Genomic DNA, 144,179 nt, shown 5'->3' with positions numbered 1-144,179 from the left:
CACAAATCCCAAGGGAAATACTCTAGAAAGGTGTAAGAAAATATGAAAGTCTAAATAGTTTTAAAATAGAAAATTTCTTAAGACAAAAAGAACCCAAGATACAAATGAAAAGGTAAATAAGTTGAATAAATCAAACGAAAGGCATCTCTATCAAAACAAAAACAAAGGAAAGAAGAGAAAGAAAGAAATACATTATAATCAAATTTAAAAGACCAGTCTGGGAGAATGTACTTACAACACATGTAGCAGATTCAAGATTTGTATCCAAGCTATAGAAAGAACTTTTATACATCCATCAGAAAAGGAGAAGGAGACTGGGCATGGTGGCTCATGCCTGTAATCCCAGCACTTTGGGAGGTTGATGCTGGTGGATTAACTGCAGTCAGGAGTTCGAGACCAGCCTGGCCAAGATGGTGAAACCCCGTCTCTACTGAAAATACAAAAATTAGCTGGACATGATGGTGCATGCCTGTAATCCCAGCAACTTGGAGGCTGAGGCAGGAGAATTGTTTGAACTTGGGAGGTGGAGGTTGTAGTGAGCTGAGATCTTGCCACTGCACTCCAGCCTGAGTGACAGAGTGAGACTCTGTCTAAAAAAATTAAAACTAAAATTAAAAAAAAGAAGAGAAATAAAGTGATATTATAATTTGTTTATTGGGGTAAATGTGTATATTAAAACATTTTTTAAAAACTTCATGATACTTTTAGGAAAGAAAATAGAAAAATGAGTTATGGGAGGAATAAACTTCAACTTTATACTTAATCTTCTATTTTTTTAATAGAAAGTGTTTGAAATAAAAATTGGCAAAATGTTAATATTTGTTAATTTTGGTACACAAGTAAATTTTACATTTTTTGTGCTTTTTGTATTTTATTAAGTAATTCAGAATTTTAAGATTGTCAAGGAAACTATAAATGCACTAATTAGGTGGTTAATATTTGTGTATGTGTGTGTATGTTTCTTTATTGCTAGATTGCATGCCAGTATTTTTTCCAAAGCAAGATTGACACATGATCCCTCAAATAAATGAACATTTTCATTTTAATTGACTAAATCAGTCCTAATAAGTTAACATGTTAATGTGTGCTTTATTTTTCTTCAGTTACAGGCAATAAATTACTGTTATGTTTTTACCGTGTGCAATGCACAACCATAAGAAAATCAGGAAGTGGAATTTCATAACGGGCATATGCAAAATTGAAGAAAAAGGACAAATACAAAAAACTAGGGCACAAATCATCGAGAGAGAGTAACCAATACCCCACGTTTTTTAAAAGAAAATATTACTAGTGTGACAGGATTGCAAAATAAGTTCATTCCTTAGGTAAAATTGTGAAGAAGAGGAAGTGTACATTGCCATTTGTGCAAATAAGGCACATTGGGTAGTAAGTAACAGAACACGCATCTCAAATTGGCTTCAAATAGTGATGACAATCATTATTTACATCACAGAGGAGCAGACAGTAGAGTGGCTGGTCAGAGCTTTCCTGATACCATCATGCTTTTTAGAGGCCTCTGCTCTGTCAGCCTAGGAGTCATCCTCACCCTCAGGCTGGTCGACTCCAGTCTCTTAGGTCAGAATTGGATTAGAGACCCATTCCTGAACCAGTCACACACAGGGGGAGAAACTGCTATGATTGGTTTAGACATAGAGACTGGAATGGGTGCTGGTGAATCCCATCATTTCTGCCATGCTCTTCCTGGGGTTGTTTTTCTCCCCTATTTTTCCTTGTATTTATGCTCTTTCATTTGCTCAAGGCCTTGTTTTTCTTCTTGCTATTAAAATTGAGGGGCAAATTCCCATGCCAGTTTATATTCACATTTTAATTTGTGTCTCGTCAACAAAAGCGTATTTGGAAAATACATTAATGGATGTCTAGCTCCAGTTACTGAGGTAGAACTGAGCAGTACTAGATAGTGAGGTTTGAAGTTATCTGATCTTCCTTCCTCTGTCATTCTCTTGTAAGTAATATCATTGCAGAAAATTTGAGAAATACATATGCAAAGGAAAAGTAGAATTGTCCATAATGTCACCACTCAGAGAGAGGAGCTTTATATTTCAATCTGTGTTCTTACAGTGAATTAAAACTTGGGAAATTCTGTATAAAACTTATTTAGAGAATTGTGTTTGATGTTGATGAAAAAAGCCAAACTCTGTAAAATATTTAAAGAAGTTTTTCTGAGCCAATATGACTGACCATGGCTTGGGGTACCATCTCAAGAGATCCTGAGAAAATGTGCCTGCAATGGTTAGGTTACAGCTTGGTTTTATACATTTTAGGGAAACTGAAGTTAAAGTCAAAGACATAAATTAATACATGTAAGGTATACATTAGCTCAACCTGGAAAGTGCAGGTTGGCAATTGGCAGGGGTGGGGCTTACAGGTCATAGGTAATTTCAAAGATTTTCTGATTGGTAATTGCTTGAAAGAGTTAAGCTTTGTCAAAATCGTTGAATTCAGTAGAAAGAAATGCTTGAGTTAAGATGGGGAAGGTTGTAGAAGCCAAAGTTCTTGTTAGGTAGATGAAACCTCTAAGTAGTAGGCTTCAGAGAGAAAGGATGGTAAATGCCTTTCTTTGGACATTAAAAGGTTTTGGAATCTCAGTTAAATCTCTTCCGGATCCAGTAGAGACCTAGAAAGGGGAGATTCTGTACATCGGCTAATTTCTGCCACAAGAGAGGGCTTTGCAGGGCCATTTAAAAATATATTAGAGAGGCCGGGCAAGGTGGCTCATCCATGTAATCCCAGCACTTTGGGAGGCCCAGTGGGTGAATCACGAGGTCAAGAGATCGAGACCAGCCTGGCCAACATGGTGAAACCCCGTCTCTATTAAAAATACAAAAAATTAATTGGGCATGGTGGCAGGTGCCTGTAATCCCAGCTACTTGGAGGCTGAGCCAGGAGACTTGCTTGAACCTGGGAGGCAGAGGTTGCAGTGAGCCAAGATTGTGCTGCTGTACTCCAGCCTGGGCAACAGCGCAAGACTCTTGTCTCCAAAAAAAAAAAAAAAAAAAAGAAAGAAAGAAAGAAAGAAAGAAAGAAAGAAAAATAAATATACATCAGAGAACTGTATTTTGGGGTAAAATATTTTGATTTCCTTCAGGGCATGGTATGTCTTATGTGATGCTATACCAGATTCAGGTTAGAATTTGGTATCTTGTTGCCACAAAGAGTCTGTTTTAGCAGTTATATGATGTCTATTTTAATGTTAAAGCTGGTCAGCTGTGCCTAAATTCCAAAAGCGAGGGGGTGTAATGAGGTATGTCTGAGCTCTTTTCCCATCATGGTCAGTAATTCAGTTTTTCAGATTCCCCTTGGCCTAGAGGGGTCCATTCAGTCTTTTGAGGGATGTAGGATTTTATTTTTGGTTTACAATGTATATTGGTTTTCTACACACTCTTGTAGAACTAGAGAAGGGAATTGAAGCTTCTCCTAAATGTTCAATTTGATATTTTCTTCCTGCCTCCCATGCCTTCTACATCTGCTTTAAGAAACATGTTTGTGCCTATCTGGTGAGACAGCACTAAATTCTGCATGAACAAACATCCAGACTCCAAGGGATTAGGGTTTGCTCCATAGTCTGGCTTTATTTCAACCCTGAGGTCTTAAATTGGAAGAGCAACCAGGGCTCACAGGCACTGACTCACCTTAGAGACTCACGCAGAACTTTTGCTCCTGAAACCCAGAGACAAAGAGAGATGTGACTGGGAAAGAATGCTTCCCCTGACAAGAGTCATGATGGAAACTCTTCAGTCATGAGCTTCATTCTTTGGGCTAATAGCACCCCAATTCTGCCAAAGCCGAATCTTTCTTCAAAGCAGAAGATCCAGAATCTGTGAGCTGTGAAAGTGACACTGAAAAATTACTTATTGTGAGTTGAACATTTGGCTGCCACATAGATTTTAATCCTTTCACACTGTTCTCCCCCACCACCATCTTTGCCATCATTTACCTAGGGAGGAAGCCAGTGTTGCTATGCTTGGCCTTGCCAACATCTCTCCTTGCAACCATTGTTCTGAATGTGTAGATTGAAGTTAAAGGCAGTCAGCTCCAACTGCTAGTGGTTCCCAGGAAGACTGGCCCCTTCATTACACATCCCTGCAATTGTCATCTGTAGAATGATTTAAACTCCCCTTCTCACTTCTTCACACTTTGGATTGTTTTCCCAGAAAGCTACTTCTTGATATTGAATGAATCGTAAATAATCTCTAGTCAGTGGAAAAGATTAAACAGATTTCTTCATGGTCAGAGTTGCCAATGCTTGGGTAGATATGCCCCGAATTCCCTGCCTTGTTCCAGACAGATGCCATGATGCTTATGCCAGCAACGGCATCTAATGGGTAGAAATTGTAGTTACATAAAGTCACTTAGCTGTGGACTTGATTTCTTGTTCACTGACTTTGTAGATAATGGATATCTTTCTTAGTCTCTTTTAGCTGTTGTATTAGGGTTCTCTAGAGGGACAAGACTAATAGCATAGATGTATATTTGAAAGCGTGCTTATTAAGGAGTATTGACTCACATGATCACAAGGTGAAGTCCCACAATAGGCCATCTGCAAGCTGAGGAGCAAGGAAGCCAGTCTGAATCCCAAAACCTCAAAAGTAGGAAAGCCAACAGTGCAGCCTTTAGTCTGTGACTGAAGGTCCATGAGCCCGTGGCAAACCACTGGTATAAATATAAGAGTCCACAAGCTGAAGAACTTAGAGTCCAATGTTTGAGGGCAGGAAGCATCCAGCATGGGTGAAAGATGAAGTCTGGAAGACTCAACCAATATAGTCCTTCCACGTTCTTCTGCTTCCTTTATTCTTACTGTGCTGGCAGCTGATTAGATGGTGCCCACCAAGCTTGAGAGTGGGTCTGCCTCTCCCAGTCCACTGACTCAAATGTTAATCTCCTTTGTCAGCACCCTTACAGACACACCTAGGAGCAATATTTTGCATCCTTCAATCCAATCAAGTTGACACTCCATATTAACTATCACAACCATTATTCTTTGATCTGTAAAATGGCAGTCAGAATACTTAGCAAATAGATTTGCATGAAGTTTAAATAAAATGACAAAATTAAATACCCACAATTGTAGAGCCTAGTATGAGGTTAGTAAATATTAGTTTCCCCACCACCTATCTCTCTGTGACTCAATGTCCATAGCTGATATCCACAAAGAGAGGGCAAAAGCCTGTAATGTTAACATAGTTCACAAACTAATGGGTTAGGGGGCTAAGATAAGACAAATCTTAAATTTTTTCTTGCTCCAAGATTTAAAAGTTGTTCATTCAATAGACTTAAAATACAGCAGAAATACACCAGTAACACTCAAAGATAGAAACAGTGGGTGGATGCTGCCTCTGTGGCCATTGAAAGAGAAGCCAGGTTTTCTAGAATATACAGTTCTGTGAGGTGTCACAACAGGGGGTTCTTAATTTTACAGCCCATGAAAGCATAAAAAGTGACCAGAAACATCAGCAAAATTCTGAAAACAACATCTCATTGCTGTTTCTGTTTGGAGATGTGTAGATGTTGACAACAAAAATATCCATGAAAGTAGAAGCCTCTCAGCTCCATCACATGCCCAAGACTCACTGGAAGTGAGGGGAACCTTTGAGGTTGGCCTTAAAGTCACACAGGGTTGGGTATAATACTAAGTAAGAGTAGGTCAACACTGGTTTAATAAAACTTCAGAGAAGGGTAGAAATCCACATGTCAAGTCTCCTCCATGCTGCCTTCAGACTGTTGCTAAGTGAAGATCAATAAGACTAATATTAAATAAGAATAGGTTTAGGGTAAAGCTCTGAACATTAAGCATAAGCAAGATTGGTCTTTTCTAGAACCAGCTTTTGGGTTTATCGATTTGCCCCTATTGTTTTTCTGTTTCAGTTTCATATATTTTTTGCTCCAAATTTATTATTTCTTTTATTCTACTTCTTTTAGGTTCAAATTGCTCTCTAGTTTTTTTGGGTGGAAGCTTGGATTATTGATTTAAGATTCTTCTTTTCTAATATATGCATTTAATGTTTTAAATTTCCCTTTTTTGCTGCATCCCACAGATTTTAATAGGTTGTGTTTCCATTTTCATTAAGTCAAAACATCTTGAAATTTCTCTTCAGACTTCTTTGACTATATTATTTAGGCATGTTTTCAAATATTTGGATATTTTACAGCTATATTTCTAGTATTGATTTTTAGTTTAATTCCATTGTGGTCTGAAAACATGCTTTGTATGACTTCTGCTATTTAAAATGTGCTAAGGTGTGGTCTATCTTGTAGAATGTTCCATATGAGCTTGAGAACAATGTGTATTCTGCTGTTTTTGGATTCAGATTAAGTTGATTGATAGTGATGTTCAGCTCAACTATATTCTGACTAATGTTTTATGTGCTTGATCTATTAATTACTGAATTAGGGATGCTAAAGGCTCTGACTACAATAGTGGATTTTTGTATTTCACCTTGCATTTCTGTCAATTTTGCCTCACATATTTTGATGCTCTGTTGTTAGAAACATACATATTAAGGGCCATTATTATATTTTCTTGGAGAATTGGCCTATTATTGATGGCTTTGTTATTTAATGTGCCTCTTCATCCCTGAAATTTTTTTTTCTCTGAACTCTGCTTTGTTTGAAATTAATATAGCTACCCCAACCTTCTTTTGATTGTTGTTAGAATGGTATATATTTTCCCATCTCTCTCTCTCTCTCTCTCTCTCTCTCTCTCTCTCTCTCTCTCTGTCTACCCTATCTGTGTCTTTATATTTAAAGTGGGTTTCTTTCTTTTCTCTTTTAAGACAGGGTCTCGCTCGTTGCCCAGGCTGGAGTGCAGTGGTGTGATCTCGACTCACTGTAACCTCTGCCTCCTGGGTTCAAGTGATCCTCCTTCCTCAGTCTCCTGAGTAGCTGGGACTATAAGCATGCACCACCATGCTAGGCTAATTTTTGTATTTTTAAGTAGACACAGGGTTTTGCCACGTTGGCCAGCCTTAAAGTGGGTTTGTCATAGATAAGGTATAGTTGGGTCTTGTATTTTTATATTTGGATTAATATCTACTATGTTTGTAACTGTTTTCTATTCATTGCATTTTCCTTTATTCTCTGCCTTTTATGATTTTATTTATTTAGTTATGTATTTTTAGGTCATTTTTTTTTTTTTTTTTAAAGGCAGGGTCTCACTCTGTCGCTCAAACTGGAATACAGTGCTGTGATCATAGCTCATTGTAACCTCAAATTCCTGGGCTCAAATGATCCTCCAACCTCAGCCTCCTGAGTAGTTTGGACTACAGGTGTGCACCACTGTACCCAGCTAATTTTTAAACTTTTTGTAGATAATGGGGTTTTGCTATGTTGCCCAAGCTGGTTTCAAATTCCTGGTCTCAAGTGATTCTCCAGCCTTGGCTTCTCAAAGTGCTGGAATTACAGGTGTGAGCCACCATGCCTAGGCTCTGGTTTTAATTAAACATTTTATATGATTCCATTTTATCTCCTCTTTTAACATATACATTCTAGTTCTTTCAAAAAATTTACTTGTTGTCCTAGAGCTTGAAATATATTTTTTAAATTAATCTAAGCCCATTTAAAAATAACATTATATTGCTTCATTTAAAGTATAGTCACCTTTTAACAAAGTATTCCCAATTCCATCTCTTATAACCTCATTATCATTCATTTTCCTTATCTCTATGTTGTAATATCCTAATAAATTGCTACTACTATACTTTACGCAAAGCATTATATTTTATATATATTAAGAACAAGAAAAATAAAGGACTTGATTCTATAACAGATTCATTTATTCCTCCTCCAATAATCTTTCTTTCTTTATATACATATGAGTTCCTTATGTATGTCATTTTTCTTCTTCCTGAAAAACATCTTTTAATATTTCATTCAGCTTTGTTGTCAATAAATTTTCTCAGTTTTTGTTTTCCTATTTATCCCTCACTTATGAAGGATAATTTTCCTGGATACGAAATTCTAAGTTGGTAAATTTTGTGATTGAACATTAAATATTTCACCCCATTCTCTTCTTTTGTACCTGATTTCTGATGAGAATTCTGCTGTAACTCTTATCCTTTTTTTTTCTATAGATAAGGCTTTTGTTTTCCTTGTCTTCTTTCAATATGTCCTCTTTGTCTTTGGTTTGCTGCTGTTTAAATATGATATGGCTAACTGTAGGTGTTTTGTTGTTTTGTCTTATTTTGTTTGTTTGTTTGTCTGGTATTTATCGGACTTTGTGTTTGAGCTCCCTGCATCTGTGGTTTAGTATTTGTCATTAATTTTGCAAAGTCCCTAGCCATTATTACTTCAAACAATTACTTATTGTTTTGCTCTGTTCTCACTTTCCTATCTTCTAGTATGCGGAATTTGCATATGTCATACCCACAATTCTTGAATGTTTTTTTCATCTTTAAAATATTGTTATTCATTTTTCTCCCCATGTTTTTGTTTGGGGAGCTTGTATTGACTGCGGTCAAGCTCACAGATTCTTTCTTTACTTTGCCCAGTTTACTGGTAAGTCCATTAAAGGTATTGCTCATTTCTGTTGTACACATTTTTATTTCTAGCATTTAAAAAATTCTTGCTTAGAGTTTCTATCACTCAGTTTATATTATTCACTTTTTTTTCACTTTATCTACTTTTTTTATTGGAAAACTTATCATGTAAATCACAATTTAAATTTTTCTTCTCTGATAATACTAGCATTTTTGTCATATTGAATGTAGTAATGTTGATTGATTCTTTTCCTCTTCAAATTGTGTTGTCTCTTACATTTCAACATGATTTGTAAGTTCTTGTTAAAAGCTGAACACCACATACTGCATAATGGAAACTGAGATAAGTACGATTTTAATGTATGGTTTTAGGTTAGTTTGGGTCGGCATTGGGCAACGTTTAGTGTTCGATATAGGTATGGTGCCGGAGATTTCAAATCCCTCTAATGTCCTTATTTTTGTCTCCCTTATTGACTATGAGTGCCTTGAGGACTGCTACTCAGAGAGGGCCTATCTGAATCTTGCAGCTCTTTTAGGTTTAATCCACTATTACACTGGAACCCCGTGGATATGGTAGTAAGATGCTGGGGAGGGAAAGTATTCTATAATTTTATTATTAAATCTCATTATTTTAACAGGAAGAGCTCTACATGTTACTATGGAGTAAATACAAATAAAATTAATTATGGATAAAGTAAAATAAAAACAAGATGTGTAAGAGTATATAGGGCAGGCTAACTTTCATTTAAAAAATATAGGTACATTTTAGAAATATGCTTATATTTTCAGAACGAATTAATGAAAGGATAAACATAAACCTAAGTAAAATGATCTCCTCCCTGGGGAGACAGAGAACAAAACAGAAAAGGAGAGTGGTAATGAAACTTTAGTGAATATATTTTATTACATAATTTGGTATTAGATAAATATATACTTTGAAAAAGTTATTTTGATAAAAAAGGGAAAAAGTAATCTCTACACGTAAGAGCAAGCGTAAATAAATGAACAAAATATCTATATCAAATGATTGCATAATCACACAGAGAAAATAATTATTTCAAGTGACTTTAAACACCATATTTCAACTGAGCACCTCTAGTAAGATGTATTCTAAAGGAAAAGTACTCACAATAATTTTTAAGCTTTTTTAGTATTATTATTATTAGTAAGATTTGCATTCTTATTTTGAAACTATTATAGTTATGCTATAAGTTGATACAAATAAGTAATTTTGAATATATTAGAAACAGAATTTTTGTGTAGGAAAAATAAAAGTTTAAAATCATAGTCATTTAGTAATCATAATTTTGAAGTGGAATCATCAATATAAATTATGACTATTTTTTCTCTTAAAATATATATATATTTTTCTTTTCACTGAAAAGACCTAGAAGTGAAGACACACAGAAGCAATACCTAGCCAGCTTGTGGTCCTAAATGCCATTTCCTACCAGGAAAGAACCAGTCTTTGGAGAAATGTATCATTTCACATCTGGGTAAGGAAATGTCTGAGAAGGAGCAGACATTTTGTGGGTCAGAAAGCAAAGGAGCTGTCAAAGAGAAATCATGCAATGGTATCAAAAGGACACAGAAGAATACAGTTGATAAAAGATGGTACAGACCCATTTCTTCCCACTCTTCCCTGCTAAGTATAACTGTAACCTCTGAAAATTACTCAAGAGACAATCAAACGAGAACTCTAAACACTAGTGGAAAAAGATGAACTGATGTGGGACTCTAAGAACAACATAGTGGCAGGGTGATACTCTTGCCCCCTTTCAAAACAACAAGGACACCTAGACCCAGTATTTTCCTACCTCAACAGAGCAACAGATGGAAGCCCAGGTAGGCTCAGTCCTCTCCTGGATCCATCAGTAGCCCCTCTGCATCAGGTGAGCCCAACACTACATTTGAGAAGGAACCAATTTGGAGATCTATCAATAAGCAGTCAGGAATCACTCTCCTTCCTCAAGCACCACCAGCAGGAACCAGTGGGAGCCCAAGAAACACCAGACATGTCAAGTAGTCCAATGCAACACCACAAAGTGTCTGAAAATTAAACTGCCATTGGAACTATAGCCCAAAAAAGTTGGCCAAGACTTATGTATGTGATAAATCTGAACAGGGTGACTGCCATTTAAAATAAAAGATTCAAAGAGGACCCCAGAATCTCTTAACATACTAGACAAAATGTTGAGGATACAGTAGAAAATTACCCATCACACCAAGAACCAAGGAAATGACAACTCGAATGAGAAAGAAAATCATCTGACACTGCACTGAGTTCAATGTTGTAATTATCTGACAAGGAATTTAATATATATTTGATAATTGAAACAAAAATTATAACATAATACTTAAGGTAATGATATTTAAGAGTGAAGAAGATGGCTTCCTAAACACAATGAAGTTTCCATACTATATTTGAAGTCATAAAATGTTGACACTGGTAGATTATTACATATATATTTTGTAATGCCCAGAGCAACCACTACAGAAACTATACACAAAAATACACCCCTAATGCTATACGTAAGTCAAGATGGAATTCTAGAAAAAAAAATTCAAGCAACCAACAGAATGGCAATAACAAGAAATAGAAAAAAAAAAAAAAACAGAAAATGAGCTATAAAATGGCAGATTTGAATACTAACATATGATTAAGTTCTTTAGATATAAGTGGTCTAAATACACCAATCAAAAGACAGAGTTTAACAAAGTGGATTTAGAAAATCCTGACTCAATTATATGAAAGAGGCATAACAATCAAATGCAATATGTAGAACTGTTGATTTTGATCTGAACAAGCTAGTTGTAAACAGATATCTTTGGCATTAATTAGAAGAATGTGAATGTGGATGGTTAATCAGATAATATGAACTTTTTAAAAATTTTTTATAGTTGTGCTTATGATTCATAGTCATGTTTTTTAAAATGTTATTAATGTCCGGGCATGGTGGCTCATGCCTATACTCCCAGCACTTTGGAAGGCCGAGGCAGATGGATCACTTGAGGTCAGGAGTTTGAGACCAGCCTGGCCAACTTGGTGAAATCCCGTCTCTACCAAAAATATATATAAAAAATTAGCCAGGTGCGGTGGCATGCTCCTGTAATCCCAGCTACTCAGGAGACTGAGGCAGGAGAATCGCTTGAACCTGGGAGGCAGAGGTTGCAGTGAGCTGAGATCATGCCATTGCACTCCAGCCTGGATGACAGAGTAAGACTCCACATTTAAAAAAAAAAAAAAGTTATTATTTGTTTATTGAATTATGGAAGGACAAAATTATAGGCTGTCTGGCATTTTAAAAAATGCTCCAGGAAAACAAAAAATGTGAGAATGCTTGGCAAGACGGCTGACTAGAAACAGCTGTGGTCAGAAGCGCCCACCGAGAATAATAAAAAGGAGGAGTGAATCCTGCACCAGCAATGGAGGCAACTGCCGGAGTGGGAGAGACTGAGCAATGTGGACCCAGGAGGAATTCCCCACAGTGAACCACAGCCACAGTGGAAGATCATGGCCAGACTGCCTCTTTAGGCTGGACCCCCGATCCATCCCTCCTCGTGGGGTAGGGCCTCCCTGTGGGAATTTCAAGGTCCCGAATCTACAAGGAACTTAAATGAGTTTACAGGAATAAAACAAACAACCCCATTAAAAAGTGGGCAAAGGACATGAACAGTCACTTCTCAAAAGAAGACCTACATGCGGCCAACAAACATTTGAAAAAAAGCTCAACATCACTGATCATTAGAGAAATGCAAATCAAAACCACATTGAGATACCATCTCATGCCAGTCAGAATCAACTATTAAAAAGTCAGGAAACAACAGATGCTGGCGAGGTTGCAGAGAAAAAGGAAGGTTTTTACACTGTTGATGCAAGAGTATATTAGTTTAACCCATTGTGGAAGACAGTGTGGCAATTCCTCAAAAATCTAGAGGTGAAAATACCACTTGACCTAACAATCCCATTATTGAGTATATACCCAACGGAATATAAATCATTCTATTATAAAGATACATGAATGCATATGCTCATTGCAGAACTATTTACAATAGCAAAGACGGGGAATCAACCTAAATGCCCATCAGTGATAGACTGGATAAAGAAAATGTGGTACATATACAGTATGGAATATGATGCAGCCATAAAAAGGAATGAAATCATGTCCTTTGCACAGACATGGATGGAGCTCAAAGCCATTATCCTCAGCAAACTAATGCAGGATCAGAAAACCAAACACTGCATGTTCTCACTTATAAGTGGAAACTGAACAATTAGAACACATGGACACGGAGTGGGGAACAAGACACACTGGGGCCTGTTGGTGAGGTTGGAGGAGGGAGAGCATCAAGAAAAATAGCAATGCATGTGGGACTTACTACCTAGGTGATGGGCTGATAGGTGCAGCAAACCACCATGTCGCACGTTTACCTATGCAACAAACCTGTACCCCAGAATTGGGCATGATGGCACACACTTGTGGTCCCAGCTACTCGGGGGCTGAGGCAGGAGAATCGCTTGAACCCGGGAGGCGGAGGTTGCAGTGAGCTGAGATTGCACCGTTGCACTCCAGGCTGGGTGACAGAGGGAGACTCTATCTTAAAAAAAGAAAGAAAGAAAAAGAGAGAAGAAAGAAAGAAGGAAAGAAAAGAGAGAAAGAGAGAAAGAGAAGAAAGAAAGAAAGAAAGAAAGAAAGAAAGAAAGAAAGAAAGAAAGAAAGAAAGAAAGAAAGAAAGAAAGAAAGAAAGAAAGAAAAGGAAAGAAGAAAGAGAGGGAGGGAGGGAGGAAGGGAGGAGAAAAAAGTATGTAAACAAAGGGATAAATTGATGGAGATACAGGACACATGAAAATAATGTTTTTAGTTGAAATAAATACTAGAGACTCATAACAGGTATTGCTCTTAAACATCATATGTTTAAGTATGTTAAGTAACATTGTTACTTTTCTTTTTTGAATGACAGCAATTATTATTTGGGTCTTAAATGTTTGACTTTAAAAATTTTTGTTTTTATATTTCCTTTTTTTATAAACTCAGTGAAAACTTTTTAAACTTTAAAAGAAACCATCTATACTCTCAAACCTGCTCTCTTGGTCACAAAGCTTCATCTGTTGTTTTGTTTCTGTTTTGGGCTCATTTGAATGAACTGATGAACTTGACCAAACACAGCAGAGAATTGCTCAATCCCCTTTTACTTTCTTGCTAATTAAATTTTGTATGTTTGCTGTGGAAAAGGGAGGTGGGAAGATTTTAGAACTCCAATTAATTGCAGATGCTGAATCACACCAGCTGAAAGCTGGCAAGCCACCCCATAATTTACATAGTGCATTGGCTGAACAGCTGTGGCTGGGAATGGGCGGGGATGGGTGGGGTGCAAGCCCCTTCACCCCAGTGCTGGCGTCGTAATGCTTGCCATAACAGACATTTGTGAAAACCTTTCACCCTCCCTATTGCTGTCTTCACTTTTCCTGGCCTCTGTATATTCCTCTGATGCATTTCTTATGGTCCTTAAGCCTCCTTGGTTATTTTGCAATTCAATAACTTTGTTGTAGGTGTGGCTCAAAATTAAAGAGTAGAGACAGAAAGACAAGGATGGATCAAGTTGTTTTTCGTTGTTGTTGTTGTTGCTGTTCTTTGTAATCCTTTAAATACTATTTTTTTTTAACCTAAATAATTGTCAGAATCTTCAGAAAGGCAAAGTCTCCTGGTTGCTCCCAAGGTTGGCAATCAGAATGGCTTGTCTTATTCATTCTCCAAACACTGGGGCCACCCAGAATTTATTATTTTCTCCTTGTTTTGGATATGTGTATGTGTGTGTGTTGGGGTGTGAGTATTCAAGCACATGTGCTGGATGCTAAAACACACACATGGCCTTGGCCTTAAACGTTCAGCTGTGTCTGCTCCACACCCTGACATTAAAATAAACTGTCTTTTGGAATAAGATTCTATGCCCTAGACTCCTGGTTGAAGAGGATTTTAAGCTTGTGAACTCTGCTTACTGTAAACACTGAAAAAAATTAGGAACAATCAAATCAACCAGGTATTCATCGTTCTCAGTGTCATGTTAAATTTTTAAATCTAGAAAGTGAATGTTGCTGAAGTCTGGGTGGTGGAGACCAGTCTGCAGAGGTGAGCGTGCAGTTGTGCATGAACAGTGCTTGCTTGGAGCTTTGTCAAGTATAATTCAGAGAGGGAGGTATGTGAGACCTGCCATGAGCAGTATGTCAATTTCAGTTAAATGATGCCTATAATGTGCCTTTACATGTGTTTTCTCATTTAATCTTCATAATAATTCTGTAGATAGGTGAATAAGACACAGAGATGCGAGGCAGTTTGTCTAGGGTCCCCTAGCTATTGCATTGATTCATTCATTTATTCACTCATTAATGCGTTTATCCTTTACTATGATCTTATTTTATACTAGCCACTGTATGACATGTCTGGGATATAGGTTAGAAAAATAAGCATGACTCTTCCTCTCACGCAGTCATACACTAGAGGAGAAGAGTGGTTTAAATCAAATATATAAATAATCACATCAATAATTGAGTAACAACAGATTGAGGTAAATGCCATGAAGGAAAGGAATGTTGATCTTGAAGAGCACATCACATAGGGAACATGACTCGGACTCCTGGGGTCTTTAAGGAGGTGATGGTGAACCTGAGATGTGAAAGATGACAAGAGTCAGCCAGTGGACTGAGTAGGGGAAGAGCATTCCAGACAGAAAGGTCAGTACACAGAAAAAACCTGAGAGGCTGCATTTTTGAAAACTACAAGGTTAGGGATGCTGAAGTTAGAGACCAACTTGGAGCGTGACTCAAGAAGAGAATGGAGAAAGAGACGTTTCAGATTATTCAGGGGAGAAATGGGAAATTGCTATGAAGATCTTGCTATTGTCAATCAAACAGACAATGGCTTGGAGATCATATGAGTTAATATTATTTGCAGTTTGTGTAAGAGTAGACGATAGCATTAACTGGGTTATTGGCAGGACAGATGGAGATATCTGGATAGATTTCAAGATTGCTTAGGAGACAAAATCAATACACTTGGTGATAATTTGAGTATCAGAGTTGAAGGAAATGAAAATAACTAGGATGATTTCTGGCCTGCTTAACTATGCAGTTGAATAAATTTAAGAGGGCTGGCTTGGGGTGCAGAGAGATTCAAAGTTTGGTCCTGGATTGATTGTGGCAGGATCGATGTGGTTAATATGGCTTGCAGGCCTCCAAAAAGAGATTTTGAAAGGCCAACTGGATACAACTTCTCTGAAGTTCAGAGAAGAGCCTTTGCATGAAAGATTGAGAGTCATATCAGCATTTAGGTAGTAGCTATGGGTGGAGATTATCTTGCTTGAGACAGTGGTAATGACAAAAGACAAGACCTGGGACATCATGTTGAGAAATTCTATCAGGTGGGTTGGGGCAGGAGGGTGAGCTTGCCAAAGCTACTGAGAAAAAGAAACCCAAGGATGAAAGGAGATAAAAAAGAATGTAGGATCCTGGAAGCCAAGGAAGATGTTTCCAGAAGGAGCATGAACAGTGTCATATGCCTTGGGTCAGGTAAGCTGAGGACTGAAAGGGTCCCATTATGTCTGTAATACGGTTCTTAGACTGTCAACTGGAACCTTCTACCTGACTTTTAAACATTAAGACTCTTCTTTTGAGAGAAAATGTTTGCACCCCACGTCTCCCTCTATGGCCCACTCTAATTTTCTCTCTCTGTCTTTGCACAAACTTCTTGAAAATATTTTCTGTATGCTCACCCTCTCTCTCCATTTCCCCTCTTTCTTCTGAGTCTTCCGCCTGCTCAAACCTACTTCTTCTCCATTCCCATGCCTACACACTTCTCCTGTTTCCAGTGTGCCCTTTGCATTTTGTATCACGGTGATGTGATATGGTTTGGCTGTGTACCCACTCAAAATCTCATGTCAAATTGTAATCCCCAGCCAGTCATGGTGGCTCAAGCCTGTAATCCCAACATTTTGGGAGGCCGAGGTGGGCGAATCACCTGAAGTCAGGAGTTCGAGACCAGCCTGCCAACATGGTGAAACCCTGTCTCTACTAAAAATACAAAAATTAGCCAGGCACGATGGTGCATGCCTGTAGTCCCATGTACTCGGGAGGCTGAGGCAGGAGAATCGCTTGAACTGGGGAGGCGGAGGTTGCAGTGAACTATCGTGCCACTGCACTCCAGCCTGGACAACAGAGCAAGACTCCATCTCAAAAAAAAAAAAAATAATAATCCCCATAATTCCCATTATCCCCACGTGTCAAGGGAGAGACCAGGTGGCGATGGTTGAGTCATGGGGGCTGTTTCTGCATTCTGTTCTCATGATAGTGAGTTCTCCCAAGATCTAATGGTTTTATAAGTGTTTGGTAGTCCCTTTTGTATTCATTCTCTTTCTTGCTGCCTTGTGAAGAAGGTGCCTTGCTTCCCCTTTGCTTTCTGCTGTGACTGAGGCCTCCCCAGCATACTGAACTGTGAGTCAATTAAACCTCTTTTCTTTATAAATTACTGAGTTTCAGGGAGTTGGGGTTTTTAAAATTTTATTTCTATAGGTATTTGGGGAACAGGTGCTATTTGGTTACATGAGTAAGTTCTTTAGTGGTGATTTGTGAAACATTTGTGTACCCATCTCCTGAGGAGTATATATACTGAACCCAATTGGTGGTCTTTTATCCCTCACCTGCTTCCCACCCTTTCCTTCTGAGTCCCCAAAGTCCATTGTATCATTCTTATGCCTTTGCATCCTCATAGCTTAGCTCCCACATATCAGTGAGAACATACGATGTTTGGTTTTCCATTCCTGAGTTACTTCACTTAGAGTAATAGTCTCTAATCCTATCCAGGTTGCTATGAATGCTGTTAATTCATTCCCTTTTATGACTGAGTAGTGTTCCATTGTGCATATATATACATATATATATCTCACAGGTTCTTTATCCATTCATTGATTGATGGGTATTTGGGTTGGTTCCACATTTTTGCAATTGTGAATTATGCTCCTATAAACATGCATAAGCAAGTTTTTTGTTTGTTTGTTTTTGTTTTGTTTTGTTTTGTTTTTGTATAATGATGTCTTTTCCTCTGGGTAGATCCAGAGGGATTGCTGGATCAAATGGTAGTTGTACTTTTAGTTCTTTGAGGACTCTCCACACTGTTTTCCATAGTGGTTGTACTAATTTACACTCCCACCAGCAGTGTAGAAGTGTTCCCTTTTCATCGCATCCACAGCAACATCTATTTTTTCTTTATTTTTAAATTATGGCCATTCTTGCAGGAGTAAGGTGGTATCACATTGTGGTTTTGATTTACATTTCCCTGAAAATGGACTAATGCACGATGTTTGCATAGTAACGTTTCGATTCACATATTTAAATTTATAAATATTTTTATTTTTACATCTGCTTTGGATGTCCTATTTAAAAAGCTTCTTATGCCCAAAATTTATAAAAATTTCACTAATATTTTTATTATTTTATGCTTGTATATTTTATATTTAATTCATCAGTAATTACTTTTAGTATCAAGTATGAGGTAAAGATTTAACTTTCTTTGCCTCTAGATTGCTAGATAGTTGTTTCAGAAGCACATACTGAATGCCTTCCTCATCAATTGGAAATGGGATCTTTATTGCTCTTCCTTTAGAATTCTTGGAATGAACTATTCAAAGTTCTTCTTTTCATCCACAGTCTCATAGACTGGCAAATCAATAAGAATTGGGAAGACAAAACTCTAGAATAGTGAAAAAAATCAACAATCTTGAACACAATCTTCAGAATACACAAAGTATTGCACTCCTGGTGTTTTATTGTATCAACAAAAATGATAATAAGAGGGAAAAATTGCCTAAAAATAAATCATTTCCTATAGCAATAACAAGAGCAAGGCACACATACACACACACACACACACCCCAATGTAGTAATATTATTATTAACCCTGGTAGACAATACTTTTTGTGAAGTAGATGTTTTTTCATTGGTTTTTTGATTTGCTTGAAACCTGATTCCATCACATGGGATACTCAATATCCCAAAGAGCTTATCAAGTTGTTACTTTCAACTTACCTGAAATAAATTCCAAATCACTGACTTTAATGTTGCTAGACCAAAATTTCTGGCCTTGTCTTTATTAGATTGAGAATAACTTAAGGTCAGTCAGCTCCCTATCTGCTTGCAGTGTGATCTCTGGTGCACAGAGCTCAATGCCAGGAAATACTGTCCTGCAATGATTCATTCCCTTTTATTGACTACATAGTCATAGATTGGACTCTATATTAGGAAGATGAACAACAGGTATTTTGTGCCATTAAGGCAAGTACAGTTTATAGTGGAAATAAGGCAAATAAACATACAATTAAAATAAATAAGATAATTTCTACATAAATTTAGAAATTAGGGCTGGGCACAGTGGCTCGTGCCTGTAATCTCAGCACTTTGGGAGGCTGAAATGGGCAGATTACTTGAGGTCAGGAGTTCGAGACCAGCTTGGCCAATATGGTGAAACCCTCTCTCTACTCAAAATACACAAATTAACCAGGTATGTTGGTACGTGTCTGTAGTCCCAGCTACTCCTGGGGCAGGAGAATCACTTATACCTGGGAGGTAGAGGTTGCAGTGAGCTGAGATTGCACCATTGCACTCCAGCCTGGGTGTCGCAGTGAGACTCTGTCTTAAAAACAAAATTAGAAATTAGTATATGTATGTAAAGTACTCTGTGAACAAAAGAGAGGCAGTCTCTCTCTTTCGGCAAATGTAAGCTGTATATGGCAGAGAAGCAAGAATCTTCTGGCTAGAAAAGGAAGAAATGTGCACATGGTACAGAGACAACAACATGAAGAGAGACATGGAAGCCCCATAGGGTGCTGGCTGCTTGAGGAAGGAGCTGTGGCTTATGGTGGCTGAAAGAGCCTGAGAGGAGCAGGGCAACTGCACATGGAGAGATGCAGGTGGCATCACCTTGTAGGACTCTCTGTACTAGTCTAAAGAGTTTAGTCTTCGTCTTAGAGAGCTGTAGGAATGCTCAGGCAGAGGGAAGGTGTTATCAGAACTATGGTTTGGATAGATCATGCAGACGGTATCAAGAAGGGTATGTAGGAAAAGGAATTGGTGGGGGACTGGAAAGAAGAATTGGTGGGGGACATTCTGCAATAATACAAGGGTGGAAGCTTCAATTTAAATAGAATCCAAATACTTCTTACCTACTCTATGTCTGATCGGAGGCACCTTGACTGTTGCCTTCAGTATTGCACCAGACTCTTAATTTGGATTCCTACTTAGGTCCTTGTGTCCCTACAAGCTATTCTTAAGGCAGCAGCCCCAGTGGTCCTCTTGAAATCTAAGCCAGAGTCAGTTCATGTCACTGCCCATCTCAAAACTTTCCAGTGTTCCCATTTTGATTACAGCAAAAGATATGGTCCATACAATGGCCCACAAATCCCTACATGGTCTGGCCCATTGACCTCTCTGTTTTATCTCCCAGGATTCTCTCCAATTGTCACTTGGCTCCAGACATGGTGGCACCCCCTCCCTCCCTCCAACATGCAAGGACATTCTTGCCTTAGGCCTTTGAAATAGCTGTTGCTTTAGCCTGGGGTGTTTTTCCCCTACATATCTCTATAGTGAACTCTTACCTTCTGTTAGTCTTTGTTCAAATGTCACATTGGCCACCATATTTGAATTGCCACCTACTTCAGCACTCCCATTCTTCCTTATCCAGCTCCACTTTTTCTTTAGTCCCTCACAGCACTTACCACCTTCTCCCATAGTAAAATAATTTACCGATTATTAAGTATATTGTCCCATTGTCACTGCTGAAATGTAGACTCCATGAAAGCAGGTGTTTGGGTTTCGTTTCCTGATGGATTCCAACTATCTTAGAGAGTGGCTGAACATGGTATAGATTCAATAAATATTCATCAATGAAAGAATAAGTTGCCAAATTGATAGCAAAAATGGGTTAAATTCTATAAATACATTGAAGATATAAGGGGCTGTAGTAGGTACCTGCTGAGATAGAGAGGGTGATAAAGACAGGGAGAGGAGGAGAAAGTAACTCCTGTTACATGGCTGAAGGTATTACTCTTCAAAGCATGGAATACGAGGAAAAATACATTCTAGCTAGAAAAGAAAAAGACCACTATTTACATGATCAATGTGTTTACTTTGAGAATAGGAGGGATTTGGTGGGAGTTTGCTGAGAATCTTCAAATTATGTTATTGATAAGGCTCTAGGCTTATTAATCACAAATGGACCTCTGCCATGACTTCCACCTTCTGAATTATTTATGTGTGTGTCCTTGGATGTCAAATAAACCCATGGTAGTAACCTTTGTTTTAATATTTCCTAAGGCAAAACATTACTAAGCATTTTTTTAAATCAAGGCCTGAGGTTGATTGAAGTTAGAAAAAAAGTCTAAATATAGATATTTAAAAAGAATTGCATTTTTGTAATGACATTTTAAAGCACAGAAAAGCTGTGAATACTTTGTTTCAGTCAGACCAAATTCACTTTTATAACAAATAAACTGAAAATTCATTAGGTAAATTCTTTCCAGGCATCCAGGCCTTGCAGTGTTTCTCTCCCTTAGTTTCATTTCACTGGAAGGAATTCTGGTAGGCTCAGAAGTCAGATGAACTAACCAGGGGAGGGATGGAATCAACCTTCATTGCCTGGTGGTTACTCTCTGTGTATTGTGACATGCAAATACATGCAAATAGAGAAAACCTCCATTTAATTCCTTAAGCAATTGTAACAGGCAGGCATCATTTTCATTTAAGATCGAAGATTGGGACTCAAAGATTTGCATAACTTGGGGAAGGTCACACCATATGAAGGAAACATATTCAAGCCCAGGCCAAACTTGAGTTCTCCCACAGCCAGCTGCCTCTCACATGAGGTCAAACTACCTGACATACATAGAGTGAGTTTGGAAACTTAATAAAAACTCTCCTTCTCTCTACCTAAGTCCCTGGCATTCAGCTCTGAACAAGTCCTTTGAGGGTAAAAGGTACTGATATTAGGAATACTTTCTAAGATACCACACCAATGCTTCCATTGTCAGCTCACAGTGCACGCACATTCACGGAGTTTATCAGACTCCATCCAGCCTGGGATACTCTGAGCCTCTAAGACCCCAGGGAAATCAGATGGCAAAGTTGGAGTAGGAGACCAAATCACCCATCCTCATTCGTCATACTGATTACCTTGCCTGTAGCTAAACCTGTCTTTAATCTTAAAATTAAATATTTTTAAAAAGCGTTTCTTCTTGTGGAATCGTGTTTTAGAAATTCTGATTTTCTTTTCCAATTTCTCTTGGAGATCAAATTTGAAGAAAATATTATTGAATACTTACATGTTAATTTGCTACAGGTAATTTACAAAAGAGAAGATGATGACATAAATATAGTTGTGTTTCTACTGTCATAAAACTCACCTTTCAGTTCTATTTAGTAAAAGCTTACCCTGTATATGGACCCATGCAGGTATAGGACATGGTATCTGCTTTCTCAAGAGCAACAGATGAACAGGTAACTTTGAGGCAGGGAGGATGTGGTTATGCAAAGAAAGATGATAAAGAAGAAATAGGAGAGCTAGAAGACAAACAGCCATGCATGGTATGTGATAAAAAAGCTAAGTGAGCACATGGACAGAGTGCTAAAGCTCTAAGAGAGAGGAAATCCTTTTATTTCATGGTAGTGAAGCATTTACCACCTCAGAATAGTTTTGTGACCTTATGAAAACAGCTCGGGCTCTCTCAGCTCTGGTTTCCCCATCTGTAAAATTGCAATGACAACAGCTTACCTCTGAGGCTACTTGTGAAGGTGAGGTGGTGAGCTAAAGAGCTAAGGAATCAATTAGTGGCGTTTATTATCATCATTATTGTTATTCAATGAGGAGATGATATATTTGAGATAAGCCTTCCTAGACAGAATATTTGAGGAAGTTTAGGAGAATAGGGAACATCTATGTGACATCTATGTGGGTATGGGATGGTGGGGAGTGGAAAAAAGTGGTGAACAGGTGGCATGTGCATTGTATGATCAGGAAAGGAGAGACGGGAAAGGAGAGATGGGAAAGGAGCTGTCAGATTATGTCCTGGTTGCTGATGCCGGGTAGTGTGTGGTTAGGAGGGGATAAGAGGCCAGGGCTAGTTCGGGGGCAATAGTTATATTATTTCTCACATGGCTTCTCAATTAACTTAGGATATTTTTCCTGAAGTGTTATCTCTGTCAGGAAAAATTGTGGGAAGAGTTTGAAACGGATAAAATTACTAGGTGTCCTGTTTAGCTGCCTTTCCATGTTGCCTAATTCTATAGGGGTCTGTACTTCTTTTGAGCCATTTTATAAATCTGTAATGTGTAGAAGGCTTATGAGAATGCAAATGACTTTTTCCTAGGAATGCAAATAAACTTTGTCCAGTAGAATCAAATGTATTATTGCCCAGTAACTATTGACATCTTCTGTGTTTATTTATTTCAGCATTTCTGATTGCACAGACGCATGTGTTGTTTGAATTCTCCCTCATACTGATCGTAACATCTTAGTGGTTCCCTCATTACTTAAAGTAAATCTTTACATACATCCATTTTATATTTGTTAAGAGTCATATTTTATTGGGAGATCAAGGCAGGAGGACCATGAGGTCAGGAGATCGAGACAATCCTGGCCAACATGGTGAAACCCTGTCTCTACTAAAAATACAAAAATTAGCTGGGCGTGGTGGCATGTGCCTGTAATTTCGGTTACTTGGGAGGATGAGGCAGGAGAATTGCTTGAACCAGGGAGTCGGAGGTTGTAGTGAACCAAGATCATGGCACTGCACTCCAGCCTGGTGCCAGTGCACTCCAGCCTGGCGACAGAGCCAGACTCTGTCTCAAAAAAAAAAAAAAAAAAAAAAGAGTCATATTAACACCTCAAGGGCATTTTGCTGAGCATAATTCCTTTCTGGAAGGTCACATGCATTCTGGCAGGGTGTGTCAAGAGGGGTGAAGAGGGGAATAGATGAGAAATAGTCTGTTATGCTAGTAGTCCCTATTGCCAAATCTTGCCAAATTGTCTTATCACCATTCCCACCCCCAAGTTGAAAAAATAAGAGTTTTGAATTAAGATCTAGAGCTTTTTAATTTTTTTTTCTCAAAGTATGCTCTGCAGAAGAACAACACCATATATGCTGGGAACTTGTTGAAAGGCAGAATCTTAAGATTCATTCCAGACCTACTATACTTTAATCTTTATTTTAATGACATCCTCATGTGATATGCACCCATTAAAGTTTAAAAAGTGCTGATCTAGAACAAAACAGTGAGACCCTACAACTCTCAGTTCACCACCTCTCTGCCTGGCTAAGACAGAGGTTCAGAGTCCATGCAGTGGCAATAAGAAAAGCCATAAGCCATGAGAGCTTCATTTTTTCTTTTATTAAATAAGGAATCAGCATAATTGTAAGTCTTCAAAGGTTGAAACAGTTCAAGTTGAATGAGCATAGAGACAGAAGATAATGGGACATATATATAGTATTCTAGCTTAATGATGGGGATACATTCTGAGAAATGCGTCAGGCAATTTCATAGCGGTGTGAACGTCATAGAGTGTACTCACACAGATCTAGACGGCATAGCCTACTCCATACCTAGGCTGCATGGAATAGCCAATTACTCCTAGGCTACAAACCTGTTCAGCCTGTTACTGTATTGAAGACTGTAGGCAATTGTAACACAATGGTACTTGTGTATCTAAACATAGAAAAGTACAGTAAAAATACCGTATAACATATAAAAAATGGCATACTTGTATAGGGTGCTTATCATAAATGGAGCTTGCAGGACTGGAAGTTGCCCTGGGTGAGTCAGTGAGTGAGTCGTGAGTGAATGTGAAGGCCTAGGACATTACCTTGCATTACTGTACACTTTGGAAACACTGTTCACTTAGGCCACAACTACCTTTATAACTTTTTTCTTTATTTAATAATAAGTTAGCCTTAGCTTACTGTAACATTTTTACTTTATAAACTTTCTAATTTTAAAAAACTTTTTGATTCTTCTGTAATAGCACTTAAAACATAAACACATTGTACAGCTGTACAAAATTAGATTCTTTTGTATATCCTTATTCTAAAGCTTTTTTTCTATTTTTAAATGTCTTTTTTTACTGTTTAAAGTTTTTGTTAAAAATGAAGACACAGACACACAATAGCCTAGGCCTACACAGGTTCAGGATCATCAGTATCACTCTCTCGTCCTACCCCTTGTCCCATTGGAAAGTCTTCAGGGCAAAAATACACACGGAGCTGTCATCTCCTGTGGTAACAGTGCCTTCTTCTGGAATATCTCCTGAAAGACCTGTCTGAGGCTGCTTCAAAATAATTTTTTTATAAGTATACTCTAAAATAACGATGAAAAATATAGTATAGTATGTATTCATAAATTAGTAACATAGTCATTTACTCTCCTTATTAAGTATTATGTACTGAACATAATTGTGTGCACTATAATTTTTTATAATTGGTAACGCAGTAGATTTGTTTACATCAGCATGACCACAAACACGTGAGTAATGCACGGTGTTGTGACACGACAATGACTATGATGTCACTATGTGATAGGAATTTTGTGGCTTTGTTTTAATCTTATGGGACCTCCATTGTATGTGCAGTCCATTGTTGACTACAACATTGTTATGCAGAACATGATTTTGTGTGTGTGTTTGTGTGTGTGAATCCAAAGAGGATATTCTGCAGCTACCCTGCTATATCCTAGCAGAACCCTTTCCTGCAGGAGCATGCCCATTTATTGCTGCAGACTGTTCTCATTGGTTTGATTGTTCTCGACACCCTCAGCTTTGCCACTCATCTTTGGACTCTCCCACTCTTTTGAATTTGAGATATTGACTACTTCTCCTCGATGCTCTCTAAGAACTTTTTTTTGCCATGAACTCTTTGACACTTTTGTTGCTAGAGGACTTGAATAGGCTGCCTTTACCCTGGCAGACTCATACTCTGGCACTAATCAGTTCTACCCTTCCAAGTGGGGAAGATAATCACGGTCTCTGGGGCTACAGCTCATATGCAAGGGCATTGGTGGAAATTGGCTATGGTTCCCATAGATGAGCACACAGTATATATTTCATTTACATGAATGAGTGGTCTTTTCAAATAAAACTCTTTTTTTTTTTTTTTTTTTTTTTTTTGGCTGGGGTGCAGTGGCACAATCTTGGCTCAGTGCAACCTCTACCTCCTGGGTTCAAGCGATTCTCCTGCCTCAGCCTCCCAAGTAGCTGGGACTACAGGCGCATGCCACCACGCCCAGTTAATTTTTGTATTTTTAGTAGAGACGGGGTTTCACCATGTTGGCCAGGATGGCCTCTATCTCTTGACCTTGTGATCCACCCACTTCGGCCTCCCAAAGTGCTGTGATTATAGGTGTGCGCCACTGTGCCTGGCCTAAAACTCTTTGACTTTTCACACACAAGGGTACAATCAATGTGTTACCACGGGTGAGTTTAACCAAGTGTCTTTTAACATTACCTTAGACTCCAGGGTTTCTCAACCTTGGTAATATTAATACCTGGGGCAGAACATTTCCTTTTGTGGAAGGGCTGTGCTCTACATTGTATAATATTTATCAGCAGTCCTGGCCTGCACCCACTACATACAAGTACCCTCCTCCCTGATGTGACAACTAAAAATGCCACCAGACATTTGCCAAATGTCCCTGGGGAGTGAGGTAGAGGGGGGACAAAATCAGCCTTGGTTGAGACACTTATCTATGTGTGCCAGGTTGCTATTATTTGCAATCCTAACCCTGGAGACAAGAAAAGTCTCCCAACATCTGACCTGGAGGCTCATAGAAAAAAAGTGCTTGTCAGTAACCATTACACTTCTATTTGGGATTCCTGGGTGCATGGCAAAATAGAAAGTCATCAGTTTTGTTTTGCTTTACTGATGTGTGCTTTAGGGGAAAAGCAAAGTGATCTGGTTGTGCTTGAATGAGATAGTGGTATTCTCATAACACAATTAGAATGGGGAAAATTGCACGCAATTAGGTTGAAGGATGCCTTCTTTAACATGCACTTGGCATAACAGAGCGAGCAGGTTGCAAATTATGGAATGTAGATTTTCATTATCGGGTCTGCATAATGTATAGCTTGCACTTAACAACCCAGGTCTGAGGGTGGGTAGGAAGTATGTCAATTGTTTGGTGTGGTAACTAAGGTTTAACACTTTCTACCTCTAGTTTTTTATTGCTGTTTCCTTAATTGAAGCACATCTGCCGCTGTATTTGCATTTTCTTCAGTAGCTCTTTCTTCTGGTATGTTACCATCTTGGTCGCTGCCATGGACTATCAGCATCCTATGGAAAATCATTTTAGAATCCTCCCAATGCTGGAGAGAGCAGAGATGTGAAGCCTGGCCATCCCCAATCCGGGCATGCCCAATGAGATGACTGGGAAGACCGTGGCGTCAGTTTTTTCATTGGACAAAATGGGAGGAGGGGCAGTCAATTCTCATTTTCCAGTTCCTGCCTGACCCTTTTCCAGTCTCTGACCCCTTACTTTTTAAATCATTCATCAAGTGACCATTTTAAAGTTTTAAAAAATTTTCAGTTCATCATTTCTATCATTTTTCATCGTATTTCACTGCGGCCTTATTCTTGCCAGGAAACTCTCTGCCCTAGTTCAAATCCTAGCTTACCACTTACGACAGTAGTCCCCCCGTTATCTGTGGTTTCACTTTCTGTGTTTTCAGTTACTCAGTCAACCACAGTCTGAAAATATCAAAAGAAAAATTTCAGAAAGAAATAATTCATACGTTTTCAATTACGCACTGTTCTGAGTAGTGTGATGAAATCTCTCTCTGTCCCTCTCTATCCCGCCTGAGAGGTGATGTATCCATGTGTCCAGCGTATCTGCGCTGTAGACACTACCTGCCCGTTAGTCACTTAGCAGCTGTCTCAGTTATCAGACCGGCGGCCATTGTATTGCAGCAGTGCTTGTATTCAATTATTTAACTCAACTATTCTATTTTATTATTAATTGTTGTTAATCTTTTCCTGTGGCTAATTTATAAATTACACTTTATTATGAGGTATCCATATACAGGAAAAAACACAATATACATAGGATTCAGTACTAGTTGTGGTTTCTGGCAAACACAATATACATAGGATTCAGTACTAGTGGAGGTGCTTGGAATGTATCCTCATGGACTACTGTAGCTGGAAAATTTACTAAACTTCTAATCACGGGTCATAGTCAAAATGGATAAAATTGTTGAGGCTCAACCAGTTCAAGCAGAGGTTCAACCAGTTCAAGCAGATGGCAACACAGCCCAGGAGCAGGTACTGGGAGTTCCTGCTGTACCAGGTGCTCAGCTTTGAGTCACTGGATCATGTGAAAGCAGGGAGGGGAAAAGGCGAAGTGGGGAGCAGTCAAAGGAGGTGACCCAGAGGAGGATTTGGAGTAGCCAGAGCACAGGAGAGTGCTTGGGAGAATCAGGGTAGCAGATTTATCACAGGTGCGGAAGCCACAGCCTGATTAAGTTCCAAGCCTGATTAAGTCTCACCTGCCTCGTACAAAATGGAAATTCAAATAGTGTTTACTTGATAGGGTTATTATGGTGCTTACCTGAGATTTTGCAAGTAAAGCACATAGCACAGGGCCTGACGCAGCGTAAGTGCTCAATAAATATTAGCCGATATTATTATCATTACCTGATTGTGTCTCCCATATTTCTTTTGGTGCTGCTTCATTGCTTTATCCTACCCACATGTCTATTCTGTGTATTTCTGGTTCTATTTCCCCATTTCTCTATTGTTTTTGTTTAAAGTTTTCTCATGTCCCTAATGTTGTTTCCGCCCTTTTATGTTTCTCTATTTTATTTCTTCTTTCCTGTTGGTATTTTTCATGCAAATTTGTGTGGGAATGAATATGTGAATGGAATGGGAATATGAGGCAAATTCAATTTTCAAAATAATGGATGCCTGCAAGTGAAAACGTAAGGGAGGGGTATATTTCACTGGCACCATAACTAGGATTCACAGACTTTCTGCTGAATTTTGAAAAAATTATTCCAAAAAAAATTTTGGAAAACCCATGTGCCTGTATGATAGAGTTCTGTCCATGGGAAGAGGGGACCTAGAGGAGAGTATTTGGGGTGTTGTGTCAGGGCCAGAGACTGAGCTATGGGCAAATAATACAGTCTGTTCCCAGACTTGAGTCAGACCCCAAGAGGAAGGAAGAGCGAGGTGAAAGCTGAGAAAGTCATTTGTGCAACGGACTCTGTAAGTAAGATCAGAGACAAGGAGTAAAATGCCTGAGCTCAAATGACGACAAGCAACCCCAAACTAGAGACAGGATCCTTCTCCCCACTTCGAGCAGATCCCAGCATGAATCCTGCAGTGTGGTGATGGCAAAAGTCAGTGCTGGACTCCTGGAGCTTCTCACATCTCTGAGAGCACCAGCAGCAGGTATTCTGATCAAAGCAGAGGTGTTCTCATGGGGGGAAGGTTTGGCCAAATGTATCTACAGTGGCCTGTGGGAGTGGGCATAGCATGTGAAGACCAGAATAAAGACCTCGTAAGAGAAGTGGTTGTTAGCTGTCAATGATGCTCAAAATAACTGAAATTCATGGCAAGTTAGAGCCGTGTGGGGTGATGCAAAGATTCTGAGGGTACCCGTGGAAGCTGCAGTCTAGCAGAGTGGGTTTTAAACACTGAAGTTACCTCATTTGTGTCTACAGGCTGGGCTATAGTTTGGCGGTTTGACCCCCTCAAACCTCATGTTGAAATTTGATTCCATTGTTGGAGGGGGCCTAATTCAAGGTGTCTGGGTCCTAGGAGCAGATCCCCATTAACAGATGAATGCCCTTTCTGAGGGGGAGGGAGTGATTGAGTTCTCACCATGTTAGCTGCCATGAGAGACAACTGTGAAAAAGAGCCTGGCACTATTTTTCCCTCTCTTGCTTCCTCTCTTACCTTGTGATCTCTGCACAGCCAGCTCCCCTCTGCCGTTTGCCATGAGTGGAAGCAGCCTGAGGCCTCACCTGATGCAGATGCCAGTGCCATGCTTCTAGTACAGCCCACAGAACCATGAGCCAAACAAACCTTTCTTCTTATTGTTTTTCTTCCCAACTTTTGTTTTAGTTGGGAAATAAAGGCCCAGTGGAGTGTTTTCTCCACTATGTCGTGACAATGGGCCATGAACTTGCCTCATCTTCCTAATAGTTATCTGCTACTTAATGTCTGAAGAAACATACGTATTAGCTTGACTAATGTTACACTTATGTTGTTAAGAAACATGTACTCAGGGGCTACACATGCAGGTTTGTTACATGGGTAAATTGTATACCATAGGAGTTTGGTATACAGATTATTTTGTCATCCAGGAAATAAGCATAGCATTCATAGGTAGTTTTTTGATCCACACCCTCCTCCTATCCTCCACCCTCAAGCAGGCTTTGATGTCTGTTGTTCCCTTCTTTGTGTACATGTGTACTCCGTGTTTAGCTTCCGCTTACAAGTGAGAACATGAGGTATTTGTTTTTTTGTTCCTGCATGAATTTTCTTAGGATAATGGCATTCAGCTCCATCCACGTTGCTCCAAGAGACATGATCTCATTCTTTCTTAATGGCGGCAAAGTATACCATGGTGTATATGTACCATGTTTTCTTTATTCAGTCCACTGTTGATGGGCATGTAGGTCGATTCCATGTTTTTGCTGTTGTGAATAGTGCTGAGATAAACATACATGTCCATGTGTCTTTATGGTAGAACAATTAATATTACTTTGGGTCTATACCCACTAACAGAATTGCTGGGTCAAAAGGCAGTTCTATTTTAAGTTCTTTGAGAAATCTCCTAACTGCTTTCCACAATGGCTGAACTAATTTACATTCCCACTAGCAGTGTATAAGCATTTCCTTTTCTCTGCAATAAACCCCTTGTCTTTATAAATTACCCAGCCTCAGACATTCCTTCATGGCAATTCAAAACAGACTAAGACATGGTGGTTATCTGAAGTTACAGAGGCAGATACAAAAAGGAAAATCATGCTGATTACTACTTCTAACCTCACCCCTGACTCCACCTTTCAGAAATTAGGATTAAGTATGTCTGGGGCAAGGCCCAGGAATCTGAACTTTTGACAAGTACCTCATCCTCCCCTTCTGTTCCTATTCTAGATCCTTAGAATATACACAAAGTTTTCATGGACCACACTTTATTAAACACTGGATTAGAGCAAGGTGAAGTGCTTCCAGAGGAGGAACCACTATTCTGAGGAAGCTTGCAAGTAAAAGTATCAAGATTTATTACTATATTTTGGGGGGATAGAGACAGAACTTACAATTGATTGAATTCCACATATGGCCACTTTTTTTGGAAAATTTAATATTTCCCTAAAGTTCTTTGTTTACCCATAAATCGTGAACTTTCCTTGACTTTGACCTTTGACTGGGTATGGAGTAGATTGATGGAATTGACTGATATTTTTGAGTGTGTATTTTGTGGTTTTATGAAGTATTTTAATATTGTCTATACACTTTTGCAAAGTATATGCAATTGCTAAAACTTCAACATTATCTTTTTCTTTTGATGAAACAGAAAACATCACTCATTTGCATCTGTTTCTTCAGTCACCAGATAGTAGATGACTGGTAGGAAGATGAGGAAAGTTTGTGGTCCAGTGTCATGGATAGTGGAGACAACGCTGGGCCAGAAGCAGTAAGACCTGAATCCAAGACTCAGCTCTGCCACTTGCTAAATGGGACTTTGAATAAACCATTTCTCTGCACTTAAGTTCCTTACTAACAAATGAGGGAAGTGGCCTACATGCCTAGATATCAACATTTCATGTCACGTAGAGATCTAGTGTCACAAGACTCCAAGTCATCCTTTATTACCTTTAAGGTAAGGGCTATTGAAAAATAATCAGCTATTAGAGTGCTTAATCCCAATCTTCAATTACATAAAGAAAACCAATACCATACACCTCTTGGCCTGCCCATTTCAGGACAGGGTGGAGGAGGCAGAAGGAAGTGGGAGTTGCCCTGGGGAGGGAGAGAGACTATCTCTTCCAGCTGCTCTTATGATGAGGAAATAATTACTTAATGGCTAGGCAATTTGTGAAGCAGCTGCTGGTGGTTTAGGGACCCAGCTGTTCCAAAAACTAAAAAGAATTGGATTTTCTCTGTCCATATCCTTCCCATAGCAGACGAATTAAATATGTAGTTTCAAAATAAATGATTAATTCCCACTGAGAAATTTTCTTTAGAGTCCCTGGTTGAGTAAGAGTCTAAAGGATTGGTTAAGTTTCAACGCTCACATTTGAAAATATATCTTAAAAGTCTGAGAATTTGAGAGAAATCTAAGCTCACTGGAAATGTATACCAAACCCTCTACCCAATGTTGCTATAATTGATAGTCATTATTTTTAATCCCTGAGGTAAAATAAAATCCAACAATAACATGCCAGAACAACTCTCTCTTTTTTTCTGGCCATGGAGTATGGAACAAAAGCAGGTTCCATTCTTTGATGGCATTGGCCAGGCAAGCAGGGTATCTGGACAGCTAGGGAGAAGGTGACAATGAGATGGAAATTAGATGCTCACTCAGTAAGTATATGTCAGCAGGTAAGTGGACTAGGGATTTTGTGGGTTTTTTATGTCATCCTCAGAGGCATGAGAGAAGAAGGTCTCAGTCTATCCATCGTGCAGATGAAAAACCCAAAGCCCACATAACTTACTCACCTAAGCTTTCCCAGTGGTGATGTGTGGAATCACGTTGAAAAGTTAGAAAATTGGTTAAAGGAAACACATTTGGAGTCTGGCTGTTTGAATCCTGGATCTGCCATTGTCTGATGTTGGACAAGTGACTTAGCCATCGGAGGCTTCCTTTCCACTCAGCACAGTTGTCCAGTAGACCATAAGCTCAAATTCAGTGACACATGAATTATTGATTCTGTCTGACTTGAAAGTCTTTGCTCATGTACTACAGTTTGCTACACTGAAAGTAACACAGATTTGCAGAAAAAAAAAAATAAAACAATCAACGCCACATCTGGCTATAGAAAACCCATTATATATCACAAAACAGCATGTATTAGCTTGGCTAACATTACATTTATGTTGTTCAGAAAGAAACAGGAATCAAGAGGGATGTAATTCTGACTCTTTTCATGGGGTGGTCATCAAACAGCCTTTACTCACCTTTCCACCCTGAGTATTAACTTCTAAGTTGTCAGTGGTCTGAGCAGGACCTGGGCAGCATGTTGCATTTTCAGCAGTTGCAGGACATCTTTCCATAAATTTCCCCTGGAAGGAAGGAAATAATAACCTAATCTCATCATCTGCTGATTGAACAAGATCTGCTATATTACAGATCTGCTTAGCTGAGGAGCAGCTCTCCTGGCCTGCTTTCCTCCAGCTGTCTAAATATTACTTAGTTCCAAAACCTATCTTACTCCTACTTCCTCCAACAAATCCCATCTCAAGGCCTGCAGGCCACACTGACCTTTTTCTCCTTTCCAGAGTCCCAAAGTTCCTTGCATCTGTACCACACATTTCAGAACCTGTTTTGATGATTTTATATCATCCTCTGGCTCATTTTAAATTAACATTTGTTCCTTGAGAATGAAGATCATACTAGCAATCTTTTTGTCCCCCATAGATTTCAGCATGGTGAAGGAAAAGTAGTAGAAGACTGAATGCATACTCAGTTTTCAAGCTCTGTATTTAATCTTTCCATAGCTGGAATTGCCTCTTCCTCAAAAGCCTTATTTGTTCGTTTAATTGGGGCAACACGAAGTCATGATGGTATCATTGACAGAGAACTAGGGGGTTAGGTTCTCATCTTGGTCCTAGCGATTACTCTATGCTTAACCTCAACTTCTTTGTCTGTATATTGGGAACAATAATTCTTGCTCCACTGGTTGTGTTGAAACTGAATTATATAATTCATAAATTAAAACACCAAATTCTGGTAAGTGCTAAATGCCATTTTCTTATGTTGTTCTTTCCTATAATGCCCAGTTTGATATAAACCAAGTTCCCTTGTCAGTCTTGCAGAAGGTATTCTCAAGAAGAATTTAAATCTTTGGTTTATCAGCATGTTTGCAAAGCTGTGTTGATAATCTAGAGCTGAGTCTTTTAGCAAGTTTTAACAATATCTCAATTGCTATGACATAGGTTTCATAATAAAATGTGAATGTAAATATGACAGAAGTCAAGTTAGGACTTTTAGGAAGGGATGTAGACACTCAACATTCCTCTTTGTTCAGGAGGATGACATAGCACAGCTTGCCACCTGTGAGCTAACCTTATCTTGAATGGGAATAACTTGCATGGGCCAGAAAAACTAGTTAAGTGGTTGAGTAAAACACGCCAGTAGTTCACAATTAAACATGTATTTGGAGAAGAGTCCTTATACAGTGGGACTGTGTAAAAGTAGCACTTCTCAAACATTAACCTGCATCAGAATCAGCTGAAAGTTGGTAAAATGCAGATTTTTTTTGTCTCTACCCCTAAAAATTCTGATTTAGTATGTCTAAGATGGGCCCTAGAACTTGCATTTCTAGCAAGTTCCCAGGTGATGCTGATGCAGCTGGTTCCTCAGCTACTTGGAATGTGAATCACTGATCTCAACCTCATATATTTAGCCTTCAATGGATTCATTGTTTGTTGTTTTCTAAAACCGGTATCTTCTGGAAATATCCAGAACACAGTATAGGAACTACTACTTAACTAGAAAAGTAATTTATGAAGCTTAAGGAACTTAAGGGGCTTTCAGGACTAATTTACCATAATAAAATGTCTATCTCTACAATGAAAAAAGAGACTTTTAAGTACTTGAAAATAAAAATCTTATATTTTAGACTTTTTGTGTGATACTCCTTTCCCCTTGCAACAGACTAGTCAGAAAAACAGTGATTGCCATCTTCCTTCTCTCAGAATAGCATCCTTGCCTACAGACTCTGTGGACATGTTTCAATAACTGGATTAGACCTCTTTCAATATCAAATCCATACGTGGTCAATTTCAACTTGTTCCTGTCCCTTGGGGGTGGTTTGCCATTTCCTGCCTATGATTTAATTCCTGCTTTCTTCTTATCCTCAATAGCTCATGGCATGGACATTCTTGTGTGCTTTGCCCACATCATGACCCTACTATCCATATGGGTAACCTCCACACTTTGTGTTTCCTGCTTTCATATCACACGAGACTCTCAAGGACAGACTTTCAGGATGGGTAAAGCTAAGAAATAAAAACAGAAAAGGTGATGAAAATTGGGTAGGAGAATAGCACAAAGGTTGAAAGAAGAACACATTTATTTTCAAGTGGGGAGTGATCTGTGAAGAAGGACCAGAATCAAGAAGTCTTTCAGAATTCTGGTTTTAATAGTTTCCCAAATTTACTGATTAACATTTACATTAAAGCCAGAGAGAAAAGAAAGGAAGTCATTAAAGATAAAATTGTCACAGGAAGTTCCTATCCAATGGAAATGGCCACCTCTTATTGAGCACTTACCATAGGCTGGGTATATAGGGCAAGAGTCCTTAAGATTAGCTGCATAGCAGAATCACCAGGGGAGCTTTTACAAATCCTGATGCCAGGGCTAACTGCAGACCAATACAGGTGGAATCCAACATATTTAAAGCTACGTAAGTCATTCAATGTGCAGTTAATTTTGAGAGCCACTTTCAATGGTGCTAGAGCCAGCTCTTATTAGCTCACATAAGCCAATTATTAAATTTTCAGGAATTCTGTAAGCGAAACACATTGGCCACAGAGGGAATATTTACACCATGGAAATTTACGAATGCTGCAAATCAGTTTTTTATCTCTCTGGAGAACTAGTTTCTAAATTTTTACAAACACACTGGTGACCCTAAGGGGTAACCATATAACTTGCTATTTAAACCTGGGTAATTTTAAGACACATAGAGGGGTATAACACACACTGGAGCCTGTCAGAGGGTGAGGGGTGGGAGGAGGGAGAGGATCAGGAAGAATAACTAATGGGTACTAGGCTTAATACCTGAGTGATGAAATAATCTGTGTAACAACCCCCCATGACAACACAAGTTTACCTGTGTAACAAACCTGCACGTGTACCCTGAACTTAAAATAAAAGTTATAAAAAGAAAAAGCACAAAAAAAGAACAGAAAGAAGACATTGTTAATAATTATGCCAGGACAATCAGCTTGAATCAGAAATTATGATCTCTTTAAGTATATAAGTAGTTAATACAATGCCTGTGAAAGACAGTTATCATAATGTCCATTTAATGATTAGTCAACAGTGTCTTGGGGAATTTAAGTAAGTTTCTCAAATTTCTTTCACACAAATTAGAATTAAAGGAATCAGAATTGAAGTGAATCTGACTACAATAAGCCTACTACTTGTGACAGCCATGGGAAGATACCATCGAGGAGCAGAAATAAGCAGAGACCTGTTGTGTAGTAGGTTATCATTCATTTCAGGTACTTTATGGAGTAGAAATGGCCCAAAATAGTGAGTTTACATAGGATTCATTTGAACATATTTCTGATGACTGTATAATAAGTTAGAAACTTAGAATGTAAAGATGCAGTCGTAAGGCAGAAAAAATAGAGAATAAATGTTCCACTGAATTGTCTTCTGTGTAACTATGTCGTGTGTGCGATGAAAAATCTATTAATACTTGATGTTTAAGAGAGAACTCAAGAATCACCTGGCTGTTAGGCATTTGTGCTCCAGGTTGGCTGAGAGGTGAGACACAGAGGGAGAGGGAAAGGGAAGGAGAGAGAAAGAAAAGGAAAGAGGAAATGGGAGAGAGTGAGAGAGAGATGGTGACTGAAATGAGACAGATGGATGATTGTGTTATCTTGTTACCTTTTTTTTTTATCACTGACTATTCTACCAAACACAAGGCATATTTAAAACTATCTCCATTCTATACAGTCTCATTCCACACTTCTTTCCCAATTTTCAGCAGTTGAACTTGCCTCCTACTTTAGATTAAAAGTAGAAGCTGTTAGATTGGAAGTATTGATCCTAAACCTACATGCACATCCACTTACACATAACACATTCCATCTTCCTTCTCCCTATTATACTGGCAGAGCTATTTCTCCTCCTGCCTAAAGTCATCTTTTCCTTCTGGCCCTTGAATTCTCCCATCCTCCACATCCACGCACTGTCAGGATCTCTCTAGTAGATTTCTCTCGTTCTCCCTCATTTGGATCTACTCCATTGGCCTTTGTCATTGTTTGTTTGCCTTTGAAAACATTTTATTAGAGCTCATAATTTTATGGTCAGGAATTCTGTGGTCAGAAATTCAAGCTCCTTTTGGTTGGCCACGTCTTCTTTTCCACCTCTTTTGACTAAGGTCGCTCCATGGAATTCAGCAGGCAGATGGTCAGGCTGGGAGGTCTGCCATGGCTCTGCTCACATGGCTGATGTGTCACTGGGGATGGCCTTAGCTGGGGTCACTGGCCAGGGTACCTACAGATGGCCTCTCAAGCATGGTGGTACCTGGGTAGTAGCCCTGCTTCTATTTAAATTTTTTTTATTTTTATGATTTTTATCAATATATAATATTTGTACATATTATAGGGTATATGCAGTATTTTGATACATGCATACAATATGTAATGATCAATCGGGGTTTTTAGGATAGCCATCACCTCAAACATTTACCTTTTCTTTGTGTTAAGAATATTTCAAGTCTTCTAGCTATTTTTTTTTTTTTTTCAAATCTGTGTCCTTTATTCCACCTGGTAGGCGTACCCAAGAACCATATGCTGAGTCCTGTCTCAGGTTGATGGAGGGTTCCCTGGGCCCAAGGCACACAACTACCTGGGCTCTGCTCTCCAGACAGATGATAGGAGGGATGGACAGTGGAGAGAAGCTGAGCCTTGTGACAGAGTCCCCCAGCATGATGGGGAATGGAAAGTTGGAAGAAGTAGGACTATGAAGGAGGAGACAGGGAGGGGCTCAGAGGCATTTGGGGCAGGTTGGGCATTTTGAAGTGAGAGGCATTTCCATGCAGTCCCCCATATCCACTGACAGCCACACCTGGGCTTCAGGTGGAGGTAAGGCTGCTGTTTCCCAGCGGGGCTTCTGGAAGCCCCTTTCCTTCTGCTGTGGCTAGAGCTGTGACCAAGAATGGGAACAGGAGGCTGCTAAAGTCTGGAGAAGCAGGAATCATTTGTCAGAAGAACACAGAAGCCACATGCTGGGCGTTCTGCCTTTTTAGAGATGAGCTGTTTGGGGTTTAGAAATGAGATGGAAGGAAGCAGAAGGCAGAGGGCAAGGGCGGCACAAGGACTAAGGCTGGGGGCCATGTGCAGTAGGGCCAGAAAAGTGTTCAGTGGAATTGTGGGTAGGAGGCTGAGATGCCGCTGGGCCCTGTCCCCACCAAAGATGGAAGAACTGAGGTGGAGGCAACTGGCCACTTGCCTAGGAGAGAACTCAGGCACCAAGTTAAAAAGACTCCCATGAAGAACTGCCACCTTCTACTCGCTTCAGTCTTGGATGGTTTGCCCACGCAGAAATCAGTGGCCAGGGAGGCAGGGCCTACTGCTGGGATATCAGGGCAAGTGCCCAGTCTAAGAAAGCCACTGTGATGTCCTGTAGGCAGAGCCAGGTCCAGTGGACAGCCTCACTGAGCTGTGTCTTCATGCAGTCCAGGTCACCTCACCTCTGCATGCCTCATGGCAGTGCTCGTGGGTGCTGGCCAGGGCCTCAAGCAAGAGGTGCCACAATGGCAGCAGCACATTCTGGTAGAGAAGCAGGAGCGGCTCTCTCAGATAGCGGAGCAGCTGATTCAGGAAATCAGGGAGCTGGATCTGTAGCCTCTGAGAGAGGCTGGTGAGGCTGTCACCAAATCAGGCAAGGTGAGAAGCACAGTGGGCAGAAAAGAAGCTGACTGTGGCATTGGTGTGAGTCCAGGCCAGCTGCAAGCTGGGCCGCACCATGGTGAGCAGGTGGGAGCCCCAGACAGGCAGTGTCTTCTCCAGTCAGCTGTATCCTTGCAGTCTGTAGGAGTAGAGCTTGGCACATGCTTGTTGGCTGGCAGGTAAGAAACCAGATGTTCGAAGCAACCGGCCAGTAAGGGAGGCCTGGAAGGAGCTGTGTGACCAGAGGTCATGGCACAGGAAGCCTACAGCGAAGACCAGCAGCAACAGGAGGAGCCGCGTCCAGGGCAGCCAAGGACCCTGAGCCTGCTGCAACAGGCCCTTGCAGGCCATGTCACAGGTGACAACATCTTGGTTGTTACCGTTGCCATTCCTCAGCAGCTCCTGGTTGGTAAGCTTGAGGGACTGAATGGTTTCTTGCAAAGACTTCTGTACCTTCTTGGGAATCTGCTCCCAGGAGCTGAGCAAGTGCTCCAGCAGCAGGCTGGACTGTGACAGGTGCTTAGGGTACAGCTGCCTCCAGACACTGGCGCTGAGGGGGTCCACTGTCAGGCACTCGGTCAGGCTGCTCAGGAGCTCTTTCTTCGTCTCAGGGGGACAGCTAGGGGTGGCTCTGGACAGGAAAGAAGGGAAGTAGGTATGCAGGGTGGAATCTGGCTTTGCTCTGAATGCCAGCACCTTTAGTCGGGGGTAGAGCTGACATAGCTGCTCCTGCAGGCTGGGTGTCAGGGAATTGTTCGGCATATAGGCAAAGTCCAGAAGTGGGAAGAAGTCCTTGGGGCCAATCATGCCGAAGCCCTTGGTAAGGATGGGATGCATCAGGAGCAGCCGATCCAGGTATGTGATGGCAAAGGGAGACAGAGACTTGATGCCCAGCACAGGCAGCATGATCCCCAGCCGCACTTTCAGTCCCTCGGTGAGGTTGGCAAAACCCGCTTGACCCAGGGCCCACATGATGGTCAGACACTTTGCTGGTCGGCTCTGGTGGGACCTCAGTAGTTCCAGGAACTTGCCTAGGTTTGCGGTGGCAATCTTGGGCTTGTCTTGCAGGATGGCCTGTATACAGATGCGGTAACCATGTAGTGACTCCCCTGGTGTCTTATCCGGCACTTGCAGCATGGTGAACAGACAGTGGTCAAAAAAGAGCTCCAGAGACCCTGCTGCCTTCGCCAACAGCCCTCGGATGATCCCACGCAGCCCTCGGATGATCCCACGCAGCTCCCGGCTCACCAGGCTGTAGAGATAATCATGAGTATGCTGGCTCAGCGTGGGTTCACTTAGAGGAGCTTGTAGCTTGTAGTTGAGATAGCTGGCCAGGTCCTTCAACCATATGGATGGGTTTCCAGAGAACATGCTCTGACTCTTGTCCAGTTCCTTCTGCAGGGCTGCCACATCCAGAGCTTTCAGTGCTTCCTCCAGGCTGCGGAAGCGGCCCTGCTTCTGGTTTTGGTTGGGAAGAGTTGCCATCTTCTTTGGCTACTTCTTGTTCCCTGGTTTCTTAGGCTCCACAGCAGGGGGTGAGACCTGCTCCTTATTTTGCTGCTTCATGATATTCTCAAAGCCCCGCTCATAAAGGGTGCCTGTGGTCTGGATTGGAGGGGTCAGGTCGTATTTCCACACTCCATTTGCTTCCCCGAGCGCCTGGCGGTTCCCGCCGCCGCCTCTGCCGCTGGCGCCGGCCCCAGGCCGCCTGCCCTTCTTCACCACCTACCAGCGCCCCACGCCTGAGGTCTTGGCCGCCATGGCTCGGAGCCCTCCCGCCTCGGCCTCTTCCCCAGCCTTCCCCCTTCGAGCTATTTTAAAATATAAAATATATTGTTAACTAGAGTCACTCTACTGTGCTATTGAATACTAGAACTTACCCCTTCCATCAAATTGTATTTTTGTACCCATTAACAAACCTTGCTTCATCCCTCCCGCCACATCCATCTCTCCTACCACAGGCTCTGGTAACCATCATTTTCCTCTCTACCTCCATGAGATCAACTTTTTAGCTCCCACATTGTGAGTAGGGACATGTGGTATTTGTCTTTCTGTGCCTGGCTTATTTCACTTAACATAGTGACCTCCAGTTCCATCTATGTTGCTGCAAATAACAAGATTTTGTCTTTTTAATGGATGAATAGTATTGCATTGTGCGTACAACTCACATTTTCTTTATCTGTTCATCCGTGGATGGACACAGGCTGATTCCCTATCTTGACTATTGCAAATAGCGCTGCAATAAACATGGAAGAGCAGACATCCCTGTGATATACTGATTTCCTTTCCTTTGGATGAATTCCCAGTGATGGGATTACTGGATTTTGTGGTAGTTCTATTTTTTCATTTCTTGAAGAAACTCTATACGGTTTTCCAATGGCTGTACTGATTTACATTACCACCAACAGTGTACAAGAGTACCCTTTTCTCTGCATCCTTGCCAACATTTGTTATTTTTGTCCATTGGCTTTTAAGTATTCTTAAATCTCTGCTCAGAAAAAAAAAGAAAGGAAAGAAAAATCTCACTCCACTTCACACCTCTGCTTCTTCTTTCATTCGCAGCCAAATATCTTGAAAGAGCTACTTATTCTTGCTAATTTCATTTCTGTATCTCCCACTCAATCCTCAATACCTTCTCATCTGACTTTGCTCCCTTCTTGCCCTTATCACTTCACTGAAACAGCTCTCGGTAAGGTCATCAAAACCTGCATTTACATGACCTCTGTCTGATTGATACTTTTTATTCCTAACTTGATTAAATTCGCTAGAATTTGACATCCCTGATCACTTTCTCTCTTTGGTTTCTGGTTTCCATGACTTAACACTCCTGGTTTTCCTCCTAAATTAGTAATTGCTCCTCCTCAATGTCATTTGAAAATTTGCCCTTTTCTACACAGCTACCAAATGCTGCTCAAAACACGGCCTGTGCCCTCTTCTCTCTGCTCTCTCACCTCTCAGTTAGCCAACCTGGAGCACAGAAACCTAACACCCAGGTGATTCTTGAGTTCTCTCTTTTTCAACTGTGGTACTACCAATGCTGTGGGATGGACAATTTCTTGTTATGAAGTGGGGTTCATGATGGTAGCTGTCCTGTGCATTGTAGGTTGTTTAGCAGAACCCCTGACCTCTATCTGATAGAGACACTCCCCTCTCACTCCTCCAAGTTTTGACAACAAAATAATGTCTACACACATTGTCAAATGTTCCACGGGACATTTGAATCACCCTTAGTTAAGAACCACTGTTCCGCTCATTTTAGGTGAGCTCATTTACACTCATGGCTTTAATTTTCCCCTGTCATACAAATAATTAATAAATAACATCTCCATCTCTGAAACCTCTTAGGGGCACCAGATACATGTAACCATTTTCCCTCTTGATATATTAATCATAGAAGACTCAAAGGCGTTTCAAACTGAATGTGGCCAAGAATAAATTTGTAATCTTCCTCCCCTTCCCTAAAACCTAGTGCTCTTGTAGTGTCCTTTTTCTTAGTAGGTAGATTTACCATCCATCCACTTATACAAGCTGTCAGCTGAGAATCCATCTCCAACCCCTCCTTTCTAATGTTGCAAATCAAACCGTCATTGAGTTTTACTTTTTAGTCTTGAGATATAAAAGTTTTCTTAAACATTGGAGTAAAAGTTATATCTATAAAGGGAAATTGATACATTTAACTTCATAAAAAATAAAAACTTTTAAGATAGAAACACAGCAAAAATAAGTAAAAATGATATAATTTATATGAAATAAATAACAAATAAATCACAAGAAGACAAGTGAACAAATAGAAAAGAAAGCAAAGGTGAGGAGCAGGCATTTCTCAAAGGAGTGTCATGAATGGTGATGAACACAGGAAAAAAAAATGTTCATTCTTATTAGTAATCAGAGAAATAGAAAAGAAAATCATATATAACTAAAGCATTATTGTTTGATTTGCATTTGGAATTACTCCCATCCCAATTTGTCTTCCTTTGCTCTTTACCTCTTCCATCACCCCATGTCTTTTAACAGGATTACCTTTTTTAATGTCAGAGGTTCCTCTCTTAATTGTCTAGTACAGTCTGCTGCAGTCTTATATTATTGTTTGTCTGAAAATGTCTTTATTTCAACTTCATTTTTAAGCTGCATTTTCCTGGATCTAGTAATTTAGCAATTATTTTCTTTTGTTTCCTTGAAAATGTCATTCCATTGTTTTCCGGCTATTGTTGCTTTTGAGATATCAGTTGTAATTCTATGGTTTCAATAAAAGTAATGTCTTTTTAAAGAAAATTTCTGTTGCTTTTGAGATTTTTCTCTTTGACTTGATATTCAGCAGTTTCACTCTGATGTATTTAGCTGAATATCTATTTTTATTTATCCTACTGGGTACCACTGAGTTTCTTTAATCTGTAGGTTGAAGCTTTGCCTTGTTAAGGAAAACTCTGAGTTGTTATGTCTTCAAATATTGCCTCATTTTTAACTTTCTGTTCTTCTGGAACCACAATTTTTCAAGTAAAGGCTAGATCTCGTGGAATCTACTATATCTTTTCATACTACTCTAATTTTTCCACCTTTGTGTCCTTTTTAAGCTATAGTCTAGATAATTTCTTCTGAGTTATCTTCTAGTTTAAAATTTTCCTTATGGCTATATGTAATCTAATGTAAAACCTACTCTTTGAGTAATTGATTTTGATTATTGTACCTTAGGCTTAGAAGTTTAGCTTCATCCTTTAGTTTATAATATGCTATATTATATTTTATCATTTCTTGTTCCCTGTTACATTTTCAAGCTTATCTTTGTTTCTCTACACATAGTACGGTCACTTAGACTGATCACACAAAATCTAAATATTTTGTGGGTCAGCTTCTCTTTTTTGTTGGTTCTTGGTTATGATGTCTTTGGTTTCTCTGTTATCTGGAAATCTTTAACTCTGTTCAGTTATTTGTAGAAATAATTTGAATATCTTTGAGTAAATACCTTACTTAAGGGAAGATTTGGATTTGCTTCTGAGAAACTCCTAGGGAAGTACTAGCTCAGATACACCTTAAAACAAATTCAAGGCTGGAGGATCACTGGGAGATCTACAGATGAAACTTGGCTACAATTCCTCCCAAGGACTGGGCTTCCTCTCATTCATTCTTATCCTGACTACATTGCCTTCAACCTTCCTATTGCTCAATTTCTGCATCTGTAAAATAGGCAAAATAATACCTAGCTTGCTGATTTGTTGTACAAATTAAAGGTAGCAAGCATTGATACAGGAAAGGGATTTTTTAGACTATTGTGGATAAATATCAACAGATGTTATGAACTAATTGACTTGAATGTGTTTGATAATATAGGATGCTGTATCTCTTCTAATTTTGTATTTCATTGCTGCTTTAAATTTACTGAGAAACTACTCTTTTCATAGCTTTGACCCTTCTATACACATATTTGTAATCTTGAGCAACCAATATTGATTGATCTCTGCTGTGAGAGAGATGGTCCTTTAAGGAAACTTCATAAATACTTGATTTTGATGTTTGTATTTTTAAAATTTTGCAGTATTCATGGTAACTAGCCAATTTTAAGATATGAATACTATGTCAAGTATTTACTTTTTCTAACATTTAGCACTTGGAGTGGACAGAATCTATTTTAAGAAAAGCTTTATCCGTCTTAGTTGCTCCCCTTTGGCCTGAGGAGAGTGGAACAGGAGTTACACAAATAGAGATGATTGCCTCTCTACCCTGACAAAGTGTGATAAAGACCACCTAAGTGGTGTATGCAAGAAAGCATGGGATGGCTGGGATGAGTGAGCTATATATCCCAGCTTTTACTTAGGCCTCAGCATCCAGTGGTAACCCTGTCAATTATTTGCTCTCTCTGATCATTTGCAGGTATTGGGATGATGACACTATTTTGGGGTTAATTAAAATCATACAGTATTTATCTTTTGTGACTGGTTTATTTCATTGGTATAATATCCTCATGCTTCATCCATGTAGTAGTATATGCCAAAATGTGCTTCCTTTTTAGAGCTGAATATTTCACTGAATGCATATGTCCTATTTGGCTTATCTATTCATCTGTTGATGGCCACTTGAGTTGCTTTCATGTTTTAGGTTTTGTGAATAAAGCTGTTACCAGTGTTGGTGTACAAATATATTGCTGAGATGCTACTTTCAATTCTTTTGGTTATATACTTTGGAGTGGAATTGCAGAATCATATGGTAATTCTATTCTTTAATTTTTTGAGGAACTTCCACACTGTTGCTCTAACTTCTATTATTTCTTTCCTTCTGCTAGCTTTAGGTTTAGTTTATTCTTTTTATGGTATCTTAAAGCATGAAGCTAAGTTATTAACTTGGAATCATCCTTTTTTAAATTGATACATAATATTTTACATGTTTATGGGGTATATGTGGGTACGTTTGTTACATGCATAGAATGTGTAATGGTCGAGTCAGGGTATTGGGAGTGTCCATCGCCTTGAGTATTTATCATTTTTCTGTGTTGGGAACATTTCGAGCCCTCTCTTCTAGCTACTTTAAAATATACAATGCACTGTTGCTAACTATAGTCACCCTGCTCTGCTATCAAACATTAGAATTTATTTATTTTAACTTTATGTTTATACTTATTAAATAATTTCTCTTCATCCTCCCTCCTTCACACTTCCCATCCTCTTGTGTCTAGCATTTTATTAATCACTTCCATGAGTTCTTGTTTTGTTTGTTTGTTTGTTTGTTTGAGATGGAGTCTCTCTGTCACCCAGGCTGGAATGCAATGTCAAGATCTCGGCTCACTGCAACCTCTGCCTCCTGGGTTCAAGCGATTATCCTGCCTCAGTCTCCCAAGTAGCGAGGGTTACAGGCATGTGCCACCATGCCTGGGTCATTTTGTATTTTTAGTAGAGATGGGGTTTCATCACGTTAGTCAGGCTGGTCTTGAACTCCTGACCTCAAGTGATTCACCCACCTCGGCCTCCCAAAGTGCTGGGATTACAGGCATGAGCCACTGTACCTAGTTGAGTTCTACTTTTTCAGCTCCCATGTATGACAACATATAGTATTTGTCTTTCCTGACCCTGGCTCATTTCATTTGACATAATGACCTCAAGTTTCATCTATATTGCTGAAAATAACATAATTGCATTCTTTTTTATGGCTAAATAGTATTCCATTATGTGTGTGTATATATATAAATAACAACATTTATGTTGTTCCTCTACATGGGTCATATTTCCCTATTTCATTTTATGCCTCATTTTTGTTGTTGTTGTTAACAATTGGGCATTTGAAAAAGCAGACACCTCTCCCCATCTTTGCAAACTGATGTGGAAGACTGTTACTACTTAGTAGGCCCACCTACCCTTGACATTAGCCTGGGTTGAAGTCTTAATGTCTTTTCAGATCTTTTCTGGGTATGCATTCTGTCTGGTGGTCCTCTGTGTGTGTGTGTGTGTCTCTGTGTGTTTCCTGGCTTCTTTTAAGTGTCTTAATTTCCCAAAATATCTCACTCCAGCTTTTTCTAGGGGGTCCTAAATGTTCTATTGCATTCCTTGGCCTGTAATCTCTTGACTCTAGATGTTCAATGGTCTGAAGTGCCTCTGTGGTTTTCATATACTACAGTGAGTACCACTGCCTTCTGTGAACTGGAGCTTCCTAATCCACCCTCTTGCTGACATCACACTAAATATTCACTTTTGTATCTAAATTTATATTTCAAAATTTGCATCCCTTTTCAAAAAGTAGGCTCTACACCAAAGTGTGTGAGCATTAGGCCCCTGAATCTGAATCCACTTCCGGAAGTGGGAAGAAAGAAGTTTTAACTGTGAAACAAGTTTGAATTTTCGTTATTTAAGTAGATATATAAATTGCAAAAACAAGTCATTTATATCTAAAAGTGATAAAATATTTTATTTTTATATTTTGTTTTATGAAATCAACCCACCTATCCAAAGTAACAGAAATAATCTATTCAGAGTCATGGAAAAAACAGAGTGGGCTGTTGGAATTGGAAAGAAACAAGTATGCATGTGATCTATCTATCTATCTATCTATCTATCTATCTATCTATCTATTTATCTATCTATCTATTTATCTATCACCTATCTATTATCTATCATTTACTTCATGGCTTAGTGTACGCTCATATATGTCTTTTGAAGGGGGAAATAATAAAATTTAATCTGAGAGCCTATTTATAATTTTGACAAATGTCTGTGGACACTGGTTTTATAGTAAGATAGACTTGAATTTATCCTAGGTCTGTTTTTGTTCACTCGGAAAAGTTGCTTATCCTCTAAATAACCTTGGTTTTCTCTATCTGTAAAATGACATCATAGAACATGTTTTAGGGTTCTGATAAGAACAAAATGAGCTAATTCAAGCAAGGGTTTTAGCATAATGCCTGACATGTAGAAAACACTAGCATTCAAAAAGGAGTCATTATCATCATTTTTACTATTACTTATGAATACATATTTGGAGAAGCAGGTAGCTTGGTACGCTTATATTATCATTGGATAAATTGAGGCCAAAAGTTTAAATATTTTGTTCATAATTACTTAGGAATTGATGACTATACCTTTAGCTTGTAAAATGTAGAAATTATTAACATCTTTGCCTTTCCATCAGTTCATTAAGAACTGCAAATTATAAATGTTTCTGGACTCTGAGCTGAGTATGCAGTATCTTATGAAAACATCAGGCAGGTGGGGTTGGATTTGTTATTTTTTCTAAGAATTTAGTCCCTTTATTGCTCAAATTACTGGAAAATCAATGACTTGTGCCAAACAAATTGTTTTCTTTCTCTAGACAAAAAGCAGATCAGCAAGTTTTCATATTGCACTATTTTTGATGGCTGGAGCATCAACATTTTAGAACAAGAAAAAAATTAAAATTCTTCAACATTTGGAAAAGAAGTGCTTGTAAAACTTTTCACATCCATTCACCATCTGGAAAAGCAAGGTTTTACAGTGAGGCCTGATGATGTCTAGCGTCACCATGCATCTTGGAAAGTTATTTAAGTTATTTCCTCTATAGGACACCATGATGTTCACCTTTCTACAACTTTACACTTGCTGAGGACATATTGTGGAAAATTAAGAGAAATATACATGGATGGCCAAGGCTGTATATAGATGGACAAGCCTTTTTACTGGGGAATGTTTTCAGAACAAAATGAGTTACAGGTTCAAGAGTAAAACCCAACAAATTGTGGCTCTTTTTTTCTCTACTAAATTCCAAATCAAAAGTATTTATGGAGTGCTTTTAATGTGCCAAGCACTGGGCTAGAGATTCATAATTTTGGTGGGAATCTGTATTCTCACTCTTTTAGCATGGAAACCTTGCTTGTGTAAGGTCCTCCCAGATCTTATCCTACTTTTTCAAAGCTTGGCCAATGCAACATGTCTTCTCCCCACGTACATGGGTCTCTGTACATGCAGCAAAACGGCCCTTAGACATAGGCTGAAATAGTGCTTAATTTTCCTCATATACGAATGAGATAAAGTCTACTACAAGTAGCCAGGCTTCGATAGGGAGAACACCCAAAGACACTTAAATAAAAACTACACTTTCATTTTTGTAAGCCAAATAATTCTGGAGGAAATTGTGCTAATTATTTTTTTTTATTTTCAGTTTACACGTTGGAGTTTTGACTTCAATATGTAAGTGCATGAAAATGAATGTAGTGCAGCTTTCCTCATATGCTCCACAGTGATGTGAATTGACTGCGTGGCTAGCTGGTCACCTGATAAAGGGCACACAGAGATTCTTGTAGTTCATTAGGGACTACTCTGAGATTGAACACAGGTTTTTCTTTTTCTTGGATATATAGGTAAGACTTGAATTTCAATTTCCTGTATAGTGAATATGGTTTCTATTGTCATAATTGAGCTTTTTTCATTTTAAACACTGAGAGCTTCTTTTGAGTTTGTGGGACACACGCTTTTGGGTAAAGACTGCTTTCTCAAGGCACATATGTTCAGGCCGTGATGCAGTGGTATCATATGGGAGGTGCTCCATGAAAGTTTGCTGCTAAACTTCACCCATCTTCATCTGAGAGGCCACATCTCTTCCCCTGACTCTGGGGATCATGACACTTTATCCATCAGCTACTATTTTTTTTTTCTTTTTTTTTTTGAGATGGAGTCTCACTCTGTCTCCTAGGCTGGAGTGCAGTGGCATGATTTCGGCTCACTGCAACCTCTGCCTCCCAGATTCAAGCGATTCTTCTAACTCAGCCTCCCAAGTAGCTGGGATTATAGGCACAAGCCACCACACCCAGCTAATTTTTGTATTTTTTTTTTTAGTAGAAACGGGGTTTCACCATGTTGGCCAGGCTAGTCTCGAACTCCTGCCCTCAGGTGATCCACTCGCCTCGGCCTCCCAAAGTGCTGGGATTACAGGCGTGAGCCACTGAGCCAGGCCACATCAGCTACTGCTTAATGAACAGCTTTCCCTGGACAGGAGTGAAATTCAAAGGAATCCAACAGATTCCAACTTAGTCCTGAAGAGAGAAAAGTCTACATGTTAAGCAGAAAGCTGAACCACATAGAATTCAACCTTTGGTGCTGCTAGTGACAAGGAAGGATAGATTTTCTGAGATAGAGTAATAAAGAAAGAGAAATGAGAAACTAGTATATCTCCAAAGGATCTCAAAGTATTATTCCTGGACCAGTTGCATCAACATTCACTGAAAACATGTTGGAATTAAAGATCTCAGGCTCCACCCAGACTTACTGAATCAGAAATTCTGGGACAGGGTCCACCAATCCTTGTTTTAGTCTTCCAGGTGATTCTGATACACACTCATGTTTGAGACCCTCTGTCTAGCTAGACCATGCTCTTTTTACTTCAACTCATTATCCCAACAACATGATGCCATAATATAAGAGATTAGATAGTGTCAGGCTTTGCTTAACTTAGGCTAAGTCTTCAGGTAGGTACAAAAAGGTCATTCAATTAGTGGTATCTATTGGATAGGGCTCTTATACCATCCATTTTGTTCCAGCAGTTGTTAGCTCAGTTCCTGGGACACAATAGATGATTAATAAATAGATAATTAATTATTGAATGAGTGTGGATTGATGAAGTTTGAGTACACACACACACACACACACACACACAATGTGAGCCATGCGAGGGAATGAATGGGAAAGCAAATTTCTTCTTGAATACTCATAAAATCAGCTTCTAATACCAAATATTATTTCTTTAAGCCATATCCCACTGGAGCCTGAATTGCTACAATAGCATTCTGGAGATTTTCCTCCTTTCTGGTATTGGCCTATCCTAATGTATTACATAACTAGCATTCTGGAAAATATTCCTCGAGGATCACTTGCTTGCATAACTTACTTTAGAAATTCTTCCATGTTCAAGTATTTAGTTCTTTCTGTGCTGTGTGCCTATTGTATTTTGTGAATTCCTGTTTACCAAGGTAAATATCTGTCCACATGTCTCATTCCTTCACTAAACTAAGAAATCACTGTAAAGAAAAATGTGTTAGTCTGTTTTCACACTGGTGATAGAGACACACCCAAGAATGGGCAATTTACAAAAGAAAGAGGTTTATTGGACTTACAGTTCCACGTGGCTGGAGAGGCCTCACAATCATGGCGGAAGGTGAAAGGCACGTCTCACATGGTAGCAGACGAGAGAAGAGAGCTTGCGCAGGGAAACTCCCCTTTTTAAAACTATCAGATCTCATGAGACTTATTCGCTATGATGAGAACAGCATGGGAAAGACCTGTACCCATGATTCAATTACCTCCTACTGGGTCCCTCCCACAACAGGTGGGAATTTAAGATGAGATTTGAGTGGGGACACAACCAAATTATATCAAAAAATAATTTATTAATTACCTTGTATGATTCTTTTTCCTATTCCTGGGATTTAGCACTGTTCCTAAAATGACTTATAAAAATGTTTCATGTGTATTTATGTATAAGTATCACACACTAACAGATTGCCCCACTGGAGCACCCAATTTGTGTTTGTTTAATCCATGAAAACAATTAGTTCCTGGCCATGGAGTTTATGCTCCTCCCATAATTTTATGCCAGTTTTTCAGCCTTGTACATTTCCTCTTTTACCCATCACCTCAATTATTATTTTTTACAGGTGGAGTCTCACTATGATGCCCAGGCTGTACTTGAACTTCTAGGCTCAACTGATCTTCCCACCTGAACCTCTGAGTAGCTGAGACTACTGGGGTGTGCCACCGTGCCTGGCTTCTCCTCTCACCTTTAGCTCAATAAGTCTTCTTGGAGTCCTCTCCTTACTCAAGCAGTGCTCAAGCCACCACTAGGTCATACTTTACATATCTTAGGGTGGCACTGTATTTGAGGGTTCACATTTAAATGTGCCAAATGCATGCAAAGCCTGGTTTACATTTAGGAGCTTTATAATTTTTTTGGCTTAAGCTCCGGTGTATCTGGTCTATCTGAAAAATAGACTTCTTTTTTTATTGAAAATAGACTTATTCTTTTATTGAAAAAATATATTTCAATAATTTCTGTCATTTTTAATTCCAAGAGGAACCATCACCCAGTTGAAACTGTGAACCTCTCTCACAAAGTCTAAGTGGCCCTTGATTTAAGCTATAGGCACCAGTCTCCACATAATCTACTCATAAGCATCGTGGTGTGGAAATTGGCTATGTCTGCCTTCTCCAAATCATTCAATAGAGTTTCAGCTTTTCTCAGGCATTCTGCATATTTATAAAAGTTTAGCTCGATGCAGTATTCCAATAAGACCACCAGTTGTATGCCTTTCAAAGGATGTCACCTTCTGAAGGCGTTCCACATGGCTATAATCTTATTACCTCCGATTGAAGTAGTCACAGACCAAACTAAATGGTGAGTAGAGATTGGTTATAGGGATTCTCTTTTCCCATCAGAGTCAGAGTAAGTGACTGCCCTCTCCCTTGTGGTGTGTATCAGTTCTGACTTGATTGGTGAAGCCACTCCTACAGATTTCAAACTCTGTGCCAGGGTAGGAAAACACAGGTTGGCTTCACTTCATCCTCAGTCTCCTATCTTCTTTTAAGTAACCATGAGATATATTTAGGAACTGCTGGTTTCTGAGCTAATACCCATGAGGCACCAAGGCAAAAAGAAAAAAGAAAAAAAAAGGCAAGTTAAACACACTAAAACTGCTGGCCATCAGCTAATCATTCATTGCACATGTAAATTTCACTTGTTTTTTTTTTGTTTTTTTTTTGCATTTGCTGGCACTATTTTCACTTTTATATCCTAAATTTGTGTGGTAAGAGTTCCTTTTAAAGCATAAGGCAAAGTAGCATAGGGTGGAAAGTAATGGATTTTAGAGAAAAGTAGACATGGTTTTTCAAACTAGCTCTATTATTTGTTACATCAAGAATCCCAGAGAAGTTTCTTCTCTAATCTTCCTCAAAGTTCTTATGTGTATGTTAAGGGTAATGATTCCTATCTTACAGTATTAATGAGAATTTGCTGAAGATTCATTCATTCCACAAATGTTTATGTGCCCCTACAGGAACTGGACCAAGGGAAGAGGACACAGAAGGTAAAAGGAAGCAAGACCAGCATGTTCTCCCACTCTAGGGCTCCTACCAAGAGGTTTTGATAAGAAATCACATTTGTTCCCAATGACATTAAAGAAAAAGTGAAGCATCCTGTAGGGATGCATAGCATGACATCTACATAGACTGGGGTCATAGAAGGAAATTGTCACCACATGCAAGTTCAAGGGAAATGTTCGGCCTCCAGGGTAGGCAATCCTTGATTTTTAACTCTTCACCTGTTGCTAGACATTTTGACTGAGTGTGGAATAATAAGTAGTAGATAGCTAGACAGAGAAGCTTTTGGGAGAGAGCAGGAAGGAAGAGAATACAGCGTGAGAAAAGACCTGAAACACTCAAGAAAGCCCAGCAGGGCTATATGGTAAACAGCAGGGGATAGACTTGACCTGAATGCCAGAGGTGTGATATGTTCTCAATTAATGAAAACTATATTCATCATTCAAAAACTGTGTGTTACTTGACTTCTAGAAAGTAGGCAGTGTTCTGGTTAGTAAGTGGTTTGGAACTGATTAAAAAAAATTTTTTTTTTCCTAGAAGATATCTAGCAGAGCCTTCCTGCTGAAGGTAAAACCTATTAAGTATAATATATATATGTGTATGTGTGTGTATATATAGAGAGAGAGAGAGAAAGAGAGAGAGCCTGAAATCAGATTGTCATGTTTATAGACATACATATATATGTGTATACAGTATATGTGTTACATATATGTGTTACAATATTAATGAGAATTCACCGAAGATTCATTCATTCCACAAATCTGATTGTCCTCAAACAAACGGTAGCTTTCTTTTTTTGTTTTACTTTTTAGTATTGGCCAACGTCTCCCCTCTCCCCATGGGACACTTGACTCCAATTGTCATTATAAGATGTTAGACCTACTCTCTCTCCAAGACAGGAAAATGCCAGTCACCATGGGCAGGAGCTTTTGGCAGCTTTGCAGCCTTTAAATGCCTCATTTTGAATAAGTAAGGCACTTTCTGGAAAGATTTAAAACCATGTTCTATAAGTTGCAATTAGTGGCTTCCCACAAATTGCATATCACTCCAGCAAGTGAGGCCTCTCCAGAGTGCTTTGCTAACTGGCTTACAAGAGTGTATGTTATTGTTCTTTAGGGAGAAAATAGTTTCTCTTTTCCTTTTATACCCACTCACTTAGATAGGTATGTACTGCAGCGGACTCTAGCTGTGTGTTTACAAGGCGCCCAACTAGGGATTAACAAAAGTAACATGGCATGTCACCTTTCAAAGATATTTTATTTTCTTGGTGGGAATGTTTTTCCATTTCATTTTCAGTATGTAGGTGACTCCTAACCTACACTAGTTTATTCCCTTACATTGAGTAAATAAAGACGCCTGATAGTGAAGAAAACATATTTACAGCCATTAAATACGACATCGTTGCCAGTGCTGAGCCAAACTGATTTGGGTTCAGACAATAAAAGCAAAGATAGCAAGGAAATATGAGAAGCTGATTGTTGTGGTGGCAAAAACTTTCAATTGCACCTATGCAGTGAATTCATACCTTTGAATTAGGGGAAATTTTGTCAAAGCCTTTTTGCCTTTGCTAAACAGGTTTTGGGAAGACTTTAAGAGAAAAAGTGTTTAGCAAAGGCGAAGTGTGGTTTGATCATTTTAGGAAGATAGCTAGTTGATGTGACATCAGCATTCAGGTGGGAGCTGAGAGTATTTTGATAGGCAACCTCCAAACAGAAGCTGCCCTACTGGTCACCGTCAACTAGGAATCAATTCAGGCATAATGCAAGGGTGTAGGAATAATGACATTTATTGTTTTTTAAAACAACAGACATAATAGATTTAGAAGCCTTGGCCGCTCCCCAGCATTTGGATGTAGACAAATCACTGGAGTGCTTTACGCTTCAATTTCCCTGTCTTTGAAATGAAGGAATTAGAAAATCTTTAGTATCTTTTCTAGTCATAAGACTGCAAATTACATTAATTCAAATCCCAAATTATTCTCTAATTCTGTCTTCAGAATACCATTCACCTTCTGGACCTTAGCGTCCTATATCCTAGAATAACAACAATAAGTTGTGTCTTATAACATTTTTAAATTAATTTAGATAATATATGTGAAAAGCTCTAGCAAAGGGCCAGACACATAGTAAATATCTCAATACATTTCTAGGAGCCTTGTTGATAATGGCTTGATTGAAAAGAAAAAAAAGTTAAGGGAATGATTGGGGGATTTTCCAGTCAAGGATTTCTGTACAGATGTGCCTTGACTTATGATGGGTTTGTGTACCAATAAAGTTGAAAATATCTTAAGTCAAAAATGCATTTAATACACCTCATCTGCCACACATCATAGCTTAGCCTAGACTACCTCAAACATGCTCAGAACATTTCCAATAGCCTACAGTTGAGCAGAATCACTTGGCAACGCAGTGCACTTTAGAGCATTGGTTGTTTACCCCTGAGATGGCGCGGCTGACCGGAAGCTGTGCTCACCGCCGCTGCCAGGCATTGAGAGAGAGTTATAGTACTCATATCATTAGCCTGGGAAAGGATCAAAATTAAAAATTTGAAATGTGGTTTCTACTGAATGCCTATCACTTTCCTGCCATTGTAAAGTTGAAAAATTGTACCACAGTATGCCAGGAACCATCTGCATTTTAAATAATTTTGCTTGAAAACAGATTCTGGGTACCAGGCAGACCCTTACCTAAGGAAATATTTTTTCATTACTAACATTTGAACAGGTTAGCAGAGGTGAGAGATCTGAATACAGAAGTGGGATCAACATTAAAAACAGCCTTGGAGGACATCCAGCAGCCCACGCAAGTGGCAGAATGCTCATGGACAAGCCAAGTTTGTAGGGAAACTCCAATTGGACAGACAGGAATTGACTTCCAGATTTGACAGGTGTGGAATCTGTGGACATGATATCATTGGTTTAGAGGGTTTATGCTCCATTTACCCTTACAGAGGAACCCAGGAAAGAGCATAGTGTGAGGGGAAGGTCATGGGATTAAGGTAAGACATTGTGGCAGAGAATCAAAAAATGTGCACTCTTCCTTTCACAGTGTGGAGCATGTACAGGAACGATGCTGCTCACCCAGGACTTATGCTTTTCACCTTTGTGCTCCTCACATATGGCCACGTGCCCGCTACCCCCCACCCCCAAATGGCATGTGTGCAGAGTGATATGCGCCACTTCTGGGCTGGATATTTGCACTGTGGTTACCTTCTGCCCCTGTTCCCTGAATCAGCTGCTGAATGCAGCTCTGCCCAGGCCTTAGGAAAAGGTGAAGCCTCAACTGGCAGGGGCCCAAGTTCCCCATATCCAGGAAGCTGTCCCTGAACCAGAAATACCCATGTTGTACTCTGACATGAACGAGAAATGGATTTATATTATATTAAGCAACAGAAATGTTCAGATATATTAGTTATCCCAGCAGGAAGGATGTATTGATAATAGCAACATGGATGGAGCTCAAAACATCACATTTGATGAAAAAAGAGACTTACGTAAAAAAATTATAGACTATATTATCACATTCAAATGAAGTTCAAGAACAAGCAAAAGTTGTGGGAAAATATCAGAAAACTTGCTTCCGCTGGAGGCGTAGGATGGGATTTGACTGGGAAGAGGCCTAGGGGAACATGCTGGAATGATATTAATATTCTATTTCTTGATGGAGGTTTGGGTTCCACAGGTGTATGCATTTGCAAAAGTTAGCAAATGTAGAGGTAAGGTTTGTGTTCTTCCTTGTACAATACATTTTACACCAAAGGAAAGACTGTAAACAAATATTGAACTGTAGTTAATGATATGTGTGGAGAAAAACTTAAGGAAAAGACTTATTAATGCCTCAAGTTTACTAAAAAAAAAGCATTGAAAATAAGATTAAACATGTATTTATGGATAAACTACTGAAACTGAGAGATATTAACAGTAATAGTCAAAATCTTCACCATAAGAATGAAATCGAAAGGGATTTGAACGCAGGTCTGTTTCACTGTAAATCCTTGTTCCTGTGCTCTCTCATGTCTGCATTGGAATTCATGGGCAGAAAATTTAAATGATCTGAATCACTATGAGAAGAAAGATACATGAAAAAAAAAATGAGAGGTTAGATTTCCAAAGATAAGCCAGGTAAATATCATGGAGAGTTGCAACAATGTACTGCTAATGAACTCTAATACTTAGAGCTAATGTTGAGTTTTCTGAGGGTTGTGACATTCATACATGACTAATTAACCTACACAGCAAATCCATTTCACTTGCTGCCATGACACAGCCAATCAAGACTGGCTCACTGTTTGCTCATTTGGAAAATGATGAGGATTCCCATTTAGACTTAATTACACTACAAAGATTGACAATTATCTTCTCTATAGAAGCATCAGATGCTTCAATATTAAACTGAACTTGTGCCTATAATTATGTCCATAATTTGTCTAGCGGAAAATGTAACCCAGTCATTACCGAGATCTAATGCCTGTAATTAGATATGGAAAAAAAATACCAAATAGGAAAAGTGGGTTGTTGGGATGTTAGGACCATTACAATGTGAGAATCTGTATGAAGCTATTAGTGGGAACTCAGTAGCAACCAACATCTCTTGAATTGCTGCCCTCTATTAAAAATAATTAGGAACTGTAAGAGAGAGGGGAAAATGATGGCTGAGTAAAACCATAGTACAATTGCTTTTCCAGTACTTCACTGCAATCATTAAAAATCCCATAGGCACCTCAGATTCAACACATTTGAAACTGACTCATTAGCCACCTTTGCCCCACTATAGCTACTTTCTCATGTGTTTGCTGTCTTAGACAATTGCAAAGCATTGTAGAATCATCTGCAACAACTATTGTCTCACTCCTTTCTCCTAATCAAACCTCCGTGATTCTAATTATTAATGGTTTCCAAGTGTGTTGCTCCTCTCCATGCTGTGACTCTTCCACTGTCTGCCTTCATCATCCTTGTATGGTCAATTTCAAGAGCATGTATAAGAATGGTGCTGCGTCTGCATGTTCTCACTCATAAGTGGGAGTTGAACAATGAGTACACATGGACACAGGGAGGGGAACATCACACACTGGGGCCTGTCAGGGGGTTGGGAGCAAGGGGAGGGAGAGCATTAGAAAAAATACCTAATGCATGCGGGGCTTAAAACCTAGATGACGGGTTGATGGGTACAGCAAACCACTATGGCACATGTATACCTAACTAACAAGCCTGCACGTTCTGCACGTGTATCCCAGAACTTAAAGTATAATAATAATAATAGAAGAATGGTGCTGCTTTCCTCAAGTCCTTCCACTATGTCACTTATCTTCTGAATTTCTCCCAGTGTGATCATCTCTAATCACAAATCTCATTATGCCACTCTGCCATGCAGAAGAGTTGAGAGTGTCCACCTCTTTCCTAACAGCATTTGGCAGAACACAGCAAGTATGTTTTGTTTTTCATTGAATTCTGTGCCAGCTTCATGCTGGCCTGCCCCAGTCTGTAATTTAGGCTAGCTCCATTATATGGTTTACTGATTATGTAATGTGACATGCTCATTATTTCAGTTATCTCTTGCAGGACAACTGGCTACCCCAAAATTTAATAGCTAAAAGCAATCATTTTTATTTTGCTAATGATTTTTGGGGGTAAAATGTAGAAATGGCTCCAAAGGGGGGTCATTTCTGATTGATATTGCATCAGCTGGGGTGGAAGAATCTTCTGCAAAATAGCTTCTTTACTCACACATGGTGCCTTAGAGCTTCTTGACCTCTCTCTCTCTCTTCATGTGGCTTCTCATCCTCCACGCTTTCTTCACTTGGCTTACCTTCTTGCAGCAAGAGTATCTAAAAGAAGTCTCGCTTTTTACATGGAAGCTAGATTCCAAGAGTCAGGCAGTAGAAGCTGCCCAGCTAGTTAAAGGCTATAAGAGAAAAAGGCATGGCAACACTTCTACCATAGTCTATTAGTGAAAGCAGTTCCAGAGACCCTCAGATTTAAGAGCACAGAGAAATAGACCCCACATCTAGATGGGAAAATGTCCAGGTCACGTTGAAGAAGAGCACATAGGGCAAGAGACACTGTTGCACCCGTATTTGCAAAAGTAAATCTATATGCATGCTATTTCATTCTTCTAAAATGCTGGATGGCTGTAGCTTTCAATGCTAATCGCTCTGTCTAGCCTACTCAAATGCACTTCGGAACAATTGCTCAACTTTGCATATTCTCTATGCAACCTCTCTCCAAAATACCCCTACAGTACTTAATGTCATCTCTTTAATGTTAGAGTGGAACATCATGTCTATTTACTGACATATTTATCTCTCCCACTAGAATATAAGGATAAGCTTATGTCTTATTTACTTTAGAATACAGTTTGTATAACACAGATGCTGGTATATAGTAGATATTAAATACACGTTCTATTGATCACAAGCCTAATAAAAGGAATAAATAAATTGTCCTATTCATACATGTATTATCTATGCCTGGTGTACTTCCTGGAACAACTTTAGTACCTGGTGATTATCAGTTTCCTAGATGGCCCCCAATAATCTCCACCTCCTGTATTCACACTCTTTGTAGTTCCTTCCTGCATTGTGCCAAGGTTGGTCAATGTGACCAACAGGGTATAGTAGAAAGGATGGTATTATGCTATAAAAGACATTCAATTTTTATCTCTTTCTCTCTCATAATTCATCCTGATAGAAACCAGCTGCCTTGTTGCAAGCAGTCCTACGGAGCGGCCCACATGGTGAGAAACTGAGGCCTCCTGCCAACGGCCAGATGAGGGAGGTTGCAACAAGATCCTCCAGTCCCAGCTAAGCCTTCAGGAGACTGTACCCCAGGCAACAGCTTGAGTAAAACCTCACAAGAGGTCCAGAGCTAGAGCCACCCAGCTAAGCTGCTCCCAGATTTCTGACTCTCAGAAACCATGTGAGATAATAAATGCTTGTTGTTTTAAGCTGCTAAATTTTGAGGTAGTTTTTTATACAGCAGGAGCTAACTATTTTATTTACTAATACATATTCGTGAATGCCATCCAACATAGAAAGAATGAAGTGGTTCCATTCTTCTTCTTGGATTTTGAGCTAAAGTATTTTGTTGTTACTAGGATAGACACCTGGGTGGTAATTGCTATTTCAAGCTGGACACCTGGGCTTTTTCTCCAACACAAAGAACCTCTCAGTTACTACCAGAGAAAGTAATGATCTCACTTCTTGGAGTAAGTATTTGTGCTAATTAGCAGCATGACGAAATATAGCATGTCAAGCAAAAAACTATTTGTACTTAATCTTCCAACACATTCTCTTATAGAGAGGACATGATGCCAGATAAATAAACATTAAACTACTGTATACTATCAGACCTTGCAAAGTAGCCTTACTTCGCTAGCTTTTATTTCAATCCCTAGTTACTAAACTGATAAGATTTCTGATTATTTTGGTTGAAAGAAAAATCCCTCCTTTTGTCTCAACAAAATTAGAACATGAAAGAAAAAATAAATATATGAAATGACCTAGAGAAGGTATTATTTATATTTGTTTCTAAGAAATTCAGCAGGGGATTTTTAAAATGCCAGATTAGTAATTTTATAATCTTTTGTATTCAAATATACTTCCATGAAATGTTTGCATTTAAAATAATAGGGAAAATTCTATAAATTACAGACATAACCAAACATCACATTCAGGACTTAAGTAATTCTTTAGTTGGCACTAATCTTTTCAGCCATTCAGCTACTCATCAAACATTTATAGAATGTCAACTGATAACTGGTCAACAGTTAGAATCTTGGAGTGCAAGAAATTCAAAGTGTAGATGTCCAGCATGAATATGGCTGTTTAATCAGAACTTTTTCTTTTCCTCCTAGAAGACATCTAAAAGATATATATAAACACAGTACATTGTGTTTAGTGAAACTAGGAGACAAATTTAGTTCTTAGACCTCAAATACATGCACTTGCCATGGAATTGATAAAAATTGTGACCAAGTATGTTTGATGCAAAGTTTAAAATCTCAAAGAATAATTAATTACTTCTATGAGGAACACTATGAAGCCAAAATGCAAGAATTCAGAGAAGAGATAATAAATTTAGCAGAAGGATATGAAAGGTGAACTGGCAAATTTCAGAGAAAAAATAAAAGGGAAAATAAAACCATTACAGAAATGAAGATATCGTTGAAAGGCACCAAGATAGGATAAACACAGAGAAAGTCACAGTAAAGGCACAGAAGATAGAAAGAAGAAATCAAACATAAAAAGGAAAATAAAAAGTCTAAAAGGTTTGGAAAGAAAATAATAAACTATACAATATAGACAAAGAATGTCTAACACGCATAATATTAAAGTCCTTGAAGAAAAAAGCCAAACTGAATAAGACTAACTCTTAAATATATAATTCAAAAATACTTCCTGCCACATAAATACTATGAACCTACATATTGAATAGACACAAAATACACCGGGGAGTAGTTAATAGTTAATACTAGAATATATAGTTGACATTGGTGGTTTTTTACAATAAAAGGAAGAATTTCTCTGGTAAACAAGGTGAAAGGTCAAGTCACACGTAAGAGGAAACAAAAATCAAACTGAGTTCAGATTTATCCTAAGCAATATTCATTGACAGAAAACTGGAACAAAATCTACAAAATCTTTAAGGAAAGAAAGTGTAAGACAAGGATTTTATATCAAGTTAAGCTTTCTTAGCTGGCAATTTTGAACATGGAATGTCCAGCAAGTATGTACCCATTATGCCTTCTTGATGAAATTAATAGAAAACAAAACTTCAATGAACCAAGGAATGACTGAGGAGATAAGAGCAAAAGGATTGGAGGTGGTTAATATATTCAATCCATTCTGATTGAGAAAGACTAAAAGAGAAGTGCATATGAGAGTGAGAAAGCATAATGCACACTTCCAATGCCTTGACAATGTGTAATAGAAATGATCCAACAACACAGATTGGGAAGAGAAGAAAGATTAGAGGTAAAGTAAGTTCACTGATTGCTTCATTAATCATAGCTGGGCTAGAAGTCATTTATTTATTACATGCTGATAGAGCATGTAATAGAAAAGTAAGTATATTTAGGTGTACAAAGTAAAACCAAAGAAAGATAAAATTATGGACTAAAATCTGGCGATAATAAACAGAAAATTTATTATTGCTTATAGCAAGACTAATAGTTGCTATCTAAAGAAACATTAATGTTAGCAAGATAATTGAATTCATCTGTATTTCATGATAAAATGAACAAAAAATAAGCAAAGGTATAGAATATCTAAATACCCTAATTTAAAAAGTACACCTGATTGATATTAATCATGCTTTGTATAATAAGAGAGAACATACCTTGCTGACAGATCACACTCAAAATCTGGTTGTGTATTAATTAAGTCACCAAGTAAACCACAATAAATTCTAAATAATAAATATGCAGACAGCATTATATTATTATAGTTCAATGACTATTAATTGTAATAAAAAACAAATAATCCACCACCTTGGAGATTGATAAATTATTTCTTAATGAATTCTTAGTACAAAGAAAATATAGTGTATAACCTCAGCTTATCCAGACAATTATAAAAATCAAAACAGAACATGGGATACAACTAAAATCAAAAGAAAACTCAAAAGTTTTGCTATTCTTATCTTTAAACACTAAGACTTAGTATCTGATGCAAGAAGTTAGAAAAAGACAGCAAGATGAACATAAGGAAGACAGAAAGGACAAAGATAAATTAAGAAATTAAAAAGTTAAAAATCAGTCTTAAAAAGAAGTAAAACTAGTCATCTGAAAGCCGATTTTTAATAGATTATCAACTAATCAAGACATAAGAAAAGAAAATGTAAACACATAAAATAAAAACATGGGGGAAGTAACAACAGAAGGAAGAGAAATTTAAAAAGTCACAAGAATGGTACTACTCAACTTTACGTAAATACGTCTGAAAATCTTAATGAAATGGAAAATTTTTAGGGAAATTACTAAAGCTTAGTCCAGAGGGACTATAAAATATAAGTCCACTTTCTGTAGAAGGAACAAACAAAAGTTGTTAAAAAAAAAAAAAAAAAAAAAAGAACTGCCCTGGGGAAAGTATCACTAGGGGAATTATATCACCATTTAAAGAATAGATAATTACAATGTTATTTAAATTATTCTATAGTGAAGATGAACAGAAAAATTTTCCAGATATTTCATACGAAATAAGCATTTAATTTTACTAAAGCTTGATAAATGTTACATAGAAAACTACAGAGTGATATGGTTAGGCTTTGTGTCTCCACCCAAATCTCATCTTGAATCGTACCCAATCTCAAGTATTATCTTTATAGCAGTGTGAGAATAGACTAATAAGCAGGCCCTATCTTTTTTTAGGAATAATATCAGTATCATTTCACAGAATATCATAAAATATGTAATATCAACATATTTGTTTATTAACATTAATATTAATAAACAGATTCCTGTAGAGCATTTAAAAATAATACTTAATGATCAAGTAGAGATTATTCCAGAAATGTAATGAGAGTATGATAGTAAAATCAAGAATTCCCATCTGGTTTAAAGTTCTTTACTAAACTTTAACTTGTGGTTGTTATTGGCTAACCTTAATTCACTAATGACACTGTTCTTAGCATGTCACATCTGTTAATTCATTTTATTCTCAAAAACATTCATTTTCCCATTTTATTTTTATTTTATTTATTTTTTTTTTTTTGAGACGGAGTCTCGCTCTGTCGCCCAGGCTGGAGTGCAGTGGCGCGATCTCGGCTCACTGCAAGCTCCACCTCCCGGGTTCACGCCATTCTCCTGCCTCAGCCTCCCGAGTAGCTGGGACTACAGGCGCCCACAACCGCGCCCGGCTAATTTTTTTTTTTTTTTTTTTTTTTTTGTATTTTTAGTAGAGACGGGGTTTCACCGTGGTCTCGATCTCCTGACCTTGTGATCCGCCCGCCTCGGCCTCCCAAAGTGCTGGGATTACAGGCGTGAGCCACCGCGCCTGGCCCATTTTCCCATTTTATTCATGTAGAATGGAAGGCACAAAGAAGTCAAATTACTTGCCCAAAGTCACCCAGCTAGTAATTGCTGGCGTTGCAACTTGATCCCAAGTCTTCCTGCTCTGGAAACCATAATCTTATGAATTTCTTCACTTCTGTGGGACAAATAAATTAAAGATATTTTTTCCAACTTCCTAATGCTTATGTTACATACAGCACAATCAAACAGAAATGAGTTATCGGGTCAGTGCATAAGAGAAGCTGGTTATGTTTCTGAGGCACCTCAGAGACCATCTGTGGTCTCACTGGCGATGATTCGAGCAAATTGCTTAACACATGCATAGCCATAGTAAGTCCTCTGTAAGTTTTGACTATATCACGATTGTCATGGAAGGATGGAGCAGGATGGTGTCTGCCTGTTGTGGATGTGTACGCTTCTATGCATCATGCATGGTATCACAAGTTCATGAAAAGAAGCCTCAGAATCCCCGAGAAATAGCCAAAGATCTTTGAGCCAAAGATCTTTATTTCCCCATATTGAGTCTGATACTCTTTTTCATGGCTCAAAAGAATTCAGTCAGGGTGTTTAGAAAAATTAATTATTCTACTAAATAGATGGCAACTCCCCAATAAATGTGTTTTATAAGTACAAGTATGCATGCATTTTTTTTTTTTTTGCAAGATAAACATGTGCAATGTGAAAAAGTCAGAACCTCAGAATTATTAAGGGGGAAAGCAAGCAAGCAACCAACCAAGAGAGCAAGGTGATCAAGAGCAGAGATTGAGCTCGGAGTTTCCAGGACTTTCTCAAGGGAAGGCATTTAGTCCTATACTGATCACCCTTCACTGACTCCTAAAGCCTAATTCCAAATCTCATTTTTCTACAGGTGAACGTTTGCACAGAGAGTGATGGAACAAGATTCCCAAAGAAGAAGTGGTTAATCCTTTGCTTTCATGCTCAGGCTCTTGACATTAATACCAGGATGTGTAAACTACATCCTGTCATTCGTGTTCATGTCAGCTTTATTATGTTATTTAGTGCTAATAGATTAGAATTCCAGAGCATTCCTCATTGGCAGTGTTCCTGGGAAGTACTAAAGACAGACAAGCATCTTCACATGCATAAAAAGAAGCTAATTCCTATTTTTGCCTCCTGCTTCCTAGTGAAGAGTAAGCTCTATCAAGTGTGCCTCTGATGTACAGGGCCGGCACTGTGTGCTTTCTTAGTAAATAGCAATTAGTGGTGACGATGGATGCTAATACCATATTAAAATAAACTTTCAAGGCCAGCCCAACATGGAAGAGCATAGAAACTCCCTCTTGGTATGAGACAGAATGATCGGTAGCTTAAACAACTGCACAGGCCTCAAAATATTACTTATCCAGGAAAATGGAAGGCTAAGTACCAAAAATCCATTCTAATATTCTAAATAGAGATATCATTGGGGGAAGATATATATTTTCAAGTTTTGGTTAATAATAAAAGCTAAAAAACAAAGGGATTCCCTCAGTTTTTAACTATTAACTTAATCTATTGACTGGAAAACATTCTCCTTCTTGAAATAGTTGGAGCAGGCAGTGTGGGAGAGTGGCTAACAGTGTGGCATTGGGAGTCAGACTGACATGGCTTTACACCTGACAAGTGGTGAAAGCTTAGTTTGTTGATTCCTGATCTACAGCAAGGATCAACTGAGACAAAAAGGGACTCTGAACAATGCCTGGCAGATATCTAGTGCTCATCGTGTTTGTTTTTGTTAGCTCTATAGTCTGCATCTAACCAAAAGGTTGCCAGATAATTCTCATCTTTATGGATAATTGGCAATCTATTTCTCCTTTAAAATGTTTTCAGTGTGGTGGCCAGGTGTGGTGGCTCATGCCTGTAATCCCAGCACTTTGGGAGACCACGGCAGGCGGATCACCTGAAGTCGGGAGTTCGAGTCCAGCCTGACCAACATGGAGAAACTCTGTTCCTACTAAAAATACAAAATTAGTCGGGAACAGTCGTGCACACCTGTAATCCCAGCTACTTGGGAAGCTGAGGCAGGAGGATTGCTTGAACCCAGGAAGCAGAGGTTGCAGTGAGCCGAGATTGTACCACTATACTCCAGCCTGAGCAACAAGAGTGGAACTCCATCTCAAAAAAAAAAAAAAAAATTGCTTTCAGCGTCCACTTTCAGAACCTGAGTAAGATCAGATTAAGAGAAGGAAGAGTGAGAATAGCATTCAATATCATGGTATGTTCGCCATGTGTGCTATGCTTAGAGTGGTTGTAGGGGCAGTGGTGATGGTGGTGGTGAGAGGTGTGTGGAAGACATACAATTTGGGGTTGTTTTAGGCAGGGGGCCAATTAAAATTTAAGATGCTGCTGTAAGTCAATTCAAACAGCAGATTGAATTATTTTCTTTCTGATCAGATAGTTTGGGGTCCTGTGTTAACAAGAAGGATGCTCCTCCCTTAGGAAGGAAAAAACAGACTAGAGTAAAAGCCAATGGTACCACCTTTAAAGAAAGTACCGAATTCTTCTTTTTAAAAAAGCTCATTGATGAGATGAGGGAGACCAAACCAAACAAAACATAACAGAACTGTTGCCTCTCTGTTTTGGGAGGAGTGCCAGAGAAGGCTCAATACAATGGACTTTATTGCATCTAAGTTCCATGTCAGGGCTCAGATCATTTTTCTCAGAGCTGTGTAAGCAGGTGTGGCTGCTTTTTGCTGATGGCTCTTCAGAATGGTCCCTTGGTGGCATCATCCCACTGCTTCCTTTTGTCCTGAGCCTTCATCACTCTCTTCACTGGGAGAAGAGATAATGTCTGTTTTCAGATCTATTCATGAAATACCAGACTTGGCAGAGCAGCCTCCCTGGAGAACCTGATAATTAAGACAGTTGCTTAATTAGAATGATGATGTGTGTGTCTGCATTGAATGCCAAGCACTATAATTACATTGTGAACCTGAAATGTGGGCCCCAGGCACTTCAGGTCAGCTTTCTAGGTATTTGCTTGCTTCATGGGGAAGCTAGGGCTGCTCAGTGTTCCTAACACATTTTAAACACCTTAGGTGAGTTGGAATGAAGGTGGGTTTTGGAGTCAGATGACCTGTCTTTAACTCACAGATCTGCCACTCACCAATAGTGTGATTTGGGCCAAAATTTTAAAACTCCCTGAAGCTCAATTCTCTTTTCTGTTGCATAGAATTAATTATGTGTATGTCATTGTATTGTTAGAAAGATTACATGAAATTATATTAACACAGTCCTCAGGAAATAGTAGGCCACCCTCATTATTTGGTGTTTTCACCAGTGCAGTTAATTATAAACACTTGGATAAGTTTGCAGAATTTAGCAAATAAAAATATAGATAAATAACAATTTTCTAGCATAAGTGTATCCCAACTGACATGAGTCATACTTAACATAAATACTAAAAATGATTTGTTGTCTATCTGTAATTGGAATTGTACTGGGCATCTGTATCTTATCCGGTGACTCTACATTTGAGGGATCTTGAAATCCTCTTTTCGAAATAATCGTTTGTAGAATAACTGGGTGAAAACTATCAAGGCTGTTAGCTCTCTCAAGCCAAACTCTACTCAGAGTGCCCTGGCAGAATACAAACCTCAAACTTTCCAGCTTTGGATATTCAAAACAGGAAAAAATATCCAATGCAAACAGAGCCCTAAAAAGCAAGAACTGTGAGTATAATGTCGTATCATTAAAAAAAAAAAAAAAAAAAAAAAAAAAAAGATTTGTATTAAAAAAATCATTTAGGGATTCCCCAAATCTGAGAAAAGCTCCTTTGACCTGTTTAAACTTGTCAAGAACAATTTATAATTGCCCATTCTGAGCCTCGGGAAGAAATGACAGATTCTTCTCACCTTAGCCAAAGCCCTTAAAGCCCTAAAAGGCCAGAGCTGCACCAGAAATTGGGAAACTGCAGAACGCCTGTGTGTGTCTGCAGAGGGGTTCCTCTCCTTAGTACATTCAGTGAAAGTCTTCCAAGGCAAACAGTTTCCAGGCTTAGACTCAAACACATAGCCGTCTGCTTCTTTCTAAACGAGCATGCAAATTGGTACATCCTCTAAGATTAGGGGTGAGAGGGGACGGCATGAGAGAATGTAAGTATAATAATTGTCTCTCAGAGCTGTGAGAATTCAGGAGATCGAGACCATCCTGGCTAACACGGTGAAACCCCGTCTCTACTAAAAAATACAAAAAAACTAGCCGGGCGAGGTGGCGGGCGCCTGTAGTCCCAGCTACTCGGGAGGCTGAGGCAGGAGAATGTCGTGAACCCGGGAGGCGGAGCTTGCAGTGAGCTGAGATCCGGCCACTGCACTGCAGCCTGGGTGACAGAGCGAGACTCCGTCTCAAAAAAAAAAAAAAAATATAGTGCATCTTATAGAAAACCTTTAGCACAGTTTCCAGCATATAAATATCACTACTAGAGAAGATCAGAGAAAGGCAGTTGGGAATAGGAAGGTCCTGGAGATGGGATAAGGGGACACTGGAACATCCCCAGATACCTGTTAGGAAGCAAGTTCTGGGAATAAACACAAGGATGGGTTTTTCTTTGCCATACAAAGTTTTGAAAGCTAATGATGAGACACAGAAAGCATTATGTACTAATGCTTGTGTACAAACAAGATAATGAATAACTAGGGAAGGCAGAGGGCTTTACTAACCCTAATCCTCACTCTGTCCTAAATAAGTATACACTCCACATATACTCTCAATGACCAAAAATAAGGGTAAATTATGATCTATGAATCCATTTAAAAGTACATTGTTAGACAGAAGGAATAAATTCTAGTGTTTGACAGCACAGAAGGTTAACTGTAGTTAACAATATGTTGTATATTTCAAAATGGCTAAAAGAAAAGATATGAAATGTTCTCAACACAAAGAAATGGTAAATGTTCCAGGTGATGTATATCTTAAATGCCCTGACTTGGTCATTACACAGTCTATGTGTGTACCAACATTTTACATGTGCCCCATAAATACATGCCAATATTATGTATCAATAAGTAATAAAAATAGTAAAAGGAGTTTTGCCTGAAAACAAGGAAATAATTACAGTATTCTGTATGAACTTTGTAAATATACATATAAAAAGTTTCACTGGACACTATTGGAAAATGTACACTTTTGAAGAATGAGTATTTTTTGAGATGTTCACACTATTTTGCTAAATAAAAATAAACAATTGACAAAAAATTATTGTATAAAACTAAAAGGACAGATATCAAAATGTATGTACCATGATGTCCTAGAGGTAGATGGATTGTGTGTGATTACATAAAGGATCATTTTGTATAACTTTGTGTATTACAGATTTCCTACTCTGAATATTATGTCTTAATTTTTAAATTAGAAAAGATGGCAAATATGAAAAATACCATCAAAATCCATAGATAATACCCCTCCTATATCCCTTCATAAAAATTTAAGATTTTGTTAGGGATTTGCTCATATGAAAAATGATAGACCAATTGACAGACCACTAGCAAGACTAATAAAGAAGAAAAGAGAGAAGAATCAAATAGACGCAATAAAAAATGATAAAGGGGATATCACCACCGACCCCACAGAAATACAAACTACCATCAGAGAATACTATAAACACCTCTATGCAAATAAACTAGAAAATCTAGAAGAAATGGATAATTTCCTGGACACTTACACTCTTCCAAGACTAAACCAGGAAGAAGTTGAATCCCTGAATAGACCAATAGCAGGCTCTAAAATTGAGGCAATAATTAATACCCTACCAACCAAAAAAAGTCCAGGACCAGATGGATTCACAGCTGAATTCTACCAGAGGTACAAGGAGGAGCTGGTACCATTCCTTCTGAAACTATTCCAATCAATAGAAAAAGAGAGAATCCTCCCTAACTCATTTTATGAGGCCAATATCATCCTGGTACCAAAGCCTGGCAGAGACACAACAAAGAAAGAGAATTTTAGACCAATATCCCTGATGAACATCGATGCAAAAATCCTCAATAAAATACTGGCAAACCGGATTCAGCAGCACATCAAAAAGCTTATCCACCATGATCAAGTGGGCTTCATCCCTGGGATGCAATGCTGGTTCAACATTCACAAATCAATAAACGCAATCCAGCATATAAACAGAACCAAAGACAAGAACCACATGATTATCTCAATAGATGCAGAAAAGGCTTTTGACAAAATTCAACAGCCCTTCATGCTAAAAACGCTTGATAAATTCGGTAATGATGGAACGTACCTCAAAATAATAAGAGCTATTTATGACAAACCCACAGCCAATATCATACTGAATGGGCAAAAACTGGAAAAATTCCCTTTGAAAACTGGCACAAGACAGGGATGCCCTCTCTCACCACTCCTATTCAACATAGTGTTGGAAGTTCTGGCTAGGGCAATCAGGCAAGAGAAAGAAATCAAGGGTATTCTGTTAGGAAAAGAAGAAGTCAAATTGTCCCTCTTTGCAGATAACATGATTGTATATTTAGAAAACCCCATTGTCTCAGCCCAAAATCTCCTTAAGCTGATAAGCAACTTCAGCAAAGTCTCAGGATACAAAATTAATGTGCAAAAATCACAAGCATTCTTATACACCAGTAACAGACAAACAGAGAGCCAAATCATGAATGAACTCCCATTCACAATCGCTTCAAAGAGAATAAAATACCTAGGAATCCAACTTACAAGGGATGTAAAGGACCTCTTCAAGGAGAACTACGAACCACTGCTCAGTGAAATAAAAGAGGACACAAACAAATGGAAGAACATACCATGCTCATGGATAGGAAGAATCAATATCGTGAAAATGGCCTTACTGCCCAAGGTAATTTATAGATTCAATGCCATCCCCATCAAGCTACCAATGAGTTTCTTCACAGAATTGGAAAAAACTGCCTTAAAGTTCATATGGAACCAAAAAAGAGCCCGCATCTCCAAGACAATCCTAAGTCAAAAGAACAAAGCTGGAGGCATCACGCTACCTGACTTCAAACTATACTACAAGGCTACAGTAACCAAAACAGCATGGTACTGGTACCAAAACAGAGATGTAGACCAATGGAACAGAACAGAGTCCTCAGAAATAATACCACACATCTACAGCCATCTGATCTTTGACAAACCTGAGAGAAACAAGAAATGGGGAAAGGATTCCCTATTTAATAAATGGTGCTGGGAAAATTGGCTAGCCATAAGTAGAAAGCTGAAACTGGATCCTTTCCTTACTCCTTACACGAAAATTAATTCAAGATGGATTAGAGACTTAAATGTTAGACCTAATACCATAAAAACCCTAGAGGAAAACCTAGGTAGTACCATTCAGGACATAGGCATGGGCAACGACTTCATGTCTAAAACACCAAAAGCAACAGCAGCAAAAGCCAAAATTGACAAATGGGATCTAATTAAAGTAAAGAGCTTCTGCACAGCAAAAGAAACTACCATCAGAGTAAACAGGCAACCTACAGAATGGGAGAAAATTTTTGCAATCTACTCATCTGACAAAGGGCTAATATCCAGAACCTACAAAGAACTCAAACAAATTTACAAGAAAAAAAACAAACAACCCCATCAAAAAGTGGGCAAAGGATATGAACAGACATTTCTCAAAAGAAGACATTCATACAGCCAACAGACACATGAAAAAATGCTCATCATCACTGGCCATCAGAGAAATGCAAATCAAAACCACAATGAGATACCATCTCACACCAGTTAGAATGGCGATCATTCAAAAGTCAGGAAACAACAGGTGCTGGAGAGGATGTGGAGAAATAGGAACACTTTTACACTGTTGGTGGGATTGTAAACTAGTTCAACTATTATGGAAAACAGTATGGTGATTCCTCAAGGATCTAGAACTAGATGTACCATATGACCCAGCCATCCCATTACTGGGTATATACCCAAAGGATTATAAATCATGCTGCTATAAAGACACATGCACATGTATGTTTATTGCGGTACTATTCACAATAGCAAAGACTTGGAATCAACCCAAATGTCCATCAGTGACAGACTGGATTAAGAAAATGTGGCACATATACACCATGGAATACTATGCAGTCATCAAAAAGGATGAGTTTGTGTCCTTTGTAGGGACATGGATGCAGCTGGAAACCATCATTCTTAGCAAACTATCACAAGAACAGAAAACCAAACACCGCATGTTCTCACTCATAGGTGGGAACTGAACAATGAGATCACGTGGACTCGGGAAGGGGAACATCACACACTGGGGCCTATCATGGGGAGGGGGGAGGGGGGAGGGATTGCACTGGGAGTTATACCTGATGTAAATGACGAGTTGATGGGTCCTGACGAGTTGATGGGTGCAGCACACCAACATGGCACAAGTATACATATGTAACAAACCTGCACGTTATGCACAGGTACCCTAAAACTTAAAGTATAATAATAATAAAAAATAAATAAATTTTTAAAAAATGACAGACTAAAAAAGTAGGTGAGCTCAGAGCAGTCAGTGATGGAAAGTCAAACATGCCAAGTGGCCAGTATGGAGTAGAGTGTCAGGAAAGGTGGATGGAGGCACAGTGTGGCCAGCACAGCCATCCCTACTCCTTTTTTTTTTTTTTTTTTTTGAGACGGAATCTCACTGTGTCACCCAGGCTGGAGTGCAATGCCACTATCTTGGCTCCCTGCAACCTCCCCCTTCCGAGTTCAAGCGATTCTCCTGCTTCAGCCTCCCAAGTAGCTGAGAATACAGGTGCACCACCACTCCCGGGTGATTTTTTGTTTGTTTGCTTGTTTTTGTTTTTGTTTTAGGAGAGATAGGGTTTCACGTGTTAGCCAGGATAGTCTTGATCTCCTGACCTCATGATCTGCCCACCTCGCCCTTCCACAGTGCTGGGATTACAGGCGTGAGCCACCGCGCCCGGCCGCCATCCCTATTCTTTACAGACAGCATCAATCTCACTGGTGGGTCCCTGTGCAGTCCAACTTGCTCCATGTCTGAATGTCAGTCCTAGATACCAAGGAGACAAGTTTAAAGTAGGGAATGTCTTCTTTTTTCCTTTTACAAAACACAATGATGATAAGACACAATAGTGGAGTTAGGATGAAGGAGAGGTAGATATAAAGATATGGAGGGACGTCCCTTGAGGGATAGAAATAGTTTCACTGATGAAATGCCTAAAGGAGAAAGAGGACAGACAGATGAGACAATTATCTCAAAGGAGGAAAATGGTAAAAAGGCAAAGAATTAATATGTGTGAACTGGTGCATGGTAAGTACTATAAATATCTTAGTTGTAATACTGTTAGTCAATCAAGGATTTTCAGTTACTGTTCTTACAACGATTTTAACTGTTATTGTAACTACTATCACTGCTATTAAGACAACTACTATAACTATTGTTACAACTACTGTGTCTGCTAGTACAATAACTACTATTATGACTGCTACTATAGCTACTATTACTGCTGTCATGGGATCCTTGAGGTGTCGTTTCATCAGCCAGAAACCTCTGTGGCTGGCGGCACCTTCTGCCTGAGTATTGCTCGTGCCCACTGGGCTTGTTCTGCCCACTTGTCCTGGCAGGCTGTGCTTGGCTCCCGCCACCAGCCCAGATCCCACGCCTGCCCAGGGAGAGCTAGGCGCAGAGTGGCAAGGGGTGTGTGGGTGAGTGAGCGCAGTGTCTGGCAACAGCCAGACATACCGGCTGCTGCAGTGGGGCAGGCAGCTCCAGGCTCCAGCACAGGTGTGGCTCTGCATGAGGCTGCAGCTGGACCAGATGTACTGCATGTGGATTCTGCTGCAGGTACCCGTTTGGATGAGGGGAACACGGTGGCTCCTGGAAGCTTGGAGATGCCAGGAACCACAGAGCCCCAATGAGAGTGTCACAGCCCTGGCTCAGCGAGACCCTAGGTCTGGGCTCCCCAAAGGAACACGGCTCTTCTCTCCTTCTCGTCACCTGCAACGTGGCAAGCAAGGGAGCGTGTTTCAGGCCTGTTTGTGTTACAGCTCTTTGAGTCCCGCCGGGCGGGTCCTGAGTTCTTGTCCTGTGTCCAGGGAGACGAGGTTTGCGGACAAATGGAGGCTGAGCAAGGTGGAGAAGAGCTTTATTGAGTGGCAGAACAGTTCTCAGGAGACCCGAAGTGGGTAGCTCCTTTTTGCAGGCAGGTTGTCCCTCCTTTCCTCAGGAAGGTTGGCCCAACAAGTTGAGGAGACCCACAGTGGGCTTCTCCCTCTCGCAGCCGGTACTCCTGACTTCTGTGTGAGTCTGGCTGGGTCTGGGGGTTTTTATGGGTTCAGAAGGGAGGCAGTGCATGCTGATTGGTCCATGGGTGGCCATGGGTGGGCCTGGAAAAAGAACCATAAGTGCTCAGTCCAGGCCACAGACTCCGACCGGAACTGACGGCGGGGCCTCCAGGATTGAAGCCATCCCTGGCTTGAAGGTGGGGCTTCACTAGGACCCGTCCCTTTCTGTCCAGTAGCCTGTCTTCCTCTTGCTGCCATCAACATGCCCTTCGCAGCACCCAGGCTGTTCGTGTTGAAGGGTGCCTCTAGGCCTCAACCCAGCAGCCCACAGCGCTTCCTCGCCACTCTCCCGAGCTCATCAGTGCCCAAAGTCCAAAGCGGGCTGGGGAGGCAGGGAGCTGGTGTAACAGCGCCTCCCTGAGCATGCGCACACCTGGCCAGGTTGCAACAGCACCCAGGCTTGGCCATAACTTTGCTCCAAAATTGAAGTGGGCACAGGGAGCAGGCAGAGGCCAGGAATGGGAGCAAGAAGGCACTTCTGAACCTGTGGGTCGGGGCTTCCTGGCCCCCACGAAAGCACAGGGATGCTTAGGTCTGCGGCGGCAGCTCTGCAGCTGTGCCCCAAGCACGGGGCTCCCCACCCTTTAACTCGTTAGGGGGCGAGTCTCCTGCCTGTTCCCAGCTACCCCCGCCCCGCCTCCCATCCACCCTGGCTTTGCTGAGTGCGCAGCTCTGGCGGCACCTCCCCTTCTGCAGCCGTTGTCTTTGCAGCGGCAGCTCCAGACAGGTGGCCGGTGCCATCACTGCTACTACTACAATTACTATCATGACTACTTCTGTAACTATGGTCAATCTATTTTATAGGGTTGTTATGAAAGACACTATATGTAAAGCTTATACATATGTGCTTGGCATACTGTGTGCCCTCAATAACTCTATAGCATGTCTATATGTCTATTTTTATTTATTTTTATTTTATTTCTTCTTCTTTTTCTTCCTTTCTGTTTTTTGTTTTTGTTTGTTTGAGAGATACAGGGTCTCACTTTGTTGCTTGGGTGTCCAGGCTGGAGTGCAGTGGTGTGATTATGGCTCACTTCAGCCTCAACCTCCTGGACTCAAGCAGTCCTCCCACCTCAGCCTCCCAAGTAGCTGGCACTACAGGTGCGATACACCATGCCTGGCTAATTTTTTTTTTTGTTATTTATAGAGATGGGGTCTCACTATGTTGTCCAGGCTGGTCTTGACTCTTGGGCTGAAGCAATTATCCTGCCTCAGCCTCCCAAAGTGCTGGAATTGCAGGTGTGAGACATCACACCTGGCCTGTAGAGCATGTTTAGAGGTGGATTGTTTGAGCCTTATTTTTATGGTAGCATTTATGTACAAGGTTGTAAAGATATATTGGGAGGAAATTGTCTTATGGTCTTGAATGCCAGGGAGTTTGGATTTAAATTTTAAAGGAATCCCTCAAAATTTGTAACTAGGGAGTGAAAACTTACAGACTGCTAGTTGAGGAAGACTAAATCTGGCAGTAAAGTACAGCCTAAAGACAGAAAAAAAGTGAAATAGAAAATTTTATTACAATGCTATTGTACTAGTTCAGGCATAAGCTGATAAAAGCCTGAAATAACACAGGGACCATGGGATTGAAGGGCTTGCATGAATATCAGCAGCAGCATCAAGTTTAGAGACTTTTGTCAGAAAAGGAGAAAACTAAGGTAACTCCAAGTCCTCAAATCTGAGCGCAATAGACACCATTGTCCTTCTTCAACCCCATCAATCTGAATATATCTAGTCACTTGGAGGAAGAGGAACAGTTATTGAGTACATACAATGTGCCAAGCTCTTATGTATGAGCTTTACATACAGCCACTTTCATAACAACCCTAAAAAATAGATTGGTGCTTGTCATATTAGTAGTCATAAGAGTAATTGTAGTGATAGAAGTGATAGTAGTTGCAGTAACAGTCACAATACTAGTTGTAGTAATAATAACTACAAATCCTTGATAGATTAATAATAATATTACAATTAAGATATCAATAACATTTACTATGCACCAGATAGTTCATATACATTATCACAAATTATTATATAAAACTTTAAATGTGAGTATTATTATACCCATTTGTTCCATGAGGACATTCAGAATCAGATAGATTAAATAACTTTCTACCAATTAGAGGCTGGGCGCGGTGGCTCACACCTGTAATCCCAGTGCTTTGGGAGGCTGAGGCAGGCAGATCATGAGGTCAGGAGTTCAAGACCAGCCTAGCCAACATGGTGAAATCCCATCTCTACTAAAAACACAAACAATTAGCTGGACATGGTAGCAGGCACCTGTAATCCTAGCTACTCGGGAGGCTGAGGCAGGAGAATTGCTTGAACCCCGGAGGTGAAGGCTGCAGTGAGCCGAGACCACGCCACTGCACTCCAGCCTGGGCAACAGAGCGAGACTCCATCTCAAAAAAATAAAAAATAAAAAATAAATAAATAAAAGAGAGAGAGAGAGAGAGAGAGAGAATAGAGAGCTCAAACTATGACTGCCTGGGTCTGAAGTTCATTGTCTTCGCAGCAAGGGATTTGGATACTCCTAGATGAAAGCCCAAGGTTCAGTTTTTGGCTCACTGATTTGCAGTCTAAGGAACTCAATTTTACCAGTTTACCCTGTATCTATGAGGCTTTGAAGTTGTCAGTAGGAATCAAATGACAATAGTCTTGAATAAATTGGAAGAGTCTACATTAAGGTACCCTCAGGATATATCTATTAAGACAACTGGCCTTTATCACTTACTTAAGGAAACCCTTCTGGAAAGCAGGTCAAACTAGAATATGAAATAACAAACCAGAGACCTGCTGGTTGCACCAATAACTAGATAGTAGAAGAAATTGATGTTCTTAAGAAATATCTCCATCACTAAGATTTCTTAATAAATATCTCATGATATTTAGTTCTGTATAATTGAGAGTGATTCCCTACATCTGAGCCCCTTTTCTCCAGCCAGGGCCACTGGAAATGCCTGAAATAAAGCAGTGGCCTTGGGAATAGAAGGGCTACCATGAATAGTAACAGCAGCATCAAGTGTAGAGATTTTCATTAGAAAGGAAAGAGACTGAGATAACTCCAAGTCCTAAAATCTGGGTGTAGTAGACAACGGATATTCCCCTAGATAATCTGAAAGTGTTGGTTATTCTGTTCCAAGGAAATAGAATTTTATTCTGTCATTAACACCAGAACAGAATAGTGTTGATGACAGAATTCCATTTAAAAGATTCTATTCCCTTGGCAGTAGTTTATTGTGAATTTACCATTACTTTCACTTGAGATTCCCTCTCTTGGGATTCCTGAAAGGCAATCCTGTGCTCTATCCTGAAAACACAGTGACTTCAGAATGACAGTTATTGTGATGAAAACATCAGTCCCTCTTCTTCTTTATAAAAGGCAGTGTCCATGTGGATCAGAAGAAAATATGCCCTGAAGTCCTATGTAACTGAACCCCATAGAGATCCCTGGAAAGATTGATTAGACTAAAAATGTATTGCTCCTCCCCTCTACCTAATCCCACATTTCTCAAGTAGATGGAGAGAAGCACACACATGCACAAGCAATGTATGGGAATGAGTTTCTAGTTGATAGATGAAAAAAGAGAAACTACTTGCATTAAGAATATTTGCCTTTTGGACATGTTAAAACACCCATTAATGCAACTTAGAGACTTAAAACCCCTCTAGAGAAGTTTTCTGATTTATGAGGGCAAAGGGGCCTCAATTTGTTATGCAGTTTAAATTCCAAGCAAAATTTCCATCAACAACCTGAATGTCTGAAAGGAACCTCAGGTTATGCATTTGCGGAACAGGATGATTAATACAAATCTTGCTGTTTTAGCACCGACGAGAGACAGACCCAGGACTCTGAAAATTTAGCAGGGAAGAGTCCCTTCTGGGCCCTCTCTAGGGACAGACCCAGGACTCTGAAAATCTAGCAGGATAAGAGTCCATTCTGGGCCCTCTCTAGGGTGACTTTGAAAAGGGATACTGCTGCTGGCTTTCAGAAAGGCAGAAAGGACCGTGGTTCTGTAATCTTCTTCCACTTATTTCAAATGGTTTCGATTTGCAGGGCTGCCTTCTGACTCTCGTTATTTCGCATTATAGTCCAAAGAGCAAATTTTCCCTCTTCTACCTCTGTTATCTTTTCTGAATTCTGCATTCCAAAAAACTAAATATAATCTTTATTTCAATAAATTCTCATTTAATATTAAAAAAGAAAATTGGTTATAGTCCTGATTCGATCATTACAAATTGCACCTTTGCTGCTTTACAAAAGTACCCTTCTTGGCCTCAATCATATCATGATTAAAATAAGAAAATAATCTGCCATGACTAATTTATTGTACTTATTATAAAATTTAATGAATTATTGTAGGAAACATTTAATATTACTTCTTTCCACAGTACTTCATTTATAGCACATAGAACGAACTTACTGGTTTATACATCTATCTGTTCGTCAGAAAGAGATATCTCTATGTCTATTCATTCTTTCATTAGTTAATTATTTCATGCACTTATCAATTGACAACTATGTATCTGCCAGGCACTTTTATAGGCACTGGGGTCTTTTCTAGGCTTCCCTCACTATCAATATAAAAGCTTCCCTGGGGTGATCTCATTACTTTTATTACATGTTAATTGCTCACAAACTTGTATATCCAGCAAAATTTCTCTTCTGTATTATAACCTAAATACTAACTAAGCATGTCCTCTTAACGATCCTTCAGGTAACTGAATCTTATACCTAAAGATGCCTAAAGATGAACAAGGAGTCCCACACCTTTCTCCCCATTTGTTGACATTAAAAACAAACAAAATCCTGAGGTTTATCATTCACTTATTCCCATCTTTCACACAAACTCTCACAATAAGGTCAATTAACCACCCGATGCTGTCAATCTATTGCCTAAATATTTCTTGAATCTATCCATTTTAATTTATTTTTACTACTGCTATAATGAGGCAGACCGTCATAATTTGTCCCCAATTATACTGTAACAGGTTCCTAATTAATTCCCCCTGCTTCAGCCTTTTCCCCATTTTAATCCATCCTCCTCACAGTAGCCTAAGGAAATTTGCTAATTTGAGTCCTGGGAGACGAGATGGGGAAGATGGGCTGAAGCTGCAACATGAAGGTCTATTATGAGCAGTTGGCACCTCCTACAGTGCCTGCCACTTGGTAAGTTCTCAGTTCGCTTATTTGTTGTTGTTTCTGAAATACAGGAAAGCATTTTGAAAATGACAGGATTCCACAGAATTATGTTCCATATAACATATTTTAGCCTAAAGGTAATGACATTTACTCCAGTGAAGTGTTTCCCCTTCCTTCCTTCCTGGATTAAGAATGTAAGCCGTTACATTGTTATGTATTCTTACCAAAGGAACTTCTAAATGTCAGAGGTAAGTGAAATCCCAAGATATGAATGGAAATGTCACCTTGCAAATTCATTGAAATTTTTATTCTAGTGGAAATTGGATAAATCTTATGAAATATAGAGAAGTGAGGAAGTGTTTGGGAAATGGCAATCTGACCAAGAGAAATCGATTTAAAGTTCATCCTTGTAAGTTGCTACTGATGTGGAAAAATCTCAGCAAAATTGTGGCTGAGGCTGGAGTATTACGACTATAGATGGACATTGACTTTTTATTTAATTTTTTTTTTTGTTTTTATGGATACATAGTAGGTGTATATATTTAAGGGATTTATGAGGTATTTTGATACAGGCGTACAATGTGAATTAATCAAATCAGAGTAAATGAGGTATCCATCAATTCAAGCATTTATTCTCGACTTTGATATTGAACCCTGCAAAGTTATGAGCACTAAAATATCTTGTATGGCCTTCCAGAGATACTTTTCTCTATATTCCAAATGTATTCCCTACACTCAATAATTTATTTGTTTTATTTACTGCTAGTTTATGGAAAGTCATGAGTTATCAGATGAGACAATTTTTTTTTTTTTTTTTTTTTTGAGACGGAGTCTCGCTCTGTCGCCCAGGCTGGAGTGCAGTGGCCAGATCTCAGCTCACTGCAAGCTCCGCCTCCCGGGTTCCCGCCATTCTCCTGCCTCAGCCTCCCGAGTAGCTGGGACCACAGGCGCCGCCACCTCGCTCGGCTAATTTTTTGTGTTTTTAGTAGAGACGGGGTTTCGCCGTGTTAGCCAGGATGGTCTCGATCTCCTGACCTTGTGATCCGCCCGTCTCGGCCTCCCAAAGTGCTGGGATTACAGGCTTGAGCGAGACAAATTTTTAAAAAGAGAATTGGCCAGCTGCTACTTGGGAGGCTGAGGCAGGAGAATGGCATGAACCCGGGAGGCGGAGCTTGCAGTGAGCAGAGATGTGCCACTGTACTCCAGCCTGGGTCACAGAGCCAGACTCCATCTCAAAAAAAAAAAAAAAAAAAAAAGTGAATTGAATCAAAACCTCACGTAGAATTTATAAAATCACAGCTTTGTGATGTTTGCTTTTCTGCTTCTGAAATAAAAACATTATCATATTTAAATAACTCATAGTGTGACAAAGGATAAAAGTGTCTGTATAGACTGACCTAGAGAGACAGTATTTATGTCTTCAACAGCACAAACCTTAGACATCTTGGCACAAAGTGAATGCTCACTAAATATATGAAGCATAAATGTAAAAAATTCTTATTGCTCAGAACTCATTCCTGTATCTCTTAAAATCACTCCAAATGTGTTAATGAAGGTTCATGAAAAAACAGTATGCACAAACTTTTCCTAAACTTCCTCAAAATTCCTAAAAAGCTGAAAGAAATGTACATTTGAATTTCGTTTCATTTATTTGCTCAGATGAGCTGCGTTAAGTAAGAACGTAACATCTCTGGACCTCAAGTATTTCATCTGTAAAACGGGAATAATTATAGTACCTATATCACATGAAGTATTTAGCAAAGCGCTGGGCAGTATGTCACTCCTGGCAAGTACTTATGTGTGCCTATGCTGGCAGAATGTCACTTCTTAGATTCTACAAAAAGAGTGTTTGGAACCTGTTTCATCAAAGTGCAGGTTCAATTCTGTGATATAAAACAGCACATCACAAAGCATTTTCACAGATAGCTTGTTTCTAGTTTTTAGGCCTGGATATTCATATTTCCTTATAAGTCCTCAATAGGTTCGGAAACTTTGACGGTGCCAAGCTATCTGTGAAACAAGCTATCTGTGAAAACACTTTGTGATGTGCTGTGTTATCTCACAGAATTGAGCTCAGGCTGTGCCTGAGTTCAACAGGGTGTGAATAAAGAATTACCCTTCCACAACGAGGCTTCAAACAACAAATATTTGTAAAACACTGATGATAACACAATCCACAAGGCCCTTGCACCTGGTGTGCACTTTTCGATCTGGCAAATGCTTTTCTCCTATTCATTCTTACAGTCAGAAAACATCAGAAGTTTACTTTCATCTGACAGGAGCAGAAGTATTCCTTACTTTCTTGTTTCATGGATAAATTGTCTCTAGAGATCTATGTTAAAATATATTCATTGTATCACACGACATCACACTTTTACATTAAATGGGCAAAATCATGCTGATAATTTGTAGGAAACTGGAAATAGCAGGAACATTAGGCACATTAGGCACCCTGCTGAGACACTTGTTTTCCATTGGAAGCAAGATAGAAAAAAAATGAATACACTAAAATCTACCACCTCTGTGAAATGTCTGAGAATCCTGAGAATTGCAGCATATTGGAATAAATTTCCCTTTTCAAGTGAAGAACCAGTAGGCTCGCTTTGCATTCCCTACCTTAAGAGGACAGAAGACACATCTCTCAGTTGCTGTCTTTGGAATTTGTTGGCAGTATTGGAGAGTTTGAAAGCAGCTAAATTAATTTGCCAAGTGGCTTGAAAACCTGCAAATTTGAGATGGAACCTAAGACAGACATCTCTCTCTACCTGTACAAATGATTACGTACATTGGCCCTTTGGGCTCAGTAAGAGCAATGATAACTAGAATTTCAGTGGTGGTTCAGAGTGCTTTATGGAATCTATAGTAAGCTCTGTTAGACGAATCACAAAAGAAATATCTAGAATTTGGAAGCAAAGCCCTATTATCATTGGTTAAGTGACTATTCTGTGTGCAGTGCCTCTTGTTTTACTTCTGGGCTCTGTTGGATTCTAAATTCTTGGGCATAATCCAAACTGTTCCTGATGAATGTGACATTTTCTGATCCAACCATTTGGAGAGTGTCCTTGAAACTACTAAGGGCAGTGATAAAGTTATTGAAACCTCTATTCTATGTTGGGAGAATCACCAAGAACTAAGCTCGGTTATTAATAATTATGGTTTGTATTGGTCTACTTGACAAAGAACTCTGACCAATTGAGAGCTGGCTGAATATCAGGGGGACATAGTATGAGTAATAGGCAGGACCAGTTGTAGAAATAGTAATGTTGTCTATGCGAATTTTATTTTTTGATTTTTTTAATATTGTGACAAATATTTTATCTTCTCTTTCCATTGTTTCTACTTATACTGGTAGTATTTATGGTGGTTAAAGTTAACATTATTTCAAAGTTTCAAAATATTTGAATGGAAAATCAAGAGAGCAAAAGGAAGAGGGAATATCGATCTAGACAGTTCAGACTTTCTGCCAGTTTAAAAAATGTGAGATATTAGATTGTCTCTAGTTATAAGTAGAATCCGTTTTCAAGTGTAATCTCTATAGCGAAAAAATGGAAAGGATGCATGAGTATACTTGATGAAGTTTTATAAATTGAACAAAGTGTGTAACCAGCATCCAAATCAAGAAATACATTGTTGCTAGCAACAGTGAAAGGAAGGAGGAGGAAAGGAATGAAGGGAGGTAGTTAAGATGCTGAATAATAAAGGAATGGTTAAAAAGCACACCGATATATTATTGGGTGACAGCACAGTATGCTAATCTTATTGTAGAAGAATAATAATGTGTACCATTTAAAGTTTTTGCTGCAAGCAAAGGAAACCAATTCTGACTCTGATAATAAACAGAATGGAGTTGACTGGAAGGATGTTGGCAATTCAAAAATTATGGAGAAATCAAGATGGAATGGTAGGCTTTTTTTGTGTGTAGAAACTACAGAGGTGGGTGGGCACATAGCTGAAATAGTCTAGTTATGGTGCTGCTAGTGGAACTGAATGAACTGCAACCATTTTCATCGTCATTCAGTTCCAGAAATACAACCAGCATAATTCAACTCATCTTTTATAACCATAAATAAAGTTGACCCTTTTAGAAGTCAGTAGGGGCTGCTAGCTTGCTTCCTTTTTCCCTCCCTCCCTCCCTTCCTTCCTTCCTATGCAATCCTGTTGAGAATTTTGTAACGCACATATCATTTTGCATATTTGTAATAGTTTTTTCAAGAGGATTTTTTAGAATCAGAAGTGCTGAGTAATTATGTGTATATATTTTTAAAGTTTTTAATGAATGTTCCCAGATTTTCTTTGAGGAAGAATTACCAATTTATGCTTCATCACCACTCTATGACTCTTCAGTTTTCTTCATTTTTGCCCAGACTAGTGGAAACATGTTAGCAATTTTTTTTGTGCATCATTGTATCAACCTCTCTTTTTATTTGAGACAGGCTTTCCTGTGGGGAAAAGAAAGAAAGACCAGACTGTTACTGTGTCTATATAGAAAGAAGCAGACAACAGAGACTCCATTTTGTTCTGTATTTGAGATGCTGTTAATCTGTGACCCTGCCCCCAACCTTGTCCTTGCAAGAGACATGTGCTATGGTGACTCAAGGTTTAAAGGATTTTGGGCTGTGCAGGGTGTGCTTTGTTAAACAAGTGCCTGAAGGCAGCTTGCTGGTTAAAAGTCATCACCATTCTCTTAATCTCAAGTACCCAGGGATACGCACACTGCCAAAGGTCGCAGGGACCTCTGCCTAGGAAAGCTAGGTATTGTCCAAGGTTTCTCCCCATGTGATGGTTTGAAATATGGCCTCGTGGGAAGGGAAAGACCTGATCGTCCCCCAGCCTGACACCCGTGAAGGGTCTGTGCTGAGGAGGACCAGTACCAGAGGAAAGAAGGCCTCTTGGTGGTTGTTGGCAGTTGAGATAGAGAAAAGCATCTGTCTCCTGCCCATCCCTGGGCAATGAACATCTCGGTATAAAACCCGATTGTATGTTCTGTTTACTGAGAAAGGAGAAAACCGCCTTAGGGTGAAAGGTGGACTTGCTAGCGCAATGCTGCTCTTTGTGCACTAAAAAGGTTTATGGAGATGTTTACATATGCATATCAAGGCACAGCACTTTTCCTTAAACTTATTCATGTCACAGAGATCTTTATTCCTATGTCTTACTGCTGACTTTCTCCCTACGATGATCCTATTATCCTGCCACTTCCTTTTCTTTAAGATGGTAAAGATAATTATCAATAAATACTAAGGGAACTCAGAGACCGGTGCCGGCATGGGTCCTTGGTATGCTCAGCGCCGGTCCCCTGGGCCCACTTTTTCTTTCTCTATACTTTGTCGCTGTATCTCATTTCTTTTCTCAAGTCTCTCATTCCACCTAACGAGAAATGCCCACAGGTGTGGAGGGGCAGGCCACCCCTTCACTTTCCCAATAATAAAAATTTATAGCTTGATGAAAAGTGAGCACTGCTGTTGGATAAATCTATATTTTATACTATAAAGACAGTATAATTGACATTTAGTAATAAGTTGTGTGTCATCCATTCAAGATTACCTTTAATGAATTATCTCCTAAATTTGCTTGCTAGGTCACTTCATCCTATCTTCTTTCAATAATGTTTGATTTTTATCACTTGATATTATTAGCCGCTAATTAGTAAAAGATTATCCTGTTTTCAAGGCAATGATAAAGCTTTCAAAGAAAATAATTTTTCTTTTCTCATGCGAGAGGGGATAAAACATTGTGTTTTACAAAGTTGGCCCCACTACCACATTTTACAATGTCTTGCTCTTCAGATGTTATTTTAAACATGATAGAAAGAGCTCTTAAGTGACCTTCAATTTATCCAACCTCCAGACTGACACTCTGTTCCTTCACAGATGCCCACAGAACATTAAATGCTTAAGTTCTAATAGGCTACACCCTTCTTTTCAAACCAAAAGATAGCTTTTGCTTTTTACTTCCAAGGTTGTTTGTTTCAAGTACATTTGTTATTTTAATTGCATAATTTAAATAAGAATTATTCAAAGCAATATGAGTGTGGAAAGAAATTCATTTTCAAAAGACCAAGTTCAATGACATTGAGCAATGACTTAAATAACTTGATCAAGATAATTGGTTTAAAAATATTAGCAAATAAGAATGATTGAAGAAAAAAATTACACATCTAGAACAATTTTGCATTCAGATAGCTTTGCATCTGTCTTTAAATTCCAGACATCCTTTAAAGAAACCAAAACTGGAGTTCTTATATAATGAAACATGGGTATAACATACAAAATTGATGACACCGATATTCACGTAGCTGGCTCTATCTATAGTAAACACACACATACACAAATCAGCTCTAGCCCTACATCAAATGGTTTCCAAATGAGCTTACATTAATAGATATTAACTTACAATGTATTCTCTGAGACATGTGCAAACCATTTTTAATAATTTATTACTTTGATTCAATTTTAAAATTAACCAAACAAACTAGGTGCTATATTTTGGATATAATTTGTCTGGCCACACCAGGTCTCATGTTGAAATTGATCCCGTGTTGGAGGTGAGGCCTAGTGGGAGGTGTTTGGGTCTTGGGGGCAGATTCCTCATGGCTTGGTGCCATTCTCCTATTCTTGCAGGAGCGAGTGAGTTCTCAGTCTTAGTTCCTGTGAGAACTGCTTGTGGAAAAGAGGTGAACACCTCCTCCTTTCTCACTTCCTTCCTCTCTTGCCACATGACACCTGCCCCCCTTTGCCTTCCACCATGAGTGGAAGCTTCCAGAGCCCCTCAACAAAAGCAGGTGCTGGTGCCATTCCTCTTGTGTAGCCTGCAGAGCCAGGAACAAAATAAACCTCTTTTCTTTATAAATTACCCAGCCTCAGGTATTCCTTTATAGCAACACAAATGGACCAAGACACCAGATATTGTCCCATTTTGCTTATGTCTCAGGTTTTTCTACAGAATGGAAGATAGGAAGAACACTTCAGTAATAGCACATTATATCTCAGATGTGTCACAACTAATGTCACAAATAATGCCACAGAAAACTATATGCCAATTTTTAATTATCTTTTTTCCTAACACAAGTACAAGGTAACTCAAAATAACGTGGATTTTGTTTTCACTTTATAAAAATCCATATATTTCTTCCTTCTAAATATTTGCCACAGTCTTTGTCCTTCACTCTCTTTGTTCCTTTTGGTTGTTTTTTACACAGATGAAAAACACTCACTGAAGTCAAAGTACACTTGCATCTGCATGATGATTAGCAACAGATGAGAACTGATGTGGCTGAAGGGTGATAAAGTCCATTCAAAAATTAAACCATGAGAGACAAATACATAGGTATAGCAAAGGTCATCTGTCTGAGGTGGATATGCATTTCCACTAAGAATATCTGGTTGCTTAGAAGCTGTTTTCCTTTTGGCACACTCTCAATGACACTATCTCAACACTTCTTCAAGTGTTTGTGTAGATTTAAGGTGATGCTTAACATCTCTGCATTTCTCATGTTGCCCACTGGAAATGTATGTGATTAAAATACGTATTATATATGTTCTAAAGGAATGACCACGGATAAGATGATCAAGAATGTTTTGTGATTGCTTTATTGAAACATAGTCTCTCAGAACTCCCTTGATTCTTCTTTACCTTATGTCAATATTCCTTTCACTTTTTGATTGATAATATTTATTATTAAAAATTCAGCTTTTGACTCCTGAGTCCCAAACATAACTGATTTGTTTTATGCGACCACCGGAGCAGGCGCCAGAGATGAGGCAAGTAGGCAAGGTAAAAAAACTTTATTCGCTAGCCAATGCGAAGGAGGAAAGGGCGAGGTTCACCGGTCTCCGGCGGTGGAGGCCGAGGAGGTCGCTCCGGCGTTCTCAGGCTCCAGCGTTCTCGGGCGAGGTTCCTAGGTCCGCATATGAGGAGGAGCCCAGGAAGTTCGCGCCGATGTCTTCCGGGAGCGGCCTTTTACGGATGGGGCTTGAGGTGGGCAGGACAGGGGCGGGGGTAAGGGCGTCTTCATAGGTGTGGCTGGGTAAGTTTCGATTTCTTTGTTTTGACGTCACAATGCGCAGGGGCGGACAGTGGGTGTTTTTCCCGGGCGTGGGAAAGTCACTGATGAAGAACCTGGAACTGCGCCATCTTGTTTACCTTCTTTACCTTCTTCCATCTTGTCCTTTCTCCCTCACCCGAACAATAACTTCATTCATAACCTCAGGACAATTTAATATATAGACTAAAAGATTATTTGTTCTATGTGATGGCTCATATTTTTTACAGTTAATCTAGGATTTGTTGATTAATTTTACATTTACTTTAAAATTCATAATAGATATTTAATCCCTTCATAATCTGAAGACTCTTTACTCAATATTTTAGTAATATCTCTAGTCCACTAAGGCCTTAGGTGCTCATGCTGGTATTTTACCAGCTCCCTCCTCACCAGACCATGTGAGATTGGGATTGCTTTACTTTTATGAGTATGGTGGTGTGAGGGATTATTAACAAAAGAAGTCTTTTTAAACACAGGAACAGTGTATCTCTCAGTACAGCTGGCTCCCAGATTGTCACAGCATCAGAGTGCTGCTTAAAGCACATCTTTTCATGCCATTTACTATTTGTTCACTTCTAGGTTCCATATATGACCTGCAGAATGCACCCAAAAAGGGAGTTCAAGGGCCAATCTTTAATGGGCAATTACATGTAGATTTCTAATTGCTGATCCTAATGATCAGTGGTTTCTCCTTTGGGTCAGATGTATTATTGCTGTAGAACCAGAATGCTGTCACTCAGTGATCCTTAGTCATTAACTCATTGGTCAGGCCAAGCGTATAATAACACTGCATTTTCAGAAGCTAGAAAGCAAGTTTGGACAAGCAAGGAGGGTCAACTCACCTAAAACTACGTGGTAGCAGCAGCAGCACATGAAAGATAAGGTGTTCACATCTCCACAGACTAGAGAGTATTTAGGGAAACAAAACACCTCTAATTTTTATACTTTGGCTGCGACATTTTCACAGTACTTTTTTGGACTGAGAACAAATAGTATTTCCACAATGACAAAGGCATTGGAAACATCTAGAATAAAACATACCAACCTCTTCTGTGTGAAAGCATGTGCACTTAAAACAAATGGTCTCTTACCGGTAATTGGCACATAGCAGGTGTTCAAAACTTTGTGCATCAGATTAAATGAGAGAACTGGAGGCACAGCAGGTTCAAGCATTTTCTGAAATACTTGAATATTGGAAGGGTAGAATTCATGAACACAAAACCATTTTATAGTTTTGTTGAAAGGTTTTGTTACATTTAGAAAGTAAAGAAATTTGAAAAGAAATCAAGTCTCCTTAAAATAAGAAAGACCTTGTCAAATGGGTTATATATGGTTCTATGTATTTAAAAAAACACACGGTAGAATGTGGACTAGAAGAAGTGATGTTGGTAGCACACCAATAGTAGACATTCTTCTTCCTGCAAGGACACAAGAAAAAGAATTTGATATGATATCAGAAATGAGGCCATTTTTATGTCAACTATCAGCAAAGAGATAAAAACATTTTAAGATCAGAAATAGAAAAGTTCACAATGAGCCAGTGAACATGGGGTTTTTATATTAAGTTTTCCTAAAGAGCTGAAGTTCTAGAGTTCAAGACTTGTCTCTAGGAGGAGAGATTTGAGACTACAAACCAATTAATTAAAGTTATTCTGAAGCCAGAGACATATTAAAATTTATGAATGAAATTTGGATTAAGTTACACAGTGATTTTGAAGATATATAAGTGATGTATTTTCTGTTAGAATATCTATCTTTATGTTTTGATGTGTTTGGCTAAAATAATTACTAATACAATTTATTACATGCTTATTTTACTTTATACCATGTCATATTTTTTAAGCAATATAAAATTAGTAAGAAAGCAGGTTGAAATTTTGGTACAATTAGGAACAATGATCTTAATTCTCTTTTTCACTTTGATTAATGAGGAGGCAAAGTTCTGGTTTGACATTTAATAATGTTTAAACTCTTAAATCAAATCCGTGTAAGGTTAACAATGTTTACATGGATTTAGGGAGGTTTTTTGCATTGTTTTTTATGCCATTTTATAATTACACTACTACAGTACAAAAACACCAAAAATTGTTCATGGAATATAGCCACCCTAAATCCACAGAACATATTTAAAAGACATATTTAAATGTAGCCATCATACTATTCTAAAGTTTTTGTTTGTTTGTTTTTTGTTGTTTTTTATTTTCTAGACAGGGTTTTGCTCTTGTTACCCAGGCTTGAGTGTAATGGCACAATCTTGGCTCACTGCAACCTGCCTCCTGGATTCAAGCAATTCTCCTGTCTCAGCCTCCCAAGTAGCTGGGATGACAGGAATGTGCCATCACACCCAGTTAATTTTTTCTATTTAGTAGAAACAGGGTTTCACTATGTTGGTCAGGCTGGTCTTGAACTCCTGACCTCAGGTGATCCACCAACTTCAACCTCCCAAAGGGCTGGGATTAGAGGCATGAGCCACTGTGCCTGGCCCAAAGTTTTTTTTAACTTAAGGAATTTTATTTTGGTAACTATTATGTGTCTGGAACTATAGTAGTTCTCGTTGGCTGATAATATGCATCTGACAATTCCTGTTCTTGCAGGACATCACACTTTATTTGAGGTTAAAGAATACAAAATATTATATGATTTGTTAGCACTTCAAAGGTTTATGTAGACTGAAAGGTTTAGAGAAATCGTCATAGAACAAGGCTAATTGAATGTGGCCTTGTGGAATATGTAAGAGAATTAGGACAGGTTAGCAAGCAGGGAGAGGAAGAAGAGAAAGGACACTGTTGAAGAGGATATAGCAGAATATTTGGAGATTAGTTTAAGTCTCTGCAATGCAGATGAGAAAGGCTTTTGAAGGGTAGAAGTTAGTGTGACCTTGAGATCCCCAGGAAGGATTATGAAAGGTTTGCAAATGAGTTTGTTTTTTGAAGCAGCATCTTCTCTGATGGCTCCATAACAGCAGGGGCAGTGCTGGAAGTGGTGGAACTGGTAGCTGCCCTTTCCAGGGGTGAGTACTTCCTTTCATGGTGACAGAACTTTCTTCTCTCTGGGCAGAGTTCATTGTCAAATAGGGTCCTGAGACTTGTCTAAATACTACCTACTACACAGAAGTCCTGTCATGACTACTGGGAACTAGTAAATTAACATTTGGCATTAGAAAAATGAGTAAGGTGTATTTAGAAAATGAAAATAAACAATCAGAAGTATTTTTCTTTATATTTGAGGATTCTTTGGAAGTTGCAGTAGTTATGTTGTAAAGTGGGCCTCAGTGACTTTTCAACATTTTATATTTGTTTATTCTTTTTTCCTTTTAAAGCAGTAAGACAAAGAAGGAAAAGAATTGGGTTTGGAATAAAATTTACATAAACTTGAATTCTGTCTCTGTTACTAACTAACCAAGTAGATCTGGTCAATCATGTCACTTAACCTCTTTACAGGTGATAATAACAAATCCATAAGTAGCTCTGAATCATAAGTTATTCATATTCACAATAAAACTGGCTCACACTTATTGCATATTTAATATATACCAAATTCCAGTCCATATACTTCCCATGTATTATCACTTTCTTTGAGAATTAAAAGAAATAATATTAATAAAATAATTAGCATGAGGTCATAGATAACATTTTTAATAAATTACCTTTCAGACCTTAAATAAACTATCCAAGTTGGGATAGAAATTGTGGTTTATAATATCTTCTATGCACTTAATATAAAGCTTTGCAGTTCATTCTTTTGCAGAAGGCCACTAACTTCTTGGATTTGCAATTCAATTCCAATTAGCACGATTTTATTTTATTTATTAATTTTTAATTTTAGAGACAGGGTATCACTTGGTCACACAGGCTGGAGTGAATGACACAATTGTAGCTCAGTGTAACCTCGAACTCCTGGTCTCAAGTGATCCTCCTATCTCAGCCTCCCAAGTAGCTGGGACTACAGGCATGCACCACAACTCCTGGCTAATTTTTAAATATTTTTGTAGAGACCGGGTTTTGCTGTGTTGACCATGCTGGTCTTGAACTCCTGACCTCAAGCATTCCTTCTGTCTCAGACTCCCAAAGTGCTGGGATTACATGCATGAACCATCACACTCAGCTGGTTATTTTCAACTTAGCATTAGGTTTTATTTTATTTAAAAATCTTGACATATCAAGTACAGAGACTTGATATTCTTTGGTGTCTTATGGGGATAAAGGGAAAGTAAACTAAATTTAAAAATCTACATTTTCATAGATTTCTTCCAAGGCCTGCTGCTAATCTAGAATAAGACTCATTTGTATACATTATATCTAAGAAAGAGCTAAATATTTGTTATTGTTGTTCCATAACATATATCTCTCTGATGACATTATTGAAAACAAATGATATGAAAGAACTCTAAATTGTAAACCAAAAATAAAATTCTAAGCCCCCCCAACCATCTAAATGGACTTTCTCCTCAGCCAGGGCTCTTAAAATTTAACCTGAAAGACTGATTCAGGCCAAGAAGGGAAGTGGGGGTGGGAACATGCCTCATTATACCTCTCAGGCACTAACATCAACACAGACTTTTCAGTCTGATAAGAAACATTTCTCTCTGCTCTCTCTGAAGCCTGCTAGCTAAAAGCCTCATCTGCATGATAAAACTTTGGTCTCCAGAGCCTCTTATCTCAACCCAAGCATTCCTTTCTATTGATCCCAGGTCTTTAGACATACTCAACCAATCGTCAACCAGAAGATGTTTAAATTTACCTATAGCCTGGAACCCCCACCTCCACTTTGAGTTGTCCCACCTTTCTGGACCAAACCACTGTATTTCTTAAATGTACTTGATTGATGTCTCTTGTCTCCCTAAAATGCTGCACCCCAACTGCCTTGGGCACATGTCATCAGGACTTCCTGAGGCTGTGCCACGGGGCATCCTCAACCTTGGTAAAACATGCTTTCTAAATTAACTAAGACCTGTCTCAGATTTTGTGGTTTCATAAAATCTACCAGGAAAATAAGTTAAAGATTTGAATTGGCACGAGAAAATAATAAACAAAATAAAAATGGAAAATATATACTAAAATATATAATATTGAGTAAAATATATACTAAAGAAATACAAGTAAGAAAAGCAAGAATAATAATAGTAATATTAGAAGAACATTAGATGCAGGGGAATTACCAAGGGCCAAAACAGTAAATATGAAAATGGGAAATACTTTGTGAAAGAAAATGTCCCATGCAAATAAAACATTATGTGCTAACCATAAGGAAAAAGCTCCTAAAAGGGTAAATAAATGTTGGAAATATGAATTAAATGGAAAGCTTACAGATTCTGTAGGTCAGCAACATATAGTCTTTGACTAATATAACTTTTTACCCATACACAAAAAATATATATTTCCAGAAACATTTACAAAAATCATTCATGGAAGTATCCACAAAGAAAACTTTAATAAACATGTGAAAGTAAAGACTGACAAGGTCACACTTTTTCTTTAATACATTAAAACTAAAATAAACATAAGTAACTGTCAGGCCTCTGAGTCCAAGCCAAGCCATCGCATCCCCTGTGACTTGCACGTATATGCCCAGATGGCCTGAAGTAACTGAAGAATCACAAAAGAAATGAAAATGCCCTGCCTTGCCTTAACTGATGACATTCCACCACAAAAGAAGTGAAAATGGCCGGTCCTTGCCTTAAGCGATGACATTATCTTGTGCCTGGCTCATCCTGGCTCAAAAAGCTGACCCACTGAGCACCTTGTGACTCCCACTGCTGCCCGCCAGAGAACAACCCCCCTTTGACTGGAATTTTCCTTTACCTACCCAAATCCTATAAAACGGCCCCACACTTATCTCCCTTCACTGACTCTCTTTTCGGACTCAGCCCGCCTGCACCCAGGTAGATTAAAAATCTTTATTGCTCACACAAAGCCTGTTTGGTGGTCTCTTCACACGGACACACATGTCAGAAACCAAGAGAGTATACACATGGAAAATGTGAAACACTTTCTTAAATCAAGATTTGGTTCAATAATGAATTTTTTAATTTAAATAATTAAAAGTAACAAGTAGAAGAGCACTCTATGCTAGAATATTTGGAACACAGCTAAACTGTATTCAGAAACTATGTATAGTCTTAACAATTTTTATTAAAAAAATGACTGAAGACTTCCGAAAAATCTTTAAAAATCCCTTTCTCTATAAAAGCAATAAGAATACTGTTTAAAACTGTCAAAATCAACTTTTTCAGAGCTCTGGAAGTTAATTAAAGGCTTGCAACAATCTGAAAAGATTTATTTAAGAGTAATGGCTAAATATTAGTGGAACAATAAATTATATGATGTTACAGTTTGACCTAATCTCATCTCTCCTCTCAAGATCCATGGTACATTTGAAAAACAGTAACCTAGTAGCCACTGGAAAGGGCTGAATGGACTTGGAGCTACCCAAATACACCATTCCGTTTATTGTCACTATTTGACCTGTCTGGCAGTACTTTGAAAAGCGTCATTCTTGGGGCTTGTCTTTAACTGACCTGACTCAGCTACTCTGTGTGAAAGGCCTTATTTGCAGTTCATTGGTTGAAAACAACCAGTGGCAATTGTTTAACTTTGCAGCTGCCTGAGGCAGAATTATAGCTGGAGCTAACAAAAGGCTAATCAAAAACTTAAAAGGAAATATGAGGGAATTATAGGGGACTTTGAAAGCTTTGGCATACTCCTGGATATTTAGAAGGTTGCTATATTAGTCAGGGGTCTCTAGAGAAACAGGAGAGATGACAGATAGATAGATAGATAGATAGATAGATAGATAGATAGATGTATTATAAGGTATTGGCTCATGTGATAATGGAAGCTGGGAAGTCCCATGATCTGCCATATGTAAGCTGATGATCCAAGAAAGCTAGTGGTGTAGTTTGAAGGCATGAGAGTTGGAGAGCTAACAGTGTAGATCCTAGCCCAAGTCTCAAGTCCTGAGAATCAGAAGTGCCAAGTACAAGAGATCAATGTCTCAACACAGGCAATCACGTTGAATAAAAATTTAAACTTCTTCTGTCTTTTTGTTCTATTCAGTCTTTTGATGGATGAAATGATGGCCACTCACGTTGGGGAGGGCCAGCTGCTTTACTCAGCTCATAAATTCAAATGGTAATCTCTTCTGAAAACATGCTCACAGACATGCCCAGAAGTAATGTCTAACCAGGTATCTAAGTACACTGTGGCCCATTTAAGTTGACACATAGAATTAACCATCATATTCATGTGCTTGCACATGTCCAGGGCTGTATGCATCCCCATAAAGACCTGCAAGCACCCTAATCCCTTATTTCTGTCTGCCTTTAAGACTCTGTGGAAACCAAAAGTGATGGCTAGGATAGAGCTGGGAACTGTCTGCTTGAGTGTTGTAGGCATTCCCTATACCTACACATAGAGCCACTTAGCAAACATTTGGAGAATTATTAACACAAGTAATGTAAGGAAATGTTCATCAATCCATTAGCTGATCACTAAGCTAACTAAGTAGGTATTTCACAGGCTGCACAAGACCAAAACGATACAAATTTTACAAAATTAGTATGAGAAAGTCACTAAATAATTCTAACAAACAGCAACAAGTAAAAAACACTGTAAAAGTAGGGGAGCGTAATCTGAACTCAAGAGTTGCTGTATCATATTATTCCAAATGTTTAGTTTTTAACGACAACAAAGAATTAATGAGACATACAAAGATAAAAGTGTCTGGCACACAAAGAGAAAAAAGTACTCAAGAGAAATAGTACTTCAAGAAGCACAGATGTTATACTGAATAAATAGTTAAAAATTTAAAAGTACAAGGAATTAAAGAAAAATATGTCTAAAAACTTTAAGTAAACTATGAGTATGATGTCTTTCCAAAGAGAGATTATCAGTAGAGAAGGGACCCTAAAAAAGAGCCAGATAGAAACTCTTGAGTTGGAAAGTATAAGAACTAAAATGAAGAATTTACTAGAAGGAATCAACAACATATTGAGCTGGCAGAAGAAACTTGAACAAATGTCACTTGAGATTATGCATTCTGAGGAATAAAAAGGATAAAGAATAAAGAGAAATGAATAGAGAAATTGGTACACTTTAAGCATACCAACATATCTATGATAGAATTTCCAAAAGAAGAGGAAAAAAAGGAGAGGGAAGAATATATGAAGAAATGATGGCCAAGAATTTAGCAATCAATTCAAGTCTAATAAACTCAAAGAGATTTATTCTAAATATGCCATTGTTAAATGGTCTTTTAACAAAGTCAAACTGAGAATCTTCAAAGCAATAAGAGAAAAGTGGCCTATCATATACAAGGGATCCTCACTAAGATTAATAGCTGATTTACCAACAGAAATCATGGAGCAAAGAAGACAGTGGCATGTCATATTTAAAGTACTGAAAGGAAAAGACTTTTAACCAGGAATTAAATATCCAGCAAAACTGTTGTTCAAAAGCAAAGAAGAAATCAAGACATTCTCAGATAAAAAAAAATGAGTAAACTTGTTACTAGCAGACCTGCCAAAAAAGAAAAAAAAAAAAGCTAAAATAAGTCTTAAAAGATGAATTGAAGAGGCATTAGAGTAATTTGAATACATAAACAAATAAGGAAAACCAAAAAAGATAAATACATAGGTAAACTTTTAAAACAGTATAAATGTACATTTGTTTGAAACTTTTATTGTCTTGTCTGACTTAAAGAAAATTACATAAAGCAGTAACTGTAAAGCTGAGTTGATGAGCTTATAATGAATCAGGATGTTATTTGTGTGATAATAATAATACAAATGGGAGGGGGAGTGAAGTTATACAGAAATGAGTTTTTACATACTATTGAAATTAACTTGGTATTAATCTTACCTAGATTGTTTTAAGATGTTAATTGTAACTCCCAGAGCATCCACTAAGAGAATTACTAAAAATATGTAGCTTAAAAAAAGGAAATTAAAGTGGTATACTAAAAATATCTATACAGTATAAAGAAGACAGTATGGAGAATTAAAGGGAAAAAAAGTAAGATCTTCAGAAATCAAAGAGCAAAATGGAAGACATAAATATTATTTTATCAACTATATATGTAATTATAGACATCTTATAAATTACACATATTCACATATATGTGTATATATTCATATGCATACATATATGTGTATGTGTGTATATAAATATGTACTATGCCTAACAACAAAGTCCCAAAATACATGAAGCAAAAATTGATAGAATTGAAGAGAGAAATAGACAAGTCAAAAACAATTGGAGACTTCAGTATGGGTTTTCAATACTAGGAAAAACAATGAGACAGAATATCAACAAAGAAGTACAAGACTTAAATAAGACTATAGAGCAATTGGACCCAACAGAATTTTAGAGAAGTCTTCACCCAAAAATGGTAGAGTAAACATTCTTTTTTATTTTTGAGACAAAGTCTTGCTCTGTTGCCCAGGCTGGAGTGTGGTGGTGCGATCTCGGCTCACCACAACCTCCGCCAACTGGGTTCAAGCAATTCTTCTGCCTCAGCCTCCTGAGTAGCTGGGACTACAGGCACACGTCACAATGCACAGCTAATTTTTGTATTTTTAGTAGAGACAGGCTTTCGCTTTGTTGGTCGGGCTGATCTCTATCTCCTGACCTCGGGATCTGCCTGCCTCAGCCTCCCAAAGTGCTGGGATTACAGGCATGAGCTACCGTGGCCGGCTTAGAATAAACATTCTTAAATGCACATGGGACATTCTCTAGAATGGACAATTGGCAATATTTTTTTAAAAACTTAATAAATTTTAAAGAATTGAAATAACTAAATGTATGTTCTGTGATACAAATAAAATAAAACTAGAAAGCAGCAACAGAAGGAAATTTACAAATATGTGATAATTTTTAAAAATCATACTCTTAAATAATCAATGGGTCACAGAAAAAAAAAACATGTAAAATTAGAAAATACTTTGAAAATCAACATTTGAAATGAACAAAATTCAAAAACATAGCATACCACAACTTATTGGGTACAGCTAAAGTAGTACTAAAGGGAGATTTATAACTATGAAGAACTATTTTTTAAGAAAAATCTCAAATTGATCGTGTAATTTCCTACCCTAAGCAACTAGTTTAAAAAGATTAAACTTCTATTTACAAAGCAAATAGAGAAAGACAATAGACTAGAATAAAAATTAATGAACTAATAATGAAATAATGAAACAAAAAAGTAAATCTACAAAATCAAAAGTTGCTTATTTTAAGGATAAACATTAAAATATATATATCAAAATCAGTAGAATATAGGTGAGCACGTCAAATTAATCTTTCTTCTTTTCCCAGGAAGGCTGTTGCTGGTGAAAAACAACTCCCAAACATGTGATGCTTCTATTTGTTTATACTGTTCTTCAAAAATCTTACAAATTAATAATGTTTTGGTTATTATGTGGAAACTACACCCTTGGAAACTAAACCCTTGGAGAAGGTTTAGTTAGCTCAGGGGACAAAAAGGAAAAGAGCAAAGAAGGTGATTAACTTTTGTATTCACATCTTTGAATTGTCTCACTTATTATAATAAATATGTATTACTTTTATAATTTCAAATAAATTCTGGTATAAAAAATTTAAAAAGAAAATAAAGATAAATATGAAATGACATGTATTTTAAAAATGGGAATTTTTAAGGTTAAAAAAGCATATCTAAATTTATAAACATACATATTACAACTGTCTTGAATGGAGTATAACAAAATGTTAATAATTGTCATCTCTTAGTGGTGCCATTATTTTTATTGCTTTTTAGAGTTTTATATAATTTGGACTTTTCATAAGGAGTTTTTATTTTTTATAATTATAAAAAAGTCAATGAAGTTATTTTGGGTTTGGAAACAAAAATGTTTTATTGAGGAGAGAGAAGAATGAGGCAGAAGGTTCAGGAAGTGTGGTTGAATGTTAAGGCAATTGAAGGAGTTGAAATGAAACCCAGTCCTCAGACACTCAGGGGAATGTCAATTCAGGGCAGGAGAATGACCATAGCAGTCCTTACCATTTATCTCCTACTCATTTTGCTGTGTTTAGTCTTTGAAACTTTTCAGATTAAACTGTCATTTTAACTTCTAATTCATTATATTTATTTAACATCTTTACAAATGACTGTGACTTGATACAGTTATTTACCAGGATTACATTTTCATTGTTGTTGTTTTAAAACGTGAACACTAATGTTATGCCGGTTATTATGTAGAAGAAATTTTTTCAGTGAAATTCAACAAGATGCTATTCTTGCAAGATACCTTCAGTGTAGGTCACAGACTATACTCTGTAGTGAATTTTGAGCTTCAAGAAGGCTTGTTAAGGGCACATGATTTTGGAAAGTGTAGACTCTATTCATAGTCATGCTTAGTAGGTGGAAAAGAATGAGTGAGGTTGTCATGAATTGGAAAAGAAGGAGCTGTTGAATGTCGTGAGGGGGAGAGAGGTTTAACAAGACTTTTTGCTGTGTGTTGTGTAATGTAATTGTGTGTCTCTGCTTATTTACGAGACCTATATTGTATTATCAAAAATAATTTTTAAATTGATTTTATGTCTTGCAAATGCAACCAAAGACATAAAATGCTGGCCATGCATTAAGGCAGGGCCAATGAGGTAATGTTTCAGAGCCTTCCATAAGGGACTGGGGGCCTAATGTACAGGCTCCAGCATCTCTTCTAGAAGGAAACAGAGAGTACACCTTCACCTTGACAGCCAGGCTGCTGGAAGCATGAACCAATAAAAAATGAGTCCTCTGGTCTTCATGGTTTCAACTCAAGGTGAGAGGGAAATGGTGCCAGCTACTGATAAATTAAATTTACAGTTTTAGGAACAAGGGATCTTAGGGGCTGGATATTTCAGTTGGAACTATGAGCTAAAGGTTTTGTAAATGTATATAATTTGTAAACAGAATAAATGATTTTGTTCTTCAAGGGAAGAAAGTTTTTGTTTTTTGACAAGTGTGTCTCTTCTTGAAAAAGAAGAGTGATGGAGGATTTTCAGATCATCAGAAACCCAATTTTTAAAAAAGGTTTTGGTGTTCAACATTCTTTAGGAAACACTAACAACTGTGTTTGCTCCTGGACTCTTAAAGGAGAAATGAACTAGACTTTATTATACCCAAGACACAGCAATACTTCTTTTTTTTTTTTTTTCTTTTTTTTGAGACAGGGTCTTACTCTGTCACCCACGCTGGAGTGCAGTGGCACAATCTCGGCTCACCACAACCTCTGCCTCCCATGCTCAAGCGATTCTCCTCCCCCTCCGGGGGAGGCATGCTTCAAGTTAAGAGCACAGTCATTTAAAATTATATTGGTCAAGAAAGGGATGCTGACAAGAGGTAGATGTAAATAAGACACCTGTGTGACCTTGGGGATCCCATGCAACCAGAAGGGAAGAAAGACCAAAGCCACTAATAGGTGGCATGAGGCTGTGCGAGGGAGAGAGTTCTAAAGAAGGTGTTTAAGAAGTGTTGCTGGGCCTGGCATGGTGGCTCACGCCTGTAATTCCAGCACTTTGGGAAGCCGAGGCAGGTGGATCATTTGAGGTCAGGAGTTCAAGACCAGCGTGGCCAAAATGGTGAAATCCTGTCTCTACTAAAAATACAAAAATTAGCCAGGTGGTAGTGGTATGCACCTGTAATCCCAGATACTCATGAGGCTGAGGCAGGAGAATCGCTTGAGCCTGGGAGGCAGAGGTTGCGGTGAGCCGAGATTGTGCCACTGCACTCCAGCATGGGTGACAGAGTAAGACCCTGTCTCAAAAAAAAAAAAAAAAAAAAAAAAAAAAAAAGAAGTATTGCTGTGTCTTGGGTATAATAAAGTCTAGTTCATTTCTCCTTTAAGAGTCCAGGAGCAAACACAGTTGTTAGTGTTTCCTAAAGAATGTTGAATACCAAAACCTTTTTTAAAAATTGGGTTTCTGATGATCGAGACTTAAAATGTATGAAATTTCTAATTGGGATTTATCAAAACAGAGAACAAGTTGATGAGAGAATTCTAGAGATAGAAGACTGCGGACCAGCTTTTTTTTTTTTTTTTTTTTAATAAAAAACAGCTTTATTAAGGTATAATGAACATACAAAGATCTGCACATATTTAATGTGTACAATTTGATGAGTTTGGATTAAACTCCCATTGGATACTATCACTACGTTCAGGGTAATGGCACATCCAACATGTCCCAAAGTTTTCTTATGTTGCTTGGTTTATTATTTTGTTTTGTTTTGTGTGTGTATGCGGTAAGATCTAGCCTCTTAACAAATTTTGAAGTGCACGATACCATGTTGTCAACTATAGGCACTATGTTGTACAGCATATCTCTAAAACTTATTCATCTGACATAATTGAGACCTCATACTCATTCAGCAACAACTCCCCATTTCCTTCCTTCTTCTAGCCTGGGGAACCATTTTATTCTCTGATTCTCTGAGTTTCACTTTTATCAATACCTCATATAAATGGAATCATACAATATTTGTCCTTCTGTTACTGGCTTATTTCACTTAGCACAATAACCTCAAGGTTCATCCGTGTCATCACAAATGGCAGAATTTTCTTCTCTTTATGGTTGAATAACATTTTATTATATATATTTACCACATTTTCTCTATCCATTCATCTGTCAATGGGCATTTGGGTTGTTTCTGTATCTTGGTTATTGTGAGTAATGCTTCGTTGAACATGGCATTGCAGGTAACTCTTTGAGATCTTGATTTCTCTTCTTTTGGACATATACCCAGAACTTGGATTGCTAGATTCCATGGTAGCTCTATTTTCAACTTTCTGAATAACTTTCCTACTGTTTTCCATCATCACTGCACAATTTTACGTTCCCACCAACAGTTTACAAGGGTTCCAGTTTCTTCACATCTGACCTACTCATTTTATTTCTTGTTTCGTTTAGTTACAATGGCCATCCTAACAGATGTGAGGTGATATTTCACTATAGACCAGCTTCTTACTGCAGTAAGACAATCTGACATTCAAGTTCATTATAATATGGTTACCACCTATTTTCTGGCCATTTATGCCTCACCATCCCTTCATGCACAGCCTTCCCTCCTGCCATGTTTGATGGCTTGTTCTTCCCTGGCTTTGTTTCCATGGATTCGATCTTGCTTTCCCTGCTGTGGAACACTTATATTTATATTCATGCCCCTCTTCAGAACTGTGGCATGCTGCAGAATGCTTTTTTCCAGACAGCCATGTGCTTCACTTCCTCACTTCTCCCATGTCTCTGTTTCAATGCCATTCACCTGTGGGGCCTTCCTTCCCCAAGCACCCACGGAGAAGAGCACCAGAACCTCCCTACCTCCTGCCCTGCTGTTTTTCCACAACACTGTCATCACAAAATATTTTTGTTTGCTTAGTTTTTGTCTTCTCTCCACCCAGTGAGAATATAAACTCCATGAAACAAGTCCTTCTACCATTTTGCTTTTATACCTCTAGCTTCTGGAACAATGGATACATTTGGTGTTCAGCAAAAGCAAATGGTACTTTAATAAATTAATGAGTGAATCAGTTGTGTCCCCTTTAACTTTGTATTTTCCCAATAACTAGCACAGGGTCAGGACTAGTGTATGATCCCAGAGATTATTTGTTAAACAAATAGCTCCCTGAAGTGGGAGTATTATGGTAGGAGAAAAGTTATCTGATGATAAAATGTACCTATTTTTTTACGGAAGAATTGGTTATATAGAGATAAGAGGTATATGCAGTGAGTGTGAGTTCTTTATCTGATCACTTGGATAAGTTCTGGCTTCCCCTCTTTTCATCTGTGTGACATTCAGCCAGTCCACCTCTCTGAGTCTCTGCTCCCTCAGATATAAATTAAGCTTTGCTGTGACTATTAAATTAGCACATATCTATAAAGCACTTAGAACACTATGTGACAACACATTGTGAGCACTTAGTAAGCATGAGATATTATTTTTATATGAGAAAACAATTTGAGAGAAAATGAAAGAAATCAGAAGTATAAAAAGTTGATAAAAACTTTAATAACCTCATATAAAGTGGAAAATTGGTACAAAAATATATGAGGTCACTTACATAATACATATACATATATACAGACTAGGAAACAAGAGTATAAATGTTCTCATATGGATTCAAGTGCATAATTTTTTATAGTAGTTATCTTTGGGTGGTAAGACTTTGGGTGGCTTTTTCCATGAATGCTTTAGTGAATTGTCCACATTCTATTTTAATCAAGCAGCGCCTCTATAGTCAGCACGAATAATAAATATTGTAGAAACCGGCTTTTCACTACTTTAAAAAGTATGAAAGAAAATGAGATGCATTTTAGATTTCACTCACCCCCAACCTGGATGCTCAGTTGTTGTCATCCAGGTGAACCCCTAGCAGAATCTGCGGAGTCCGGATGTGACTAACACCTAGCGCATTCCTCAGACCCACCCAGCCAGAGCTGGTGGATTTAGCCACGAGGGACGTTGGCACTGAGCTCAGACTTTCTGGTGGCATTGGGCAGTCACAACCTGAATCTTTGTCCAAATTCAACTACTTGATTAACTTCCATTTAAATAGAAGCTTACTTTTGAAAAGTTAGGTTTTCTTCCTTTTTTTTTTTTTTTTTTTTTCTCGCACAGCTGTCTTGGCAATATCTGATTCCAGCCAGGGCAGGAAGTATCTGAGTCAGAGATGGGGTGAAACAGTTTTTCTGGTGCTGTTCCCAGCCCTCTGACAAGGACCGTCTCTCCTGGAGCTTTCTGTCTGCTTCTACAAATAGCTTGCAGAGAGCCAGAGGATGTGTGTAACGGGACTCAACCAAAGCAGTCCTCCGGCCCACCCTTGACTGTATTTGAAAGAATGTGAGTCATCAGCATGGGCCCTGTCCTCTTCAGCATCCTCGATGAATTAGCAGTTCCCAGAAAGCTACTCCTGAGGGAATGGGAAGAAAAAGAGACCAGAAGCAAGGAGACTGAATTTGCGCCTACACCAGATGATTTTATAAGATGTGTTTAGATAAATATGGCACATTTCCATCCACCCACCATTTAAAAAAAAAAAAAGAAGCAAAACTTTAGTGCTAGATTCTGAAGGCACATTTTGCTTCCTTAATCTAAATAAGTACCTTCAATGCGAATTGTTCTCTTTTCTTCTCATTCTTTTTTCTTTTCCCTTTATTGTTGGGGTGGTAGAAATTGGAAGTGTTTGAGATGGTCACACAAATACTTATAATCTCTCTTCTGTATTAAAAACATAGGCAATTCCCTATTTCTAAATGAAGAGGAGCTAAATGTGTATATGACCTGAAGAGGACTCACCATAAGATCAACCCAATATTTTTACCCCTGGCTGTCTTTTTAAGGACTTAGACTTACCTGTGAGAGGTCATGAAGCAACTCAACAGATTTGAAGACTGTGACTGGGAAACACTGTGGCTTGGTGAAAACAATATTGGCTACTCAATTTGCTGAACCAGTATCTAAATCTCAACTTTGGCATTTATGAACTGTGTGATGTGGAGATATTTCTTAACTTCTCGGAACCTCAATTTTCTAATTTATAGGAATCATTGTGCTGACGTGAGGGTCAGTTATAATGGACTGAAGTGCCTTTCGCATAATAGATACTATACTATTTGCCTCTATTGAACACACATAATCCTCTCGTATAGACATTAAAATTGCTATAAATAAAAACAGTGGAAGTAAAATCTACAATGTAGTAGAGATAAGTTGATAATAGTCATAGTTAAGTGTCTAGTGCTCAATTTTGTCTTTAGTAGAATGATATCTAGCGTATATTTAAGTGATGATGTACCTAATGGTTTTAAATGCTATACCTAACAGCTAGATTAACATCTCTCAAAGTGTGGATTGCGACCCATCTCAATCAGGATCACTGAAGATTCGTTCTAAAAGGCAGATTTCTAGGCCTATCTAAAACCCTCTTGAGTGTGAAGCCCTAAAATTTGCATTTTCCTGTGATTTCTATATACATTATAGTTTAAAAACCACAAATTTGATGAAGATTTTTAAAAGACATTTTAAGCCAATTATTTAGTATAGCATTATCTGAAAGATAATCTAGTTTTATCTGACAGAGTATCATAATGTACTCTACTGATATTAATCACATTGTATCATAACTGTAATTTATTTTTGATGAAACTCATTGGAAGTCATGGATCAGAGCAGTTAAAACCCTAGTTTCTGGCCTGGTGCCAATGCCAGCTGACCTGCCTACCAGCTATGAGACTTTGAGAGAATGTTAACCTTTCATTAAGTTCTAGTTTCCCATCTAATTTTCCATCTAGTCTCCGTAATAGTTTCTACCCTATAGGATTGGGATTGTATGAGATAATACACCTATAAATTTTAGACTGTAGATATTAGAGGTTATCATTGAAAGACTTCATGATGATTGTGTAGTTCAGAAAGACTCTGGTGGAGATTTAAAGAGCATCTTTGATAATGTTTTTTGACTTGAAGCAAAGAGAGGCAAATCTGTATGGTCCTTATTTTCTCCCCCTTTTAGTATTTTAGCAGAAGCTGGCTCAGCAGGCACAAAATAGCTCAAGGAGAGAAAGCTGATTCTAGCTACTGGGTCTCACATAGTCCCTCCTTCTAGCAAGGTAATTTTTCCATAGTTATATAGTCACATAGATATTCTCTGCACATTCCCCCTACAAATATATAGAAAACTTTAGTTGTGGGAGAGAGTATAAACATAACCATTCTACTGGATCATTTGCCATGATGGATCTATTTTAGCTTTATGTAACCTAAACATACCCTTCTATGGGGTGGGAGAACTTGGATTATATGTCCTTTATTGTTTCTCTATCTTTATAGTTTTCCATATAAAACCATATTTTTACAATATCTGTAACACTAAAATATGTGCCCATGACCCCTTTTCGAGATAACTTGTTTTTTGATAAAAGGAATTTTGGAGATTAATAAATTAGCATGCAGGAGGTACAATCGAGAGAGTCCCTGGAGGCAGCATCTGTAGTATGGACGGAAGCATAGCAGGATGGGAACAGGGAGATGTGGAGCTGTGTGATGTGTCAGAAGAGACCTCAAGCCCCATAGGAAGCTCTGAAGATGGGATTGCTCATCAGAGTTGTGCTAAGTCTGGTCAAGGGGCCAGACCTTTGTACCCTTACCTGTACCAAGTCACTAAATAAGAGCCTTGCTAGGAAAAGGAATTAATCTCAAGCAAGGCACTCCCCATAGGGGTGACAACTAACAACCTGTTGCTGTTATCTGGCCCATCACTTGGTGAAATTAATAGGTCCTTCACTTCAAAAGGGAGACTTGGCTGGGGTATGACCAGATCTATCCTGTAGTCACATCTAGTCATGATATACTTTCTGAGATAGCTAGAGTGGATGTATTCTTCCATTTTATTGATAAAGAGATTTCAAAAGTTGATTGACTTGCCCAAATGCTCACGGTTTATAAGTAGCAGAGCTGAAACTGAAACTTATCTCTTCTGATTTTCAGTTTCTATTTATACATTATCGTTTTAAAATTGCAGAGGTGGATGGAGATATAGTTATGACTATACATGTTTATAAGTCTGAATGTATTTTATGTCAATAAGTAAGATGCATTCATTTAACAAACATTTCCAAATTGCCTTCTATATACAAAGTCCTAGAAGGAATTTTGGTAATATAGAGAAAAAAAGATACAGTTCCTGTTGTTTAAGAACTCCTGAACTAGTGAAAGAAAGAGATAAGTAAGCAACAATTATCACCTTGCCAGGTAAAAGCTGTGATAGATATAGATAGAGGTGATAGAGTATGTAAAAACGCACAAAATAGCCACTGCCTTTCAGCCCAGGTTCTCCAGACACTGGTGATACCCAATCTGGGTTCGAAGATTTATGACAGAAAGGCAGAAATAATCTGAGTAAAGTCTTGAATCTGCAAAACTACAAAAATCCAGTGTAACTATAGTATCAGATGGTATTAAACGGGTGAGAGATAAGGCTGAAGAATTGATCAGGTACTGGAGCTTGAAGGACAATGGAAGGTTTTCAATGCAGTTTGGAATTTCCCTTGAAGACATGAAGAGTCAATGAAGAAATGTTTGCTGTAAGGGGCAAGATGATATCTGAGTTTTAGGAAGATCACCATGTGGAATGAACCAGAATTGGGGTGAGGCTGGAAGTCGATAAACCAAGTATAATAAAGGAAGCAATAATGTACATGAGACTTAGCAGTGGCCTGAATTTGAGCCTGCTAACTCATATTCACATTGGTTTCTCCTTTTTATTAGGATGCATTAACTAAATTCCCTAGCAAAAATGCAAAGAATCAAGAGCGTTCTGGAGAAAATAAAGTAGAGGAAAATTCCTTTTGGAAAGAAGAAAGGATGGTGAAAGTGAAAGATGTTTAGTTTTAATAACCTTTAAAACTCATAGCCACGGAGGGCTGTGTGGGTCCTCAGATCACTGAGAGGCCTTGGGTGGAGAAATGAGAATAAACGCATAGGATTACCTCTGAGTGATCACACATACACCCCATACAGTGCCATTTCCATGCTTGTGAGGTGTGGGATATGGAAAGCAATAGACATCTGCCCTCTCCTGTTTTGTGTAGTTCTACCAGGCAGGTGTATTCTGCTTGGGGTCCAGCTCACACCTAGGGAACTTTATTTGAATCTGCCTGGAGGGGCATTCCTATGATGCAAACCCAAAATGTGCAAGGATGCAGTAGCATTTACTGAGTACCTCAGACATTCCAGTACGAGGCAATTTAATATATTTTATCCCAATGCGCCCTTGCAAAAGTTCACCTATCCTTATCATAAGTAGCTGGTTCAGAGATGATACCATGTGCCCAAAGAAACACAGTCAGTCCATGCCAAGCTGGGGTTGCTCTGTTAGTCCGCACTGACCCCAATGGACAGGCGCTGCACTGATGTCCAGGGCTGGAGTCTAAGCTTATGTTGTTCCTGGGGTTACCCAATTCTGTATCAAGTAAACATAGGCTTTTCAAGCAGAAGCAGCAGCTGTAAAATGCCTCAAGATGGATGGCAACAGGCAATCCACTTTAGATTGCATAGAGTTAAGAGTACAGGTTCCGGAGTTTGACAAACCTGGGTTCAAATAAAAGTTTCTGGACTTTTTACCTGAGAAAATGTATTTAACTCTAAGGTTCAGTTTTCTCACCTATAGACTAGAATGACCACCTATATATAGGCTAGAATGACTAGAATGTTGCCTCACAGGATTATTTTGAGAAGTTAATGAGTAATTGACTTAAAACACTTGGTGAAATATCTGGCACATGGTAACCGCTCATGGAGGTGAGCTAATACTAATCCATATTACCTTTTCAATGACTTTTCTTTTTTCTTATTCTACAATGAAAGAATCTGCTCATTGGTGCTGTGAATTTACATCAAGAACTGATGTGATTTTTCAGTTAGATGAAATCATTATTTCTTTGAGAAAAATCACTTGCAAAAAACTAACTTTTGTCTCCAGTGCCTTTTCTCTCCTTTCCTTGCTCCTCTGTTTCTGTAATGAGGAACTGATGGGCATTTTGCTGCTCAATTTATTTGGACTCTGTAATTTTCTTTATTGCCATGCTTTGCCCAATAAACCTTATGAAGTTTTTTCTTTTTACATTTCCACTTCAGGGTGTTTGGTGCCGCGATGATGGAAAATAAAGCCTGAGTTACAATATGATAGGGCAATAACCATAGAGACTTGCTTTAATCTTCCTGAGCCTCAATTTCCTCTTACGTTAAATGAGATCTATCCTACATATCTCACCACTGTAATGAGGATCAAAAGATACAGTGGTGGTAAAATACATTATAAAACTTAAAGTTCTGTAAAAAATGTAAGATTTTTATTTTCTTGCTGTTACACAGCAAGAAAAAATTGCAGATAAAAGTGGTCATGCGCCTATTCTAAGTGCTAGCTCCTACAATAGGGAACTACTGAAGAGCATGTTTTGTCTGAAAGTGACATTCCTTTAAAAGGGGCAAGAGAACGACTTCCTTAAAATTTGTGCTTATGTTTTACAGGAAAGGGAGGCAGAGGGCTGACAATGGTGAGGCTTGGAAACGTAATTGATGAAAGACCCACATACACGTGGTTTGGTTAGGCTTGTGCATGTTTAAATTATGTAATCAAAAGAAGGAGGAGGCCGGGCGCGTTGGCTCATGCCCGTAATCCCAGCACTTTGGGAGGCCGAGGCAGGCAGATCATCTGAGGTTGGGAGTTCGAGACCAGCCTGACCAACATGGAGAAACCCCTTCTCTATTAAAAATACAAAATCAGCTGGGTGTAGTGGCATATGCCTGTAATCCCAGCTACTCGGGAGGCTGAGGCAGGGGAATCGCTTGAACACGGGAGGCGGAGGTTGTGGTGAGCCGAGATCGCGCCATTGCACTCCAGCCTGGGCAACAAGAGCAAAAACTCCATCCCACAAAAAAAGAAGGAGGGACAGTATTGAGGTGGGCATGGGTTTTATCAGACCAACCCTTCTCAGCAACTGTTAGAAAAAAACAGGAGATGGCATAGAAAGCAGAGGTGACTTCTGTAAAGAAAGGGTTGCAGAAACTCCTGGGGCATTGACATTTTTCACCTCCTCTGATAGTTGTTACTCACTATCACCAGCTTCAGTTTCTTAATACTCACTCACTGTGTGACCTCGGGGAAGACAGTCTCTGAGTCTTACTCAGTTGTGTGCTGGTAAGTGTTTTGAAAATATGTGCACGTATATACACACATGAGTTTATCATAGATTTTACTGATATAGAAGATGGGTAGCATACATTTTATAAATACAATATGCAACACTCTGTAATATAAATTTCCTATGGCCGATTGTTAATTGCAGAATTGTTTCATTGATTTTTGCCTACTTTTACAACCACAGCTAAACTGTGGTTGGGATTGACCGAGTGATTGTAGTTCTGAAATGAATGTTTGTTGCTGTTTAATTTACATTTACAGTAAGATAACGGTGAAACAATAAAGGCACATGTGAGAATTTCACTTATTTATTAGTGAAATAATATCACTAATCACTTAGTGACCTAAGTGATGTTTTTGCCAAATCAAATAATAATTTTTGAGTACTGAAAGAATAGTTTCTGAAAAAATTTTTGTGCTATGCACAATCTAATAGCTGTGAACACATTCCTTTTTTTTTTTTTTTTTTTTTTGAGGCAAAGATGGGTCTTACTCTGTCGTCCAAGCTGGAGTGTAGTGTTATGATCACAGTTCACTGCAGCCTCGAATTCCTGGGCTCAAACCAGCCTCCCGCCTCAGTCTCCCAAGTAGTTGGGACTGTAGGTGTGTGCCATCATGCCAAGCTAATTTAAATTTCTTCTTCTTTTTTTTTTTTTTTTTTTTTTTTTTTTACTGAGACAGAGTCTCTCTATGTTCTTCGGGCTAGTCTTGAACTCCTGATTGCTTCAAGCAATCCTCCCGCCTTGGCCTTACAAAGTGCTAGGATAACAAGTATAAGCCACTGCACCTGGCCTCCTTCTCTTAAATGTAATCTGCCTTGTAAGCATTTTCTCCATAATTATCTTAGGTCTAGACAAACAACAAAACAATGAATTAAGCTGTAGTTTACATCATTTGCTGATTTGGGTGGTACAAAAATTCCCTCTGTGGTCTATTTCAAGTGACAGTTTGTCCCCCTGAATGTGAAGGTAAGGAGAGATGTACAGTATTACATCCATCTATAATCTTCGCACCATACAGTAATAATAACTATAAGTAAACTGAAGGACAAAAATATTAGAAAAATGGAAATTGTTAAATTTTGAATATTGCCTTTGTTTTATTATAAGCTATTTAATAGTGAGTTTATATTCTATGTTTTTAAAGTAATTGTTAAGTTCAGCAACTACTTCACAAGATTTCTAGAAATTAAAAATCAGCCATCATGATTTAGTGAAAGTTGACTTGATTTAGTGAAAGTTGACTCCAACACACTACTGGCCTTTAGTGTTCCTTGTTTTGTGAAGAGGATGCCCAGATTTTGAAAATGTACGCAAAATGCTTGGTTTACTCTCTCCAATTTTTAAATGGCCTTTTTTCATTAATTCAGTGTACCTTTTTGTATCTTGATTTTTTAGCATTAGCAAACCTCTTGTGAATTTCTCTGCCATGTAATACCTCGTTGGATTCAAAAGTGGCATACTGAAGTCTTTCCGAATATGAACGCTCAGACATCACGTAAGAGATTTATAGTTACAGAAAATGTAGATTATTACACAATAAGTAAATCCACTTTTCCGATCTCTGTAATACACATTTCTGCAGGCATTAGAAGGCTCTGTCTTTAAAGAACAATCTCAAGAGCATGCTTTTTATCCCCACTTGCCTCATTTCATTTTTCCCATTAGCAGCAATTTAAAAATTCTTCCAGACTGCAGCTCTCATTGTGCCTTTTTGCTTTGCTGCAGAGTAGGTCTTTATTCTCTTTACTCTGAAGCTTTAATATTTGAAATTGGTCTCATAAATTAAAAAAGAACACCCATATGGAAGATTATTTTAAAACTCAATCAAAAAGATTTTTTTTTTCTTATTCTTTTTTGAGGGCAGTGGAAGACTAATGGATAAATGTATAATCAACTCACATAAAATTTGACAAGCGGATATTTTATGATACTGCCTTCTGGGAATCCAAATAGCACACACTTTTTATCATAACAATCTAGTCCAATTCCGTGACCAAGGGAGAAGAGCACAGCACATTTGAGAACCGTTGTAGGGACCAGACCGCGTCTTGCTGCCAACAGCAAAGCTGAAATGCAGAATCCCAGTCTGAAACAGGGACATGGGGCTTTATGAGTTCATACACATGGGGATTTTAATGGGAACAGCTATTTGGACATCCTCTTTCTCTCTCCCATATGCTCAGTTGAAGAGCTGGAGAATGAAGTCGTATAAATTTAAAATGTACCAAGTAGCTAAAATCGTTGAGTCACCTGTACACTTTGGCCATCACTTATCTAAGGTAGTTTCTGGCTAAAAAGCCCTTGGAACATCCACTTTGGAGATTTTCAGCAGTCAGAACTGTTTGCAGCTTGTCCAATGAAACATTTGCCAATAGAGATCCAAAGGCTATGTTGGGAGAAGTGTAGTTAGATTTAGTACATTTCCAAATTGGAACACAACAGGTTTATCACAGCTAAACCCAACCTCAGAAATGAGGAATGAATTTGCTCCTTTACTTACCAGATTCTGTTTGATGTTGGCATTAAATAAGTAGAGGTAAGAATTGGCAGACCTGTGCAGCAAAAGACATGGCTCAGGAAGCAACAAATTGAAGGGACACATAAGAAAAATTGTGATAGGAATGCCAACTGTAACACGGGATAACATTAAAAAGCAATGGAGGCCAGGCATGGTGGCTCACACCTGTAATCCCAGCTTTGGGAGGCTAAGGTAGGCAGATCACCTGAGGTCAGGAGTTCAAGACCAGCCTGGCCAATGTGGCGAAACCCTGCCTCTACTAAAAATGCAAAAATTAGCCAGGCATGGTGGTGCCCGCCTGTAGTCCCAGCTACTTGGGAGGCTGAGGATGGAGAATCGCTTGAACCCGGGAGGTGGAGGTTTCAGTGAGTCAGGATCCCACCACTGCAGTCTAGCCTGGGTGACAGAGTGAAACTCTGTCTCGACACACACACACACACACACACACACACACACACACACACACAGAGCAATGGAGTGAAGAGGCAGATAAGAATGCAGGCCTCTTAATTCCAGTAGAAGTTATCCCACTTTAAAATGACAGTAATTATTGAATTTGAAAATCGACCCCTAGAGCCACAATGAAGACAGGAATCAAAAATCAAGTTTTTTCTAGTCCTCTGAAAAATGATGTTGGTAGTTTAAAGAGGAATCATGTTGAAACTGTAGATTGCTTTGGGCAGTATGGCCATTTTAATGTTATTGATTCTTCCAATCCATGAGTGCGGAATGTTTTTCCATTTGTTTGTGTCATCTACTATATCTTTTAGCAGTGCTCTTCTTGTAGAGATCTTTTACCTTGGTTAAATGCATTCCTAGGTATTTTATTCTGTTTGTGGCTATTTTAAATGGGGTGGCATTTTTTTCCTTTGGCTCTCAGATTGAATGTAATTGGCATATAGACATGCTACTGATTTTTGTACATTGATTTTGTATGCTGAAATTTTACCAAAGTTGTTGAACAGTTTCTGGAGCCTGGAACTCATGGCTGATGGCTGATTGGTGAAGGCTTTAGGGTTTTCTGGGTATAGATTTATATCATCTGCTGGCCGGGCACGGTGGCTCACGCCTGTAATCCCAGCACTTTGGGAGGCCGAGGCGGGCGGATCACAAGGTCAGGAGATCGAGACCACGGTGAAACCACGTCTCTACTAAAAATACAAAAAACTAGCCGGGCGCGGTGGCGGGCGCCTGTAGTCCCAGCTACTCAGGAGGCTGAGGCAGGAGAATGGCGTAAACCCAGGAGGCGGAGCTTGCAGTGAGCCGAGATCGCGCCACTGCACTCCAGCCTGGGCGACAGAGCGAGACTCCGTCTCAAAAAAAAAAAAAAAAAAAAAAAAAAAAAAAGATTTATATCATCTGCAAATTAACCAAAATAGCATGGTAGTGGTACAAAAACAGACACACAGAGCAATGAAGGAGAATAGAAAACCCAGAAATAAAGCCACACACCTACAGCCATCTGATGTTCAAAAAAGTCAACAATGTCTCTATTCAATTAATAGTGTTGGGATAGCTGGTCAGCCATATGCAGAAGAGTAAAACTGGACCCCAACCTTTCAACATATGCAAAATTAACTCTAGATTAATTAAAAATTTAAGCTATAAGAATCCCAGAAAAAAACCTAGGAAACACCGTCCTGGACATCAGCCTTGGGAAGTAATTTATGACTAAGTCCTCAAAAGCAATTACGACAAAAACAAAAATTGACAAGTGGGACTCAATGAAAGTAAATAGCTTTTGCACACAAAAGAAAATATTAACAGAGGAAACAAAACCTACAGAAGAGGAGAAAATTTTTGCAAATGTTGCATCTGACAAAGATCTAATATCCAGAATCTATAAGGAACTTAAACAATGAACAAACAAAAAATAAATAACCCCATCAATAAATGGGCAAAAGACATGAACAGACACTTCTCAAAAGAAGTCAAAAGAAGGCTGGGCGCAGTGGCTCACACCTGTAATCTCAGCACTTTTGGAGACTGAGGCGGGAAGTCACGAGGTCAGGAGATCGAGACCATCCTGGCTAACACGGTGAAACCACGTCTCTACTAAAAATACAAAAAAAAAAAAAAAAAAAATTAGCCAGGTGTGGTAGCGGGTGCCTTTAGTCCCAGCTACTTGGGAGGCTGAGACAGGAGAATGGTGTGAACCTGGGAGTGGGAGCTTGCAGTGAGCTGAGATTGCGCCACTGCACTCCAGTCTGGGTGACAGAGCGAGACTCCGTCACAAAAAAAAAAAAAAAAAAAAAAAAGTCATAAAAGTGGCCAACAAACATAAAAACAGTTTCATATCACTAATTATCAGAGAAACACAAATCATAACCACCATGAAATATCACCTCATACTGGTCAGAATGGTTACTATTAAAAAGTCAACCAACAACAGGCTTGTGAGGCTGCAGAGAAAAGATAACACATACACTGCTGGTGGGAATGTAAATTAGTTCAGCTTCTGTGGAAAGCAGTTTGGAGATTTCTCAAGGAACTTAAAACAGAACTACCATTGAAGCCAGCAATCCCATTACTGGGTGTATATTCAGAAGAAAACAAATTATTCTACCAAAAAGACATATGCACTTGTATGTTCGTTGCAACACCATTCACAACAGTAAAGTCATGAAATCAACCTAGGTGAATGGATAAAGCACATGTAGCGCATATACACCATGAAACACTACACAGCCATAAAGCCATGTCCCTTGCAGCAACATGGATGCATCAGGAGGCCATTATCCTAAGAGAATTAGTGGAGAAAGAGAAAACCAAGTACTGCGTGTTCTCACTTGTAATTGACAACTAAATATTGGGTACTCATGGACATAAAGATGGAAACAATAGAAACTGGGAACCACTGGAGGTGAGAGGGAGAGAAGGAAAGGGTTTTAAAACTGTTAGGTACTCTGCTAAGTAACTGGGTGACAGGAGCATTCAGACCACTAAACCTCAGCATCACACAATATATTCAGACAACAAACCTGCACATGTATCCCCATATCGAAAATAAAAGTTGAAAGAAATAATTCAGTTAGTCCTGAAATAAATAATTGAAATGTTCTGAATTATAGCAGGACATTTCAGTTTCCATGTCCCATTTACATTTTCTCATTCAGTGTCTGTGGAGTTGCTTGATTTACCCATCTGATGTCCTTGAATGGGACCACAGACCTGTGCAGAAGAAGTGGGGGTGAACTGATATCTGTTTCAGAGGACAGGCTCATGATGCACAATGTACGGCCAGTCAGCAGAAGCCTCAGGTTTTCCCAGGAGGCACCACGGCAGCCAGAGGCCATCTGAGAAAATCTCCCAGGAGGAGCTTTTTCTCCTGGATGTCCAGAACCTTGCATAAGAAATCAGACCAGAGGTGTAGTTCAAGCTGAGCGGCAGCAAGCACAATGGAAAGTGAGGGGAGCTGGTTTGTTTTTATGGGAGGTATGTAATATATACTATAATGTAATATAAGTTGTCTATTGGGTAATAGATTTCAAAGTTTTTTCTCCTTCCCTCTGCCACTTTTTTGAATGTGGAATCTTATTCAGGATTCAATTATCTTTTCATAGATCATAATAAAGCAGAATTATTTGAAACCCTGGTTACCCACCCACTGTCTTCCCCACCTACCCAGGCCTTCCAGAGTATTCTTGTAGAAATCTGGGGATCCTGGAAATACAAGGTGAAAACTGCAGAGCTGGATGGTCCCTAATTTTTGTTACATCATGAGTATTCACGATTTCATGAAGATAACATAGGAAGACTCCAGTTGAGTCTTCCCATTGCCCTCAAATTGGCTCCTTTATTCCTCACTGCCTCCAGCCATGTGTCGACCCACAGCAGTAAAGTCAGTTAAGGCCAAGTTTTCACTCTCAGGAGACACATGACTGACCCTCACAGCCTTGCTTTGGTTTGGAGGAAATGATCTTAGCTTTGGGCTCCCAGTCCAGATTTATAAATGGAAGCTGAGAGTTGGCCCTTTGGGGAGACCTAACAAAACACTCTTCACTTTAGCATTGTTCAGTATCTAGTCATCTGAAAAGCTCTGTCCACGTCTCCATTTTTTATGGTACTCCCTCTTATTTACTTTGTTTCAATCACTATGGTCTTCCTTACTTTGTTTCAATCACTATGGTCTTCCTTCACTCCCTAAAACTAGAATACCTTTGCATCACAAGGCCTTTGCATATGTTGTTCCAGGTGCATGCAACACTCTTTCGTTCACTCTTTACCAAGTTAACATCTTCCTCTTAACTCAAACTTCAGTTCAATTGTTCCTCTCCCAGGAGATACTTCTCTGACCTTTTTGTCCACATGGAACCAGTCTATTGCTCATGCTTACAGTGAAAGGTAGCTCTCATTCATGGCCCTTAAGTCAATTGTGAATTACAACTAGCAAACTTACCATGGCAAATAATCTGTCTGATTATTTGATAAATATTTACTTTCCTTTCTAGACCAGGGATTGGAAAACTATAGCCCTCGGGTCAAATCCAGCTCACCATCTGCTTTTGCAAAATTAAGTGTTACTGGAACATAGCCACGTTAACTCATTTGAATATTGTTCATAGCTGCTTTCACACTGTAACAGCAGTGTTCAGTAGCTGCAACAGAGACAGTATGACCCACAAAACTAAAATACCTGGCTCTTTAGAGAAATCTTTGCCAACACTTGCTCAAGACCATAAGCTTCTTAAAAACAGGAAATATGACCATTTTGCTCATCACTTTGTCCCCCTGCAGCTAATCCAGTTCCTGACATGTGTTCCTGGCTCAATAACTATATTTTTAGTGAATGAATCAATGAGTGATTCACAAACATCATTAGTTATATATGTGGAATATAGTCAAAATTACACAGTAGAAAATTGCATCAACAATATAGGAAAGAAAGCCCTGTTTTTGAATTGCATTTTTATTTTTTAAATATTCATCATTATCAAAATAAAAAATGAGAAATAGAAAATGTATTGGTGAATGATTTAATATTCAATGATTTTAGAGTTGGACAAATCAAAATAACAACTAATCTTGTGTAGAATTAAAACATAAAGTCATGATCAACCATCCAAAGCAAGTGTTTCCGTGCAACTAATATCTTCAAATTGCCCGCCAACAATTCAGCCTTTTTAAATGAGGCATGTAACTAATAGATTCTATTTTTCAACACTATTAGAAAATATGACTTGTCTCGGTTGATTTAAAAATATTGTATTTGTTGCACAAATGGCCTAAAATATACATATAAAGCAATCATATTGCAAATTTTGCTATTCTGTGAGAAGGGATGCATTTTTTCCTCTAGGGACAAAAAGTACTGTATAAATTGCCTCCTTGGTAGATAATTTCTAGCTTTTGACTATAAATTGATACATTAAATACACAGAGACAAACATACATTTAGAGGGTATTATTTTGCTTCATTTTACAACTTAGTTTAAGCATTTATTTTTTGTCGGTTTTATAGAACAGTAATCAATGCACAGATTGGGGGCTGGGATGGGGTGGGGAGCCTTTGATGGTGTATTGACAGTTTCCTGCTTGGCGACATCCTCAGCCTTTCACAAGGCCACAAGTAATTTACGATGGCAATAAAGACCTGAATATTTTTCTGTATTCAAGGTAGTTGCTTGCTTCCAGAAGAAGCATAGCCCTGCTTTTGAATGTGATCCACGTAGTAGATGTGGAAGACAGCCCTTAGAAAGAGAGGCCATTAGATCAGGAAGCAGCTGTCTGGCAGTCCCTGTTCATATTCAGCAGCCATTCCTGAGACGTGACTGTCACTGCTAAGCAATTTCCCAGGGCCTTGTTCATTTGGCGCACTAGACAAAGCCAGTCTTGGCTCGATATGTCTCAAAAGACAGGTCTGTACCATAGCAGATTAGTGCACAGGCTTATCTCAATTCAAAAACTGCTTCTGCCACTGAGTAACTGCTTGGGGCAAGTGCCTGGACCTGGCTGTGCCACAGTTTCTTCATCTGTGCAGGTGGAGGAAATAAGGCCACCTGTAAAGAAAATGGTTGGAACCATCTCAGGCCCACAGTAAGCACTCAATAAAGGAGCTATCATTATTAGCTTTTTTTTTTTAGATCAGACATAAATTTTACTTATTTTTTAAAAAATTTTTGGGGTACATAGTAGTTGTATATATTTATGTGGTATATGAGATGTTTTGATACAGGCATGCAATGTGAAAGAAGCACATCATGGAGAATGGGGTATTCATCCCCTCAAGCATTTATCTTTTGTGTGACAAATAATCCTATTATGCTGTTTGTTATTTTAAAATGTACAATGAAGCTATTATTGACTTTAGTCACATTATTCTGCTATCAAATAGTAGGTCTTATTCATTAGTTCTATTTTTTTTTTTTTTTTGTATCCATTAACCATCCTGACCTTCCCCCATCCCCCCACTACCCTTCTCAAGCTCTGGTTACTGTCTTTCTACTCTCTAGGTCCATGAGTTCAATTGATTTGACTTTTAGGTACCTCAACTAAGTGAGAACATGTGATGTTTGTCTTTCCCTGCCTGGCTTATTTCACTTAACATCCTGACCTCCAGTTCCACCCATGCTGTTGTGAATCACTGCATCTCATTCATTGTTTGTGGCGGAATAATACTCCATTGTGTATATATACCGCATTTTCTCTATCCATTCTTCTGTTGATGGACTCTTAGGTTGCTTCCAAATCTTTGCTATTGTAAACAGTGCCACAACAAACATAGGAGTGCAGATATCTCTTCAATATACTGATTTCCTTTCTTTGGGATATATACCAAGCAGTGGGATCCCTGGATGATATGGTATCTCAATTTTTAGTTTTTTGAAGAACCTCCAAACTCTTCTCCATAGTGGTTGTACTAATTTACATTCCTGTCAACAGTGTATGAGGGCTCCCTTTTCTCCACACCCTTGTCAGCATTTGTTATTGCCTACCTTTTGGATATAAACCATTTTTTTTTTTTTTTTTGAGATGGAGTCTCATTCTGCCACCCATGCTGGAGTGCAGTTCACGATCTCGGCTCACTGCAACCTCCGCCTCCCGGGTTCAAAGCAATTCTACTGCCTCAGCCTCCCCAGTAGCTGGGACTACAGGATTGTGCCACCACGCCCGGCTAATTTTTTGTATTTTTAGTAGAGATGGCGTTTCACTATGTTAGCCAGGATGGTCTCGATCTCCTGACCTCGTGATCCTCCCACCTCAGCCTCCCAAAGTTTACAGGCATTGAGCCTGTAAACATTGGGATTACAGGCATGAGCCACTGCCCCCAGCCAGATGTAAACCATTTTAACAGGGTGAGATGATATTTCATTGTAGTTTTCATTTGCAATTCTCTGATGATCAATGATACTGAGCACATTTTCAAATGTCTGCCATTTGTATGTCTTCTTTTGAGAAATATCTATTCAAATATTTTGCCCATATTTTGATCAGATTATTAGATCTTTTTTCTGTAAAGTTGTTTGAGCTTCTTACATATTCCAGTTAGCTTTTAAAACAGAATTAAATAGGTCGGGTGTGGTGGCTCACGCCTGTAATCCCAGCACTTTGGGAGGCCAAGGCAGGCAGATCACGAGGTCAGGAGATCGAGACCATCCTGGCTAACATGGTGAAATCCCATCTCTACTAAAAATACAAAAAATTAGCCGGGCGTGGTGGCAGGATTCTATAGTCCCAGCTACTTGGGAGGCTGAGGCAGGAGAATAGCGTGAACCTGGGAGGCGGAGCTTGCAGTGAGCCGAGATCGGGCCACTGCACTCCAGCCTGGGTGACAGAGAGAGACTCTGGCTCAAAACAAAACAAAACAGAATTAAATAGCTTGAGCTCCTTATATATTCATTGTTAGTTTTTAAACAGAATTTCTGAGACAGCCTTCTTTCCTAACTGAGAAAGCTTATGAGGACAAATGTCTTCTCCCACAAGGTTGGGCTTTCCATTCATATTAGTGCTTATTCATGTTCTAATTCATAGGTTTCATCTAATTATTCAACATGATTAACTAATTCTTCAGCCTTAGGTTATTCTAAGAACTCAATGATGCTCATCTACTCTCCAGTAAGATCTTTGGTACAAAAATGTTTCCATGGTTCAGCTTTCAGGCTGAACCATAGCAAGAATGTACTGCTTCTCTTTACTATAAAAAGGGAAAGAGAAATAGCATTTCTTTGACCACCTAGCTATATGCCAGATGTTCGGTTAACTGATTGCACTTTGCTAATATGATTCATGAAGTCCTCATGATAACCAAACAAAGCAAGGGTTGAAATCTCTCTTTGACATATGGATGAACTGAGGTTTGGGAAGATAAGATATTTTTCTAAGTACTACAACAGGGGCAGAACTCAAACCCTGGTCTATCCTCCCTCAGCTTGTTATCCATGTATATGAGAAGCTAATGATTTATCATGAATTTTCCCTGTTTCACAACATAAGGTTCTTGCAAGCAGGGACAGGACATGTTTAGTTTGTCTAGCAAGTTAACTTGATTGCTGTCTCCAGTTGCCTTATTGGGTATCCCAGAATATTCAGTTCATTCTTAGGCCAGAGACAGACCTGCAAGTGACTTTAAATAGCAAACATGGTTTCTGTTCAGAAATTGGATTGCCAAAAGTTGTTTTAATGTGAAATCCTTTCTCCTCCTACAAGTCCTTCTTTCTTCTACTCTTTCTCTTTCTCCTTCACTGCCTCCTCTGCTTACAGCCAGAATTGATATCCTGTTCCTAGGTGCCTGTTCCAAACTCCCGTCACTAAAATTTAGGTAAGAAGGCCTTCCTCCCCAACCCATTGGCTCTGGGATGGGGTGCGGGGAGAGGCCCTGACAGATTCCACAGCTTTCTCTAAAAATCCTCTTTCAAAATTCCCTGTCTTTAACTTCTTCAATGGTTATATAGCCTCAAACTGGACCAGGGGACTCTGTATGGGGAGTCCAAGAGTTGTGAAACTGGTTCTAGTTCATTTGTTTTGGAAATCTGCAACCTCCAGTGAGTGTGCAATGTCTACTGTACCTTGATAGCCAGTGAAGAAATCAACTTTAACATTGTGTCAACACATACAACCCACTTGCAGTTTTGTCATTTGCTTTGACCCTTGTATTTGGAGACCCAGAATCTTCCCTAGGTCCTGTTCTCATTGGAACTTTCAGGTTTTCCTCATCATGGGTGAGGGAGCCACAGGGACATCTAGCAGGGGCCTCCATGCCTGAGTTCATGAATAGAGCTTTTTCCAAAGACCAAGTGTTTGCCTACAAGGGTAGAGATACTTTAGGCTTAAAGGAAAATGTGTGTCTTAGATTGATTTCCAGACTAGGCCCCCAAGTTTAAGTAGATGACCGGATGGATAGGAAGGCTTGTAGTAAAAGAAAATGACAACTGCACAAAAGAGGAATGGCATTACTCTGTGCATAAAGAACGTAAGTATGCACACCCCTGTGTCTCTATGCATCTGTTTGTTGCACCACAACAAATGAGCAGAGGATATTGGGGTGGAGGACCATGAAGGGTCAAAATTCCTCAAATACCTGAAGAGTGGAGCAGCAGCTGGAACCCCTTAATTCCTGAGCAGACAAGCTGGTGTTTGAACTATATCCTGGGGCCCCCCAAGAGGCTGGTGATAAAATCAGAAGAAGGGAAATTGATTACGAGAAAGGTTAGCATCCATAGAACTTGGGAGAAACCTATTGGAACTCCCTGAACAATCTGGGAGGAATTCAAGGGCATCCAGGGTTCACTCTGTTCTACAAGTAGGGGCTGTTCTAGGATAGTAATTGGGACACCATTATGCTAGGTCTGGCAGGACCAGGATGCCTGGATAAATAAGAGGTAGATCCATATGCCATTCCCAAAAATCATGACAATTCCTACTTCAACATGGCCGTGAGCCACATTCCACTTTATTCTGCAGGTTTGATGTGTTCTGATTTGGCCCAAACCTGAATGTTGTTGTTAGGAGTTAAACAGAGTCAGAGATTGGAATCCCAAGGCTGACGGAGGCTGAAGCTACCATCAGTCCCTCCCAATAAGGCCACCCTTTCTGATAGCTTAGAATTCAAATCATGGAGGCTTCTAACAAGAGGATCTATTTTTTGTCCAAGGTTGCTTAGAGCTTTTCTTATTCATACCTTCATCTAACATATGAGGATACAATTTAGAGGGATAAATTGGCTCATCCACTCTAACGGAGAAGGTTAGGGACAAAGCCACAAGTCCAACACTCTTGGAAACACTGAGCCCACCTTACCACCCTCCAGGAATAGTAGCCGGTACAAAAAGCAAAGGCCTCAGCTACTGTTCCTAAATGGGACTGACTCTTCAAGAACCGCGGGTTTCCCGATGGAGTTTCCAACAGTTCATTTAAAACAAGGAAGAAAAACTCAGCAGAAACAACTTATAAACAAAGAATGCCCACTCCAAAGCCTCCCAGCCCCAATGCTGAGGCGTGCTTACAGCTTTTAAGGCATCAAAGCAAAACAAAAATATGCCACAACCTCATGTTTGAGAGCTACTTGTTCAGCAGGTCCTGCTCCTTCTCATTTCCAGTATCTAAATCTGTGGGATTTGCACTAATTAAACGTGGGCGGCTCAGAGAGTTCTTCTCCGTGGCAGGCTGTTGCACTTCATACAGCTCAGCGCAAAGAGACACTTCCACGTTTAGCTTACATTTTCCCTTCCCTAATTTGTTTTATTACTCCCAGACTCATTTTTTGATACCTGATACTCTGTCCACTTATGTGTTTCCTGTCATTAGCCAGAGCCCCGGGAACTTTCATCACTTTCTCCAGAGCAACGGGGAGTTCGTGTCTCTCCTTCCAATTATTGCTGCGAGTTTGAGGATGTCATCTTTTGCCCTTTTCAGAAGCAGAACTTTCTGCAAAGGACAAGACATTTGTAACAGGATGTCTGGTGCAGAAAAAAACTCATGGGGGACCAGAGTAAAGTGACTTGTGGATGGGGGTGAACATCACCAGGATGGCAGTGCTTTCCTTCTGTACCCCATTCTGTGATTAATGGATATACTCTGTGGACCGATGAGGTGAATACCAAAGGTCAGCCTAAAGTGACATTTTTTTTGGTCACAACTTGAAAGCAAGTTTTATTTAACAAATAATACAAAAATATGCTTTAGTTAAAGCCCTTTCTTTTCTGCCTGATTAGGACAGAAAACATCATGTTTCTGATCACCTTATTTTCTTAGGTACTTAAATTGTTTTCTTTTTTCTTCCTAACAATAGTCATGGCTCAGCCTGTTCCTGTCCCTGAGGGACTCTTAAAGCAACTAGGAAATTATAATTTAAGAATAATCTAATTCAAACTGCAGCCATTACACTTGGCTTAAATAAGGATCTTGCCATCATTACATGTTATAATTATGTCACCACATGCTATATACTTCCCATTAGATGATGATTACATGCCATATATTAACATTAATTGTGTAACTAGACATAACCATATGTTTATATGTGGATTTAATTACCTTCTTTAAAAATCCTATTGAAGAAGATGTATGTGACACATTTTTAAAAGAGGAAAAGTAGCAAGGAAAAACCTGTTCAAGTAAATATATAAAATAAATCATATGGAGGAAATGTAAATAATTGAAATAGCCTTTTAAATTATCATTTGTGTGATTACCCTGGCTTCATGCTTTTGTTTGTGAAAATCATATTATAATATTATGAAAGTTCAAAAGATTCAGGTAGATCGGCCATAAGCTCATCACCAGAACACAATTCCTTTCCGGATCCAGCTCATATCCACATATACGTATGAGTGCCTGCGGTTATAACAACTCACAAAATGTTAGTTCTGCATTTTCACATAACTTTTCATAAATGATTCTCTTCTTATGTGTTGCCTCGTGTCCATCATGCGTGCTATTTGCAGCAGTGTGGTGTATTGATTGAGAAAGCACTGATACCAAAATAAGACACCTTGGTGAGCTGGACACAGTGGCTCATGCCTGTAATTCCAGCACTTTGGGAGGCTGAGGTGGGCAGATCACCTGAGGTCAGGAGTTTGAGACCAACCTGGCTAACATGGCGAAACCCTGTCTCTACTAAAAATACAAAAATTAGCTGGGCATGGTGGTGGGTACCTGTAATCCCAGTTACTTGGGAGGCTGAGGCAGGAGAATTGCTTGAACCCGGGAGGTGGAGGTTGCAATGAGCCGAGATTGCCCCATTGCACTTCAGCCTGGGCGACAAGGGCAAAACTCCGTCTCAAAGGGGGAAAAAAAAGACTCCCTGGCTTGGTGCCTTGATTAATGCACTTGTTTGTGCCTCAATAGTCCCATCTGTTAAATGGCAATAATGAGCATCTACCTCATAAGGTTACTGTGAAAATGAAATATGTTATTACATGCAAAATGCTTAGAAAAATGATGCAAAGGAGAAATTCAGTAAAGGTTAAGTAGGGTTGCGGTGGTGGATGTGTGTAGCCAGTTGAGAACCATAGTTTACTTGATTCATTTCCTATTTGATGGCAACATTAATATCTCCAAATTCTGATATTGTCAGTAAGGCTTGGGTACATGTTTTTGTGCACATAGTTTTCTCTTTCTTTGAACTTCTCTGGGCAAATTATCTGTTGAACATCAGAAATACATCCATGTAAATCTCTTTTAATGTCCCCATCCCAGGACAGTGCCCAGTTTTTAAAAACAATCAGCTCAGCATAGAAAAACAATGGAAATAAATTTAAATGTTTACTGCTTTATTTTTTAAATATTTCTGATAAGCAGCAAAAAACATAACATCTTCTTTGTGAAAACTTCTATTTCTCCCTCCTCATGCACACCCCCACCCCCACCATAACCTCAAAATCTCCTTTCCCACTAAAGCCCTTCTTCTCATTGGCCATATAATTCAGTCCACTGAAGTTTGCGTTATCACCTCCTTCCTTCTTACCAATAACTTTCTGGTCTTTCTAAGTTTAGCAATTACCTTGTTTGCATCTAATATGAGCGTAGGAGATTGTCTACCAAAGGCTCACTGGAGGGGGTCACAGAAGGGGTGGCCTGAGAAGGCTGAGAAGCAAAGCGGTATTCTTCTTGATGCAGCGTAAAAGAGAACAGGAGGATTAATAAATCTGTCATCTATCTATCTATCGATCGATCGATCGTCTATCTATCCCTACCTATATACATGTATATCCATATATCTATATGTATACCTATATCTATCTCTCCATCCATCCCTACCTACATATATCTATATCCATATATCTATGCCTATACCTCTATCTATCTTCTATCTATCTCTACCTATATATATCTATATCCATATATCTATACCTATACTCATATCTGTCTATCTATATCTGTTAATCCATCCCTACCTACATATGTCTATATCCATATATCTATACCTATATCTATCTTTATCTATCTATCCATCCCTACCTACATATATCTATATCTGTATATCTATGCCTATACTTTTATCTATCTTCTATCTATCTATCTCTACCTATACATATCTATATCCATATATCTATACCTATATCAATCAATCAATCTGTCTGTCTATCTATTCATCCTATTTATCCATCCCTACCTACATATATCTATATTCATATATCTATACCTATACCTTTATCTGTCATCTATCTATTCATCCATCCCTATCTACATATATCTATATCCATATATCTATACCTCTATCTATCTAATCTATGTCAGATTGCTATGACAGCTTTATTGCTGTTTTTATATATTCTAAATTGTTTTCCTAAAGTCTTATACCAAGTGTCCAAATTACTAAAAACACTGAGCAAGTCAGTACAGCACAATCCATGCTAGCTACAAAGGGCATTATTTAGTGGTCATCAGGCATAGGGTGCAAGTTCTTAGAGAATCTCTCTAAGCATCATACTGAATTCTATTCTCTGATCTCTTCTTTGGGCTTCTCAGAGCAGAATCATCTCACTTGTCCTTGAAGGGATGAAGAGAGTTTAAGATGGAAAGTTCAGCTCATGTACTTTTATAATAAGATGTATGTGAGGTTCATTCATGCAACCCACTGTGCCATTGGGAAGTACAGGAATGGGCATGTAGGACTTTCATAGCTCAGATATGCTCAGGAGCAAGTCATGCAGCACGATTGACTAGTAGGAAACAAAAGGAAGAGGGGATGGTATCAGTAGAATGAGAGATGGGGAAAATACCAACTCCAAGGGATGACTCTTCTAGGGAGCTAAGCTATTCAATAAAGCATGCATTGAGCCCAGATACAGTTTGGGACATGGTTGGTGAAGACCTTGGCCAATGGGTAGCATTACTCTGTCAAACCACATGCAAGGCCTGTGCGTAAAGGGAGAATCTAGCAAGAGATAGATGGATGTTGAGCTCTAGACAAACCAAGCACAGTTTAGAGTAAACCTCTAGTAATAAGAAGAAATTAAAATTTCTGGCATGGAAAAGTTTACATTCTAGTGAAATAGATAGACATGAAGCAAACATAAATAAATATAAGTAAACTAAAGAGTAGTTCTAAATGTTATGAAGAAAAGACAAGGATAAGAGTAGTTCCATAGAACTTTCTGCAATAATGGAAATGTTCTATATCTGTGCTTTCCAATCTAGTAGCTAATATCTGCAGGAGGCTGTTGAGCACTTAAAATGTTACTTAGTGTGACAGAATAATTTCTTATGATATTTAATTTTGGTAAATTTAAATTCAATAGCCACAGTTGGCTAGTGGTTACTGTATTGAACAGTGTAGCTCTATAGCATCATACATTTCTCTATGTAAGATTTAATACACATTTATAGTTCTGCATTTATCTCTGTAATTCTTTGTTTAAGGCAAGCATCATTTACATTTTTCCTGTTGTTGATTATCTAATGCATAGTATAGCACCTTGCACATAATAGTTGTTCTATTGGCGGATCACCTGAGGTCAACATGGTGAAATCCCATCTCTACCAAAAGACAACCAACATGGTGAAACCCAATCTCTACTGAAAATACAAAAATTAGCTGGGCGTCATGGCAGGCACCTGTAATCCCAGCTACTCGGGGAGTCGAGGCAGGAGAATGCCTTAAACCCGAGAGGCAGAGGTTGCAGTGAGCCAAGATTGCGCCATCGGACTCTGGCCTGGGGGACAAGAGCAAGAGTTCGTCTCAAAAAAAGAAAGTTAAGTGAATGATTAAAAGTGAAAAACTAGAAGACAAAGTAATATGCCAGTTCCTCAATATATAGAAACAGGAATAGTTCTACATCTCTCAAGACGGAATAAGTTTGTTACTGATTTTCCTACTCTTTTAAACAGTGACTCAACAACAAAACAGGGCTGGATGGTTTTGATGACTTGGAGGAGAGGCATGGAAAAATGAGAGCCTGGTAATGATCGAGATATTTGGAGCTACACCTGGTGTGTTGGTTTGGAGTGGGGCCAAAGAGCCGGGTTTCCTACATGTATCCAAGGAAGGGAAGAGCTTTGGAGGCAAAGTGGTACCTGGGTCGGAATGTCTAGAAATTCCTTATTCTCTGAGCCTTTTTTTTCCCCCCCCAAAAATGTAAAATATACCTACCTCATTAGGTTGCTCTGTGAGCTGTAAGATATTCATATTGCTTACCATATATTAATAAGCACTGAATAGCTCTGCATGCTTAATAGCTCCTGGCTGCTATTATTTTGATTCACATCTCACAGTGCTCACCCCGACATCTATATTTTCAAAAATTCTTATGGAATACGGAATTCTAAAGGAATATGTGTCACTGACACATAGAATCCTTGCTGAGCTAGATGTATATCTTCACACCATCATATTCACATAGAGAATCTAGAAAGTTGCTTTGTTATTACTGAACAGAATCACAACATATGTAGCAGGCTGGAAATACCATTGCTGATGCATCTATTTTTTTTCTCATATCTTCAATTTCTATCTGAGGAAATGTTTTCAGTCTTTAATCCTCAACAGTAAGAAGTTTAAAAAACACAACCAGGGCAATTCCTTAAGAAGTTTAGATAGTCTTCAATGAATATTCCAATGTTTTAAAATAGGATATATTGCAGAAGACACAAAAATACTTCATGGTAATTTTCTTTGACTAGCAAAGAGTGGAACCTTATCCAAATAAGCCAGTCTTTAGTTGTAGATTCTTCACATTTCCAGTCCGGGTCAGTTCTGTAATTATATTTTTCACAGTGTATACGATGATGTTCATGGATATTTCAATGAAGAGTGAGATATTCCTCATTACAATTATTCCCATGCGATGTTTATTTCATTCTTTATCAGGAGCTGTTTTGCCATCATTTTAAGCAAGAAAGTCATTGTTCAGATTTGACACATTAGTGCCACGTTTCTTTTTAGCGTTTCTCCTTCTTGAATGCCTGGACCTGTTTCTGAAGGCAAAGGCGGATGATTGTTTATCTGCCTGTGTATAAAAGGCAATTGCTTTTGGCACTTCATTTGTACTGTTGTCAGATATGATCATGTTACAGCCTTGACTCCCTTGTTGGTCTGTATATTGGTAAACTGTGTGGCTATTCCCTGCCTAACCAGCCTGCTGCTTTAAGGTGACCTGTTCTGAAATCCCAGACAAACACATTTGGTGATACAAGTTCTGCCCTCATTTCTATCCCAGAGCTATGTGTCTGGACCCTATAACTCTGCACCCTCTCATAGCTGAAGAGTATTATCAAGAGTAAACACTCAGGATTGATAATGGTCTTTCAAAAGTCTAAAAACATATCCACAGTCCAATGACCTATTGAAAGGAGGATGAGTGGTTCCTTTTAACACAATGACCTATTGAAAGGAGGATTTAACATTGGGCTGCTGGACAGACTTTAGTGAGTGAAAGATTATGCTGCTTATTTACCTGGTGGGTTCTCCGCTGGTCTTCTTAGAGCTCACTCATCCTATGATGGGCTCAGCTCTGTAGGATGAAGGGACAGGTTGCCATGGTTGGGTCTCTCTCCCTGTGCTCTTTTCTTCTAGATTTCTTTATGACATGTTGTCTCAGTGTCCAAAAGATTAGAACAGAAGCTGCATACCTCTTAAATTTAAGGTTTGGAAGTCACACAATATTCATTAATTTTCATTTTCTGGATTAAAGTAAATTCCAAAGTCAGTTCAGATTCCTGGGAGGGGAAAACATTCCTTCCCATTTTTTTATGGGAGAAGTGGCAAGATCACATTGCAAAAGAGGTGTGCATACATGGAAAGGTAGAATTATCACAACCACCTTTACAGACAAACTACTAAAACATCTGCTAGCCCCAAGTCACGATTATCTATCTATGCCCATGACTCTGTAGGCAGTGAACAACTAAAGATCAACCAATAGAGGCTGCAGTATCACCCTGTATAGTTCACACAGTCCAGCCTGCCTTTCTCTCGTTTGTTCATTATATCTTGGTCCTTGCTGTGGGTCTCTGCAGTTCTTCATGTAAAGTCAATAGCCTCAACAGCCAGAACCACAGCATCACGGCTTCATGGCACAAGGGTCACAGAGAAATGACTTGCCTCACCTAGTGTCAGATTTTATTATTAGCAGAGGTTAAGACCAGGTGTCCTCATTGCTCATGACAGCTTCTCTTCAATGTAACATAATTATCTGTTTTGCACACATTTATCTGGCCTCTGCAGGAGATTTTTGGAAGTTCAGAAGTAATAAGTTCAGAGAGGAATGAAGATAAATAAAATGAGAAAGTAGGACTGTCCCAATAGTTTACACATAGATAGGTATAGTGGAGAGGTAATGAATATTGGTTCAACTAAATGCACACCCAGATATTGAGATTCAAGAATTACTCCCACTGTTCTGCATTTTGCTTGTTGCTGCTGCAATGCCACTATTCAGATTTGTACTGCTTGGGCATTAAAGTGATAGGGAATTGTACGTGGTTTTACAATGACACTGTGATTTAGCCATCTCAGTTTCAGTCAGGAGCAAGAGACCCATTTAAGATAATAATATTAGCATATACATAGAGCTTTTGATCTTCAAACCTCTTTAAAGGCATTAGCAAATTAATTTTCCCAGAACTCGTCAGAAGCAGGTAATTATTTTTACAGTTGGAGAGAATAAATCTGACTATGTATTGACCTGCAGAGGCTACCCGATGAAGCAATGCCAGCTAGAGCTCGAGTCCACCCCCTTATCTCCTCTTGCTCATCAACACATCCATCACAGGACTCTCAAGCATTCCCAGATCATTATGATGAGATTAAATCTCACCAGCATTTATTGGAAATATTTACTATGGACTCAGCAACTCTTTAGAGTTCCAACTGGGCAGAGAGGAGGGAGAATAAAGAAGATATCATTTCTGATTTTAAACACCATTAACCACCCAAAACTACCAGGAATACATGGAGAAATGGCTGGGTCAGGAAAAGGACTGAATGAATGTGGAACATTTTGCTGTGCTGGAAAGCAATGAAGTGCTCAGAGGCTAATGCAGACATGTCAAAAGGAAAAGGAACTAACTTGAAGGGACTCCAGCTGGTCAACGTTAGGGCAATATGTCTATAAAATAGAATAGAGAGAGGTCGATTATAACATATTAAATGAAAAAGAATATAGGTGTCCATAGTGACACGCAAAGAAAATGGAGCTGGGAATGAGCTTATTTTCATGAAGGATGATAGCCAATGAAGCTGAAGAAGAAATGATAAAATAAGATAGCAAGCATTTGTTAGAAATGGAGCATTCATATAGTATCAAAATATTGCCCCTTAGATTACTTATTAATTATCCATGGAAAAGATATTATCTTAGTTTATTTGGACTGCTATAATAAAATACTGTAGATTGCATAGCTTATGAATAATAGCCACTTATTTCTCACAGTTCTAGAGGTGGGGGAAGTTCAAGATCAAGGTGCCAGCAGATTAAGTGTCTGGTAAGGGCTGCTTTCTGGTTTATGCACATGTTCCCACTGTGTTTTCACATGGTGGAAGGTGCAAACAAGCTCCTTCAGGCTTCTTTTATAAGGGCACTCGTGGCATTCATGAGGGCTCTGTCTTCATGATCTAATTACCCCTCAAGGTCCCACATTCCAGTTTAGAATTTCAACAGATTAATGTGGGGGGAGTCAGAAACATTCAGACCATAGAAGGCTTGTTTACCATGGAGATATCTAGCAGACACCACCTGAACCAAGTGACCAACCAAAATAATGAAACAACCTGACATCATAAGCTCCTGACTAGTTGCAATGGGAAAGAATGCAACATCATCTATGTTACTTATTTTTACTGCTTCATGAAAATATAACTTGTGTACCATAAAATCTACTCAATTTAAGTGTATAATTCCATGAGTTTTAGTAAATTTATATGGAGTTAAACAATCATCATCACAATCTAGTTTTTTAGAACCTTCCTTTATTCCCCAAATATTCTCTACAGCCTGTTTATGGTCAATCCCTACTCCTACAAGCAGCCATAGGCAACCACTACTATGCTTTGTATCTCCATAAATTTGCATTTTCTGAATATTTCATACAGATAGAACATACAATATATGTTTTTAAGCCTCAACTTCGATAGGTATAATAATTGAGGTTTGTACATATTGTAGTATGCATTAATATATTATTCTATTTTACTGAAAAATAATATTCATTGGATGTATGCATCTTATGTTTATCCATTCACCAGTTGATGGATATTTGGATTGTTTCTAGTCTTTGAGTGTTGGAACTCATGTTGCTGTAAACATTTGTGTATAAACTTTTGTATAAGCTACTCAAACCTTAAAAATTTGCGTTTGCATCAGTTTTGGTAATTTGTATCTTTGTAGGAACTTGTTTATTTCATCTGAGTTATCTTATTTGATGTCATAGAGTTGTTCATAAAATTCTCTTATAAGAATTTTAATTACTGTAAAGTTGATGGTGATGTCGTCTTCATTTCTGATTTTGGTTAACTTGTGTCTCTTTTTTTTTTTTCTTTCTTAATTGGTCTAGCTAAAGTCTTGTTAATTTTGTTGATCTTTTCAGATAACTTTTTATTTTGTTGATTTTCTCTATTATTTTTGTTTTCTGTTTCAGTGATTTCTAATATAATATTTATTAGTTCTTTTATTTGTTTTTAAGTTAGTTAGCTGTTTTCTAGTTTCTTATGGTGGAAGCTTACTTTATTGATTTGAAAACTTTCTTTTTTTTTCAGATATAAGTGCTTAAAGGTAAACATTTCCCTTCAAGCACTGCTTACCTGAATTCCATAAATTTTAATATACTGAACTTTTACTTTGTGCCATTTCATATATCTTTATATTTCTTTTGTGATTTCTCCTTTAACCTATGGGCTATTTAGAAGTTTGCTTGCTTTCCAAATATTTGGCATTTTCCTTTTCTGGTTCTATAATAGATATTTAATTGTGATCGGATAAGACACTTCATGTGATAACAGTCTTTTTAAATTTTGTGAGACATCTTCTGACTTTTTTTTCTATCCTGAGAATGTTTCATGTGCACTTTAATAAGTGTTCTACAGTCATTTGGTAGAATATTTTGTATATGTTGGTTAGATAAAATGGATTGCTAGAATTGAGTTTTCTGTACACTTGCTGATTTTCTATCTAGCTCTTCTATTAATCTCTGAGATTAGCTTATTTAAATATTTAACTGTTATTGCTAAGTTGTCTAATTCTAATTCTTTTCTCAAGTCTGTAATTTTTTTCTTTATGTATTTTGGAGCTCTGAGGAAGGTATGCATATATTTGCAATTTTTAAATCATTTTAATGTAATGAGCTTTTTATCACTATAAAATAACTCTCTTTGCCTATAGTAATAGTTCTTGTTTTTTTAATTATTATTTGATAATAGTGTAACCACTCAAGCACTTCTGTGGTCACTGTTTACCTGATATATATTTTTTCATTATTTTCCTTCCAACTTATATTTTAAAATCAAGCATATTTCTTTTTTAGACAGTACATTGTTGAATTTTTAAAACTTCATTCTGACATTCTATGCTATTTCAGTGCAAAGTCTGGTACTTTCACATTTAATGTAATTATTGACATGATTGGATTTATATCAGCTATTTTGCTACTTGTTTTCTATTTATCCCATGTCTTTCTTGTTCCTCTGTTTCTGATTTCTTGCCATCCTTTGTGTTAAATAAATATAATCAGTGTGCCATTTTCATACTTGTCTTGATTTTCTTAGTAGATACTATAAAGACTATAGTGTGCATCTGACCTTATCATAGTATCTTTCAAAATAATACTAACAAATTTCTGATCAACTATTAAAACTTTGCTCTGCTATATCTACATTTTCCTGTACTTGCTCTTGTGTAATCATCATCACATGTACATAGACAGACAGGTAGATATAGATATATTACATATTTAGCAATACAGTATTATAAACATACTTTATACAAGCTTATGTCTTTTAAAGAAGTTAAGAAAAAAGAGAAAATACATTGCATTAAGTCATATATTTACCTACATATTACAAAATTCCTTTAGTAATTAAAAAAAAAATTGGTAAGGCAGGTGTCCAAATGATGAATTATCTTAGTTTTTGTCTGGAGAGGTTTTTATTTCACCTTCATTAAGAAAAAAAAGAAACAAAAAACTTTTTGTTTGTTTGTTTGTTTGTTTGTTTAGAATCCCTGATTGACAAAGTTAGCTATTATATCTGTTCTTATTCCCCTGTGTTTTCTCTCACTGCTTTTAAGACTTTCTCTGTCTTTGGCTTTTAACAATTTAACTGTGTTGTATCTAGGTGTGAATCTTTTGGCGCTAATTTTTTGGGGGATTATCGGTGTTTCTTGTAGATTAATGATTTTTGTCAAATTTGGACAGTTTTCAGCCATCACTTCTTGAAACATTTTTCTTCTCCTTTTTTTCTCCTTTGCTGTTAGAAATAACATTACGCCTACATTGTTATGCTCAAAGCTGTTCCACAGGTATTTAGGATTCCCTTTATTTTTCTTCATTTGTTTTTCTCTGTGTTCTTTAGACTTGGTATTTTCTATTAATCTTTTTTCTAGTTTGGTGATTCTTCTGTCGTATCAAATTTCTTATAGAGCCTCTCTACTTAGCTTTTTTAAATACAGTTATAATTTTTATCTAAAGTCTGGTAAAATATGGAAACTCGTATCCACTCCATCTTTTTCCTTCATTCTTCTTTGTGCTATTGATTTCACATGCAGTATTACACGTATATATTCATGTATAAACCCAACAATGCAGTGCCACAATTATTGCTTTAGATAACCTTACATTGTATCCTTCTGTTGCTCTATACAACCTGTATTTCCAAATGGTTCATTTTTATAACTTCTGTTTCTTTAATGAGACAGCCGAGCCATTAAATAATTATTAACATACTTTCCTTTAATTCTTTAAGTGTATTTTCCTTTAATTCATTGAACACATTGAACCTGTTTTAAAGTCACTGTCTGACAAATCTAATACCGGTGACACTGAAAGACAACTTTTAGTGACAGGTTTTGTCCCTCTAAATATGATCACACATTTTTGTCTCTTTGCACACCTTATAATTTTTGTTTGAATTCGAGACATTCTAGATAATATGTTGTGTCAGTTCTGGATTTGGACTCCTTTTCTCTCTGAGGGTTGTTTGCTTTTGTAACATGCATGAATTAAATCTGTGAATTCTGTCTCCCCTACCTGGTGTGACCACGAATGTCCCCGCTCTGCTTATTTTTAGAAATTATTCACTTATTTGTTCCTTTATTTATTATTTTCCAGCCTGAATCTTAGTGCTCTGGCAGTGTTCAGTCAACAATTGGTCAGAGATTATGCTCAAACACCTCCAGTTAAGACGATTAACTCCCTGTTGATGATATCTGTATGAAAGTGCAGAAATTCAGAGAAGGAGGAAATTATGGTTTATTCTAGTAGAGAGGAAAGATATTATGGAAGGAGGAGGGCTTGATATTTGTCTCAAATTATTATAGAATTTATTATATACATAGACTGGGTGCAGTGGCTCACGCCTGTAATCCCAGCACTTTGGGAGACCAACACAGGTGGATCGCCTGAGGTCAGGTCAGGAGTTTGAGACCAGCCTGGCCAACATGGTGAAACCCTGCCTCTAGTAAAAAAAAACAACAAACAAACAAAGAAAAAAACGCTGGGCATGGTGGCGGGCTCCTGTAATCCCAGCTACTTAGGAGGCTGAGGCAGGAGAATTGCTTGAACTTGGGAGGCAGAGGTTGCAGTGAGGTGAGATTTCGCCGTTGCACTCCAGCCTGGGCAAGTGTGAAACTCTGTCTCAAAAAAAAAAAAAATATAAAAAAAAATATATATATATGTAATATATATGCAGAAAAGAGAAGAGCAAAGTGGAATAATGCTGAAAACATGTGTCAAATCAGAAGTAAGCTTGTATGTTTTCAGGGTGAAGAGGAGACTACATGTCCAGAGTATAAGGTAAATATTGAAAATGTGGAAAATCAAATCTGTGGGGCAGAATAAAGAAAGAACTAAGTTAAAGCATTTCAGATGTTTTCAAATGTGATTATTGAATCCAGAGCCTGATGAGAGAATGGAGAGAAGCAGTAAAAGCACTAACTTTAACGTATTTGGTGGAAAGAGTTCTGGATCGAAAATGAGATCAGTAATCATTTAGAGATGGTGGTACTGATAGGATTTAATACTGACAAGGAAAACGTTCATTAGTTCAAATGTTCATTAGCATAAAGTTCATTAGTCTGCAAACGGGACTGAAAAATGAGAAGAAGGTGTTCATATGGCTTGCTCTTTTCCTTTCCTGCATTTTACCAGAGGAGTAGTGATCTCATGGGTCTATGAAGAATCCAGTGTTCTATTCAGAAATGGAGAAAAAAATAGCTTTTGAACTAGGAGGTCACAGGGCAAATGTCATGCACGTAACCATTATGCTGTACCCCTGGAAGACAGAGAATAGAATAGAATATTAATGAGAGACTAAAGACAGGTCAAATTAAAGTGAAAAAAAAAATCCGTATCTAGTATATCATTTATGGGACACACAGAAAAGTAGTTTCTGGTTAAAAAAATACATGCTCATATATATAATTATGTATGCATATATTTTTCCTTATCAGCTTATTATTAGAAGTTTATTTCAATAGTTTTTTTGCTCTCTATTTATGGAGGCCACATTTATATTAAATCTCAAGTAGTAAACACTTGGAATGTGATATTTGCCAACTGAGAATGAAGCTGGCAAAACCTGAGAAAGGGAAGAATGGACGTGTCTGGGTCTTCTGTATCCCCACTGAACAAAAGCATTTCTAGTCTGAAACACAAGCCTGCTGTCCTATCTTTAGCCTACTTGCTAGATGATCAAATCCCAACTAATTATTTAGCCTATCTTTTTCTCACCAAACCATGTGGATTCAATTTTTCTCATATGAGTTTTCTGAAAGCAAAAGCAGAAATCCCAAAGGACTATTCCTGAAACAAAAGGAGATTTATTACTTTTCACTGAAAGGGGATTTGTTATAGTAGGAATTGTATGCGTGTCAGCTGAAAAGACCACAGTTCCATCTGTGGCCTGAAGATTATGTGGCCTCTACAAGCAACTCTCTCTCCTCTCATGGTTCTTTAGTTGTCATAGATCTGGCATCTGACCTCCAGGGTCCCTGCAGGAAAGGACACCCAGAAGAGACCAGAGCTCTGATGGTGAGGTGACAGATATAACTATAGGCCCCGACCCTGGCAACCCCAGCCCGTTCTTTCATAGTCCTACAGCTGTGCAACAGTCTTAGCCTTGTTGCCATTGCTAAGTCCCAGCATGAGGCAGTTTGCTCCTAGTCCTGTCACAATCACCTTTTGAAATAACAGAAAGAAAATTCATGCGTTCCTCAAGCATGATACTTCAAAAATCTATTTTTTATTTTGATAGTTTGGAAAAATCTTAGCTTTATGTTATTTTTTTTTAATTTCACTTTTAAAAAGGCCACTTGTTTTGGATCAGTTTTAAGGTCCCAGTAAAATTGAGAGGAAAGTACAGAGATATCCCATATAGTCCCTGCCTCCACACACACAGAGCCTCCCTGATGATCAACAATCTCCACTAAAGTGGTAGATTTGTTATAACTGATGAACCTACATTAATCCATATTATCACCTAAAGTCTGTGGTTTGCATTAAGGTTCACTTTTGGTATTGTGCATTTTATGGGTTTGGACAAATGTATAATAATATACATTAACCATTATAGTATCATAAAGAATAATTTCGCTGCCCTTAAAAATCCTTTGTGCCTCCCCATTCTTCTCTAACTTCCCCCTGACCTCTGGCAACCACTGATCTTTTTACTGTCACCACAGATTTTCCTTTATCAGAAGATCATGTAGTTGGAACCATACAGTATCTAGCCTTTTCAGATGGGCTTCTTTTACTTTTAATATGGATTTCAGTGTCTTCCATGTCTTCTTATGGCTCAATAGCTTATTTCCTTTTAGTACTGAATAATATTCCACTGCCTGGGTGTATCATAGTTCATTTATCCATTCACCTATTGAAGAATATATTAGTTGCTTCCAAGTTATGGTGATTATGAGTCAAGCTACTGTAAACATGCAGATTTTGGTAGAGACATAAGTTTTCCACTCCTTTGGATAAAAACCAAAGCACTATTATTGGATTTTCAAGTAAGTTTTTAGTATTATTGTCAAATTTTAGAAAAGCTATACGGGACCTTTGCACATATACAATTATTTCACTTAAAACGGTAAGTGCAGCTGCATGTGGAAAATAGTGGGAATCCTTTTCTGTGAAAATGTAACATTGAACCTTCTCATCCTGATGAAATCTATAGCCCAGGCTTCAGAGGTTTCCTGGTCCAAGGTGATGACCTTGTGTGCATTGTTTTAGCTTTTTCCTACTTCAATTTTTATATCCTTGCAATGATCATAGCAATCCCCATCCTTTCTTTCAACCTAGGAATATTGTTGGAAAAACAAATGAGACTGTGTATGTGTGCACATGCATGTTGTGTGTGTGTGTGTGTGTGTCCTCCTCATTCCACTTTTCCATTTCCTCCTCTTCTTCTTTCTCTTTCATCTCCTGTTAATCATCAGCTAGGGTCGCTAGAATACCAAAAGCATTGTATATTACGTGGCAGCCACAAGAAAATGGCATGAGTGTATGAGTGTGTGTATGTGTGTGTGTGTTTGAGAGAGAGAGAGAGAAAGATACACACACACAAAGAGAGAGAGACAGGGGCTGAAATATTCCTGTGTGTCACATATTTTTTGTTGGTTTTGCGGTCTCGCTCTGTTGACTGAGCTGAAGTATAGTGGCATGATCACAGCTCACTGCAGCCTTGACCTCACAGGCTCAAGTGACCCTCCCACCTCAGCCTCTGAAGTAGTGGGGACTATAGGCATGTGCCACCATGCCTGGGTAATTTTTGTATTTTTTTGTAGAGATTTGATTTTGCCATGATGCCCAGGCTGGTCTTGAACTCCCGGCTTCAAACCATCCACCCACTTCAGCCTCCCAAAGTGCTGGGATTACAGGCCTGAGCCACTGAGCCTGGCCTTTTTGTTGTTTTTTGAATACACTCTCATTTTGATGAGGTTCCTTCTGATGTTTTTGAATTCCTCTGCCCCATCTCATTAAGAGATCCTACTTGTCAGACACATTTTACGCTTTTCCATGAGATAATGGCCATAACTTAATTCCATTGCTGGGACTGGTCGGAGAGACACTTTTATTCTCCATAGGATGTTGTAAACTAAACTCTAGTACATTTTCATAAGCAATTTTATCTTGACATTTACATTTTGGCTTATCTCCTTTCCTCTCTCAGATGTGAAAGGTATTTTAATCATGAAACTGAAAACTTAGTCAAGAAAATGTTTTATTTTACACTGGGATTCTTTATCTTTAAGCACCATGTTCTGCTATGAATTCATTTGGACATCCATGCCAGGCACCTTGCAGATAGGGAAATGTTTTTTATTTACTTTAGCATTTGTTTTAGTATTTCTTTAGTATTTGTTTCAATTTTTAAAGAAATACGATGTTTTGCAAGGCAAAATTACCCACTGCAAGGCAGTTCTGGGTAATTCTGTCTTTTACTGAAGAATCAGAAGATGGAAAACAGTAAATAATTTATCAATTAATTTACTTATTGATTCAAAAAGGTTTCACGGACCATCTGTTATGGGCAAGTCACCATGACAGGCACCGGAGAGAAAGCATGAAGTAACACATGGGAATCCTTACCTCCAAGACACATAGAGTGAAAAAATGCAAAAGAAGAATCACATGAAGAATGCAATTAATAATTAAATATAGGTTGCTCTCATAGAAAGAAAAACTAAATCAAATGGAGGCATCAGGGAAGACCTCTCAAAGGAGGTGGCAGTGAAACTAAGTTATGAAGAATCTGTAGGAATTGTTTAGATAGGGTCATTCCTGGGGCTAAAAGCAATGACATCTTGGTGATATGAAGTGACTCATAGAAAAGTTCCTGGGTCATCTCCAGGTACATAGTAAGGAGAGAATAAATGTTAGTTTCCTTTTTGCCTGTTAGGCATCCAAATAGGATCTTTGCTGAATTATTTGAATTTTCTAAACCATCTGGTGTTTTGTGGAAATAAATGCCCCAGCTAAATCCACTGGAACGGTTTTGATGGGCTTTTGGTTCAGCTGCAGTAGCAATCTTCATAAATGGAAATAGAAAAGTAATCTCAACTGTCTGTTAACCGACAAAGGCCCTAATGATGTCCTTGCAGAAGTAATTTGTGATTTGGGTACTGAGAGTGTGCAATCAGAGTAGCAGAGAAAATGCAACAAGGAGTGGCTAAAGGTTTCAGAAAAAATATGATGAAGGTGAAGTAGAAAACAATAAGGATTTGGATAAAGAAATATAAACATGGTGAGGCATGTATCCAATCTAGCAAAACTCTGGCAATCTTGCTGCATCAGAAGACTGAGAAGTAGACCTCTTTTCTTACTTTGATAGCTTTTTAAAATTCGTAATATATTTACACGACTCAAGCACCAAACAGTAAAAAATATGCAATTAGTGGCACATGGTGGTGCATGCCCATAGTCCCAGCTACCTGGGAGGCTGAGGCAGGAGAACCTCTTGCTCCCAGGAGTTCCAGGTTTCACTGGGCTGTGATGTGGGCTGCGTGTCCACTGCACTCCAGCCTGGGTGACAAAGCAAGACCCTGTCTCTTAAAAAATATATATGCATATGTAGTAATAAATCTTGTTTATACACCTTTCACTCTAATCCTAGGGTCCTATTCTAATCTCTGTTGCCTTTTAGAGTATCTTTATACAATTTTAATCAATTGCATGTATAGATGCACACATTTTTATTTTCTATGTACCTGTTTATTCATTTAACAAATATTTATTGAGTGTATACTTTGCCAGATAATGTTCAATCCAGCCAAGGGAGCTAAGGTAATGAACAAAACAGAGAAGTTCCTCCTCTCCCTGACATTCATTCTAGCAAATGGAGACAGATGATAAAAAGTAAGTAAACCATAGGGTGTTAGATTGTCAACCACTAAAGAAAAAAATGAAGCATAATAATGCGGAAAGAACATGCCGGAATGGGAAAGTATTTCACTTTAAAATAAGGGAGTGGTACTTGAGCAAAGACCTGGTGGAGGTGAGGGAGCAAGCCCCATAGAATCTGGGAGGAGATATTCCAGAAATAGAGTATTCCTGATCCCAAAGGCAAGCCCCAGAGATCAGGGTAAGCCTGACACCTTCTAGGAATAGGAAGAAAGCCCGGGTGGCCAGGGTGGAGTGAGCTAGGGACAGAGATGAAATTAGGGACATAGGGAGAGGATAGCATTGGGAAGTAATGGAAATAATTTTGAGCAGAAGTATTTTATCAATCACTCTTGAATTTAAGATGAAGATGAACTGTAGAAAGGGCAGAATCCATAAGACCTGTTACAGATTAGTGAAATGATTCCAGTTAAGTGATGCTGATGACCTGAATCAGGGTAGTCGCTATAGATGGGATGGGATGTGATGTGGCTGATTTGTGGAGAAATGTTTTGTAGGTTGAGCAAATAGTATTTGCATGAGAGAAGTGCAAGAAGGTGGGAAGGGGGGGTGTCCCAGCTAGGAGACTGGAGATGGCATTCATGACCTAGGAAAGATTTCGGGAGGAGCAGGACGGGGGATCAAGTGATAGAGTTCCATCCCTGGACATGCTAAACTTGGAATGCCTGTTAGACAACTTAGTAAATATGTACAGTAGAGAGTTCAAATTAGGGAGAGGTCCTCTTTAAGGATTATAAACTTGGAAGTAATAAGAATATAGACAAAATTTGAAGCCGTGACATGGATGAGCTCACCCAGGGAATTACTGTAGATAGAAGAAAATGAGGCCAAAAATATCATCTCAGGACATTCTACAGATCAAAGGTTAGCAAGACAAATAGAGAAAGAGAAGGTGACTGAAAGGAAGCCAGTGTGAGAAAGAAGAAAATCCAGGAGAGAGTGGTGAGTGGAAGAAAGACCTTCGAGATGTGGAGAATGGTGGGCTCTGTCAAAGATGCTGATTGCTAGGTAAGATGAGGACTAGGATTGAACCAAGCCATATAGCTGTGACCTTGACAAGAGCATCTTCAGTAGAGTATTGAGGGAAAGTGCTGATTGGAATGAGTTCTAGAGAAAATGAGCTGAGGAAATTAGAAACAGCAAGTAGAGACAAATTGTTAAGTTTTGTTGTAGAGGGGGAGCAGAAGAATGGCACAGTTGTTGAAGGGAGAAGTGGGGCCGGGTGTTTTTTGTTCTGATTTTTTTAATAGAGGAAATAAGGGTAAGGGTCTTAGCTAATAGTCGAGAAGAGAAATGTAAAATAAGTATCCTTATTTCTGTGATAATTCGGCTTCAGTTAGGAGCATCAACATTTCCATCCACGGTAACAGGAGGAAAATCTGAGTCAGGGCTGAGAGCACAAGTGGGCAAGTGTGGTAGAGAGAGAAGTAGAGAAGTTTTCCTCATGGTTTTCTCCACCCTCAGGGAAATAGGAGGCAGAGTCATTAGTTGAGAGTGAAAAGCAGGGAGAGGTGTTGGGGTTTGAGAAAAGGGAAGAAGGTCTGGTATATTTAAATAGAGCTAGTGGGAGAGAAATGGATAGGGGAATGAGTGAGCCTCAGGCATCACTACCTGTCCGCTCAAGAATGGTAATCAAGGATTGGAAATGTCACCAGTAAAGCACTTTTCATTTGCGTTTTTCTTTAACCAGGGTCAACTGCGGAGTGCAGTAAGTATAAAAGGACCAATAGTTAAAGCAATTTTTACAAATGGTAGCACACTGCAGACACGAATATAAAGGTGTTCTTGGTAAGAAAGGTATAATGCTCACGCCTGTAATCCCAGCACCTTGGGAGGCCAAGGCGGGCGGATCACGAGGTCAGGAGATCGAGAATATCCCGGCTTTCACGGTGAAACCCCGTCTCTACTAAAGAAATACAAAAAATTAGCCGGGCGAGGTGGCGGGCGCCTGTAGTCCCAGCTACTCAGGAGGCTGAGGCAGGAGAATGGCGTGAACCCGGGAGGCGGAGCTTGCAGTGAGCCGAGATCTGGCCACTGCACTCCAGCCTGGGCGACAGAGGGAGACTCCGTCTCAAAAAAAAAAAAAAAAAAGAATGGTATAATGCAGTTGTCGTCACTTGGTGGGTGTATACGCCAGGAGTGTACAGGGGTTTCATAGGAGTTCAGGGTGAGGTATTGAGTTTCTAAATATTTTCATTTTCCCTAATCCTTTAAACATGTCTATTAGGTATATTTTAATATCCATACCATACTTTAATCACACCTATTTATAATTTTTAAATCAATATATTTACAGATTTGGGTTTGCTTGCTTATAATTTCGCTGTTAGTTTGATTGATCCAAGACATTTAAAGGATTAAGGTTTAAATAGAGAGTAAAGGCTTTTGGAGACAGACCAGGGATCAAATGTCAGCTCTAACACTTACTTGTAGTGTCCTTAAGCAAGCCATTGAGTGCCTCTTAGTCACCATTAGACCATATATTAAAATAAGAACACTTTATTTATATGCTTTGGATAAAGTTTAAATTCAATTATGAATATAAATACTTGGCACAGCTATAGGTATTTATAAAGATTCCTTACAGTCTCTCTACCTTAAAAATAAATTACAATATGGAAATAAGCTATTTTTTTATTGCTACAATTAATATTTATTTTACAAAGTTTTCAAAATGAAATAATCAAAATAAAACAATTTGAAAAATCTGCATTTATGTCTCCCAGAATTCAATATAGTAAATATTTTGGTATGTTTATACAAGTATTATTTATATACAAGTAAATGTAAATAAATAAACATAAATGTGTGTGTGTCCACATACATTGTGCACACACACACACACACTACATCTGCTTTATTCCATTTGAAATACATCTGAACCTGTGACTTTTTCTTTTGCTTTTCATATCATTAAAATTTTTCCACAACATTACTTCTGATGGATGTTTCAAGTTCATCAGACAGATGTATGATAATGTGCACACTAATCCTGTAGGGCTGTTCTTCTTTATTAGTTTCAATTTTTATCTAAACTGTGTTAAACAATCCAACTGCTAAATCCTTAGGCTCATCTATGCCTTTTTCTCCTGGGATAAATTTCATTAAGTGAAAATTGCCAAGTAAAAAACTATGTAAATCTTTAAGGGTTGTTGTAAGTATTGTTAATTTGCCCTCCAGAAACGTATCTAGACTCCCAGGTCACTCTCCTACATTGGATAGCAATGTCATCCATATCAACTGGGTACTCCTTTCAGTGCTTGTGTGCCCTGCATATTTTAAAGCCTCAACAACAAATTAATCTTTATTATTGAATAAATAGAAAATCTCATGGTTTTTCTTCAAATATGGGAGTTTTATTTTAGTTTTGTATTTTTACCTTAACCAATGGTTATGAAATGTTCTTTCTATGTAAGAAATTTCAGCCTTCTGGAAAGAATGTCCCCAGGAATACTACATATGTTTTCATAGGCCGTTAGTGACCTGATTGTTTTAGAGATAGTTTAAGATCCTAGGCTTAACAGGAGAAACACAAAACTAAAAGAAATAATGATATAGAACTCCTGTTACTAATACCATTACTTAGAATACAACTGTCATTTCTCTGGTCTAACAGTGAAAAAAATTTTTAAGTAAAAAGTTTGGGGTTTTTTTACTTACAATTTACTTCTCTAAAAAATATTTTACCCCACTTATTTGCTCTTTTTTCCATACACAGTTATCATTTTCCATTTATAAGTGTGTGATGGTTTTTAAATTTCTTTCTCCTATGAGACTTAAGAAACAAATTTAATTCTACGAAATTCTATTTTAATATGTCAGTTACTATATTGGGGAATGATTAAATCTTCATCTATCAATCTTTTGGAAGAAAACTAGATTCCTGGGCGTATACTGGATTTTCCAGACAGATTTTTTGTGTTCTCATTGTAACCCTGTTTATTTTCCTCTGGTTGGAAAGGCCATGAGTGTCTCTCTTAATTTACAATGTTGAGTTTCCTTTGCTCTCCCCTGGGTCTCATTTCTCCCAAACAATTCCTTCAGCTGCACATCACTGAGCAAGAGGGACACCATGGATAATGGAAAGATCTACGGCAAGGCTGGCTGTCTGCCCTGTTTAAGGAGGCCGTACTGGACCATCCTGCTCTGCACATCCAGATGTGTCCACGAATACATTCATAAAACGATGGCCTGTGGAATCCTATAGGAAAATGATCCAGAGCCTGGGCAGTCAGAAGGAACAAACACTTGATTTACAAAATAAATCTTCTATATTTATGTTTTAAAGACACACAGAGGAAAAACATTTTTGAATTCATGATTTTCTCCCCAGATTTTGACTATTGTAATCTCTTTCTTTCCTGAGACTTAGGCATCTTCATTATAAATCAGAAGATATAACTTGAGATTTTCCCAAGGTTTATATGTTCCATTCTCGTTAGAGTTGGAGACATGAAAATGGCAATTTGGGATGCCTCTTTAGAGTCAAAAACCTTATAAAAATATAATATACTTTCTCTCTTCATTTCCTCATTTTTCTGGTCATAGCTAGAAGAGTAAGATGTCTTTGAAACTATTAAGATAATTTTTAAGACATGGTATAACTGTGAATTTTATATGGATATAAAATCAACAGGTATCAAAGCCTTTATTAGCTTATTAATTAATAAGGGAATGGGTAAATATTATAATTGGTATAAAAAGCAGAGGCATATGTAGGAAATTAGGAATCTGAAATGAATTTATAAATTGATGATCTATCTACGAGGCAATAATTGGTTGCATTCCACCAGTCACAATTGATTTGCATTTCTATGAACAAGAGATGGATGAGCTAGACAGGATAGTCACTCACTTTTTGTTCTGAGCCCATTTCAGTCTCAGTTGTTTTCCTTACTAAAACATCTATCTCTAATATCCCATTATATATATTAATATCCCATTATATATTATGTTTTATAATATATAATATATCCCATTATAATATATATTATATCCCATTATCCCATATATATTCTTATATATTATATATCATAAAATATATTATATCCCATTATGTATTATATGTTTTGTATATAAGGGATTTCCAAAAGAGTTCTGTATACATTATAAAT

General features: G+C 38.5%; 1 long non-coding RNA gene and 1 pseudogene across 1 annotated transcript; one reads left to right on the top strand and one right to left on the bottom strand.

The window, feature by feature from the left end:
• Nucleotides 1–37,812: 37,812 nt before the first annotated feature.
• LOC105479360 (transmembrane protein 214 pseudogene) lies at nucleotides 37,813–40,136 on the bottom strand (annotated as a pseudogene).
• Nucleotides 40,137–73,244: 33,108 nt separating this feature from the next.
• On the top strand, nucleotides 73,245–143,587 carry LOC105479361 (uncharacterized). Its single transcript, XR_985832.2, has 4 exons — nucleotides 73,245–73,322; nucleotides 78,235–78,352; nucleotides 138,919–139,020; nucleotides 143,110–143,587. It is a non-coding gene; the product is annotated as an uncharacterized lncRNA (long non-coding RNA).
• The last annotated feature ends 592 nt before the right edge of the window (nucleotides 143,588–144,179 follow it).

The sequence above is a fragment of the Macaca nemestrina genome, chromosome 7 (genome assembly GCF_043159975.1).
Source record: "Macaca nemestrina isolate mMacNem1 chromosome 7, mMacNem.hap1, whole genome shotgun sequence".
NCBI classification, from domain to species: Eukaryota; Metazoa; Chordata; class Mammalia; order Primates; family Cercopithecidae; genus Macaca; species Macaca nemestrina.
Note: the sequence above shows the minus strand (reverse complement) of the source record. Positions and strands in the feature narration are given on the sequence as shown.